Source organism: Rattus norvegicus, chromosome 3 (assembly GCF_036323735.1).
Source record: "Rattus norvegicus strain BN/NHsdMcwi chromosome 3, GRCr8, whole genome shotgun sequence".
NCBI lineage: Eukaryota > Metazoa > Chordata > Mammalia > Rodentia > Muridae > Rattus > Rattus norvegicus.
In genome coordinates, this window is record NC_086021.1 from 28592233 (window position 1) to 28718056 (window position 125824).

A 125824-nucleotide genomic window follows, 5' to 3' on the forward strand; every position below is an offset into this window, starting at 1 on the left:
GCCAGGGCTGCATGGAGAAACCCTGTCTCAAGCCCTCACATGCAGAAAAATGACACCGGTGACCAGTTGGGTGGGCAGCTCGTCCTCTGAAGTGTCTGTCACACCTTGAAGAGCTGCATTCCCTCCTGACATCACAGGGGCAGAGGTAAGAGAGGGAACAACAAGCACAGACTCTGCTCCACGGTGACAATGCCCAGGAGACCTCTCACGCACCAGGAGGTAATTGAAACATGATGACACAGATGGGAATTCAGCAAACACAGCCTCAGAGCCTTGACATTCCAAGGAGGGTGAAAAACATGTGCTTGTGGTTTCTCTAACACTACAGTTTCTTGGAATTTGGTGGCTTGGAGCCAGACTGCCTGGGAGGTCCTAGAGACCTCAAGGGAGAATTTTGTTTTTTATCTCCGGATACAGGGTTCCTCTGTGTAGTCCTGGCTGTCCTGGAACTCACTCTGTAGAGCAGGCTGTCCTCAGAGATCCGCCTGCCTCTGCCTCCCAAGCTGCAGGGCTTAAAGGTGTGCGCCACCACTGTCGAGGGAGTGTTTTAAGTGGTCCTGATAGGCTGAGGGACACTAGCAGAGGCCAGTGCAGACCCTCGTGTCGCCCCAGCCCTAGTGGTAGAGCACAGGAAAGCCTTCTCTGCAGGCTGGCCTGTCTTTTCTGAGGGGAACTCTGTACTTGACCCCTGGGTGTTCCTCGCACACATAGACTCCCGGTTGTGACAACCTGAACTGTCTAGAGACATCTTTCGCTGTTCTCAGGGGAAACTGCTTGTTGAGAGGAACACAGATACAACAAACAGGTTTCAAGCATTTTGTGTGCAGTAAGTTCTAAGGAGGTAAACTTCTTTAGGCTTAAAAAAAAAAAAAAAAAAAAAAAAAAAGCCAACAAAAGGCAAGACTTGCTTACCTAGGAAGCGCAAGGCCCTGGGCTCCCCAGCTCCGGAAAAAAAAGAACCAAAAAAAAAAAAAAAAAAGGCAAGACTTGAGGGGGAGACACTAGGGTACTAGAGTGAGCACAGTAAACAGTAATAACACTTTATATATCTAAAAATAGCAGTCTGTACTCTTTACAAAAGGTATTGTTACCTTTCGATAGAGTAAAAGGATGTCCAACAATATGAACCAAGAGAACTTCTATAAATGAAAAACACTGCAAGTCTCCCCAAGTGAACTAAACATCGGACAAAACCCTTCATCCCAGCCAGAAAAGAACTTCATTTCCAGACGGGTTAGGAAGCTATCCAGGAAATAGCCCTAAGCAAGGACATAGACAGAGTGTGAAGGTGGTACAGAACCCTGGCTGGTGGGTGAGGCTGGACGTCCTGAGACAGACAGGGCAGGGAAAGAGGGACGGAACTGGCATAGAGCTTTCTGGAAGTGCTCAGTGTGTCCAGCCTGCAGCCCTATGAGTGCCGTGTGGCTGTGTGCAGGCAAGGATACTTCTGAATGTCACCCCATGCAAACTTGCTTACTTTGAGGTAAGGTTTTGGTGTTTTGTCCATGCCCATGTCTCCCTGAACGCGCCCGGTCCCATCTGAGGGGATATCTACCCCCCTTGTCCTTGAACATGAGATTCATGTGACATCTTGTAGATGACATTGTGTTCTGATGTCAGAAGGATAGACAGACTTGCCTGCCCACCATCAAGTCTGACCATTAAGAACACCAGGAATTCCAGTAACTGGAGAAGGAGAAACTCCTCAAGCTTGCTTTTACAAGGTCACAAAAAGAATGCAATGATCAAAAACCCACCAGAGTGGCAGAAAACTGAAGAGACTATCTAAAGGAAGCCAGAGAACTAGCCAGAAGGAACAGGGGCCATTAGGAGGGCAGTGTGTGTGTGTGTGTGAACAGAGTATAATCACACATAAAAATGCCATTAAGAAATCCATTATTTGGGGGCTGGAGAGATGGCTCAGTGGTTAAGAGTACCGACTGCCCTTCCCGAGGTCCTGAGTTCAAATCCTAGCAACTACATGGTGGTTCACAACCATCTGTAATGATATCTGATGCCCTCTTCTGGTGTATCTGAAGACAGCGACAGTGTACTCATAGATAATAAATAAATAAAATATTAAAAAAAAATAAACGACACTAAATGGTCCAATATGGCGGCACAGATCTTTAATCCCTGCACTTGGGAGGCAGAGGCAAATAGATCTCTAAGTTTTAGGCCAGTCAGAGCTATATAGCGAGATCCTGTCTCAAAAGCAAAACAAAAACCATTATTTTTAGATAGCAATATAAAATTAACCTTAAAAAAAAAGGCCAAAACAATATAAGTACTCACCTCAATGTCTACCAAGAGATGCTACAGCACAGTCAGACCAAAGCATTTTCAAACAAAATTGGAAGTTTGCCACCAAAAGGCTATCAGTGATGGATCTATGGGTCTATCAGGAGGAAGATAAAATTCAGGGAAGATTCAGGCAGAGGAACCCCAGTGGTTTCAAGAAAAAGGTTTAATTATTTGTTTGTTTATTGAGACAGGTTTCTCTGTTTAACAGTCATAATTGTCCTGGAGCCCACACTGTAGCTCAGTCTGACCAGTAGATCACTTTAGGCTGGCCTTGAACTGCCTCCCTGTCTCCCAGGTGCTGGGATTAAAGTCACGCACCATCACACCCATCGACGTAAGACTTCCTGTGGTGTCTGGGTGGCAGACCTAGTGATTCAGACCTAGCATTGCTTGATAGTTTAGCCAAGATAACTAAAGGGCACTGCATCAGATATGAGTCAGAATTGTCTGGAAGCCAGAGGCAGGGGATTGGACTCCGCTGTAGCTTTCCTTTATCTTTTTCCCAGTCTTTCCTATATCAACCCAGGTTCTTCTGTCTCCTAACAGAACAGTGTCTTCTCTGGCTCAGCCTCTCCCACTGTTGCTCTGCTCAATTCTGTCCTCTCCTCTTTTCTCCTCCCCTCCCCACCCTCTCCTCTTCTCTCCTCCCCTCCCCCCTCCTTTTCCTTTCTCAATCTTCTTTCTTCCTTAGCTGTCTTCTCTTACCCTGCTCTCTGACCCTGGCCCCTCCTCTGTCCCCTGGCCCCTCCTCCTGTCTCCTGGACCCTCCTCCTGTCTCCTGGACTCCTCTGTCTCCTGGACTCCTCTGTCTCCTGGACCCTCCTCTGTCCCCTGGACCCTCCTCCTGTCTCCTGGACCCTCCTCCTGTCTCCTGGACCCTCCTCTGTCTCCTGGACCCTCCTCTGTCCCCTGGACCCTCCTCCTGTCTCCTGGACTCCTCTGTCTCCTGAACCCTCCTCCTGTCTCCTGAACTTTACTCCAATCCTACTCCTATCCTAGTCAATTTCTCTCAGCTTCTGCTGGTTTTTTTTTTTTTTTTTCCTCTCCTGTTCCCAGAAGTCCCCAAAGGTCATAAGGTCAAGCAGTTCTAACAGCTAAGCATTCCCAAAGAGTCAGTTGACAAGCCACTGGGGAACCTTTAAAGGGCCAGGCACAGAAAATAAATCAGGCTACACCCTTGCCAGCCATCTAATACTCTATGGACATGTTTGAAAACCTGCACACAGGTTGAGAAGATGGCTTGGTTGGTAAGGTGCATGTTGCACATTACAAGGACCTGAGTTCAATCCCCAGCAACCACATAAAAAGTTGGGAGTAGGGCTGGAGAGATGGCTCAGTGGTTAAGAGCACTGACTGCTCTTCCAGAGGTCCTGAGTTCAATTCCCATCTACCACATGGTGGCTCATAACCATCTGTAATGAGATCTGATGCCCTCCTTTGGTGTGTCTGAAGACAGCTATAGTGTACTCATATGTAGTAAATTAATAAATCATTTTAAAAAGCTTATTTAAAAAGTTGGGGGCTGGAGAGATGGCTCAGCGGTTAAGAGCACCCGACTGCTCTTCCAGAGGTCATGAGTTCAATTCCCAGCAACCACATGGTGGCTCACAACCATCTGTAAAGAGATCTGATGCCCTCTTCTGGTGTATCTGAAGACAGCTACAGTGTACTTATATATAATAAATAAATAAATCTTTAAAAAAAAAAAAAGTTGGGAGTGGTGGTGCACACTTTATAATCCCAGTGCTGGGGAGATGGAGACAGGAACCGGCGCTATCAGTGTTTAAGTTGTTCATAAGCAGGATGGTGTGGTTAAGGCTACGTCTCCACAGGTGTGAGACAGAGGGTAACAGCTGTCTGAGATGACCGTCTGTAAAACACCAGGAGTAGCAAGGGCTCTGAGGAAAGCCTTGGGAAGCAGGTAGGGGTTTTTAGGGACAGAGTACAGGGCTGAGGAGACTTTATTTGCATGAAGGGGGCTCCAGATGTTTAAACTTGTAATTTGGCCAAGAGGGCACTCAGGCCGAGAACAGGGAGCAAGGGAGCCTTACCCTGCTGGTCTCAGAATGCGATTTTTGGGGTTTGGATGCTTCTCTGCCTCACTCCCGGTCCAGGACAGTTCTCCCGGTCACACTGCTGCACAAATTATGTCTATTAAAAGAATTGGACAGGGCTGGAGAGATGGCTCAGTGGTTAGGAGCACTGACTGTCCTACCAGAGGTCCTGAGTTCAAATCCCAGCAACCACATGGTGGCTCATAACCATCTGTAATGAGATCTGACGCCCTCTTCTGGTGTCTCTGAAGACAGCTACAGTGTACTTACAGATAGTAAATAAATAAGTAAATAAATAAATAGATAAATCTTTAAAAAAAAAAAAAAAGAACTGGACAAACGACAACACAGCGTATGCTTCCCAAAGGACGACGAAGACAGGAAGAAGAGGAAAATCATTTAACCTAAAGAGAATACATTCGGAGTGGGCATAGCGGTGCATGCCACAGTTCCACACAGGCAGGAGCAGGGGGATCACTCAAGTTCATGAGGTCAACTGAAGTAAACTGCTGAGTCCCAGGCCTCTGCGGTGCTGGCAGTGCAGGCCTCCATCATCACGCTGGGCAAACAAATAGGTTCTTAGGCAAGCGATATCGCCAACCACAGCACATGACAGCTACCTAATAAGGATTGGATCTTAGGGACATAACAGTTCTGGGCTTGGGATCTCTCTTGGGGCACGAAGTGGACATAGCTGTCCCTCCGAGGAGGGTGCGCAGACAAGTGCCGGTGCTGGGGAAGACATAAGCCACACAGAAGCTCAGACTGAGACCGTAGCAAAAACAAGCACCCCACCCCCCGTCACATGGCCCACTAGTGAGGAAGCTGAGCGACTGTCATTTACATGTGGCTGTGAATATGGCCAAACTTTTCAGAAAACTGAGGTTCCAGAACCAGCCGCCACCATGTAAAATAGTTTGGTAATTGCTTTAAAGACTAAAATTCGGCTCAGTGGCTATTCGAGCCTGCTGACCTGAATTCTGCTTGCTTCTCACACTGAACTGCTTTAGTTTCAACCCCAGAACCTGTGGAGGGGTGTGAGAGAACCAAGTTTACAAAGCTGTCCTCTGACTTCCACAAATGCACTGTGGCACCTGTGTCCCCCATTATATAGACATACAATAATAATAATAAGTAATCTAAATAAATAAACTCACTAAACTTCATATTCTATATATGATCGTGTTGTCAACTTGATTATATTAGGGTATCCAGTTATTTGGCCAAATACTGTTTTAATATTCATATCAAATTAATATAAATCAGTGGGCTCTAAGTAAAGCACACATCCTCTATCACATGAGTGAGTGTCACCTGTTAGGATGATGATCTTAAAGATAAAACTCCCAGACAGGAACAAGGCCTTTGAACTCAAGGTTGCAACATTGTGTGTCCAACTGCAGACCTGCCCTGCTGAGGTTAGATTTGTAGCCTCCTCTACCATTGTGAACCTCTGACATTTTCCTCCACACAGTAGTCCAGTTTTTCCAGAGAATTTCTTGTTGTCACTGGGGGTTTTGTTTTGTTGGTTTGGTTTGGTTTGTTTCAAGATTGGGTTTCTCTGTACAGCCCTGGCTGTCCTGTAGCTTGCTCTGTAGACCAGGATGGCCTCGAACTCAGAGATCTGCCTCTTCTGACTATGGAATTCTGGGACTAAAGGCATTTGTCATCATGCCCTAGTTTAGTTGCCCACAGCCCATTCTTTTTTTTTTAAAGGTTTATTTATTTTATGTATGTGAGTACACCATCACTCTCTTCAGAGACCAGAAGAGAGAGTCAGATCCCATTACAGATGGTTGTGAGCCACCATGTGGTTGCTGGGATTTGAACTCAGGACCTCTGGAAGAGCAGTCGGTGCTCTTAACCACTGAGCCATCTCTCCAGCTCCATCCCACAGCCCATTCTTAACAAAGGTATTTTCTCAATAGAAGTTTCCGCGTCTCAGGTGACTACAGTTAGTGTCAAGTTGACCTAAATCTAGCCAGCACAGTATTGGTTAATTTTACATGGATTACTCCGTTTATGTAACAGTCATAAAATACCATGATTAGACACAAAGGGAACCGTCAATGGGATCAGGAGTAAAGAACGGGAGATGGCCTGGGTGGAGCAAGAAAGGTTGGTGAGAGAGGCCTTTTAGCCAAGGGGTGGTTGGCTGTCACAGGGAGGCTGTGTTGGCCCAAGGCTGTCCTGGGATGAGGACTGTACACACATGCATCAGGACTGGGGACAAACAAGCTCCCTGGTCTCTTGGTCACTCCTGTCCTCTATGTGATGAGATGCCCGAACCAGTGAGGCTGTGGAGGCATTGTCTCTGGAACCTAGGAATATGGAATCATGTAACAATGAAGGAGGGGACCTGGAGAGAGAGCTCAGCAGTTAAGAGCACCAGCAACTTCCGAAGAACCACGGGTGTCACAACTGTCTGGGACACCAAGCTCAAGGGCTCCAAATGCCCTGTGGCCTCCTCAGGCACCAGGCAAATAACAATCCATTTCAAGTGGATAATTTCTTTTTTTTTTTAAGATTTATTTATTTATTTTATGTATGAATGTACTGTAGCTGTCTTCAGGCACACCAGAAGAGGGCATCGGACGTACACAAGAAACTGAAAGGATATTAAATAATAGTTTAAAATATTATGCCAAGAAAATGCACATGTTTATGTGTTTACACCGTAAAGTCAAGCAGTGGAGACCCAAGTACTAAGCACACTTTTTCCAGAAAGTAACTGTAAGAGGTTAGCCTCAAAAATAAATAGATTAAAAGAAGTTAGCCCAATCTTGATTTTAAAAAAAAACCAAACAGGGTTTTTCTTCTTCAGCCAAGAAAGAAAAACACATGTCCCCATCCTTGAGTCATTCAACTTTGATTAGTCATAAGGAACATGAGGCTGTTTTAATATTTTTCAGTGTGCTGCAGTAAATTACGTTAATGATTGACAAAGAAAGTCCACTGCTGCCTCAAAATGTGCATGAAAATGTAAGGCCAGACCCAGAGCCCGGTACCCACACGATGGCGGATGGAAAGAAGCAACTCCAGGAAGTTGACTCGGAGTCAGGCAAGCACGCACTCATTCACGCACGTAAACGAGTGAATAAATGCAAGAATAGACAGCTATTAGACAACTCAACGATATGATGTGGAGGAAATTCAAGTACGCACGTCAAGATGCAAGAAACCACCTGAACAGGATGTGTGCAGAGTTGTTCCCTCCACCACCGTTGTGCAAAAGGCGAAGCAGGAAGAAGTCATGGGTGCTAGGGCCTCACAAGGTGCCAGCGGTTGGAACCTAGGGAGTCTTTGAGGTGCTGAGACCCCATCCTGTATGACACGGAGTCACGGGAGCCAGGCAGCCAAGCAAGGCAGCTCTGCATGATGGTGCGTTGATGTGCATTCAGTGGTGACCATATGCCTCTGACCGCAGAAGGAAGGACTTCATGTGGAGGGGCAGGGTGGGGGCTGTTTTCTGTCTTTTGGGGAGGGTGTTGTTTTTTCAAGACAAGGTTTCTCTGTATAGCCTTGGCTGTCCTGGAACTCTGTAGACCAGGCTAGCCTCAAATTCAGAGATCCACCTGCCTCTGCCTCCTGAGTGGTGAGACTGAGCGTGTGTACCACCGCTGCCTGGCATTCTGTGTCTTCTTATTATTGCCACTTACTTTTTTAAAAAATGTCAAAGAGAAGAGAAAGAAAGAAGAAAGCTGTAGCTTTTCCGTTTTCTTTTTCCCTTTCACTATGTTGTCTGGGTTCTTCTGTCTCCTAACAGTGTCTTCTATGGCTCAGTTCAGCTTTTCCTGGCTCAGCTGTCACCAATTGTCTTCTCTCCGCTCTCTGACCCTTCTCTCTTCGTCTCCTGGAAGCGCTGTGCTAGCTCTGCATACTCCTCCTAGCTCTCAGGCTCTGCTCACGTCTAATAGCCACCCTGTCCCCAGAATTCTAAGAGGCAACTGATGTTGAAGGGCACAGGGTCCTTTAAATGTCCAGGCACACAAAATAAGTCATGCTCCAACAAACCACTTCCAGGTCAGTTCAATACATGTTCTTAGCTCACTTGTATAAAAGACCCCTGTATCCCCGCCTGGCTCTAAGACCCATACTCGGGTGAGTCTGCCTTTGAGTTCCTGAACCTTCTATCTGCCTTTGAGAGTTGAGATTCCAGGAGACTTCTGCCTGCCCTGGAGTATGCCACTGCAGGAGTGTGCCACCACATCCAACTTGTTTGCTTATCATTTGATCTTGTTTATTTTTTTTCCCTGAGTTGACTTCACTATGTGGTCCTGGCTGTCCTGGAACTGACTTTATAGACAAGGTTGACCTTGAACTCACAGAGATCTGCCTGCTTCTGCTTCCCAAGTGCTGGGATGGAAGGGGTATTCCACTACTACCTGGGTTGTTTGCTCATTTTTAAAGGAAAAATTTTAAATCAAGAATTTGCTGCCTTGGGCTGGAGAGAGGGCTTAGTGGTTAAGAGCACTGACTGCTCTTCCAGAGGTCCTGGGTTCAAATCCCAGCAACCACATGGTGGCTCACAACTATTTGTAATGGGATCCAACACGATGTGTCTGAAGACAGCAACAGTGTACTCCTATACATAAAATAAATAAAGTTTAAAAAAAAGAATTTGCTGCCTTAGTTAGGGTCACTATTGATGTGACGAAACATTGTGTACAAGAACAACTTGGAGAGAAAAAGCTTTATTTGGATAATATATCCCAAATCACAGCCATTTCCCTTTTCCATGGAACTCCCGTGGGTGTGGGTGTTTCCTCAGAGTTCTCATGACGTCCCTCAAGAAGTTCAGTCCATCCTGCTCCAGTTTCAGGATTACCAGGGCCTTCATTCAGTGCATGTCAGTCCCAGAGCAAAGCTCCCATCACTGCTGCTGGCCTCCAAGGCTCTTCATGAAGTCCCGGCAACTCTTCACTGAGGGCTGTCACGTGGAGACTCTGTCCCTTGCAGCTTCTGCTCTGTGCTGTGGGCTAACGGGAATCCCCAGGCCTGCAAAGCAAGTCCAGCTAATTTTATCTGAAGGGCAGTCTAAGTGCATTCTGGTTTCCAGTGCAAGGTAAGAAGAGTCCCCAGTCAGAAGCAGTGTCCACCCTTTAATACAATGGGGTAAGAGGGACACCGCTATTTACAGGGTGTGGGTCCAAGTACACAGGCTCTCCCACAGCTCTCACCTAAAACCCTTCCCCCACTTCCCTGAGTTCTCTCATTAGGACCCGACCACCCACATGGTGGCTCATAACCAGTTCCAGGGATTCCAATGTCATCTTCTAGACTCCAAGGGCACTGCACAGTCAGTGCACATAAAAACATGCAGACAAAATAGTCAAACTCATAAAACAGAAGCATTAAGACTAACAAGGTAGCACTTAGAATCCCGGTTAATAAGTGTAGCCTTAGGGCACTGCTACAGGTGACTCCCGCTGAGGCCAAGGGTCAGTTGAGGCCAGAAATTTGAGAGTATTCTGGGCATCAGTTGAGACCCTCTAACGGTTAATTAGTTGATAGATTAATTAGATTAAAAATCCACTGGGAACAGGCTCTGTGACATTGATGGTTTTTCTATGACACCAAAAGTGGTCTCAGAGACTCTCAAAAATGAAAATGCACTTGGCAGGAAGAGGCAGGCAGATCTCTGTGAGTTCGAGGCCAGCCTGATTTACAGAACAAATTCTAGGGCAGCCAGGCCTACACAGAGAGATGTTGTCTTGAAAAACAAGACAAAACAAACAAGCAAAGAAAAAAAAGTGTTCCACACAGCAACTGGATTCTAGGGAGGTCAAATGGAAAATGGAGGCTGTAAGGAAAGGTCCCTTACAGCCAATGAGACACAATGTGAGGAAGGCAAAACTCCTTACCTTGCAAACCTGTCCTTTGGGAGAAATATACATGGAACTTCAGTGCCATCCCTCAGGCATAGAAGATCCGGGACACAGAAACAAATATCCCAGATGTTCAGGTGACAATGACTGAGCCCTGGAAGCAGGACATGGTAAGAGATACCACAATCAGGGCAAGCATTCTAGGAACATCGCACAAAGCTCAAATTGGGAGGAAGTCACTGCTGCTAATGTGGACTATCCTGCTGTACCAGCAATGCTACCAATGAGGACTGTACCAGCAGTGCCACCATGAGGACACACTGCCAAGACTGGCCACCTAGAGCTACTGTCACCCTGTTAGAAGGTAGGTTTCTGATGGAGAATCTGAAAATGAGTTTTTTGTTTGTTTGGTTTTTTTTTTTTTTTTTTTTTTTTTTTTTTTTGGAGCTGGGGACCGAACCCAGGGCCTTGCACTTGCTAGGTAAGCGCTCTACCACTGAGCCAAATCCCCAACCCCTTATGAGTTTGTTTTCAACCCTTTGAATCACGGTTTTGCTGTGCGGGCCTGACTAGTCTAGAGCTCAGGCTGGCTTGCAACTGCCTCCCCAGTGCTATAACCTCAGGGGTGTGTGTGTGTGTGTGTGTGTGTGTGTGTCTGTGTCTGTGTGTGTCTGTGTCTGTGTCTGTGTCTGTGTGAGTGTGTGTCTGTGTCTGTGTGTGTGTGTCTGTGTGTGTGTATGTGAGTGTGTGTGTATGTGAGTGTGTGTGTCTGTGTGTGTGTGTGTATGTGAGTGTGTGTGTGTGTGTGTGTGTGTGTGTGTGTGTGTCCATGCCTGCTGTAAGCAATATTGCTAAAAAGACTCCTGAGCATTGGAAAGCATTAGTGACTAAGAAATTAGGGATAAAGGAATCGAGTGTGAGACTACCATGGTGCCAAGCCCCTTTCAAGTATGACCGGATGGTCCCAAAGCCATTGTGGGTGGATCAAAAGCAGGTAAGTGGCTCTGTGATGAGACTTCTCTGGAACACACACTGATATTGCTACAACCTGTTTACTTTTCAAAGCTTTGAACTTATAAAGCCAAGTGATGCCTTTAATCTTAGCACAAGGGAAGCACAGGCAGACAGATTTCTGAGTTTGAGGCCAGCCTGGTCTACAGAAAGATTTCTAGAACAAGCCGGAACTACACAGAGAAACCCTATCTCAAACAAACAAACGCCTCATCTAATTGAAGAAAATTATGCTGAGACCAATTCAATATGTTCAGAATGTTAACTACCTAAAATCTTTCACACCTCAACCTTTAGTGTGTGACTGAACATTGTCTTAATTAGGCTTTTACTGCTGTGAACAGATGCCGTGACTAAGGCAAGTCTTTCATTTTCTTTTTTTTTTTTTTAATTTATTTTTTTCTTTTTTTCGGAGCTGGGGACCGAACCCAGGGTCTTGCGGTTGCTAGGCAAGCGCTCTACCTCTGAGCCAAATCCCCAACCCCACTTATTTATTATATATGAGTACACTGAAGCTGTCTTCAGACACACCAGAAGAGGGCATCAGGTCTCATTACAGATGGTTGTGAGCCACCATGTGGTTGCTGGGAATTGAACTCAGGGCCTCTGGAAGAGCAGTGCTCTTAACCACTGAGCATCTCTCCAGCCCCATGGAAAGTATTATAAAGACAACATTTACTTGGGGCTGGCTTACAGGTTCAGAGGTTCAGTCCATCATCATCAAGGCGGGAACATGGCAGCATCCAGGCAGGCATGGTGCAGGAGGAGCTGAGTTCTACATCTTCATCTGAAGGCTGCTAGCAGAACACTGGCCTCCAGGCAGCTAGGATGAGAGCTTTTTTTTTCCTTCTCATTTAATGCGTTTATTTGGTACAAAAGGATAGAGATAATTATGTTTATGTTAAGGACCAAGACTTAAAGTCTGCAAAAGCTCTATACAATGTGGGTGAGATGGCGAGGAGACACGCTAACACCCGGCATTACTCTGAGGGACCTCCAGCTCTTCATTCTAACACTGGAACTGAGTCTGCACAGCCATCTCTTCACATAACAGCTCTGACAGAAAGCAAACGTGAGTCAGTTTATCAGCTCCTACAAGGCAGGCAGAGCAAGAGGCTCTTTCACCCGGTACTGGGAGGTTCCACCATATAGAATAGATGCTGACAGTGGTCAGTTCTGCCGTAGAGGCTGCTTCCTAGTGCTGGCTCCCTATGTCCTGGGCTTCTCCTGATTCTCAATGATGAGCTTGTCAGTTGAGTACGCTTGGCCAATATGGAACTGTCTGCGGATTATTTCAAGGTCTCTTTTGGCTTTATTCACCGGGCTTGAATTTCTACGGGGTCTTTTACATTCTTATTTTCTCGGAAGGCATCTCCTATTCTCCTGACAGCATACATTTTGTAATTGTAGGCACTGAAACCCTTGCTCTCTCAAATCATCACCCGGTACAAATCTAAAACTTAGGAAAAAACAAACAAACAAACAAACAAACAAACAAACGACTAATAACAAAACCAAACAGGTCCTTTTTTTTTTTTTTTCCGGAGCTGGGGACCGAACCCAGGGCCTTGCGCTTGCTAGGCAAGCGCTCTACCACTGAGCTAAATCCCCAACCCCCAAACTGGTCCTTCTTAGTAGAGGTCCCAAGTTTAACAGAACCCAAATGTAAAGCGATGCAAAAACATGCTGGATGGTAGGAGCAGCGGCTCGGCCTGGCGCGCGCACCCAGTGTGTGTGAGAGGTGCGCTCAAGGCACAGCAGCAGGCAGGCAGCTGGCTAAGGGGAGGCGCCAGTGTCCTGAAGACTGCCCCAGCGGCGGCGGGAGTTCAAGCTGTCCAGCTCCAGGCTCACTCCTTGGAGGGCCTAGGATGAGGGTTTTAAAGCCCACACCCACAGTGACACACCTACTCCAACAAGGCCACGCCTCCTGATAGTGCCACTCCGTGGGCCAAGCATACACAAACCATCACAAACATCAAAGTGGTTGAGATTTGGAAGCCATTTCAACAATGCAAGGTGAACACCCTTTAGATGTACCACAGAGTGTGAAATAAAATTATTGTGTTGAAAAAATAAATGAGTCGGGCCAATGAGAGGGCTCATGAGTAGATACTGTCCAAGCCTGATGACTTGACTTCTGGTTCTCTAAGCCGTAGCACAAGGAAAAAGCTGGCTCCAGAAAGCTCTTCTCTGACTTTACACACATACAAATAATAATAATAGCATTTAAAAATTTAAAGTCACCAGATTTCTAAAAACAGAAGAAAATCTTGAGAAATTTAAATGGAAACTACAACATCAAATTAATGTACCAGGGGTGAGTCTAAGGAAAGTGCACAGGGTTTTAAATAATTATTATTTTTTTCTTATGGGTAATGTGTGCGCCTGAGTGCACATATGTAAGTTTCCTGGAATTAGAGTTACAGCCACCGTGTGGGCTGTGGGAACTGAACATGGGTCCCCTGAAAAGCTGTATGTGGATTTGTGGGTGTTTGTTTGTTTCATTTTTGTTTTGTGAGGCAGGCTTTGTCTCTGTAGCCCTGGATGTCCTGGAACTCACTCTGTAGACCAGGCTGGTCTTGAACTCACAGAGATCCACCTGCCTCTGCCTCCTGAGTGCTGGGATTAAAGGTGTGCACCATTCCCCAGCCAGTATCTGTTTTTAACTATTGAGTCATCTCTAAAGCTCCTATAATAGGGCTTTAGAGGTTTTTTTTTTTTTAATTTAGAATTTATTTTTTTACTTTTGATTATGTGTATCTATGTGTCTGTGTGTGGGTTTATGTGTGTGAGAGGACTACCTTCAAAGGCCATGGGGATATCAGACTCCCCAGAGTTGGGGTGACAGCTGGCTGTGGGCCCCTCAACATGCATGATGGGAACTCTGATTGGCTGGAAGAGCAGCACACACTCTTAACCATTGAGCCATCCCTCCAGCTGCTACACCCCCCCCCCCTTTTAAAGTAGAACCTAGTGGGCCTCACTTGTGATTCTAATTACCCAAGAGGGTGAAGTAAAATTGTGAGTTTGAGGTTAGTCCTGGCTACACAATGAGGCCCTGTCTCAAACCAAAGTAACCAATCACGTACAAAATACAAACCGCAAAAGGAAGTAGGGAGAGGGAGCTTCTTCCCTAGAGTCAAGACCTATCCTAAAGCACTGGGGACGGGTTCCGTGGGGTGAGTGCAAGAGTCCTGGAGACCCCGAAGCAGGTGTCACATTTGAGATAGACTCGGGCAGAGGTGAGGGATGGGGACAGAGTACACACAGGCTGGGGTGACAGTGATGCTGGAACACTCAGTTCTTCACACAGGAAAACAGGAGCTAGAGCTGTTCCCTCCCTTCCCCCACACAAGCGTCATCCAGATGGATGGAAGGCTTGCTATCGGCCAACAGGAGGCCTTTAGGGAATAGCCTATGAGCTCACTGTACTTCCTGACATGACCCCAATCGAGCAAGCCTGGAACAGAGTGCAGATACCCTGGAGCTTCCATAGTTTGCCACCCAAGCACCTGGTACCCAGGGCAAGAGCCTGCAAGTCAGAAAGGCCAGGACAGACCATTCCGAAAAGAAGATCGAAGGCTACAGTTGGAGCCTCACAGAAGAGAGGAGAGAAAAAGCCTCAATGACTCTCTAAAATCTAGTGACTGCTCAAGCCAAGTGTGGACTCACAGTCAGAGTGAGCAAAGCAGTCAGCTACACTCAGGCCTCCCAGTGGGCTATAATTGTCTTGGAGCAAAACTATGTATTTAATGAGGTTTGACACAGACCTGTCCTGTGGCCAGCAATTCTGTTCTGAAGATATTGTCCAGACAACATCTCCAAGCCCATTGCCCATACTCCTAGGGCAGGAAGTCTAACACTGAGATGTGAGAGTGGCACCTTCAATGTTGAGGGGGCTTACTCTCAAAACCACACTGAAAGCAGCCCTCTCCAGGACAAGGCTGTGTTGGCTAGAATTATGTCGGTTTGACACAAGCTAGTCATCTGAGAGGAGGAGCCCACAGAGACTACACCTCCTGGCAAGACTAATTGACAGCGGGAGGCCCATCCCACTGTGGTTGGGGATACATGCTGGATTCAAGGTGTGGGCTACCACCGTATTAGTCCTGGGACCTTTAATCCCAGCACTCAGAAGGCAGAGGAAGGTGGATTTCTGTGAATTAGAGGCAAGCCTGATTGATCTACAGAGCAGGGCTACACAGAGAAACCCTATTCTCCCCTCAACACCAGCCCCCAAAAAACTAAAAACAGAAAGAAAGGAAGGAAGAAAGAAAGAAAAGAAGAAAGAAAGGAAATCAGGAAAACTGTACTTTATTTAAAGATATTTGGTATTCAGTAAAGAAGAAAAATGAGGGCCAGGTCAACATCTGGGGTCAGAACACTGTCCAAAGGGTCACCAGGGGTGGGAGTGTCTAACATGCCAGGACTTCCACACAAGTTCCCACTGTTGACCTTGAGCCCCACCTAACAAGTTATAAACTGGCCACATTTCTCAAGGCAGCCTTCTTCCCCTTCCCCCTGAACCTATGTGAAGTCTGCGCTCTTCAAAAGGTAGGATATGGACATATCCCCTTCATAGACACACACCCACATGAGCGCGAGGTCATGCCTTGCTCACTGTGTACGCCTAGAACCCACCTTTGGCCTGCGCTGGGACCTAGTATTTGTTGAATGACTGAATGAATTCATAAAGAGAAAAGTCCTTAGGCTAGGGGGATAGCTCAGTCTGTTCAGTGCTTACCAGGAGGGTGGGGCTGTATGTGATCTCCAGCACCTATAAAACAAAACAGAAGTAGGTGTGGTGGCCTATGTTCGTAATCCTGGCACTGAGGAGGCAGAAACGGTCGCTCCCTGGAGCTTGCTGGCCAAGCAGCTTGGACTAATCAGTGTGCACACGTTTCCTCACGAATAAAGATACACCTCACCCACACATACACCAAGAGTACTGGGGAAGAGGGTCTGGGGAAGATGGCTCAGTGGTTAGGGGCACTTGCAGCGGGCCCAGACTTGCTTCCTGCACCCGAATGGCAACTCACCCTGATCTCTAGCTTCCTTCCGTTCTAGGAGCTCGTCCTACCCATATACATATAACACTTACATACATAAAACAGTTATTTTAAAAATGTGTTTATTAAGCTAAGCATTGGTAGTGCACACCTTTAATCCTACTACCCGGGAAGCAGAGGCAGGCTGATCTGTGAGTTCAAGGACAGCCTGGTCTAAACAGAGGAATTCTGTCTTGAAAAACCAAACCAAAGAGAAACAACAACAATAACAACAACAACAGGACTTACTTTAGGGGGCTGGAGAGAAGGCTCAGGTGTTGAGAGCCCTGGTTGCTCTCCCACAGGACCAGGTTTCATTCTCAGCACCCACACAGCTCAGAACTGTCTGTAATCCAGTACCAGGGGACCTGGTGCTCTCTTCTGACCTTCATGCGCATCAGTCATGCACACAGCACACATACATACGTATGTGCTGGCAGAATATCCATACGCGTAAAATAAAGGCAGTAGGAAAAATTATTTTGTTCTTACAGATTTATTTATTGATTTTATGTATATGAGTATGCTGTCTTCAGACACACCAAAAGAGGGCATCAGATCCCATTACAGATGGTTGCGAGCCACCATGTGGTTGCTGGGATTTGAACTCAGGACCTCTGGAAGAACAGTCGGTGCTCTTAACCACTGAGCCATCTCTCCAGCCCCCAAGAAATTCTTATTCTATTTAATTTTTTAAAGTTTTAATGTGTGTAGTATGTGTGTGTGTTGGCAGTGGCAGGGGTGGGGGTGGGGCTGTGCAGGTGTATGCTGATGCCCAGGAGGTCCAGAGATTAGATGCCCCCACCCCCAAACTGGAGTTACAGGAGATTGTGAGCCATCTATTATAGGTACTGGCTGTTAGCATTCTAAGCTCCATCCCACAGTTACCTGGCAATAGCCAGATTTGCCTGATGCTATAAAAGGGGCTGTTTGCCCCCTCCTCACTCTCCTGCTCTCTCTTGCTCTCTCTTGCTCTTCCTTTCCCCTCTCCTCCCTCCCCATTCCCCTTTCCCCCTTTTCTCCACGTGGTCATGACCAGCCTCTACTCCTCTATTCCCTATCTATCTATCTATCTATCTATCTATCTATCTATCTATCTATCTATCTCCCTTTTCTCTGTCCCTACTACCCTCTTAACTCCCCTCCCCACACCCTGAATAAACTCTATTCTATACTATACCATCATGTAGCTGGTTCCTCAGGGGTAGGGATGCCTCAACATGAGCCCACTGAGGCACCACCTTTCCCCACACCTCCCCACACTGCCATAGAACATATCCCCTCTCTTTATCTTTTTATAGACACACCACTGGGAACTGAATTAGAATCCTCTGCTGAAGCAGTATGTGCCATTAACGTTTGCTTCAAACCTCTAGCTTTCAAAGAGTAAATTTTCAAAGAAGGAAGAGCAGGAGGAAGGAAGACAGAGGGGGAAGGATGGAGGGAGGGAGGGAGGGAGAGAGAGGGGGGGAGGAACAGAGGGAGGCAGAAGGAAGGGAGGGGGTGGGGGCTTGTTGGCGAGCTTCTCCACTGAAGGAACTTCAGCTTCTGAGCACAGTGAGAAAACTAAGATCTTACAGGTCTAGCAGGAAGCCCCAGGCTGGGTGAGGGGAAGGAGGGAAGCTCTGAATCTAGGCCTCCACATTCCTCTGCCTGAGCCAAGCCACACATACAACACATCTGGAGCCCACCCCGCCCAAGGACTGAAGACATTGTCTCTCCTTCAGCCCTGGTCATCTTCAGCCTTTGTCCTGGCTCTCCCAACTCTCAGCCTCCCACACTTCTTGGCAGGCTAATCTGAGGCCTTGGCCATGAGTGTCTCCCCAGGGCAGGGGTCGGAGGTCTTGCCCCACCTCTGTCTCATCTTTTCAGGGCCCCTGTTGCCCATCAGGAAGCCCTGTTGGGCTTGTAAGAGGGGTGCTGACAGGCTGGTAGCTCCCCATGACCACAGCCTTTTCATACAGTGTCCCCTCCTTTCCTGGCCTCTGGTGCCCCAGCCTCTTCTAGCCTATGAGGGGTGGACAAAAGAACTTGGGGGGAAGCATGGGATGGGAGAGCTAGCAGGAAATTGGAGCCTTGCCTCATGTCCAGTGCTGACCACACCCAGAGATTCCCTTCTGGAGCCTCACAAGCTGGGCTTTGAAGAGATTGAGCCACCTCCAGGGTTCCTCCCCTCTGGGGTCCTAAGCTGAAAGAAAGAATCCTTTGCTGGGCCTGAAACACCAGACCCTCAGCCAGGGCAGCAATCCCAGTCCTATTGTCCCTGCCTGTTCAGCAGCCAAGGCATCACTGTGATGCAGCAAAGGCCAGTCCTCAGCAAGGCAGCCCCACTCCCCGGGGGTCTCGCCACATGGCTCCCTGCTGCCCCATGGATGGGATTCTTTGTGTTACTGGAATTCCCATGTTGTAAGGGCATGGAGTGGCATGGCTGCTGGCCAGGAAGCCTAGTCTGTGTGCCTGGTCGGTCTAGCTTACTGGGTCAGGAGGAGGGGGAGGGCTAGGCCAAAGCTAGCACTTTCCCAACCCCCAGCCAGTGTCCAAGAACTTCTTGATGACCAGGACACAAGCTTGCTTTGGAACACTCTTTTCCTGTAGGAAGAAACCTGTGTGTAACTTGTCCTCCTCTTCTGCTATAGTTTAGGTCTTTGTGTCTGTCAAAGGGAGGCAAAAAGAGAGCGGCAGGGGTGGTCAAGACCATGAGATAAAATTCAGAGACAGAGAACTCATCTGCCCTCAATTTCCCGTTTGGGCTTATTTGATGGCAGGGCCATCCTTGCCCTCTCAGTTAGGAGACACTTGGTGCTCATTAGTCTGGGAAGTTGTCACAGCAGCTCGCGCTTGCTCCACAAGCAGATGCCGAACCCCTGTGCCCTTCTGAGTCTCGATCTAAGACCCAGTATTAAAACTTAATTATGTCAGCAAAAGGGTCTGGCTTGCCTTTCCCTGGCCAGAAAAAAATTTGGCTCCGGGGGCGCAAGCAAGGCTGCCTAGGAATCAACCTAGTCAAACCCCAACACCGGGTATCCTCTCAGGACTCCCAGGGCAGAGCTCCCTATGCTGTATGGACAGGAAGGAAGAACGTGACTGATAGCTGTGGGGCAATCCAGCCAAGAACCTGCGCGAGGAAGGGTGGTGCGGCTGAGTCACCCAAACCGCTCCACTCACCTGAGTCTTCTCATGAGGCTGGGCGGACTTTGGGCAGGTCCCCCGGTGGGAGGGCCTTCATGTGGGCGAGGCCTACTCCGGCCCCGCCCCCGCGTCTAACTCTGGGGCCCCGGCCACCCGGGCCTCCCCGCTGCCTGCTGTCCGGGGTCCCGCTGTGTTCTCCCACGCGTTCTCATGGCTGGAAAGTTGGTGTCACTGGTGCCACCCCTGCTGCTGGCTGCCGCGGGCCTCGCCGGCCTTCTGCTACTTTGCGTCCCTACCCAAGACGTCCGGGAGCCGCCCGCCCTCAAGGTGCACGCGCTCACTGCGGCGCTGGGGAGTAGCTGGCCCCGGGGCTAGGGGGTGTCTGTCGGGGACTGTAGGTGCGCGCCAGAACGCCCTGCGCTCTCACACCAGCGCGGGACTGTGCCTCCGGCCGGGTCCTAGGTTCCTCACTTCGTTTTACTGGGTCCGCGGGGTGACGGCGACGCTTCCGGAGCCCCACGGCACTGGAAGCAAAGTTCGTGGGAATTCCCCTGTTGCAGCTTCGCGATGGAGCTGCCCGAGCGGCAGAGGGGCTTTCTTCCCGCTCCCTTCATGCGGTTCCCATCTTCCCTAGCTGTGGCAAGAACCCCCCTCCCCAAGTCCAGCGCCATTTCCGGGCAGCACCTTGAGCGCGCCGTTAGAGAAGGGCATTGGTTCTAGACTAAGCTCCAGATAAGGGACAACACTTACTATGGATCTCCAACCCCCCTCAGACCAAGGTCTGAACCGTGTCACTTGAAAGAGGGCAAAGGAAGCTCGCTGGTTCTAAAGGGGTCTCCATCACCAAATCTCAGCCACCTCAGGCTAGAGGATGAAGCCTTTAACCCTTTGTTGGTCTTTTGCTGAGTTTGTGTGGGGACCTAGACTGGAAGGGGTTGAGCTCTGTAGCCATGAGGGATGGACTGTGGGGTGTGGGAGTTGAATCACTGTATCTGCCTAGTTCTGGAGGAGTTCTTTGCTGTGAGGGAGGACCGGAGCAGCCCTTTCCCAGGCTAGAACTGGCACATGCCCCAGGTTGGTGTCCAGCCAGGCTCCCTCAGCTGGAGTCCAGCCCCTTGAAGCTGCAAAGAAGGCCCATCCAATGCCCTTCTCTGCTCTGCAAAAGCCTCTCCCTGTTCCTGGCTTTTAAGGCCCAGGCAGGGGCATGGATTGGAGACCTTCTACATTCAGCCCCAGTCACATACTTTCCCGGTAACCCTTGTTTCCACATCCCATGGTTAGGCTAAGGTTCCAGCAGATACACGCAGAGCGAGGAAGGAAGGAAGAATAGCCGTTGGCTTTGCTTCTCTTGAACAGAGCAAAGTTCCAAATGGGACCCCCTGCCCCTGGCACAGCCCCTCAGTTGCTGCTGCTAGGAAGTCTACTTTCTGGTGCCTGTCAGTGACAGCCTCAGGCAGTTGGGAGGGGGGCTGTCACGGCAGGGAGTCCTGCTCAGTCTCCTTTGAGCTGGAGCACTGTGAAAGCTCTTGGCTGCCCCTGAGCTTCAGCCTGTAATTGGATTCATAGCTGGTGGGAGTGGAGTGTGAAGGAGCCCCCCACCCATCAGGCTGACCTACCACATCCACCCACAGTACGGCATTGTCCTGGATGCGGGCTCTTCACACACATCCATGTTTGTCTACAAGTGGCCAGCGGACAAGGAGAATGACACAGGCATCGTGGGCCAGCACAGCTCTTGTGATGTTCAAGGTGAGCATGGTTTGTCTTGGGTTCCTGTTAAGTTGCAGGCCCAGACAGTTATTCTCCTCTGCTTGCTGCTGGGTGGGGCTCACTCGAGGCAGGAGTTCAAAAGGAGAGGCTGGGTTCTCTGGACCTGGGAATGACTGTGGGCACTTTATGTTCTGGAACTGAAGCCCCAGGGAGCAGGTGGGAAGCCTTGGGGTTTAATGACCCAAGACAGACAGAGCTCTACACTATAGATGTGGCAGGCGGGCCTCCGAGGGTGGATCCCAGCAGGTTCTATGGAGGCTGGGCTAGGCTGACAATGCCCAGATCTTTCTCCTGGCACCTGTGCCCACAGCTACTAGGCAGGCGGCAGCATCAGAGACTCTGGGTGGCACCTGGACCCTTTGTCTCCAATTTGGGTATCCGTGGGATTAAGCGGGGAAGGCGTGTCCATATGCTGTGCTGGAAACCGTCCACCAAGCCTTGTTCCTTTTAGGTGGTGGCATCTCCAGCTATGCAAATGACCCCTCTAAGGCAGGCCAGAGTCTGGTCCGATGCCTTGAGCAGGCCCTTCGGGATGTACCCAGAGACAGACATGCTAGCACACCACTCTACCTGGGAGCTACAGCAGGCATGCGCCTGCTCAAGTGAGTGCCCATCCCCTGGCTTGGCCCAGGGGCCTGCACAGCCCTTCGGCAGTGTAGAACTTCCCTCCCTGGTCAAGCTCTCAGGAGGGCAAGCCTGGCGGAGGGTGTCCGGAGGTGAGCTCCATCCGAGTCCCCCTCCTCCATTCCACAGCCTGACCAGCCCAGAGGCCACAGCCAGGGTGCTTGAGGCAGTGACACAGACGCTCACACAGTACCCCTTTGACTTCCGTGGTGCTCGCATCCTCTCGGGACAGGATGAAGGGGTGTTTGGCTGGGTGACTGCCAACTACCTGCTGGAGAACTTCATCAAGGTGGGCCCTGCAGCCAGCCCAAAGGACCTGGTGCCCTGCTGGTCTTGCTCACCCACAGTCTAAGTGCAAACTCTATTCTCCACAGTATGGCTGGGTGGGCCGGTGGATACGGCCAAGGAAGGGAACACTGGGGGCCATGGACCTTGGGGGTGCTTCGACACAGATCACCTTTGAGACAACCAGTCCCTCTGAAGATCCAGGCAACGAGGTTCATTTGCGACTCTATGGCCAGCATTACCGCGTTTACACACATAGCTTCCTCTGCTATGGCCGAGACCAGATTCTCCTGAGGCTTCTGGCCAGTGCCCTCCAGGTGTGTGTCCAGACTTAACCAAAATACCACACTGGCGCCTTCAGGAGGAAGGGAGGGAGAAGGGACAGAAGGCATCAGAGCAGAGCCAAAAAGCAATCGGCTGGCCTCCGGAATCTTAAGAGAGGCCTTCTTTCCCACAGCTATACACATAGCTGTGAGACCCACAGTGGGTCGCTGTCTCCATGATGATGTCTGCCCTCAGCCTCAACCAACACCTAGCTTCTTCAGCTAGGCGTGCCTCAGGGTGAAGACAGGTGGGGAGGAACTCAGTGGTGTAAAGGGTCAGGAATGGAGGCCTAGAATAAGGAGAGCCAGGGAGTCATCTCAGAACCTTGAATGCCTAGCTAAAAGGTTTGCTGTTTGTCCAGCAGGTAATGGTGCTATGGTTGTTCACGAACACAAATGCGATGTTGCCCGAGTTGGATTGGGAGCAGTTCGTCATGCTGCTTCTCTGGGGTGGGGCGGAAGGCAGTAACTAACGTGGGGAGCTCTATCTGTTCTCCGGCTAACTCCCTAGATCCATCGCTTCCACCCCTGCTGGCCAAAGGGCTACTCTACCCAAGTGCTGCTCCAGGAAGTCTACCAGTCGCCATGCACGATGGGTCAGCGTCCCCGGGCCTTCAATGGCAGTGCCATCGTCAGCCTGTCAGGAACCAGCAATGCTACCCTGTGTCGTGACCTCGTCTCTCGGCTCTTCAACATCTCCTCCTGCCCCTTTTCCCAATGCTCCTTCAATGGGGTCTTCCAGCCTCCCGTGGCTGGAAACTTCATAGTGAGTCTGGGTGGCTGGATGTGGGGACGGGAGACCCTAAGCATGCAGTGACATGGTGACTGCACGCCCCTTTCTCCCACAGGCCTTTTCTGCTTTCTACTATACTGTGGACTTCCTGACAACAGTGATGGGGCTGCCTGTGGGAACCCTGAAGCAGCTGGAGGAAGCCACAGAGATCACCTGCAACCAGACATGGACTGAAGTGAGGCCTGTTCCCATACTCTCAATGGCTGGGCAGGAAGCTCTCCCCTTCAGTTGATCTCAGTATAGAGACTCAGTCATTTCAGAATGCCGAAGACTCCATAAGCAGCCAGGCTAATGTGGAGGGCTTGGGGCTGGACAAGCTAGAATTTCAGTGGTCTCCTCCAGGCCTGATACTACAATCAAGGTCTAGAGAATATGGTGGAACAGATATTGCAAAGGCTCTGTGGCAGCAGGGACCTCAAAGCAGAAAGGGACAGAAAGGCAGGTGTCTAGGACAAAGTGTAGAAAAGAGTGTCCCACCAGTGGGAAAGGAATATTCAGAAGAGAGTCGCAGGGCTTGGGGTTTGCCTGGAGAAACTGAGGATACCACCAGATTTCTGGCTCTGGTTATGGGCTGAACTGTAGTTCCCCGTAAGGAAGACTAGAGAGGCCCTGATGGCTGGAGTGTGAGGCGGTCACCATGTCACCCAGAGAAATAGGCTCCTCTAATCTTGGGCTCCCAGGAAGGTCTTAGAAAAGTGGAGCCACTTGGTCAGAGAGCAATACCTAAGCCTGGACATCTGGTCCTCTGATTATAACTCAAGCCTGCTTCTACCCTCTATTCCCCAGTGGCCATCTTTGCTGTCCTCTCCATCCAGCTGTTGGAAGGGGAGAACACAAGGTTCCAGCAGTCACGAGGTTTATCCCAGAGGAGTGTCTGCCTGGGAAGGGCGTTTTGGACTAGGTCTTTCTGTGTATTTCCTGTGTATGCCTTTCTTGGCCTGAGCTGAAGTGGGTAGGGTGTGCTGTACCCCAGGGGTCATAGCTCCTCATGGTCTTGAAGCTAATGCTGTCTTGCTCTCTTCTTAGCTTCAGGCCCGAGTGCCAGGACAAAAGACCCGCCTGGCTGACTACTGTGCTGTAGCCATGTTCATACATCAGCTTCTGAGCCGTGGTTACCACTTCGATGAGCGCTCCTTCAGAGAAGTGGTCTTCCAAAAGAAGGTGGGTAAACGGCGGGGTCAGAGGGTTGGGGTGCGGCCTCTTGGAGGCTGATGCCATGCCGTCCCCCCTCTTAGGCTGCAGACACGGCTGTCGGCTGGGCGCTGGGCTACATGCTGAATTTGACTAACCTGATTCCTGCCGACCTCCCCGGACTACGCAAGGGCACCCACTTCAGCTCCTGGGTCGCTCTCCTGCTGCTCTTCACAGTCCTGATCTTGGCGGCGCTGGTCCTGCTCCTGCGCCAGGTGCGTTCTGCCAAGTCTCCAGGCGCCCTCTAGGGGTGAACTGGGAGCCTCTCCCAACTCCCTACTATCCCTCCCTTCCAGAGGGCATCTCTGACCCTGAAGCAGCCTGGAAACCAACGTTCCCTATCTACATTCACAGAAAGCCTACGTGGGCAGCCCTGAGTTCTCAATTAATCCTCCTCTCTCTTCCTAGGATGTCAGGTCTCAGCCTGTGACTCAGGGTGAGGTCCATTCGGAGTGGGACTTTTGTTCTGATCTTCAGGGCCCTGGGAACTTTCTGTCTGGGCCTTTAGAAAGGCAGGCACCAGAGCCTACAGGCTGGGAGTCAGTTCCATGCCTACTTGTAAAAACTTTTGTAATAAAAGATTTTTCCTAGAGCAGCGAAGTGTTCCTAGGGCGGGGCACCCTTGGTCGCCTGTTCTGCCTTCCAGCTGTGTTGTTGGTTATTTGGGTGAAACCTGGTTCCAAGATACTGACTTTTCTTGCTTCCTCCCTTTTTGTACCAGGCCTGAGGCAATGGAGGCACTCCTACCTACTCTGCTCTGGGGTTGTCCCTGAGTCTGAGTTTTCTCTGACAGACAGAACCCTAACAAACCGCAGGTCCCCCTCGAATGACATCCACAGGAATTGAGGCTGCACTCCCAAGCTGTTTTTTCCAACTGATACTTGAGATATTAGTAGGCCTGAAGGTCAGAGGCACCTGCATCCGCAGCCTAAGTCTCTGTGTTCTCTAGGTGGGAAAGTGTGACCCGAGTATGGGACTCTCTTGCCTCTTTCATGGGAAATTAGCTCAGACTCTATTTCTGTGCAGTCAATGCCTTAAGGGCTGGGTTGGGATGGTAGCTCGAGTGCATGCGTGCGCGACACACACACACACACACACACACACACACACACACACAGAGAGAGAGAGAGAGAGAGAGAGAGAGAGAGAAGAATCATTCGATACATTTTTTAAACCTGCACTGACAGCCCCCTCTTTGAGTTTGCTAGCCTGAAGGATGGGAAGACAGGTAAGGCTGGGGAAGTCAGCCTTGTTCTTTTCTCTGTGTGTGTTTTTTGTTTTTTTTCCCCCTCATGAGACAGGGTTTTCCCTCGGCTGTCCTGGAACTTACTTTGTAGATCTGGCTGGCCTCAGACTTACAGAGATCTGCTTGCTTCTGCCTCCCAAGTGCTGGGACCAAAGGTGTGCACCACCATCCCCCAGCCCTGTTTTTCACTTTTAAGACAGGGTCTCACTATATATTCATGGCTCTCCTGGAACTTGATATGTAGATCAGGCTGGCCTCAAACTCACAGAGATTTGCGTACTTCTGCATCTTGAGTGATGGGATTAAAGGCATGAACCATCACGCTGAGCTTCAACATTGCTTTCTTGATTCAGCCAGGGGGGTGTCTCCGTCGGGGGTGGAGTGTCCCCTTGGGACTGTAAGTGAATGGTAATCATGAGGTACCATGGATGGTCTACATGTGACTCAAGCCATTACCTGGGATCATGACCACCTTGGACAGCTCCCAGACGACTGTCAACTTATGTCAAATTACTCTTGCCCCCTGGTGGCATCATTCGGGAACGAGCCTGACTTGATCTTGTGAGCCTGCTGGCTGTGTTTGCTTTTCTTCGTAGCGTAGAAAGTACACCGGTGTGTCTCTATACACCTGTTTATCATTGTTGGATACATTTTGCAAACCTGCAACAGTCAGCCTAGTCTACATAACCAGGATCTGTCCCTGGGTTCCCCTAGTCTAAGCTCCTCCGTTCTAACTGGGTGGGTGGTGAGGGCAGTCGGACCACTAAAAAGGCGTGAATCCTGGGACGCCCACTGCTAGTCAATCCCAAGCCAGATTTCTTGGTAATGAGGCAAACTGCTGTAGAGACTAGAGGACGGGAGACACTCAGCCGCCTTTAGAAAGGGGGCCCCATCAGGATGTAGAGGGAGGGGGGCTCCGACTAGAAGAGATGTCCCGCCCCCGCAGGTAGAGCGCGCAGGCGCACTTCGGACACTTTTCTCTGGCCGCCGCGCCTCCATCCCATCCCGGATCCATTGCCGCAACGTCAGCGCCGCCGCCTCCTCTTTTCCTCTTCCTCCTCCGCCCCTCTCGCTTCCCGGCTTCTCCAGTCGCGGTTCCCGGAGTGGGTACCGAGCCCGGGGCCGTGGGGTGCCATGCTGCCCGGGTGGCGGCGCTGAAGCATGGCGACGCCCGTCCCTCCGCCTTCCCCGCGGCACCTGCGGCTGCTGCGGCTGCTGCTCTCCGGCCTTATTCTGGGAGCGGCCCTGAATGGTGCCACCGCCCGCCGCCCGGGTGAGCGAGCGCTCTAGGCGCAGGCTGCGGGGCGCTCCGGGGCTGGGATTGCCGGGTGGGGAATCCTGCCACCCGGCGCCGCCCTAGTCTTCCCTGCCACCGCCCTGGCCTTACCCAGGCCCACAGGCCAGGCAGGCCCTATCCGCTGGGCATGGGTAGGGTAAACAGGTCAGGCCTGTTGAAGGCCATGCTAGATGAGTCTTCTCTCGGGTTCTTGGAAGCGAATGTAGATTTCACGTGCTTTTGGTCTTTGTCTCTGGGTCCCAGAGTCAGTCTGTTGTGTGTCTCCGGACGTCTTTCTGGGTCTTCAGCCATCTGGTTCCTCGTGGCCCTTCAAGGGGATCCTGTGTCTTTGTTTTTGTGTCTCCCAGGCTTGCAGTTGGCAGTGTTGTTCCTGGTGTCAGCGGGCCTTGCCTGTCAGCCCTGTCTCAAGTGTGTGTGTGTGTGTGTGTGTGTGTGTGTGTGTGTGTGTGTGTGTGTGTGGTGTAGAGGGGTTCCTATGACAAAGTCTAAGGGTTCCAGGCCTAGGGTCTTGTTCCAATTTAGTGGGGTCAAGCTGCCCCCATCCCCTGCCCTGGAGGGCATGCACCACCCAGTCCTCTGGTCTGAGGTCTGTGTATTGACCCTTTAGAAGAGTGTGACCCCCTCTCCCCCAACTGGGAGAACCTTCTTGACAGATGGGTCCTGAAGCCACAGGATTCAAATTGAATCTCCCAGAGGGGAGTGAAGTGGGAGAGGGTGCCTATATGTTCACTGAGTTTGTCTGGTATGTATGGGAGCTGCTTTGAGCCCAGTTTACAGATGAGGAAACTGAGGGCACGGAGAGGTGACTGGTATGTGGCACAACTGGAACTCTTAACAAGATCAGTCTGGAAGTGGGGCCTTAAGAGCTTGGCAGACCTCCTCCTAGGCAAGCAACCCAGGAACTGAACTGAAGGTTGGCATGACTGGAAAGGTTGGCATGACTGGAAGAGACTCTGGAGGGTGGAGGGCCAGACTGGGCCTTGGCAGAGGTGCTAAATAGGCTGTCTCCCAGGTGGGTCCACCTCAGGGATGGGACTCAGTACTGACCTCCCTGGGCAGGTGCAGGCCTCTGCTCATTGGCCTCTAGCTGAATGCAGAGGCCTGGCCTGACCCCATGCTAAGCAGCCTCGTATCAAACCTAGTGCCCAGGAAAGGCCAGTAGCCAGGCATGGGTAGGAAACCAGTTACTCTCCAGCTGCCATTGTTTCTGGGACCCAGGCTGGAGGGAGTCTTTCTACCCAAGATTAAACAGTAGGCTGGCGGACTAGGGAGGCCCTACAGCCCTAAGCCGGCATTGTGCTCCACCTCTAGTATAGGTCTGACTAGGTTGTCAGCACCAGGGGCAGGGACCGTCTGGCTCCCTGGAGCCGAGCTGGTGGGTGGAGCCCATGGAAGCCTCCTGGCACTGTGCTGTTTAACTCTCCCAAGCCCCAGGCTTAGATTGCTGTTCCTGGAGGCTGCTGACACAGTCTGTGGAGGATAGAAGGTGTGCAGCCTGGGACTCGGTGTGCCACCTGCCACCAGAGCCTCTGGAACCTCTTTGCGGGAGATGTAGAGTGTCAGATTACAAAGGAAACTAAGCCAGAGTCTGTACACATCCCAGGGAGCCTGCAGTGTGGAGACTGGAAGGGTCTGGTTGGCCTGAGAGACAGGCAGGGTTGATGGCCCTGCTGGGTTCCTGAGACAGGGACTAAAGTTGCAGTCGCAGGCTGGGATTATTCCTTACCTTTGAAGCAACTGAACTTGTGCATCCCATAGGAGAGACTGAGGCGTAAAGCTCACTGCTCTGTGTAGCTGTGTCAGGATGGGCTGATTGGCAGGTATAAGAGAACATTGTGCTCTGGACCCCGAGCGACAAAAGTGTGAGTCAGAACTATGACTTATGGCAGCCCCAACACTAATCAGCCCAGGCCTTTCAATGCCTGCATTGTATCTAAGCCAGTGCCTTCTTAGGTCTCCCAAACCCTAGTGCCCTGAAGACAAAGGCTAGGCAGAGAGAGCCACTGTCTTCTGGACTGAGCATTTGTTCTGTGGGCTGCCAGACTAACTCTAGGGTTATAGGATTATGTGTTGGGGTATGGAGAGGAGCCCCAGTGTTTAGGAGAAATGTCTACCCAGCATCCTTTGCTTCTCCAGAGCCGATGAGAGAACAGAGCTCTGTCCTCAGTAGCAATTTGGATGGAAGGTTCTGGCTCACTCTGAGCCATGCAAAGGTCAAAGGCCAGCCTTGGAGAACTATACAGTCCTTTCTTGGAGAGCTGACCGGACGCTTAGGGTCGGTTTATCCTTTAAGCATAAGGCCTAGGAGCAAGACTGGGGAGTGGGTGGGGCAGGATGGTTCCCATAAGATGTGGGACTGTCTGCTTCCTGATTCCGAGAATTGGCAGTAGGAAACCAGGGCTTGTCCAGGACAATGGCTGGAGCTATGCCTGCCCAGCTCTGTGGAGGGTGGGGTTTCTATACAGAGCTGCTGCTGTAGGGGTTGGAGGTCAGTCAAGTGGGCTGTGATAGGCCGCGCCTCTGCTTCTTCCTCAGATGCTCCCACCTGCCCTGGAAGCCTGGATTGTGCACTGAAGAGGCGGGCAAAGTGCCCACCAGGGGCACATGCCTGCGGACCATGCCTTCAGTCCTTCCAGGAGGACCAGAGAGGGGTCTGTGTGCCGAGGAAGCACCAATCTTCTGGTATGGCAGAGTATAGATTCAGGGAAATAGATGCATGAGATGTGTTTCCTCCCTCTCTTCCCTGCCCTGTGGGTCCAGACCTAAGAATCCTGAAGCCTCATGATAGTGGCCACCCATTCCTCTGAGCATCGTGGAATGCTCAGGTCCAAGACCAGAGTGACAAGATGGTGCTGACCCAGTGTTGGAACTAGGCTGAGGCCTATGGCAGCTGGGTCCTCCAGGTAGAGGATGACCTCAGGAGGAGGTGGAGAGGTCAGACTGTTAGGTTTGGACCATGACAGGTCCCCCAAGCCGTTCCAGTTGTCTACTTTGCACCCTCTAGGCAACCTGCTGTTCTCTCCTGCTCGCTTATCCTGTGCTCCCCACCCCTATCTCAGCATGTTGGGAGGCAGGGTTTCTCTGTGTAGCCCTGTGTATCCTGGAACTCACTCTGTAGACCAGGCTGGCTTTGAACTCACAGAGATCCACCTACTTCTGCCTCCCAAGTGCTGGGATTAAAGGCCATGCGCCACCACTGTGTACCCAGCTTGGGAGCTTCTCTTTGGACTGTGAAGTATTAAGGGAGAACGGGCCCATGTCCACCCCTATCCCCGCCCTACCCCCCCTCTGTATATGCCTGCCCCCACAGGCAGCTTCTTTTCTGATGGCCTGGGAGTTAACTAGATGTCTGGGTAGACTTTGATTTGCTCCCTCCTTCAGGATTTCCTTTCTCCTCTTAGGCAGAGAAGGGGCCCGAGGGTGGGCAAGGTAGGATATGTATTGACTTCCAGTGCTCTGCCCACCCTCTGTGCCCACCAGCTAGAACAAGAGATTCCATTTCTTTCTCCTATCGTGGGTCTCTGCACATGCCCTGGCCTTCCTCTCCACTCTTCTCCTCTTCCCTGCCTCCTCCCTCCCCCACCTCTGACTCAAAGAAGCTCCCTCAGTTGTCACCATGGAAACCAAGATAGTGAACTTTGGATGGGTCCCTCCATCTCAGGAGGCTGCTTGCTGCAGGCATTGTCGAGGGTCTGGGGCCTCTGTATATGAAGGCCCATCACTCCTCAGGGGAGGGCCTGCCCCAGCCCAGACTGGAAGAGGAGATCGATTCTCTGGCCCGGGAGCTGGCACTGAAGGAGAAGGAGGCTGGGCACCCAAGGCTCACAGCACAGCCCTTGCCTGAGGCTTCCCAGAAGCTCCTGGAACCTGGTGAGAACCCCCATCTCTACCCCACCCCATGCATACTACTCTGATCCTGTTTCTTTGACCAAAGGCTAAGTCCTGCTGACTTTACGTGTGTGCCTGACTTTAGCAGCTACCCTGGGATTCTCACAGTGGGGTCAACAACTGGAGCCTGGCCTCCCCTCTACTCACGGAACCTCTTCGCCCACACCCCACACCTCCTTGAGCGCCCGGGCATCCTCTGGGCCTGTGCAGATGTCCCCGCTGGAGCCTCAAGGCCGTGGAAATGGCCTCGCCCTTGGTAGGTCCAGGGTAGGCCTGTGGTGGGTGGAAGGGGGAGGCACCAAGGAGCTAGGGGAGGTAGACTGAGGCTTTCCTCAGCTTCCTCAGATTGCCCCTCTCTCCCGCAGTACTGATCCTGGCGTTCTGCTTGGCAAGCACAGCTGCACTGGCTGTGGCAGCCCTCTGCTGGTGTAGGTGAGCGTTGGGCTCCAGCTGGTGGGTAGGAGCTCACCCCCAGCTCCATAACAACACTCTCAAACCCCAAACTCCTTCAGGCTTCAGCGAGAGATCCGCCTGACTCAGAAGGCTGACTACACTGCCACAGCCAAGGGGCCCACTTCACCAACAACACCACGAATCTCGGTGTGTAGCTCTACCCCCACCAGGCACAGTTTTGTTCTGTGCACCCCAACATGTGCTTAAGATTTCTGCCCCTTCCACAGCCCGGGGACGAGCGTCTGGCGCATAGCGCAGAGATGTATCATTATCAGCACCAGAGACAGCAGATGCTGTGCCTGGAGCGGTGAGCACCCCAGCCTGAGGTGGCCACTCCCCCACCCCCCACAGCCCCACCCCCACCTCACACCTCCTCCCTACCCACACCTCACCTCACCATCCTTCCCTACCTCTTACTCCCTGCCCCCACACCCCAGCCCCAGGCCCCTGCCCAGGGCAACAGTACATTGAGCACCTACCTCTGGGCCCTTGGAGAGTGCACAGAGGACTCAGCTACTTTGCTCCCACCAGGCATAAGGACCCTCCAAAGGAACTGGAGTCAGCCTCCTCCGATGAGGAGAATGAAGATGGTGACTTCACTGTGTACGAGTGCCCAGGCCTGGCGCCAGTGAGTGCTCAAGGGGCATGGAGGGGTTATCTGCCGGGGCTTCCCCTCATCTTGTCTTAGGCCTTACTGCCCAGAGCTTGACCCAGTGTCTTCACAGACAGGGGAGATGGAGGTGCGCAATCCACTGTTTGACCATTCCACGCTGTCAGCACCAGTGCCTGGTCCCCATTCCTCACCACCACTGCAGTGACTCCTAGGCTGATGCCCACAGCCCACCGGTGGGGACAAGCAAGTCCTGGTGTTCCCCATGGAAAAGAACAGCATTGTGACCCTCTGCATGCTTTTGGCAGGAGAGAGGCGCCAACCCCTGGGCTCCCTTGCCAGGGAGATTCTCTGCCTTATGTGGGAGATCCAGCATCTGCTTGCATATTCTCTGTCTGGTCTGAACCCTCAAACTGGAGATGCAAGTCCAGGAACCCTAGAGCCGAGGCATGGATAGAGAGTTCTGGAGATAAAAGCCAATTAAAGTCTTTTTCAAACCTGTGAATGGCTTCTGGGTTCACTAATGGCATAATCAGCCCACAGTCACTCACCCCCCTGGGAAGCCTTGGTGGATGGACATTCAGTGGGGACCTGGACCTTCTCTTGCAATTCCAGAGAGAGGTGATACTTCGGAAGGGGCTTGAAGCCTGGAGGAGAATCAAACACAGGACAACCCTCACCATCTACAGTGGGAACTCACTCCTACTACCCTCCCACTCCTCTGTGAGTTTAAGAATATCAAAGCTGGCTCAGCGGTTAAGAACACTGACTGCTCTTCCAGAGGTCCTGAGTTCGATTCCCAGCAACCACATGGTGGCTCACAACCATCTGTAATGGGATGTGATGTCCTCTTCTGGTGTGTCTGAAGACAGCAACAGTGTACTCATACAAGTAAAATAAACAAATAAATCTTAAAAAACAAAAAGGAATATCAAGGGTATACCATAGGGCTAGATGACCAGATTCCCCCTTTCTGTGGGATTAAAAAGGTTTAGTAAAAGGAGCAGTTTGCATATACCTGGCTGTGGGTATCCAGCATCTCCTTCCTGTGTGTTATCTACTTAGGACAGAAACCCAAGAGGATAGCATATAGGCCCGCAGGATTCTTACAGGGACAACTCTTAGACCCATGTGTGTAATGTATTGGAGGGGAGGGAGGCCAGCCAGGCAGATGGACCTCGGGAATGCAATGTACATGAGGCAGGAATTCAGGTAAGATGGGTAGAGACTTACCTGCCCAACGCACTGTAGAGCTTGGACTTGACCTGCCACTTCTATCTGTGACAGAAGCCATAGCTTTAATTCTAATGTGTGTGTGTGTGTGTGTGTGTGTGTGTGTGTGTGTGTGTGTGTGTGTGTGAGAGAGAGAGAGAGAGAGAGAGACAGACAGACAGACAGACAGACAGACAGACAGACTGACTTTGGCAATCCCCCAAAAGATGGCTTCACTAGCTTTGTAAAGTTTTTCATCTTGTGTTTTTGAGGCAGGGTCTCTCTGTGTATCCCTGACTGTCCTAGAGCTCACTCTGTAGATCAGGCTGGCCTGGAACTTAGAGATCTGCCTGTCCCGTCCCCTGGATGCCGGGGTTAAAGGTGAGTGCTACTACCCCAGCTTGCTTCTTTCTTTTTAGCTTTGTGATTTTAAGTTCTCTGTAATGTTTGGAGAAAGCTATACAAAAACAGTAATTTTAAGTAAGTCTTGACTTTACTATTCTCAAGCAGTTATCCCCCACCCCAGTGGTTATCTCGCCTAGTCTAGACATACGCCATCTTTACATCCTATCCATAGATACTTCAGTTAGCAAGAACACATAGCCAGAAGTGGGAAACACAGAAGCCAAAAACAAGGTTAGTGCGTTTAGAGACTCCCAGGACTATGAACTTTGATGGATTATGTGTTTGTCTTGTTTTTGCTGGCAGTGCTGTCTGTGTGCTGCATTTTACAGCCTGAATGGTACACCCAAAATGGCGTCAGTTGTGCTAAGGTGATGGTCCTGTTACATTCCCCATTGGTCTGAGTGAATGAGTCAAATTGTGGGCTCATTCTTTTCTTTTCTTTCTTTCTTTCTTTTTTTTTCTTTCTTTTTTTGGAGCTGGGGACCAAACCCAGGGCCTTGCACTTGCTAGGCAAGCGCTCTACCACTGAGCTAAATCCCCAACCCCATGGGCTCATTCTCTAATGAGGTCTAGCTGGTCCTAAGGACCTTCAATTTTACTGACCCAGATAGTTGGCCATATAGTTTCAGGTGAAGGGGCTGCCTAGGCTCAGTCAGTCTGGTAGCAGAGTAGTTAGCCAGGGGATTAAGAGGACAGAGCCTGGTATCAATTACCTGATTTATAACTTTGTCTCTCTTTTTTTTTTTTTTTTTTGAGTCCCTACCCACTTCAGGGCAAGATTTTTAAAAAAAATTATTGTTTATCAATTTGCATAGAAGCAACATTTTTTTCCAAAGTCATATATAGATTTTTTTTTTAATCTCATGAGAAGTTTAAATCTTTTTAATCTTGTATGACCATTTCTGCGAGGGAATCTAAGTGTTGTTCTAAGACCTCTACTATCAGAAGAGGCTCATTTAATCAAACCATTAGCACATGCCCACCAGGTAGTCTCAGGAGCCTGATGATGTTGCTGTTATCCAGATGAATTAACTCATCAGAGAATAGCAGGCATCCGACCGAGGAGAAATACCTGTGTTAAAGGTTTGGATATTTGTAAGTTCTCCGTAAGTTCTTTAACATTAATCTGGGCTTCCCTGAGTCACAGTGAATCTTATCAGTCAATGCGCTGACAGTTCAGTTAGGTCCTATCCCTGTGTAGTACGGGGGCTGCCTGTCTAAGCATAAACAGCAATGTCGGCTGGTTTTTGGCTAGGATTGACTAAATCTATCCACAAGGACCCTTTTTTGTGTGTGTGTGGCAGAGAGTTTATTTATTTATTTTGGACAAGTCAGTGGACTCTTTGTTGCTTCTGGGGCGTGGGGCTCAGGAACTCTTGGTGGGGCGGGTCCGTTTCCTCCTCACCACCACAGGCTTCTGGCTTCAAAGGATGGCACTGGGCCGGGCGGATGGCTGCCGTGCGCAGATCAGGGAGGTACTTGTTCTCTTGGATCACGTGCCTGATGTTGCCGAGGATAGCCCAAGCATTCTTGTTGATGGTGGTCCTCTCGTAGGAAGTGGCAGGTTTTCGCTGTCCCGATCTGCATTTCATAACCACCACGACCTCTGCCATCAGCCGCGGGCTCCATTCTGACGGGTTTGCGGTGGATTAGCCCGATCTTGTGGAAGGAGTTTTGGGCCTTCAGATTATTGGGCTCCTTGCTGTACGTCTGCTTATTCTTCTTGATCAAGAAGCTGGAGCAGTTCCGAACGACCGTCCATTGCAGATGCGCGGAACTGGCGGTGGCTCCTCTCCCTGTGGCAGCCAGAGACAGAAAGAGAAACACCAGAGGCAGGGGTATAGAGTTTAATTACCCAGGTTTCCCCAATGTCAAAGGCCAGAATCATTTTATTTAGATGATTTTTTTTTCCAGGAAGTGTTAGTTTTATAATCCCAACTTTTGCAATGGAAATTCCCCTGTTTCTGGGCAACCAATGGGTTCAGCCACAGGGCATTTGTAGAATTGTAAACTCTGTATTCCTTTCTCAGAGATAAACTCTCGTATCTCCTTTCTCCAATACAACCAGATATTTAAAGTGGCCATTAGTGAGTAAAGGTCGCAATGAGTCTGGGTTGCTGGTCTGTAGTCACACTAATTCCTTCCTGTGTTTGTCTTTGTCTTCTTCAGTTCCCTGGTGCCGACCTGAGGGCCGTGGGGATTGGATCCTAATCCTCATGTTATAGATCAGACTGGCCTTGAACTCAGCAATCCTCCTGCCTATGTCTCCCAGATGCCCAGCTATGGTTTTTGTTTTTTGTTTTTTTTTTTTGGTCTGGGGGGGGGTGTTTCCTGGAAGAGATTTTAAAACACTATTTGAGCAATTTTAAATGGGTGGGAACACTTTCATCCATCCCAGGAAGGTATTTACAAAAACATAGAACTGGAGAGATGGCTCAGTGAGTAAGAGCACTGTCTGCTCTTCAGAGGGTCCTGAGTTCAAGCCCCAGCAACCACATGGTGGCTCACAGCCATCTGTAATGGGATCTGATGCCCTCTTCTGGTGTGCAAGTGTACATGCAAATATAGTACTCATACACTAAATCATACACTAAATAAATAAATAAACCTTAAAAAACAAAACTAGCAAATACTTTAAAAATATTTACTTATTTGTTTAATGTATTATGAGTACACAGTAGCTGTCTTCAGACACACCACAAGAGGATATCGGATCCCATTACAGATGGTTGTGAGACACCATGTGGTTGCTGGGAATTGAACTCAGGACCTCTGGAAGAGCAGTCAGTGCTCTTAAACACTGAGCCATCTCTCCAGTCTGGCAAGTACTTTTATCCTTCCCCAGCAGGTCAGATCTTGGTGAAGTCAGTTGTCCCAGAGTTTGCCAGGGTATTGGTCTCACATTTGCACACTTCCTGGATAAGGGCTCTCTGTTCTGGATTCACTTGAGCACAAACCCAGCATCAGGCAGAGACATCCTGTGCTAGGCTTGGTCTAGCATAGTTGGTATGAGCAACTCTGATAGTTCTGTGGACGTCAGATTGTAGCCTGGTGAAGGCAGTTACCAGAGTTCTGCCAGTTGTTTCCTCTGTCAACCTGTGGGCTTGAGCTGTCCATGTCTTCTCCAGAGAGCACCAACTGGTGCTGTTATCAGGGTATCAGTAGGCTGTACTGCTTTTAGGGGTGTTTGTTGAACAGCCAGGTTAGCAGCCAGACAATGGAGCCCCACAATTTGGAGTGGAAGCTAAATAGCCTCTGGGATAGCCAAGGTTTTTTTTCATGTCCTTTTTCCAGTGTTGAGAAGCCTACTTTCTCTATAGTTCACACTGAGGATGTGCCGGGCTGGAGAGATGGCTCAGTGGTTACAGTCCATGGTAACAGTCTTTCCTTCTCCCCATCTGGGTCAGATTGGTCAGTTCTGTTTTCTGTGCTGTGGTACCTAGCTTGGGCCCGAATAATTTCAGATAAAGTAACTCCTGCGCTCCCATGTATCTGGTTTTTTTTTCTTTTCTTTTCTTTTTGGAGCTGGGGACCGAACCCAGGGCCTTGCACTTGCTAGGCAAGCACTCTACCACTGAGCTAAATCCCCAACCCCCATGTATCTGGTTTTATCTTCCATTTTTTGACAGTCATGGGTGAACATCTGCATCAAAGGCAAGAAGGTAGCTGAACTGATGGCAAAAGGTCTTTAGACCGGACTCAAGGTTTGTCTAGGAGCAGGGCCTGGTACTGGGCCACACAGTCATTAGAGAGCCAGCGTCCTACTGTCCTTAAAGGAGGGTCTCAGCTGTGCCCTGGGGTGCAGTGAATATAAGATATTGACCTGGAGTCAACTTGCTTGCCATCTTTCGTTAAACTAGCAGTAGCCATCTCAGCTCTCTGACAGGTGGGCCATCCTGTGGCTACAGGAGCCGATCGTTTGGACATACATGTCATGGGGTGTTTCCATGACCCCAAAGTTTGGGTGAAACCCCCTTTTGTCTTTTGTTTCATGGACAAAAGGCTTCGAGACAGTTGGAAGTACCAGGGCTGGAGCTGAGGGTCACGCTATTCTTAAAGCCTCAAATGCCTTTTGTTAGTCTCAGTCCAGATTAGGGCTCAGTGTCCCTTCTTGTGTTGGTGTGTTGAGGCCTTGCTATTTCCCCAAACTCTAATATCCAGTGGCAGTGAAACCTAACTGCACCTAGGAACTCTAAAAACAGGATGGCAGCTAGTCTGAGGCTCTGCTTGCTTCCCCTCAGCTGGTAGCCAAGATAGCTAGCTAGCCTCTGATGTACAAAGTTGGACTTCCTTAACTGACATTTTGTAGCCCCAGGTCTGTAACTGGCAGGATCTCTTCAGTGGTCCTTTTATAATGTATTTTCCTGGGAAATCCTCTCACCGAGGAACAGGTCAGTATCTGATGTCTTTACATCCTGTGCTACCCAATCTAAGTATATATCCTACCTCTGGGTCTGTCCATTTAAAAGCAAAGATGGGTTGACTCACCTCTGCCAATGAGAGGCTGAAGAATGCATATTTCAAGTCCAAGACAGTTTCTCTGGAAGAATCTGATTCTTGAGAGTCAGAGGTCCCAGGTTCCTTTATAGGCAGGAGAGGTGTCATCCAGGGTACCTGTCTTTTTAAGTCAGGCAATGTGGATGGCAATTTCTCCTTTTGTTTCCAAAAGGTCACTGGGTGTTGTTTAATCTGGATGGAGGAGCTGAACAATTATAGAAGCCTGTTCCCTGGCCAGTCCTGAGGAGTAGGTTTTTCTGACAAGAGGATGAGACACCAAAATTTTGCTGAGCCTCTGTAAGCCTAACCGTATCTCCCCACCAGAGAAGGTGACTGCTGCGGCTTTCAATTTATGCAAAAGGTCCTGTCCCGGTCAACTCTCTGACTTTCTTTCAGAACACATCCAGCAACTGGGACCTACTTGTATCTTTAATTCCTTTTTAACTTTTAAAATTTTTATTTACTCTCTGGGGCTGACTGGGTGACAAAGGAAATCTTTTTGGCAGTTGTCTTGATTCTTTCCCAACGGTACCTATGGAAATTGTTTGGAGTGTCTTGGTCAGGCTGCACTGCTTGGTGTTGTCCAACCCATGGGCAGTTTTCTTTGAGACAGTGTGTGTGTGTGTGTGTGCGTGTGTGTGCGTGTGTGTGTGTGCCTGTGTGTATGTGTGTGTGCGTGCCTGTGTGTGTGTGTGCCTGTGTATGTGTGTGTGCGTGTCTGTGCCTGTGTGTGTGTGTGTGCGTGTGTAGCCGTGGATGTCTCAAACTCACAGGGATCCGCCTGCCTCTGCCTCTTGAGTGTTGGGATTAAAGGCGTGCACCACCACTGCACAGCTGGGTTTTTCTTTTTCTTTTTTTTTTTTCCCTTTTCTTTTTTTCGGAGCTGGGGACCGAACCCAGGGCCTTGCGCTTGCTAGGCAAGCGCTCTACCACTGAGCTAAATCCCCAACCCCACAGCTGGGTTTTTCTTGTTTTGTTTTGTTTTTTATAATTGTTTTTAAGAGAGTGGTGGGCTTTGAGTTTTCCAATTATGTGGATCATTGGCTTTAAAATGACATAAATAATGAAAAGAGAAATAAAAACTTTCTCTTTTCCTTGGGCTTGCCTCAGAGGAACTTCTCTGCTATAGAGCAGGCACTGAATAGAGAAAATGCTCACCTTGGGAAACTATTGCCCCTCCCTGTGTGCATTTCACTTAGATAGCAAGGGTCCCTAGAGGAGAGGCCTAGCCCCTCCTCACCTCCACCCAGGGGCTAGCCCTGACTGGGTAAGAGTCAAGCAACAGACAAGCTCCCAGAGTGGGACAGGTGCAGAGCTTCTGTGGGAAGGGAGAGTCTCTGGGCAACCTGGCAACGCCAGACAATTCAAAACCTCAACAGGAGGGGGCACAGGTCTGAAGACAGGGAAACAAAGCTGACAGAAACACAGAACTACGGACTTTGACGGTGAGTTTTATAGCCTGGAAGGTACGTCCAGCCGTGGAGTCAGTTGAGCCAAGGTGTGGGGCCCTGTTGCAGCCTTGAGTACTGAGCTTTCTTCATTAGCAAGGAAAGACAGGGAGAGAGGAGATACAGAGACCGCTTTGAATACTCTAAGCCTGTGTTTGCAGGGTTCCTCTGGTTCTAGCAGTGGCTTCACATGGGATTGCGTGCTCTGGAAACCTCCATCTCCATCACTCCATAGGTCCCTCGTCACTTTTTTTAAATTTTATTTTTCTTGGATATTTTAAGTACTTACATTTCAAATGTTATCCCCTTTCCCCTTCTCCCATACCTGCTTCCCCAGCCCTTATCACTCTTTATAGCAGTCACTCCTTAAAAACAGAAATAGCATTCTGTTACCTTTGCTAATTATGTTCTGTACAGTTGGGATGATGGCCTATCCTAACCATACTTTCTGTTTTGAATGGGTGAGTGTATACAGCAACCCGAAGCATAGAGGGGTAATAGGAGGCAGATACACGGATAGATTACAAAATCAAGTGCTCAAAACCTCCAGCACAAACTGGGCGTGGTGGTGCACACCCTTATCCTTTACTCTCAGCACTCAGGAGGCGGAGGCAGGCGGATCTCTGAGTTTGAGGCCAGCCTGGTCTACAGAGCAAGTTCAAGAACAGCCAGAGCTATACTGAGAAATCCTGTCTTGAAAAACAAAAGCCAACAAGCAATCCGGCACATTTGTACTGGGGAAGTCCTGGGCAGAACAGAGCAAGGCATCCAAGTAAGAGAACAAATAACACAGAAGGGTAGCACTGAACCCCGGCTGGGGAGGGTGCGGCAGTCAGCCGGAGTTCCCGGTGGAGCTTTCTCTCCATGACGTAGCTGCTTTGTCTTCTTCAGGGCAAACAACAGTAACCACAGTTAGAAATCTTAGTTTGCTAGCTAAGCATACGGTATTCTCTCCCTCTCCCTCTCCCCTCCCCTCCCCCTCCCTTCCCCCCTCTCTTTCCTGTTCTTGTCTCTTCCTGTCACAGAGTTGGAGGGGCCACATACCATCCTTAGACAAGTGGTCTTAAAGGACACTTTGAGATAAATATGCCTGAGTCTGACATGAGGGAATGGCAACCCCACTTCCAGAACCGGCTTCTCAGGTGAACTCAAACAACACGTGGCAATTTACCAATATAATCTATATTTACACACTTGGGGTAAAGTGTGTGTGTGCTTGCATGTGTGTGTGCTTATGTGCATATGTGTTCATGTGTGTGAATATGTGCATGTGTGAATATGTGCACGCGTGTGTGTGCGCATGTGTGTTTGTGTGTGCTTATGTGCATGTGTGTGTATTAGTGTGTGATACTGTGGTTGAAGGTGCTGAAATCAGGTCATTAGTAGATTGGACTGAGGAACAAAGCTAATTAGTCAAATAGGGAGAGGCAAAGGTTTGTACTCTAAGTATTTCTTGGGGTGGAGAGGGTGCAGGCCCTAGACAGCCCTGCAGAAGGGAAGACAACGCTGTTTAGACACCAGCAGGTCCCTGAAGAGTGGTGAAGAGGACTGGTGAGAAATGGGGTCAATACCGCTTGAAGCTATTGCTTTACCCAAAGCAGCATGTTTTGGGAGCCAGAGTCCCCCACAGCAGAAACCCGTCTCACTTACCTGTGACCCTGGCCTTTATTATAAGTTTGCCTTCCTCTAGGCTAGCATGTGGGATAAAGGCAAGGAGGAAGCTGAGTAGCCGGCATAGCAGTGGCTGTTCATGGCACTGCTCTGTCTCGGGGGTCCACAGAGGACTGGGATGCAGAGAAGACGTAGACCCCGTCTCACTGGTGGGGCTGGAGCCAGAGCTGGGGGCTTCCCTGAGTTCAGACTGTCTAGAGAGGAAGGCCTACAGTGTTTGCAGTGCTCTTTCTGCTGGTGTGTTTTAGATGTCAGCTTCATAGTATTTTGGATATCCTCAGTGTGTTCCTAAGGTCTCTGCTGTCTACTTTGGAGTCCATGGGGGTTTGGTAATTCAACTCTTAGGCAAGGAGCAAAGCTTTGCCTTTCCCAGAGCCATATCGCCTAGTTTCCATGTGCCTGTAGTTCTGTTGTCCTTTCTCTGTCCCAGGGCCCCCTGAGGGGTTGGAGCCTTGATGGGTCTACCAAGAAGCCAGTCTCACTCTGGGCTAACTTGCCAGAGGCCTGAGCCCACCTCAGCTTTCTGTAGGCCTGGCCCTTCCCATCCTAGCTCTCCTACTTGCTTCTTGTGAGAGGAGGCCCAGCAGGATGAACTGTGTTTCAGCTGCTTTGTCTTGTTAGCAGAACTCTGGCTGGCCTGGAACTCACCCTGTAGACCAGGCTATTTTCAGACTCATAGATCCGCCTGCCTCTGCTTCCTGAGGGCTGGAACTAAAGGTGTGCACCGCTACCACCCTCCTTTTAGCAGAGCCTCTAACGCCACTCAGCACAGATGCCAAAGAGTGGCCATCTCTACCCCAGTAAACCTTTCGAATGGATAGCCCCATCCATTTGAAAGATGCCCTTAAACCAGCAAGCTTCTCGGGGTTGGGGGAGACCAAGCGTGGTACAGAATGCATTGTCAATATTCTAGGAAACAAGGTCTCCTAGCTTGAGGGACTAGAGAGACAGCTCATTTTGTAAAGTGTTTGCCATGCAAGCATGAGGACTGGGGTTCACAGCATCCACATCCACATGAAAGGCTGTGAGTGGGACTTAAGGAAGATGGCTTGAGACTGACTATTTGAGTCAACTCCTGACCCCCTCATGGTAGAAGGAGAGAACAGATTCGTGCAAATTGTCCTCTGACCTCCATACATGCACCATGCCAGCACAGACATACATGCACACAAATAAATAATAAGTAATTTAAAAGATTTTGGCTAATAAGATAGGTTAGCAAGTAAATGTGCTTTTTACCAACCCTAACCCTGATGATCTAAATTCAGTCCACAGAACCCACAATGATAGTGACTACAGTAAGTTGTCTTCTGACCTCCATACATGTTCATGGAACAGTACATGTGTACACACACACCACACTCCATGGAATAGTACATATGTACATACATACCAGAAAACAAACAAACAAATAAATGCAATTTTAAAAGTTTTTTTTAAAAAAGATTTATTTATTTATTATATATAAGTACACTATAGCTGTCTTCATGCACACCAGAAGACGGCATCGGCTTTCATTACAGATGGTTGTGAGCCACCATGTGGTTGCTGGGAATTGAACTCAGGACCTTTGGAAGAGTAGTCGGGTGCTCTTAACTACCGAGCCATCTCTCCAGCCCAGGTTTTTATTTTTATTTTTATTTTCTTTTTCTTTTTTTTGGAGCTGGGGACCGAACCTAGGGCCTTGTGCTTGCTAGGCAAGCGCTCTACCACTGAGCCAAATCCCCAACCCCAAGTTTTTATTTTTAAATTAGGATGTATGTGCATGTCTGTGTGGGTATGTGCATGTTTGTCCACAGGGGTGAGAAGAAGGTGTCAGATCCACCAGAGCTGGAGTTACAGAAGGTTGTAAGCTGTTCAAAATAGTTGTTAGCGACTGAACTTGAGTTATTTTTTTTTTATTTTCTTTTTTTCGGAGCTGGGGACTGAACCCAGGGCCTTGAGTTTGCTAGGCAAGTGCTCTACCACTGAGCTAAATCCCCAACCCCTGAACTTGAGTTCTTGCTAGTAACCTCAGCCCTTGTGCCATCCCCAAATGTCAGTAACTTAAAAAAAAAGTTTGTGTTTCTGGATATTTTGCCTGTGTGTCTGTCTGTCCACCACACATGTACAGTGCCTTTAGAGGTTGGAAGGATGTGTTGGACCCCCCTGGGACTGTGTCACAGATGATTGCAGCTACCACAGAGGTGCTGGAAATCAAGCCATATCCTCTAGAAGAGCAGCTCTCTAAACATCTAACTCCCGACCAACCGAGTAATTTAAAAAAAAAGATTATAGGGGCGTTGGTATATGTCTGTAACCCCAAGTCCAGAGGATCCCAACACGCTGTGGCTAGCCAGTCTAGCCAGTTGGTGAGCTCTGTGTTCAGTGGAATATCCTGTATCCACACGGGGGGTGGGAGGGACAACACCCATAAATTAATTAATTAATTAATTAATAAAAGTCCCCCAGCTTCACCCCCTCATCTCCTAGAGGTGATGATGTCCTTCAGCCCCTCCCAGCCTGGGGGACTAGGGTGTGGCCCCTGATTCTGGGTCCTCCAGCTTCAACTTCCCAACAGCTGTGCATCTCAGAGGAGTGTGTCTTGGTGCAAAGCAGAGAAGGACATGGGAAACTTGGGCTGTGGTCCATGAGTCCCTAGAGAACCAGCTCTTGACAGATGTGTGGCTCGTCCAACAACAGCACCTGGACAAGTATAAGAACAGGCTCATTCCCCAGAGGCTTGACGGGAGAGCATGGGGAAGGGTTGCCAGCCTCAGCAGCATGAGCCCTCACCTGAGTGTCCCCTTTATACCTGTAATCCTACAAGGCTCTGTCTCTATGCTTCTCCATTGACAAGCCGAGTCTGAGGGTTCCTAGAGCTCTAAGTCCCTACTGTTAAGCAGGTTGGCTCCTTTCTTAGCAGAATCAAGTGACTCTGGAGAATGGCCACCAGGGGGAACTCTAGGCACACATCTGTCTTGGAGGTGGCAGGCCAGCAGATGCTTTCCTCAAAATCCGGTTGCCCCAGGTTCCTGTGTGTTTGTGTGTGTGTGTGTGTGTGTGTGTGTGTGTGTGTGTGTGTGTGTGTGTGTGTGTTGGAGGAGGACCCACATGGTCTCTTAGGCTGGGTAGAATGTGTGACCCTGATCCTGTGAGCCTCCAAACATAATGTAAAGCTGGGTGTTTGGGTGCCCGTGTGAGCCAGGAGGCCTGGTGAGGTAAGGTGGTATGTTGAGGCCCCTGACTTTCCCTTTGACTCATGATCTCTCACCCTTCTTCCTTTACCCTTTTTTATTCTGACCCATTTCTGGGCTAAACTTCTGAGCGTTCTCCTCACCTAGTGTGTTCTCATGATCAGGTGCCCCTACACCCTAAGAGACCCTGTGGACCCTCTTCCAACAGGAGCTGGCGTGAGGGGTGGTCAGTATAACAGTTCCGAGGCAGATGTGGGGGAGGTTTCTTCAAATCCACCCAGGAAGGGAACAGCCTGTGGGCGTGGGTGAGCTGGGGCAAAGGCCCCAGCCAGCCTGGCGGCACAAACAGGAAGGACAGCAGGCTCTGGCAGCCAGAAGCCTGTGGCCCCAAGCTGGCAGGATGGCCCCCTTCCTGCAGGTCCCCCATAGCCTTCTGGGTTCCTGACACAGAGAAGAGGTGGGGCGGGCGAAGTGAGCTCTGAAGCCAGAGTGGTACTCTCCTGGGGTCTCTCCTTGGGAGGAGACAGAGAAAGATGCCAGGGCAGAGACAAAAAGGCAGCTGTCACTATGGTTGTCTTACTAAGCACCGAGTGACTAGAGAGGCAAGGGCACAGCTGCCCACTCCATGGCCACCTCCTGTTGTATCTCAAACCAGCTAGCTAGTTTCTGATGGCACCCACACCCTCCCTTCCCCTTTACATATTGCGCAAGCTCTCCACCACAATCTGGAGGTTATGCCCTGCATGGGGGTGGAGGGGAGTAGGGCACTTCTAAGGTGCCGATCAGCCTGCATTTGCCTCTGCCCTGGCCATGGGACTGCTGTCCGTTTCTTGGTTCCTGTCTCAACAGCAGCCTCGTTACGTGAGACTATGGCTGGGGATGGGGGGGGCAGGAATCCTGGAGGTCCAGGAGTGAACTAGGGTAGGACAGATCGAAGTATAAGGGACAGTCCCCAAAAGGATGCTGGGGCAGGCTTGGCCAAGAGGTTCTTTCCTTTTAGAACGCCTGGTCTGGAACTCTGGGACGTGGACAAGCCAGGCTCCTAGTCCTGGTCAGCAGAGTAGGGGATCTGGTGGGGCTGGAGGAAGCTTGGCTAAAGCTTTGTACAGGTTCCAGCTCTGGGTGACCCTGGCAGGCTACCTACCCTGGTCTGTGTCATTGCACCCCCAGAGTGGGAGGCTTGGTAAAGTGGAGGAGAACCTTAGCTACAAGCTATAGGTTAGCCCATCAGAGCCAGCTGGAGAGAAACCAGACAAGTCCAAACCTGAGACTGGTACTAGCCTTTCTGTTGCTGGAGTGGAAGCCAACCCCTGCCTACCAGCCTGCCTGTCCACGTCAGGGACACACAGACTCCTTCCCTTTCCAGACTGGAAAGCCCCCTCCTGGGATAGCAGGAAGGAGGCAACCTGCAACTCTTCCTGGCCTGGCCTTTGGGCTGAGCCTATGGTTCAAGGTTTGTATGTTCACAGGTCTAGGCAGGGAACAATGTGCATCTCCAGAGCTCCCCACCCCACAGTCCATGGGGCATGTGCTGAGGCCACATCCGACTGTGATGGGGCCCTTTTCTGAGGATTACGATTCTGTGAACAGGCATTTTCTAGAGGTGGCAGATGTCTGAGGGTCTGGGAGAACAGGTCCAGCTCAGTGGGGGATTGGAGGAAATGGGTATCGTTACAGGCAGGGGCCTCTGTGGCCTCCTGGGGGAAGTGCAGTTGCTCTGTTTGGGTGCCCTGGGGTTGCATGGTGGCCAGAGGATGGAGACACTTATTGAAGAGGGTCACTTCTGCTCAGTGCGTTCACACAGGGCCTTTGCTTTTCCTGAGGGTGAGCAGGCATCCTCTTCCTCCTCATCTTCTTCCTCCTTCCTCTCTTCTTCCTCTTTATCCTCTTCTACCTCCCTCCTCCTCCTCCTTCTCCATATGTCTAGCTGGTCATTTCTAGGGACCAGCAGGGTTGGGAAGGGGGCCTTGTCTTGGTCTTCTTCCTGTCTCAATTCCCTCTTTCAGCAGAGAACGGGGCGGGTGGGGTGGGGTTGGATGGTGGTTGATGCCAAAGATTGAAAGGGTAGGGTGGGGCAGAAGTGGGAAGGTCCCTGGCTTCCTCACCTTGGTCGATGAAACAAAAGCATCAGGCTGAGTTGAGCAGTAGCTGTGATTTCAGGGTGCCTCTGTTGGAGAGGCTGCTGTGATTTGAAAACCTCCTTTCCCTGGGTGACTAATTCCAGAAGGCTCTGGATGAATTGTATTGGTGAGTGCCTGGCCTTGAGAAGTCCCAGCTAGGGACGATGGGGATTTTGGGGTGTCCCCGAGCCTAGGGTGACAGGGCCTCTCCTTTTTCATTCTGCTTCAGGGTGCAACCCCGTCTGGAGGCTGCGGGCCTGGGGGTGTCTGGCTGGAGGTACAACACTCATGGTAATCTGGCTCTTCTGGCTGCTGCGATCAGTTCCTGGGGGTGCCCCAGCGCCCCAGCCCACACTCACCATCCTTATCTGGCACTGGCCTTTCACCAACCGGTCGCCAGAGCTGTCTAGCGACACCTGCACTCGCTATGGCATGGCCAGCTGCCACCTGAGTGCTAACCGGAGTCTGCTAGCCAGTGCTGATGCTGTGGTCTTCCACCATCGTGAGCTGCAGACCCGGCACTCTCGCCTGCCCCTGGACCAGAGGCCGCACGGACAGCCTTGGGTCTGGGCCACCATGGAATCACCCAGTAATACCCATGGTCTCCGTCACTTCCGGGGCATCTTCAACTGGGTGCTGAGCTATCGGCGTGATTCAGATATCTTTGTACCCTATGGTCGCTTAGAGCCCTTCTCTGGGCCTACGCCCCCACTACCAGCCAAAAGCAGGATGGCTGCCTGGGTGGTCAGCAATTTCCAGGAGCGGCAGCAGCGGGCAAAGCTGTACCGGCAGCTGGCCCCTCATCTGAAGGTGGATGTGTTCGGTCGCGCCAGTGGACGGCCCCTGTGCCCTAACTGTCTGCTGCCCACTGTGGCCCGGTACCGCTTCTACCTGTCCTTTGAGAACTCACAGCACCGGGACTACATCACCGAGAAGTTCTGGCGCAATGCACTGGCCGCTGGCGCTGTGCCTGTGGTGCTGGGACCTCCTCGGACTACCTACGAGGCTTTCGTGCCACCAGATGCCTTTATACACGTAGATGACTTCAGCTCTGCCCGTGAACTAGCTGTCTTCCTTGTCAGCATGAATGAGAGTCGCTATCGTGGCTTCTTTGCTTGGCGAGACCGGCTCCGTGTGCGGCTCCTGAATGACTGGAGGGAGCGCTTCTGCACCATCTGCGCCCGCTACCCTTACTTGCCCCGCAGCCAGGTCTATGAAGACCTGGAAAGCTGGTTCCAAGCTTGAACTCCTGCTGCTGGGAGAGGCTGTGTGCGTGGAAGACTGATGATGAAATGGAAGGGCTTTTGGGTCACCATGGGACTAACCCTAGGCTTAGGTCAGTGAATAGGAAGTCAGGATATGAGGAGAAGGCTGGGCTGAGAAGCCATATGGATGAGGACTCTGGTGGGCTTTAGAGTAGGGACCCAGGGAAGGAGACAATTAATGAGGAGCGTGTGGGAAAAGCTAGTCAAACGGGGAAAGTGGCTGAGGGTCCTGGACTTACCTTGAGTATGCTCATGGCTCAAGGCTCAGGTGAAAAGGGGAGGCAGTGTCTCTGGAGCTGGGAGCATCCAAAGCTGGGATTTGTGGGGACAAACATGGTGCCCTGAACCTCCACAATCAAGGTGCTTAGCCTCAGGGATACAGGTGTGTGTTCCAGAACTCCACATGCAAACTGTATGCTGAGCCCAGGGGTTGTGGGAGAAGGATGGTGTGGATGATTCTGGGCCTTTGACACCACAGTTCCCTGAGGGAAAGAGGCACCACTAATAATAAAATTATTCACTTGTAATAGAGACACTACAGAAATCTCCTGGGTCAAGTCTGCCAGGGAGCAGAGCTGTGAGCCAGCTTCTTCTGCTCATTCCCTTGGTCAGCCATTGGGTTGCTCGTTTCTGCCTGAGAGTCTTGCTTAAGTGACACCTTATCAAGAACCCACAGCCCATGACAGGTACAGATCTGAGAACTGAGGTCAAACACAGCTGCAGCTGGAGGTGCCACATGTCACAGGTCTCAGGTGGGAGGGGTGTCCCGTGTGAAAGGTATGATTTCTGAGGGCTGGCAGAGGGAGCCGTTAGATCCTTCGCTGAAGAGCCTGCTGCACGAGCCCACATGTGTTGGGCTGGGAGTGTGGGGAGGAGATGAGGGGCGAGCCTATGGGTGTGTGACAGGTTGAACTCCTGGGGTGGGCTGGGGCTTGGGTTTGTCTGGGGAAGGGGTGGCAGTACAGGCAGGAAGCTCCCCTCCTCCTGTGGTTTGTGGGAAAGGCCTGCTCATGGCTTCCTGCCCTGACCTAGCCTCATGGGCTAACTGGAGAGAAGGAAGTGTCCTGAGGCTGGGGGCTGGGTGGAGTTCTGTGTCCTCTTCCATCAGCCCAGGAGGGACCTCTCCTCAAAGAAGGAGCTAGAAAGTGGTGGGACACTTTAGTGCTTGACGGTTTTCATTTGCTTTAAGAGAAAACTGCACGTCCCAGGCTAAACACCACACAGCCTCCACCCTCCTATTCACAGGTGGAAAACCCGAGCTGATGTGCAGCCTTCCAACTCAGTCCTCAGGCCATCTGAGGCGCTAGTGGCCCTCTGCTGCCTCCTGCCGGCCATATGGAGAAAGCGGTCCTGTAACTATCACTAGGCCCACACGCAAAGGCTTCTAAGGACCCACCAAACGCCAGGCTCCAGGTGCAGAAAGAAGCTAGGCTTACATGAATATGGAGGGTGGTGGGTGGTGTTGGGGTAGCAAGTAAACCATCTATATAAAGGACAGCCTGTTTTTGAAGTCACCTGCTCTTTTGTGTTCCCTCACCTTCAGAGCTACGGCCTGGCTAGATGGGGTGAGGCCTCATCTGACAGCCACAATGGATGACTGTGGTAAATTTTCACACTTGTGATGTCTCAGCCCCATTTCGAATATAAACCTAACTTTCTCAGGCCGGAAGTAGGGCTCTCTCGCCTTTAGCAGTTTCCAGTTCTGCACACTCAGCCCTTCACGTGGTGTGTCTAGCTCTTCATGCCTGGTAAGCATTTCTGCTGCCCAGTCTGCTGAGCATCTGCTTCACTTGCACGGAAATCACAAGTCCGCTGCAGTGACCCATGCAACTGCATCTTACTTAGTCTAAACTCAGTAAAACTCTGTAAGAAACATGTCTGCATGACACCCTGGACCTCAAAACGGCTCGGTTCACAGCTGCATGGAGTGTGTGTGTGTGTGTGTGTGTGTGTGTGTGTGTGTGTGTAATTTGGATGGGGTCTCATGTTGCCCAGACTGGTTTTGAATTCTCTATATAGCCGACGAGAACTTTGAATTCCTGATCCTCCTGCCTCTGCCTTTTTGGTGCGTGGTTGCTCTTTATTATTTCTTTTATTGAGATATGGCCTCTCTATGTAGACCAGGGTGGACTCGAACTCAGAGACCTGCCTATCTCTGCCTCCCCGAGCTGAGCACCGTGCTGCTCTGCTGCAGCTCTCCGTTTTGACAATATAGGCAAATGTCATTTCATCAGCAAGTGGCTATAAGGAACTCTAAGGTCTGTAAGGAACACAGAAAGCTTTTGTGAAGGTCCCTCTCACCAGGCTCCTCTCTTAAATATCTAAGTCATGTCACGCTGTTGGGCTGCCTGCCACACCTCGAGCCTTGATGGGATTCTCCTAATGGATCAATGTCTCTCCTCTAAATGAGTGATCGACCCTACTTCCTGTCTCTACATGCGAGGAGGGTCAACCTAATGGTAACCAAGCCTCTTTCAGTTTTCCAAACAGGACAGTAGAACACTTTGGGGACTCCTCTGCATAAATCTCCCATTAGAGACATATATTTGGAATCCCCTGAGAGACGCATAGGGTGCTCGGGTTCTCCCTAGACCTCGGCAAGGTGCGAGCCAGGATCTTGGTTTCGATGGGGTCTGTGAGGGATCTTGGGAACACAGCAAAATGGGTCCAATGAGCAGCGAGGCCTGGTGCTGTGCGCAGGTGCAGGCAGGCCGGGCCAGGCGGGCCTGGGCGCCCCCTGGCGGCTACCGGAGCGCCGAGACACCTTTAAGCAGGGGCGGCGGGCGCGGGCGCGGTAGCGAGTCGCTGTAGCTGCGGCCGCCGGGGCGGAGCCTGCGAGCAGCAGGTCCAGGACGCTCGAGCGCCCCGCCCCCGCGCGGGCGATGCCGAGCGGCGCAGCCGGCAGCGGGGCCCGGCAGGGCGCGCAGAGAAGAGGGCCGCGGCGCTGAGGCGGCGGAGCGCGGCCCGGCCATGGGCTTCCTGCACCAGCTGCAGCTGCTGCTCTGGAAGAACGTGACGCTGAAGCGCCGGAGCCCGGTGAGCGAGCCGCGCCCGCCCTTAGGGGCTCGCAGGCCGCGCGCCCAATTTGTTGGTGCGCTCCCCGCGTTCACGTGCAGTGCCCAGGCGCGCGCAGACCCCGGGAGGGCGCCACAGGAGACCCTGCACCGGGCCGGACGCTTCCGCGGGCTTTCGGGCCTCCGGCAGAGCGTTCGGCTAGCTGTGCCCTGGTCCGCTGACACTCGCAGCACACGGCTGAGTCACGGGCCCGCGCCCTCCGCCGCGCTTTCTGGCAGGCTGGGGTGGGGGCAGGTGGTCGCTGGACTTCAGCTAGAGCGAGGCCCAGGTTCCTGGGACAGAGCGCTGGCTGGGACACACCATTCAGCGTAGGGACTCCGAGATCTGGGCCCATCTTCTCTGGGGCCCCCAAAGGAACCTGTCTCTTCATTCCCTTTACCGATACTCTGCCCTTGGGCAAGCACCTTAGGCTGAAGCTGGTACAAAACAGCTCTCACCGCCGCTGCTACTGCCCTACTCCTCCTCATCTTCCTCCTCCTTTTTCTCCACCACTACCAGCAGCAGCAGCAGCAGCAGTAACACCAACACGACCACCACCTCCACCACCACCACCATCTTCTCCTCCCTTCATCGTCTCCTTTTCTAGCCCATCCTGGCATGTCCACAACCTTACTCCTGCTCTCTCATCCCTGGGAATGTCCTTGTGTGGACTCAACCTGTCAAATCCCAGCACCCCTTCACCCTTTAGGGCCAGTTTCTCCTGAGGATGTTCCTCTGATTTCTTCTGCCTCGGGCCTCTCTGGGGGCTGGGTTTTGCTGAGTTTCTTGGTACAGTCTAGGGCAGCCAGGATATAGAGTGTTGGGGTAGGAGTCCTGGGTGAGGAGCAGGATGCAGGGCATGGATGGAGTTTGCTGTGTTGGTTTTCATCTCAGTCTCAGGAAGGACAAGGGCATCCAGAGAGTCCTGGGCCAGCACAGTGTCTGAGGGCCCTTGGGATTTTCCAGGGTGGAGACAAGAGTACAGGGACCTAAAGGAAGGACCTTAACCAGCTCATACCCAGGGACCCCTTGGGCAGCAGCACTGTGTTCTTCTTTGAGTACTTTAGATGCATACGAAACTGGTCTGTAGGCAGGGTGGGCAGCAGTCACCACCACAGCCTGGCAGGATTCCTGTGGGCACCTGGCCCTGGCCAATAGCCAGAATTGGGCATATGCTCTGTCCTGGTTGTCTGGGACTGGCTTGTGTGGGGTCTGAAAGGGCAGCCCTGTGACTATAGCTTTTGAGTCCCTGGGGGAAAGGGATACAGAGTGACGATGTAGGCATGCCTTAGTGCTCGCCCCAAGTTGCTTGTCAGGAAGACCCCTCAGGGCTTGGGAGCAGAGGCCAAAACACATTTCCCGCACCAGATAGGAGCCTCACACCAGGCAGGAAGAAGAGGCCGGTGACTTAACAGTCAGTGGAGGTGCCTTTTCCCTAGGACTGACCCCTGCCTGCTAGGCGGGGTTGACCTGTACGACTTTCCCAGATTCTCTGCTTCAACATTCCCAGAGACCAATTAGACCACAGATCCTTAACCATGGCTGAGCTCTCAGCAGTGACTTTCTTCCTCCAGGAAGACGGTCTTTGCTGGTGTCAGGGGTGCCCCCGTGCAAAGCCCTTGATCTGTAGGGGGACCACAGGACTTCTGCCCTTCTCACTTCCTTCTCCCAAGTACTACCCTGCCCTGTTGTCGAGTTGCACGTGGGACGTGGGTCCACCCCGGCACCCTTAGGAGGATCGCCAGTAGCTGTGCTGCAAGCTAACATCACACTTAGGCATCACCTGCTACACTCCCCATCCCCCATCCCAGCAAGCACGAGGCTGCTCAGGCCCAGGGTGAGCATGCAGAGTCAGAGTCCCTAGGTCACTGGCCGTCACCCAGGTAAGACAGGTAGCGCTGGACCTGTGCTGTGAGCCTGTAACCAGATGCCCCTCCGTTGCCCTCTGTCTCCCAGCTAGGACTGTTTCTCCTAGCAGCTCATGCGCAGCCGTTGCTATAGTGATGGGGAGACGGCCTGGCCTGTGCTGCAGCTACTTGGGCGGAGGTGCCCAGGGCAGGGGTGGAGGTGCCCAGGGCAGGGGTGGTGGGGCAAGTGTTGGTAGGGCTGTCTCTTGAGCTGTGGCCCCTGCCACTCTGTATGTGTGAAACACATTTGTCCTGCAGCCCTGGGTGTGCATACCACCCCCTCAGCTGGCCCTGGACTCCATCCTGGCTGGAGAGGAGGTGGAGGCTGGCACAGGCCGGGCGGGTGTACGTATAGACAACACAGCAGGGTGTTCTGGATCACAGAGAGCTATTGTCAGAGCACACTGGGCACAGCCAGAGACAGGCTGGGCACGGCCCCACAGCACTCCTGGGAGGGGCTTTAGAGACTGCTTCAGATGGTGAAGGAGACCTGAGATGGGAGAGCCATGGAGGCTTCTGTGGTGGTGGACCCCTCTTCCCTAGGATCTCAGGGGCAGGAGCTGCCCGGAACATTTCCTGACCTTCCTCCCTGAGCTAAGGTGGGGGCAGGAATGGGTAAAGTCCTTTGTTTTCCACACAGCACAGGGGTGAGTCTGGCCCCCAGGGTTTTGGCACCTCTGGTCTACCTTGGCAGCCTAGTCCTGAGAGGTTAGGGCAGGAAAAGAGGATTTTTGCCACATGTTTTTGCTCCACGTTGGCCAGAGGCTCAGTGCTGTCGTCACTTGCTGGGCCTCGTCACCTGCTGCTCACACTAGGCCTCGTCTCTGAGTCCAGCACAGAGTTACAAGGCTGCTTCATCAGAAGAGATGAGAGATACAGCAGGGCTCATGTGGCCAAGGTGCCCTCCAGGATCATACCCGGTGGGCCTAGCAGTCAGCAGGGAGAAGATGAGTTGGATAAATGAATGAATGGGTTGGAGGTGACCACAAACTGACTGACTTCTGACCTCTTCAAAGGGTATATGGTCCATGGTTTAACAGGCACAACCTAGGGGCCCCATTTGGTGGTACCACACAGCATTTAACATCTTGGTACACTGGGAGGGACTACAACCTTGGCTGGACCTGAGAAACCTGTGCTGACCCTTCGTAGCCCCTGGGTACCCCTGGCTAGGCTGACCCTTAGTAAGGTCAGGAGAGCCTAGGCCAGCACATGTTCGTCATGTCCGGCCCTGGGCAGGCAGTAGACAGACTGCGCATGGCCTCACGTGGCCCACCCTTTCCAGTGGGTCCTGGCGTTTGAGATCTTCATCCCCCTTGTCCTCTTCTTCATCCTGTTGGGACTGCGGCAGAAGAAGCCCACCATCTCTGTGAAGGAAGGTGAGGTTCAGGCACGGCCTGGGTGCGTGGGTGGGCAGGAGGGATTAGAGTCCTCTCTGTGCACGAGTCAGCCTGAGCATGTCCTCAATCCCAAGGCTCTCTGAGGCCATGGCTTGAGAGCCTGCTCCCTGTGTGGTCCCGGCCACACATGTCTTGGCTAGGTGATGGAGGTCATGGCTGGCCATGGTGCCCGTGAATGATGGAGTGCCTGTCTCTGGAGGACCAGGCACTCACTAGTCTCCTCTGTTCTGTTTTGACCTGCCCCCACCCTGCATGGTCTCTTGTCCTCCTCGGCCGGCCTGCATGCAGTCTGTAAGTGAGCAGCCATCTCCTCCTTGCTGGCTCAGGTGGCCTGGCAGGTCCTCCTGGTGCAGCTTAAGCACCCCTACTGCTTGCATTAACATCCTCCTAGCAGCTGGGTCCTATAGAAGTCACCACCTGTGGTCAGGAAAGGCTGGCTTATGACTCAGGGTGGTGGGCTGTGAAGGGCCTGGCCACTTGGGCCATAGTTGGTATCCTGGTCAAGCCACTGGAGTAACTTCTTGACAGGGTATCCGTGAAGTTGCCTGGCTATGCTTTATAAGGGTGGGGTTCCTGGGTTGGGCCTGGGATAGCCTGAATGAGGCTGGGATGGCCTGCAATTTTCCCTTCAAACTCCTCAGGGCTGTTGCACTCACTCTGCTAACCGGTTGGCCCGAGAGGTCAGAGGTCACTGCCAAAGGGGTGCCTCATGTGCTACCTTGGACTCTGTTGGAAGGGGAGATAGTTGGGGCATTTGAGCATCGCACAGGCTAAGGAGTGATATGCTGGGGCTTACAGGGGAGGGGTTGGCAGGTGGCCCTTTGACCTCTGGCCTGCAGAGTCATTTGCCTTAGCACAGCTTGGGGCCAGGTGCTCTGTGCCCCAACCCTAGTCGGCTTGAAGCTTCTCGTCCTTCCTGACTGTCTCTGAATGTCTCTGGCCCTGTCTCCCTCATTCTTGATCCCACCAGCTTTCTACACGGCAGCACCGCTGACATCGGCCGGCATCCTGCCTGTCATGCAGTCGCTTTGCCCTGATGGCCAGCGTGATGAGTTTGGCTTCCTGCAGTATGCCAACTCCACGTGAGTGCCCCTACCCCATGCCTTGGGAGGCAGCTTCCCCCACCCCTACCCCATAGCAATGGCTGATGTCTTACGTTGTTCCAGGGTCACCCAGCTTCTGGAACGCCTCAACCGTGTAGTGGAAGAGAGCAACTTGTTTGACCCAGAGCGACCTAGCCTGGGCTCAGAGCTTGAGGCACTGCACCAACGTCTGGAGGCCCTCAGCTCGGGCCCTGGCACCTGGGAGAGCCACTCAGCTAGACCTGCAGGTGTGCCCTGTATAGGGATGACTTGGGGGGTTGGGAGGGTAAGCACTGATGTCACTGGAAGCCTGCCTCATCACTCTGGGTCATGGTCCGCCTCTGGCCCTGGGACCTTGTGTCTGCACCACATTGCTCCTTACCTGTGTGCTTGAGGCAGGTCCAGGGCAGTGCTGGTAGCTCTGCTTGTAGCCTATCTGGGACATCTTAGCCCCAGCTGGAGCTGGCCTCTCAGTCCCATCCTCCTGCCTGTCTAGTTTCATCCTTCTCTCTGGACTCGGTGGCCAGGGACAAAAGAGAGCTTTGGCGTTTCCTGATGCAGAACCTGTCACTGCCCAACAGCACGGCCCAGGCCCTCCTGGCTGCCCGTGTAGACCCTTCTGAGGTGAGGCGTGTAGACCCTTCTGAGGTGAGGCGGGCAAGTATCCCTGGTAGCCACGCCCCTCTGCTTCCCCCATCACCCCTGGTTACAGTGGGGAGGGCACTCCAAGTGTACCTGAGCTCCTCTCAGGGCTCTGGAGCTGCTGCTGAGCCAGACCCCTCACAATGCAGGTCTATCGCTTGCTTTTTGGTCCTTTACCTGACCTGGATGGAAAGTTGGGGTTCCTCAGGAAGCAGGAGCCCTGGAGTCACCTGGGTAGCAATCCTCTGTTCCAAATGGAGGTGAGGCGCCTGACTCTGGGAGAGGGGTGGAAGGAAAGGCTCTTCCTTAGTTACACATAAATTCTGGGGACCTGTGGTGTGTATGGGAAAGCAGAGGCCAGACAGCGACTCCAGTGCACCCCAGCACAGAGCCAGTGCAGTGGATGGTCACAGCAAGGTCTTGTGCTGCCTTAGGAAGGGCCTTGCTCATTTCTTGGTGTGTAAGCTTTACCAGTCCCCTGTGCCTTGTCCCCAGGAGCTGCTGCTGGCTCCTGCCCTTTTGGAGCAACTCACATGTGCTCCAGGCTCTGGGGAGCTGGGCCGGATTCTTACCATGCCTGAGGGTCATCAGGTAGACCTTCAGGGCTACCGGGATGCTGTCTGCAGCGGGCAGGCTACAGCTCGTGCCCAGCATTTCAGTGATCTAGCCACTGAGCTCCGGAACCAGCTGGACATAGCCAAGATTGCCCAGCAGGTGAGGCCCTGCTTGCCAGTTGGCCAGCAAACCTGTTGACCAGCCTGGCGGAGGTGCTTGGAGCCTGAGGACGGGAGAGGCTCCTGCTCCTAGGCCATGCATGGGACGGCTTGTCATTGAGCAGTCAGTGCCATCTACACAATCTCAGGCTTCAGTTCCTGCCCATCTCTCAGTCCAGACTCTATCTCTAGCCCTAGCCAGGACTTCCCAAACTGCAGCCCTCCCTCATCTTACCCAAGCACTGTCCCCTGCTGATAACCCCCTGTCCCACTCCTGATCTTAGTCACCTCCCTGAGCCACCTCCAACCAAGTTCACCTGTCCCCTAGCCTACATTTTCCACATGCCCGTTTTTCCCCTCAGCTGGGCTTCAATGTCCCCAACGGCTCAGATCCACAGCCGCAGGCACCGTCCCCACAGAGTCTGCAGGCACTCTTAGGGGACCTGCTGGATGTCCAGAAGGTTCTACAGGATGTGGATGTCCTATCAGCCCTTGCCCTGCTGCTGCCTCAAGGTGCCTGTGCTGGCCGGGCCCCCGCACCTCAAGCTGGCAGCCCGAGTGGCCCGGCCAACAGCACCGGGGTAGGGGCAAATACAGGTCCCAACACCACCGTTGAGGAGGGCACCCAGTCACCTGTCACCCCAGCCTCTCCGGACACTCTGCAAGGCCAGTGCTCAGCCTTTGTGCAGCTCTGGGCTGGCTTGCAGCCCATCTTGTGTGGCAACAACCGGTAGGTCAGCAACGAAGGGATCGAGGGAGGGGTAGAGTCATGGGGCATTGGGGACTTGAGACCATCACTTGGCCCTTTGCATAGACTCCATTCTGAAGGCCCCATGTGCTATCTGCCCTGACATTTTTTTTTTAAGATTTATTTATTATATATAAGTATACTGTTGCTCTCTTTACACACACCGGAAGAAGGCATCAGATCTTATTACAGATGGTTGTGAGCCACCATGTGGGTGCTGGGAATTGAACTCAGGACCTCTGGGAGAGCAGTGACTGCTCTTAACCACTGGGCCATCTCTCCAGCCCCCTGCCCTGACATTTAAGTCCACTCTATGCCTGACCTGACACCTTGCCTTAGCCTGATGTTATGTTTGTAAGCCATCCCCAGAGCCCCATCTCACTGCTCCTGACATCCCTGCCCTGTTCCTTGTGCTTTGTCTCTGCCAGTACCATTGAGCCTGAAGCACTCCGGAGGGGCAACATGAGCTCACTGGGCTTTACGAGCAAAGAACAACGGAACCTGGGCCTTCTTGTGCACCTCATGACCAGCAACCCCAAAATCCTGTATGCACCCGCAGGCTCTGAAGCTGACCATGTTATCCTCAAGGTGTGTGGTCTGGCACATCTGGGACATGAGTTGTGCCTGTCTCCCCAGCAGGAGCACAAGCCCAGCAAAAGCTGGAGTGAGGGCTCTGCAGGCTGGACTCTATGTAGGACTGCTAAGAGTTAAGCTTAACCTCATGAATCTAGGTGCTGGTGTGCCTGGTGTCCAAGGGTTGGGGGTGCAGTGGCACTTGGTAGCTTTTCCGTTGGGAACTCCTGAGAGTTTCTGCAGAGATGAATTGCTCTGGCTAGAGTGTTCCTCATCCCTCGCCATGCTGGCTGAGCCAGGGTGGTTGTCTTCAGAGACACCCCTTCCCCTACACAGCAGTGGCAGAAATGAGCAGGTACGAGGACCGCTGGAGCCTGGGGGGGGGGGGATCTGTTGGACTAGTATAAGCCAGGACTGGAAGTGGGCGTGGCGAGGTCTGGACTGTGCAGGTTTCTTTGGGAGAAATGATGGCCAGACATCAGGGGCTCTAGGGGCACGTGGAAGGATATGAGGAAGGGGCTGGGAAACATGTGCATGGCTGCTGAGGTGGGACTCACAATTCACATGGCTACTGTAGAAAATTATGCAGAACCTGGGCAGAAGTTTGGCTGGAGTAGGGATGGTAGCTGGGTTGGTCCCTTGGGCATGTGGGAAAGTGGAGGACTCGCAGACTGGCTTGGATCTCTCCTCCAGCCCTTTCACCCCAAGCTTTCATTTTCTGCAGGCAAATGAGACCTTTGCCTTTGTGGGCAACGTGACGCACTACGCCCAGGTCTGGCTCAACATCTCCGCAGAGATCCGGAGCTTCCTGGAGCAGGGCAGGCTGCAGCAGCATCTGCACTGGCTGCAGCAGGTGCTGTGGGTACAAAGTGGGTGGGCACCTGCGGTGGGCTCTTCTGCCTACAGAGGTCTGAGCCACACCCTGAACTCAACTCTCACCACAGTACGTGGCTGACCTCCGGCTACACCCTGAAGCAATGAACCTGTCACTGGACGAGCTGCCCCCTGCTCTGCGCCTGGACTACTTTTCTCTGCCCAATGGCACAGCCCTTCTGCAGCAGCTAGACACAATAGACAATGCAGCCTGTGGCTGGATCCAGTTCATGTCCAAGGTGGGCCTGGAGAGCCCAGTGGTCCCCTCTCCCTCAGGCATCTTCAGGGCCAGCTCCAATGATAACCCCTTTGCAGGTGAGTGTGGACATCTTCAAGGGGTTTCCTGATGAGGAGAGCATCGTGAACTACACTCTCAATCAGGCCTACCAGGACAATGTTACAGTATTTGCCAGTGAGTGCCTCTCCCTCCTCCCACAAGGTCCTCCGTCTCCTACAGACCTATGCCCTCAGCAGCTTAGTCCCACCCTGTCCCTCCTGTTTCCCCAGCTCCATGTCCTATGTCTCTCCCTTCTCCATAGCCTGCTTCACTTTGCTACCATAACACTCCGAACACTGGCTCTGCCTCATGCCCTGTCCTTCAGTCCTGCTCCACCTTTCTGTCCCATTACCACCCCTGGGGTGCTCACAGCACGGTGTGTCACACCCCTTCTGTGCACACCCTCTGGCCGTACACTTCATCAGCCTCCCGTCCCCAGGCGTGATTTTCCAGACACGGAAGGATGGTTCCCTCCCCCCACATGTCCATTACAAGATTCGCCAGAACTCAAGCTTCACCGAGAAAACCAACGAGATCCGTCGTGCTTACTGGCGTCCAGGGCCCAACACTGGTGGCCGCTTCTACTTCCTCTACGGCTTCGTCTGGATCCAGGGTAAGGTGCTGAGCCCAGATGGGATGCGAGGGGGCCTGGTCTTGCCCTGACACCACCTCCAACCCACAGACATGATAGAACGTGCCATCATCAACACGTTTGTGGGGCACGACGTGGTCGAACCCGGCAACTACGTGCAGATGTTCCCGTACCCCTGCTACACCCGTGACGAGTGAGTGCCAGCCTGCAGGGGTTTGGGGGTCTCCGGCAGGCCCGAGCCCCACCTCACACCGGTTTCCCCTCAGCTTCCTGTTTGTCATTGAGCACATGATGCCACTGTGCATGGTGATCTCCTGGGTTTACTCTGTGGCCATGACCATACAGCACATCGTGGCGGAGAAAGAGCATCGGCTAAAGGAGGTGGGTCGGGGCGGCTGCGGACACCCACAGTGGGCTGTTCGAGGAGCAGCGCAGCCCTTTCCTCCGGTCTCTGCCCTGAGGAACCTTTGCCACCCCACAGGTGATGAAGACGATGGGCCTGAACAACGCCGTGCACTGGGTGGCCTGGTTCATCACGGGCTTTGTGCAGCTGTCCATCTCCGTGACAGCCCTGACCGCCATCCTCAAGTATGGCCAGGTCCTCATGCACAGCCACGTGCTCATCATATGGCTCTTCCTTGCTGTCTATGCTGTGGCCACTATCATGTTCTGGTGAGTGTGGCGGGGAGCGGGGAAACCGCTAAAAATAGGCAGACCCTCTCCTAGAGCTCCCTTGGGCCCCACAGGGGAGCCCAAGTGTGCTGCAGGCCAAGAGCCAAGGGTCTCGGGGCTGACAGCTCTGTGGCCTTCCACTGCAGCTTCCTGGTGTCTGTGCTGTACTCTAAGGCCAAGTTGGCCTCGGCCTGCGGCGGCATCATCTACTTCCTGAGCTACGTTCCCTACATGTATGTAGCAATCCGTGAGGAAGTAGCCCACGATAAGATCACTGCCTTCGAGAAGTGCATTGCGGTGAGGTTTGTGGCCGGGCAGGGCCAGGATAGGGTGTCTACCTCCAGCCCACCTACTGACACCCGTCTTTCTTCAGTCCCTGATGTCCACAACAGCCTTCGGCCTGGGTTCCAAGTACTTTGCTCTGTATGAAGTGGCAGGTGTGGGCATCCAGTGGCACACGTTCAGCCAGTCCCCAGTGGAAGGGGATGACTTCAACCTGCTCCTTGCTGTCACCATGCTGATGGTGGACACAGTGGTCTATGGCGTACTCACTTGGTACATTGAGGCTGTGCACCCAGGTACAGGCCGTCTGTAGAGGGAGCAGGGTGGGAAACGGTCGCTGGGCTTCTGCCTTCCTGTCTGTGGCATTTGGCCCTGTGGGGGATAGTCACCTCCAGGCCCTTGGTCAGCTCTCCCCTCCTGGACCCCCAGGTATGTATGGGCTGCCCCGGCCCTGGTACTTCCCACTACAGAAGTCCTATTGGCTGGGCAGTGGGCGGACAGAGACCTGGGAGTGGAGCTGGCCATGGGCACACGCACCACGCCTCAGCGTTATGGAGGAGGACCAGGCCTGTGCCATGGAGAGCCGGCACTTCGGTGAGGCTAGGGTCAGAATGTTGACTGGGTTGGGTGCTGAGTTTGGGGGTCTGAGGTGGGCCTTGGTGCTGCCCCTGTCCTGCTGACTCAGCCCTGATACAGAGGAGACTCGCGGTATGGAGGAGGAGCCCACCCACCTGCCTTTGGTCGTCTGCGTGGACAAGCTCACCAAGGTCTATAAAAATGACAAGAAGCTGGCCTTAAACAAACTGAGCCTCAATCTCTACGAGAACCAGGTGGTCTCTTTCCTAGGCCATAACGGGGCTGGCAAGACCACTACCATGTGAGTGTTTAGGGACAGGAGGACAGGGTCCCTTAGGATATGGTAGATTGTGACTCCACTTTCCCCACTCCAGGTCTATCCTGACTGGACTGTTCCCACCCACGTCGGGCTCAGCCACTATCTATGGCCACGACATCCGCACAGAGATGGATGAGATCCGTAAGAACCTGGGCATGTGCCCACAGCACAACGTGCTCTTTGACCAGCTCACTGTGGAGGAACACCTCTGGTTCTACTCACGCCTCAAAAGCATGGCACAAGAGGAGATCCGCAAAGAGATGGACAAGTGAGTGTAGTGAGGGACAAACAGGACCTCATCTGCCCCGCCCCACTGCTGGGCACCACCTCTTGGGGATGCAGAACACAGGAAGTTTGACTTTGCTTATCCCACTCGTCAGGGAGACGTGGGAAAGCCTGAGACATTTCAGGGGTCCTGAGGCCTGCTATGAAGCTGGGGACGTGGGGTTCTCAGATTCTTGGCCAGCTGCTGGGAGTCGCAGAAGAGCCAAGAATGGAGTCAGGGGTGGGGCAGGGGGAGTCCGGCTTGTCCCAGCGGTGATCGTCCTTAGCTTGCTGTGGTCAGGCTGGAAGCACAGAGGGGCCTTCCATGGGAGAGGTGTGCTGTGCGTCTGTAGACGAAGGCCTTCCCCAGCTTCCTCATGGTGGGTCTTGATGAAAGTGACAGTCCACATTTAACCTTATCATTTATTAGCCATCCATGACAGAAAATGGATGCGTAACCCCATTTACAGGGTCCGACCTAAGATTAAATACCTTTTGCAGGGAGGAGTGTCTGGGAAGGGAGACTTACTGGCTAAGCCTTCAGGGCCTCTGGATACCTCCTTAGCAGGAAAACTGTTTTTGGGCCAATTTGACCATGGGACATATTTCTTTTATGTGAGAAACATGGCACATGTTCTAAGTCATGAGTCCAGCAGGGAGTGAGGAGTTGCCTAAGCCTCAGGTGTTTGCCCACTGAGTCTCCCGGGTCTCAACCTGCTCTACCCACCAAACTTCCTGGTGTGGTTTTACGTCCCACAAGGGCATGGTGTCAGAGGGGTGTTGGCCATGAGCAGAGGCAGATGCTGTGAATGCTCGGGTGGAGAAGGGGTGAGAACGGGATGAGAGCTCTCCACTTTCCACTCTACCCTCACCTGGTCTTTCACCTTCTCATCCACTGCCCTCCTGTCGGGTCCACAGGATGATCGAGGACCTGGAGCTCTCCAACAAGCGCCACTCGCTGGTACAGACGCTGTCTGGAGGCATGAAGCGCAAGCTTTCAGTAGCCATTGCCTTCGTGGGTGGCTCTAGAGCCATTATCTTAGATGAGCCCACAGCTGGCGTGGACCCCTATGCTCGACGTGCCATCTGGGACCTCATTCTGAAGTACAAGCCGGGTGAGCAGGACAGCAGGCTGGCATGGTGGGCGTGGGTATGTCCGCCCGCCCCGGTATGTGCCCTCATCTTGGTGTTTCCCGCCCCAGGTCGCACTATCCTCCTGTCCACCCATCACATGGATGAGGCCGACCTGCTGGGGGACCGCATTGCCATCATCTCCCATGGGAAGCTCAAATGCTGCGGCTCTCCCCTCTTCCTCAAGGGTGCCTACGGCGATGGCTACCGCCTCACACTGGTCAAGCGGCCTGCGGAGCCTGGCACCTCCCAAGGTCCGTGCTGAGACTGTCCTCCCTGCCCCCTGGCCCCCTACCTAGGACGGGTGCAACCTTACCCTCACTTCATCATTACCATGATGGAGTCACTGGTGGACTTGGGACACTTCTGAGCCTCATCTTGACGCTTACCCACCGAGGGCCCTCCTTCCTCAGCCTCTCATCCCCTTCTGCTCCTCCTTCCTTCCCAGAGCCAGGGATGGCTTCCAGCCCCTCAGGTCGTCCTCAGCTGAGCAACTGCTCAGAGATGCAAGTGTCCCAGTTCATCCGCAAGCATGTGGCTTCCTCCCTGCTGGTGTCAGACACGAGCACCGAGCTCTCCTACATCCTGCCCAGCGAGGCTGTCAAGAAAGGGGCCTTCGAGCGCCTCTTTCAGGTGTGAGGGCTGGGTGTGATGCCTGGGGACATGATGGGCCTGTGGGAAAGATGGACAAGTCACTGCCCGCTTTCCATGGCACTGGCCTCACCCAGTTTCTTTGCAGCAATTGGAGCACAGCCTGGACGCACTGCATCTGAGCAGTTTTGGGCTGATGGACACAACCCTGGAGGAGGTGTTCCTCAAGGTGTCTGAAGAAGACCAGTCACTGGAGAATAGTGAGGCCGGTAAGAGCACCCAAGGCTGGTGATCAGTCCGATCTACCCACAGAAGGCTCCGGGGACATTGCTTCTCCTTGGCCTCTGGAAGCGGGGTCAGGATAGGCTTGTGGTGGATGGTGTGGTAGCACGGCCTCCCGGGGAATAGGTGTGTGAACTAGAGGCTTGGATCAGGGCGGGGACTGGCGTCATGGGTGCGCACTGGGGACCGACCGAGGTACTGAGATGTTCCGGAGAGGCGTGGCCCCAAGCCCTCCCTCCCCGCCTCCCTCACTGATCCTGTTTGCAGATGTGAAGGAGTCCCGGAAGGATGCACTGCCTGGGGCAGAGGGCCTGACGGCTGTGGAGAGTCAAGCAGGCAACCTGGCTCGGTGCTCAGAGCTGGCACAGTCCCAGGCTTCACTGCAGTCTGCATCTTCTGTGGGCTCCGCCCGTGGGGATGAGGGTGCTGGCTACACCGACGGCTACGGTGACTACCGTCCCCTCTTTGACAACTTGCAGGACCCAGACAGTGTCAGCTTACAAGGTGGAAGCTAATGGGGAGGCTGGGGAGGGTCCAGAAGGGTGGCATGGTCCTGGCTACTCACCCCCGCCTCTCTGCAGAGGCTGAAATGGAGGCCCTGGCTCGGGTAGGCCAGGGCAGCCGCAAGCTAGAGGGCTGGTGGCTGAAGATGCGGCAGTTCCATGGGCTCCTGGTGAAGCGCTTCCACTGTGCTCGCCGGAACTCCAAAGCGCTCTGCTCCCAGATTCTGCTGCCTGCCTTCTTCGTCTGTGTGGCCATGACTGTGGCATTGTCTGTCCCTGAGATCGGTAAGGCTGCCTGGCCCCGTGTGGCATGGGGCGGAGCTGGTCTCTGGCCTGCTAGTCTTGGCTTCATTTTCCTCCCAGCCCCCTGGAGAACAGCCCTCACTCCTCTCCTCACACTCTGAACCTTATTCAGGGGCTCTCGAGAAGGTTCTGTCTCCTGGGGAGTCCAACCCCACAAGCTTGGCCCTCTCTGTGTGGGGAAGAGAGAACAAGGGCCGGGGGCCGGGGGCTGGCATCGGGGAGTGGATCTGCTCAGGCTTCAGTGTCCCCCTCCCCTGCCCCCAGGTGACCTGCCTCCACTGGTCCTGTCGCCTTCTCAGTACCACAACTATACCCAGCCCCGTGGCAACTTTATCCCCTATGCCAATGAGGAACGCCGCGAGTACCGGTGAGGCCGTGGACTGCAGCTGGAGCACAGGGCAGGGCAAGAGTGGAGGTGTACGGCCCCTAACTCACTATTGTGTCCTCAGATTACGGCTGTCACCTGATGCCAGCCCCCAGCAGTTGGTGAGCACATTCCGGCTGCCCTCTGGTGTGGGTGCCACTTGTGTGCTCAAGTCTCCAGCCAACGGCTCCCTGGGGCCCATGCTGAACTTGAGCAGTGGAGAGTCCCGCCTGCTGGCCGCACGGTTCTTCGACAGTATGTGCCTGGAGTCCTTCACACAGGGGCTGCCACTGTCCAACTTCGTGCCACCCCCACCCTCGCCCGCCCCTTCCGACTCACCCCTGTCCCCGGATGAGGATTCACTGCTAGCCTGGAATACGTCCCTGCCCCCTACTGCTGGACCAGGTACTACCTCACGGAGGGCTCCTGGGGACACTGGCATGAGTGACCCATCTCACTGTGCTGCACTCTGCCCACAGAGACGTGGACGTGGGCGCCTTCTCTGCCACGCCTGGTTCACGAGCCGGTCCGCTGTACCTGCTCTGCACAGGGCACGGGCTTCTCGTGCCCCAGCAGTGTGGGTGGGCACCCACCCCAGATGAGAGTGGTCACGGGGGACATCCTGACTGACATCACCGGCCACAATGTTTCCGAGTACCTGCTCTTCACCTCTGACCGTTTCCGACTGCACCGGTGAGTTGGCCTGGAGGGGCTGTGAACGGGGGTGCCGTGCCGACGGCTGCAAGGCCTCAGCACCCCTCCTGCCTGTCCCCTCCTGTCTGCCTCACACAGCTATGGAGCCATCACCTTTGGTAATATCCAGAAGTCCATCCCAGCACCCATTGGTACCCGGACCCCTCTCATGGTCCGGAAGATTGCAGTGCGGAGGGTGGCCCAGGTAGGTTGCTGCCTTGGGGTTTGGGGCACCTGGTCCTAAGCTTAGTGACTCGAAGCCTGTGATCCTCGCTGAGGCCCTCGCCCCTCCCCAGGTGCTCTACAACAACAAGGGCTACCACAGCATGCCCACCTACCTCAACAGCCTCAACAATGCCATTCTGCGTGCAAACCTACCCAAAAGCAAGGGCAATCCAGCAGCCTACGGTAAGGAGAGCCAGGGTCGAGGGATGGGGGACGCAGCTGAGCTGGAGCGACACGAGGGCCTAACGCTGCCCTTCCCCGTGCAGGTATCACCGTCACCAACCACCCCATGAACAAGACCAGTGCTAGCCTCTCCCTGGATTACCTGTGAGTGAGGCAGACCGAGTGGAGGGGGGCAGGACTGCCGGGTCCTGACAGCTCCTGGAGCTGAGTGCTGTCCTCCTAGACTGCAGGGCACAGACGTGGTCATCGCCATCTTCATCATTGTGGCCATGTCCTTCGTGCCGGCCAGCTTCGTGGTCTTCCTTGTGGCCGAGAAATCCACCAAGGCCAAACACCTGCAGTTCGTCAGCGGGTGCAACCCTGTCATCTACTGGCTAGCCAACTACGTGTGGGACATGGTGTGCCCCCGCATGGTCCCCTCCTGTCCCTGACTCCCATCCGCACGCCTGGGTCTCACCCTCCGCCTTCGCCTTTGCAGCTCAATTACCTGGTCCCGGCCACCTGCTGCATCATCATCCTCTTCGTGTTTGACTTGCCGGCCTACACGTCACCCACCAACTTCCCCGCGGTGCTCTCCTTGTTCCTGCTCTATGGGTAGGGTAAAGTGGGGAGGGGCATGGAACGTGTGTGCTATGGCCAGGGTACCCTGTGACCACCGTGGCTTGTCCACAGATGGTCCATCACACCCATCATGTACCCGGCCTCCTTCTGGTTTGAGGTCCCTAGCTCAGCCTACGTGTTCCTCATCGTCATCAACCTCTTCATTGGCATCACGGCCACAGTGGCCACCTTCCTTCTGCAGCTCTTTGAGCATGACAAGGTAAGTGTGAGGGTGAGTGGGCAGCAGGGTGTGGCCCGGGGCGGCAGTGCTGAGCCGAGGCTGGCCCCCAGGATCTGAAGGTTGTCAACAGTTACCTGAAAAGCTGCTTCCTCATCTTCCCCAACTACAACCTGGGCCACGGACTCATGGAGATGGCCTACAACGAATACATCAACGAATACTATGCCAAGATCGGTGAGTCTGGCTCTGGGGGGACAGTGCAGGCCTTCAGGGGGCCACAGAGGGGTTGCCTAGTCCTTGACTCTTAAGTTCCAAGAGTGACTGGGACCTCTTGAGGCTCTCGGGCCCTGAACCAGCCGTTCCACAGGCCAGTTTGACAAGATGAAGTCCCCGTTTGAGTGGGACATTGTCACACGTGGACTGGTGGCCATGACAGTCGAGGGCTTCGTGGGATTCTTTCTCACCATCATGTGTCAATATAACTTCCTACGGCAGCCACAGTGAGTGGAGCGTGTTGGGTGGTGCTGGGGATCCTGGGTGGGGGTGGGTGGCTTGGCCAGGCCCTGCCAACTTTACTGCCTTAGGCGTCTGCCTGTGTCTACTAAACCTGTGGAAGACGATGTAGACGTGGCCAGTGAGCGGCAAAGAGTGCTCCGTGGCGATGCTGACAATGACATGGTCAAGATCGAGAACCTGACTAAGGTGGGCCCTGAGCTGTGGGAAAGGAGGGAGGGAATGGGGCGGGTCGTGGGGCCCAGCAGTGGGGGGAAGCCAGGCCAGGCAGGAGTCCCCACCCTTTGCTGAGTGGGAAGGCTCTTTGACCAGGTGTACAAGTCTCGGAAGATCGGCCGCATCCTGGCAGTGGACCGCCTTTGCCTGGGTGTGCGCCCCGGAGAGTGCTTTGGGCTCCTCGGGGTCAATGGTGCCGGGAAGACCAGCACCTTCAAGATGTTGACTGGAGATGAGAGCACAACAGGGGGCGAGGCCTTTGTCAATGGACACAGGTGGGGTTCCTGTGCCGCGGATGCACACAAGGAAGCGTGTGTGTGTGTGTGTGTGTGTGTGTGTGTGTGTGTGTGTTTGTACGAGCGCCTATGTGTAACTGCTTCCAGACTGCCGGGGTTAGGGGGTGAGGGAGGGGGAGAGCCCGCCCCTCAGGTGCAAAGGTGTGTGTGTGGATTTAGGAGTGTGATGACCGTGGCTCCAGGGTACAGGAGGGCAGGTGTGGGGTGAGCGTATTGTCCGGTATTGATCACCCTCTGTCCCCAGTGTGCTCAAGGACCTGCTCCAGGTTCAGCAGAGCCTTGGCTACTGCCCACAGTTCGACGCCCTGTTCGATGAGCTCACGGCTCGCGAACACCTGCAGCTGTATACTCGGCTTCGAGGCATCCCCTGGAAGGATGAGGCGCAGGTGAGGAGGATGGGCAAGCCGCTGCCCGGCGCCCCTAAGTTCACGTGCAGGGGTGAGGGCTGAGGGCTGGCGCTGGTGGGAATCCTGCAAGCCGTACCTTGCTTGGCCCTGCAGGTGGTGAGGTGGGCCCTGGAGAAGCTGGAGCTGACGAAGTGTGCAGACAAGCCAGCCGGTAGCTACAGTGGGGGCAACAAACGGAAACTTTCCACAGCCATCGCTCTCATTGGGTACCCTGCCTTCATCTTTCTAGTGAGTCCTGGGGTGGGACTCCTGGTAAGCCAAGGGACAGATGGCAAGCCAGGTTGGGCGGGCTACGTCTCTGGCTGAGCTGACCCCTGCCCTAGGACGAGCCCACCACTGGCATGGACCCTAAGGCCCGGCGCTTCCTGTGGAACCTCATTCTGGACCTCATCAAGACAGGACGTTCAGTGGTGCTGACCTCACACAGGTGTGCCCCTCCCCCACCCCTCCGTGGGCCAGCCTCTGGCAGTCCCTCTGGTGCCAGCCTGTGCTGTCTGCCCACAGCATGGAGGAATGCGAGGCTGTGTGCACACGGCTGGCCATCATGGTGAATGGACGGCTGCGCTGCCTGGGGAGTATCCAGCACCTCAAGAACAGGTGAGTCAAGCAGGGGTGCAGAAGGCGGGCGAGCTATCAGACCACACAGGGCTCCTGGCCACACCCGTGTCCCCCCAGGTTTGGGGACGGCTACATGATCACTGTAAGGACCAAAAGCAGCCAGAACGTGAAGGATGTGGTGCGGTTCTTCAACCGGAACTTCCCAGAGGCCATGCTCAAGGTAGGTGTAGTGGGATGGGGTGAGGGTGAGCGCGTCTCCTGCTCTGACGGCCCCTGACCTCCTCCAGGAACGCCACCATACGAAGGTGCAGTATCAGCTCAAGTCGGAGCACATCTCGCTGGCTCAGGTGTTCAGCAAGATGGAGCACGTGGTCGGTGTACTGGGCATCGAGGACTACTCAGTCAGCCAGACCACTCTGGATAACGTGAGTGTGCTGCGTGCAGTGAGGGGTGCCCTCTTGGATCTGCCTGCACCACTCACTCACCAGTGGCCCACCCACCCGTCCACAGGTGTTTGTGAACTTCGCCAAGAAGCAAAGTGACAATGTGGAGCAGCAAGAGGCTGAGCCATCCACCTTGCCGTCCCCCCTTGGACTACTTAGCCTGCTGCGGCCCCGCCCTGCACCCACAGAGCTCCGGGCACTGGTGGCCGATGAGCCTGAGGACCTGGACACGGAGGACGAGGGCCTCATCAGCTTCGAGGAAGAGCGGGTGAGCGGTCGCCACCCTCCCAGCAGCACCGCTGCTTGGCCTGAGGCTCTCTGCCGGTCTGGGGCGGGCAGGGCCTCCTGCGTGTTGAGGCCTTGAGTGGAGACAGAAGTTGGGATGGGCAAAAACTGAATGCAGAGCCCAGAACACACTGGAAACTTTGACGATCCCAGATCGGTGGGGGGGATTGCAAGAAACCAGAGACTAGGGAGAGTGACTACCACACTGGGCAAGAGGACCACACACCATAGAGTACTTTGTGGGGAGAGGATGCTCAGGGGAGCGAGGGCCAGGACCCAGCTAAGGTCAGGTACAGTGTAAGAGTCCCCAGTTCCTCCTGTGGTGCTGAAGATGCCTTCCCAAGCTCCGTTTTTTCCGTTCCTCACCAGGCCCAGCTCTCCTTCAACACCGATACGCTCTGCTGACGTTCAAGAGTCACATCAGGGATGCAGCTGTTTGGGGCAGAAGTCAGGCGGTGGCCGTAGCCCCAGTCACACATGCCAGGCCCTGGAAAGGCAGGTTCAGGACCAAAGGGCTCCCGCCCTCCTCCCAACTACCATCCTCCCCGATCGTGCCAAAGGCTGGGCTGGCCCTGGGCTGCACACACCCTCACCCTGCTTTGCCTTAAAGCCTTGGGTCCTGGCCCAGCCCCTTACCCTGCCCAGCACCATCCACCTTCCCAGGGTGACATGGGCTGCCCCAAGTATCCTGTGACCCTTCTCTGCAGCGGCCACCAGTCTACCCAGGCCAGCATCTTGCACAGATGTCTTTCATGAAAAGACTGCAGTTGGGGAGGTGGCAGCTTGCCTACTTATTTTGCTTTAAGAGCCTCCCTCACTCTGCTGTTGTGAAGAAGTTAGGCTACCATGGGAAGCCATGAATGTGGCTGCCTCAGCCCTGGTGGAATGGCAGGAACGGAGAAGCTGGGCTTGCTGGCTAGGTGAGGGGCCACTGCTCCCTCCCTGCCCCCTCAAGCTGCCTTTGCTCTCCCGCTCAGCTTGGCCCTTCCTGCCACCCATGTGGGAGTAGGACCTTGTATATAGCACACAGATGTTTGTTTTCAATAAATAAGCAAAAAGGACCTGTGGGAGCCTGTGCATGTGGCAGAGGGAGTGGTGGTGAAGGCAGGCGCGCTGGGCCAGGGTTCAGCCACCGGTCTGTGTACCAGTGTGAAGGAGGGGCTGCTCCAATGAGGAGATTTATCGTTCTCCCCCTTCCCTGCCCTCACAGCCCAGACCCCTGCTCTGTGGACGGGTCCTAAGTGGCTGTGGAAGGGGTGGGGTAGTGCCAGTCACACTGCTGTTACCTCTCAGGCGGCTGCACATCCCGGCTCAGCCTCCCCCACTACGCCTAGAACCCACAGTGAGCCTGTTTGTGCTGCGCCATCTCTCCTTCCTGAAAACTGAAGAGGGGCTCTGGAGGAGACCTCCAGGTTGGCACTGGCATCTGGGTGCATAAGAAGACTTTCCTGAAAGTGGTGGGCATCCAGTGAGATGAAGTCCATGCCTTGCATCGGCCCTGCTGGGTGGTAAATTAAGCCAGTATACAAAAAGGCCCTGAAGTGTGGAGCTTAGGAAAACAAGATCCAGTGGGAAGTAGGGCCCAGGAAGCATAGGGCTCAGGAGAAATGGGGCTCTGAGCTTAACTAGACATGGGCTCCATGTCTGCCAGGCAGTAGTTAGGGAAACAGGATACCCTCACACTCTCACGTCTGTCTTGTTCTGGAACATCTCAGACTTTTGAAGTGTTTAGGGGTTAGGGACACAAAAGACCCTTAGAATAGAGGGCTGGCTGGCACCGTGTGCCGGAGTGAGGGAAGAGGAAAGGGTGGGGGTAACCGGGGCAAAGGTGCTGCCTCCCTCTGGGTTGTGGAGACAGGGTGGCCTGTTATAGTTCCAGAGGTTGGGCCCAGAACTGCTGTCCTGGCCCGTGAGCAGAGGTTTTCCTGGCCTGAGAGGCAAAGCAGGAGAGAGAGGGTGAGCACGTTAAGAATTGGGGATGCAGGCTCCATGGTAAGAGCCCTTGGTATTCTTGCAGAGGATCAGAATTCAGTTTCCAGTAGCCGTGTTGGGTAGTTCATAACTGCCTGTAATTACAGCTCCCGGGGATCTGACACCTTCTGGCTTCCACAGATACCCACTCCTACACACATATATGTGGTATATATTCACAGATATTTGGACATACGCATAAATAAAAATTAATTTAGGAGTTTGAAGAGATGACTCAGCGGTTGGCACTTCCTGGTCTTCCAGCCTGAATTTTAGCTCTCACGTTACACAACCACCTGTAACTCCAGTTCTGAAGGATCCTATGTCCTCTCCTGGCCTCCTCAGGCGCGCGCGCGCGCACACACACACACACACACACACACACACACACACACACACACACACACACACGTGCACACACACACACACACAGTAAAAATAAATCATAGCTAAAAAAAAAAAAAATCTTAAGAAGCAAACCTAAGATACTGGGCTCTCGGCGCAGGCCTGAAATCCCAGCTATTGGGGTGCTGAGGCAGAATTGTGGGTTCAAACACACCAGGTTTACAAAATGAGTCAATGCTGTCCTGGACCACTCAATAAATATCCTACCTCTAAAAGTAAACTTGCACGGTGGCACACCCTTAATCCCAGCACTCCGGAGGCAGTGGCAGAGGCAGGTTAGTCTCTGAGTTCAAGGCCAGCCTGGTCTACATAACAAGTTTAGGCCAGCCAGGGCTATATAATGAGACCCTATTGCAAAAAATAGCAAACAAAGGTAGAAAGGGGCTTGGAAGTACAGCTCAGTGGTGGGACACTTGCCTAGCATGTTTGAGGTTCTAGGTTCAGGCTAGAATAATCATAAAAACAAGAAGTGTGTTGGAAACCAGACGAATGGCTCCTGGAATTGTTCTCTCGCCTCCACACATACAACAGGATCCCGAATCCCAGAATAGATTTCTGAGCCTGGACCCCCGAGACCCAGTGAAGTGCACTTAATTCCTGCACAGGACATGGATTTCTGAATTTGTGACAATCCTACAGTGTAACCCCACCATCTTAATTTTGAAACTTCCAGAACAGTTGCAGGAAGAGTGTGTACCCCACTCCCTCCTCACAACCTCGTGGTTTGGAACACTCTGTTTTTGTTTTTTCAAAACAGCGTTTCTCTGTGTAGCCCTGGCTGCCCTGGAAATTGATCTGTAGCTCAGGCTGGCCTTGAACGTAGCGCTCTCCCTGCCTCTGCCTCCCCAGTGCTAGTGAAGGTGGGTGCGCAGTCCTATGGTTGTTGGCAGAACCCTTCTCATTGCTAACCCATCATAAATAAGCAGCAGCTCAGAACTAGCAGCCTCGCCACCCCCAAGCTGCTTCTGCTCTGCTTTGCCCTCACAGTTCCCCACCACTACATGCAAGGACCTCTGGAAACAACACAGACACCATGCTGTCACCCCAGACCCTGAGGCATTTCCTATGTAGCTTTTTAAAACGCTGTAGGGCATAGGAGCTGTGAGAGCATTGCCATCCCCAGCTAAAGCTGAGTAGGCTGAGGAGCTGAGCAGGGCTAGAAGGAACAGAGACATCCAGGTGGCTGTGGCCCAGAAGCTTCTGCTATAAGGGCAGCCATGGGCTACAGGCTGGAGGCCAGTTAAGGTAATCATGTGTGCAGCCTGAGGGCTCCAGAGCCCGCACTACTGCCCCTCCCTTTACTTTGTCACAAGATACCCATCAGCAAAGCAGCTAAGCAGTACCCACTGCTCATCAAGTCCGTGGTCATTGGAGAGATGGCCTGGTGTGCCGCTGGGACCAAGAAGGGCTCACTTTCTGAAGTTTTCAATCTGGCGATGGTGAAGAACTATTGTGACTAAACAAGGTTCATACCATGCAGTGTTAAAGGGGGAAGAAAAGCTAGGAGTCCTGGTTCGCTTTCTATTGCTGGGATAAACACCACAGCCAATCGCTCAGGGAGGAAAAGGTGTATTTCGTCTTACGGTTCATCACTGAAGGAACTCAAGGCAGAAACCTGAAGGCAGGAACTGAAGCAGAGGCCATGGAGAAGCACTGCTTCCTGGCCTCCTCTCAGCCTGTTTATACAATCTTAGGAGCACTTGCCCAGGGGTGCCACCACAACAGCGGGCTGGGCAGGCTCTCCTCTATCAATCATTAGTTAAGAAAATGTCCCACAAACTTGCCTACAGGCCAATCTAATGCAGATATTTCTGAATGACAGTCCCTCTACCCAGATGACTCTAGCTTTTGTCAAGGTAACAAAGCACTAACCAGCACACTAGGTTTGATGGGAATACTCCAGGACTCGGGACCAACAGAAGGAAGACCAGGAGTCAAAGGCCAACATGGGCTACACAAGACCCTGTCCAAAAACAGAAAGGCAAGGAAAAAAAAGAAAGAAAGCTCTCCCTCTAGGGCCAGTTAGAGGAGCTGCCTCTCTTATGCACCCATGAGTCTGGCAGAGTTTTTTCCTGCCCCTCAACCAGGACAGGTTTGACAAGTACAGAGATTTGAGTGGGTCTGATTCTTTCCTGAGTCAGATACAGTTGGACATCTTTTGGGAAGAATACCATGAGCTATGACATGCTGATGCCAGGAGTCCTGGTGAGGGTTGCTGGGTCCTGGAGTTTGGGAGGACCTTTCTTTTAGGACCTGGACAATGAGGCAGCAGAACATGGCCCAGGACTGGTGACTACTTCATTTTCCACACATGTCAGTTGGCATTCTCACAGAATTCTCCACTTAAAAAAGTAATGTCGTTGTGGACCTGTGCACTTAAGTTTCTTCCTTATTCTTTGTGTGCGTGGGTGTGTGTGGGCATGAGAATGTGTGTGCTTAGGCCAGCACATTCCATCATTTTAGAGCTGTTTGTACTTCAGCCATCAGCTCCAGGGATCAGAGGCAGGTTTTAGGCTTGTATTTGAACAGCTAGTGCTTTTGACCACTAAGCCACCTCTTGCTGGCTGTTGGTTTTGTTGTTGTTGTTGTTTGTTTTTGAGACGGGATCGTTGTGTTCAGCCCAGGCTGCCTGTTTCCTAAATGCTGGGATTATAGGCATAGACCCCCATTCCTGGCTTGATTTGGCCTGTGTTCTTTTGCCCTGTCTTGACAGTTTCTGAGCTGCCCCTGCTTTCTGGCCACCACACAAACCAAACCTTCCTCCCTTCCCTCTGGGGCTTCTTTAATAACTCAGAGGTCTGGAGACCCATGAACTAGTGGTAAGTTGATTCTTCATAGCTGTGGAGGCTAGGTGTCTAAGACCAGCGCTCTCTTTGTGGAATCCTGGTGGGTCTCCTTTGTAAGACTACAGACTCTACTTATGAAGTCCCCATCTGTAGACTCGGCTCAACTCTGATAAGCCCCACCTCCTACTCCTTTAACATCATGATGAGGGTTTCAACCCATGAATCGGGGAGACGTGACAGTCCACGGTAGATCCCTTTGGGGGGACTAAGGATCTGCTATGGGAATGTCACCACACCTAGGGACTTTCTACTGGCAGAGCTCAGAAATACCTGAGCAAGTCCTTACCAATACTCCAGTGTACCCTAGTCCCCCACACCCTATTCCCTCACAGTTTGTGTCTCTCTTCATAAGAACTGTTAGAGGAGAGGCAATGGCATGCACCTGTAACTGCAGCACTTGAGAAGGAGAGAGAAGGATCAGGAGTTCAAGGCCAGCCTGGGCTACATGAGACTATATCTTGAAAAAAAAATGTTGCAACTTTGTACAGGAATGGGATTTCTATAAGAGGCCCTCTTGTTTGTGTCAGAAGTAAAATGTACAAGGAGGGAGACATGAGCCAGTCTTGGGTCTGTCAGCTCCCAGAGGATGTTCTGTATATATTAGAGATTTCAGGGTGAGGTCCTATGGCCCAGTAAGTCATGGGTTCAGCCAAAGTGGGTGGCATGAAGTTCTCTGGAGGGTGGGGTACTGGCAGAGTTGGGGTTGAAGTGAGGGAATTGTTTGACCTCTGAGCTCGCTCTATCCAACCCACTTACTTAGAAACAGAGCCTCACTGAGTCCCCAGGCAGGCCTTGAAGTTGTGATCCTCCTGTCTCAGCCTTCTGAGCATCACCAGGCCTGGCTCTCTCTTTATTCTTTTAGAATATTTACCACCACTGGAAGTGGTGGACACATCTTTGGTCCCAGCACTATCTCTGTGAGTTCAAGGGCAGCTTGGTCTATAGAGCAAGTTTCAGGACAGCCAGGGCTACACAGAGAAATCCTGTCTCAAAAAGAAAACAAGAGAATTCACAGGCTGGAAAACGCACATGGTGTGTGGACAGAACAAAAGCTGGTGTCTGTTCCTCCTGTCAGAGTTGCCTGCTGAGGCCTCTCGCTCACAATGAGCCAGTGGAAGCTCCTGATCTCCAAAGCTGATAACGATGCTTTTTCTTTTGGTTCTCTGTCTTCCAGTTGGTACTGGTTTGCTGTGGTCACCATACAAAGAGAAGAGAGGTTGGGGTTAGGGCAGGCTGGCTCCCCTGAAAGGCTGAGTGTGTTCCAGGCCCTTCCCCTAGTCAATGACTTTGCTGTACACTCTGACAATCTGTGGGGCATAGGTGTGTCATCCTGCCTGCTCCTCCATCACGTTCACAGGGTGTTCTGTGCACAAGACTCAGGTTCAAATCTCCTCTACCCCCTTTATGGTGCTGAGGATCAAACACAGGGCACACTGGGTAAGCTCTCTACCACTGAGAAATTCCCACCCACAGAACTCCCCTTTTGAAAGGACAGAGTCATATTCAATTAGAGCATATTGGATGGTCACATTTTTAATTTGATTGCCTCTTTCAGGACACTGTCTTCTAACACAACAAACCTATAATGCCAAACTCTGTTGGCATGCACACGGGGGCCACCTCTTGTCCCTTTCTCTCTGCTGGTACCCTGGGGGACAGTTCAGTGGTGCGGTGGTGAAGCTGGGTTTTGGGAGGCAAACTGTAGCTGCCTCCATGCTCCAAGCATGGGAGCAGAGCACTGATAGCTCCTACTACTCACAGACTGACACATGATGTGTCCACGGCTCCCCCTGAAGCAGTGCCAGCCAGCCAGGGTCATTCTGCCTTGTTTCTTGAGATGTGTTTTCTTTCCCTCCAGGCCACTGCTCATATTGTCTGTCCACTTCACCCCTTCCTTGTGGATCTGTAAGGGCAGCTTTGCAAAAATATATAACCGTGGCGTGTCCGAAGCCCACTGGCAGTTGGCAAAGGCTTCGGGGGCTGCCCCACAGTGGTGATTTGTCTGCAAAGGACAGAAAAGCTGGCTCTAGGATAGAGGAGGGAGAGCCTCTGGCATGAATCCAAGCTCCGAGGATGTCAGAACTGTGCTCCACTTCAGCTCCGGCTGAGGGCAGGGAAACGAGCAGGCCCGGCTAAGGCGGAGGGAAGCCTGGCACAGCTAGGCACTGACTAGGGGTCGAGTGTGTAAGCAGGCAGTGGGCAGGTAGGGAGCCACCTTGACTGTACTATGTAGCCTGGATGGCACCAGCCTACCAGAGACAGGAGAGCAATCCAAAGTCCTGTCTTAGCCAGTGGGCAGTGCTGGTCCTCTGTGAGCACAAGTAAAGGACAGCTCTCCTGGATGGCCGCTGCTATAAAACGCAGGCAGACACAGAAGTAATGCCAAAGGAACTCCACTGTGGAGCCCAATGGGCTTGGGAAGACTGAATGGCAGATGCGTGCCTGGAAGGGTCACACTATTGTGGTCTTTTCCTTTCTGCTGGGGACCGCATCCCCATTTCAGCCAGTAGGTAGTAGCTTCTAACCCTTCCTGGTGGCATCTGAAGGTCAAGGTTAGGAGAAAGAAACTGGGGCTGGAGAGATGGCTCAGTGGTTAAGAGCACTGACTGCTCTTCCAGAGGTCCTGAGTTCAAGTCCCAGCAACCACATGGTGGCTCACAACCATCTGTAATGGGATCTGATGCTGTCTTCAAATAAATTAATCTTTTTTTTAAAGAAAGATATAAAGAAAGAAAGAAAGAAAGAAAGAAAGGAAGGAAGGAAGGAAGGAAGGAAGGAGGGAGGGAAGGAAGGAAGGAACCTACTCTGAGCCTGTGTGTCTGTGTGGACAGAATGGGGTCATGGAAACCACTGCTCTGCTGGGTTAAACACCAAAACCAGGCTTATCAGCCTGCGGGCGATGAACACGTCTGGAATGTGGGCCCGCCCTGAGGGCAGAGGGCCCTACCTGGACTGGGAGGGGGCATCTCTTCCGGGAGGATTTCTCCCACAGACGGGCAGACTGAGGCATTTCCCACTCATTCCCACTCCCTGGCTTTCTAGGGTAAGGACTTGACAATGGAGAATGAGCCGCAGAGGGCTGTGAGACAGCGCCTGCCTGGGCTGAGATCAACCCTGTCTACATTAACACACTAACCCCCTCACAATCACACGGAGGCTTCAGTCTTTTGCTCTGAGCCAGCCTTCCATCCTCACAGCTGGCCCCAGACTCAGGCCCCCTTTGGCCACTGCTATCCATGGACACCCTGGTCTTGCACTGACGGCTGGCTCTGCTCTGGCAACCTATCTGTTGCCTAGGTGGCTCCATGGGGCGGGCCCACTGACTGGGGAGGGTGGAGCACCCTGAGAGACTTAAAGAGCTCCCAAGGCACACCCTGTGCCCTGCGCTGCCGCCAGATGCCTCAGCTCCCACCATGGCTGAAACCACCAAGCTCCAGCTCTTTGTGAAGGTTCTGGGCATGCTGGGTTAGAGGGGTGCTGGGTTGGTTTTTGCTGTTGTTCAGGTGGGGGGGTGGGTCTTCCTAATGGTGCCTACGTCTTATCCCTGTGGTGGGTTTGAGCTGCCCCACACAGGGCTGAGCAGAGCCAGGCATCCTGGGGGAGGGCTGCCATAAGGAGGATCAGATAGCCCAGGCATCCTGGGGGAGGGGCTGCCATAAGGAGGATCAGATAGCCCAGGTCCTGCTCTTCCTTCACCTTGGCTCACGGACCTGGCTCAGCTCTGGGAGAAAGCTCCTCAGTGAGGAGGTGTCAATCAGTAGCTGGCACCAGCCATTTAGCTAGAGATTCAGGATCAGGCTGGGCACTTGCCAGAGATAGCCTTATTAGCTATCAGGCCTGTGCTCAGATCTGAGTGGGAGCAGGACCTGGCCTCCTCCTCGGTCCCTTCCCTCTCCGTCCCTGAGCTGTTAACCTCAATGCCCAGTTGTGTGGGTTAATCACTGGAAGATGGTTCTCTGGCCTGCCCCACCCTGCAGCCAGTCTCTGTGACTAGAACCCTTTGGCTCTGGAAGAAAAACTTTTGTGCTCCCCATTCCAGGGATCAGTTCAAGGGCCCTCACTAGACACTTGTAGACGCCATGCCCAGCCAAGCCAGAGCCCTAGCCTGCCTCCAGAGCCAATGGCAGTGGGAGGCAGAGTCCCACCCAGCCAGGTGGCAGGATTCCTGGGTCTGCTCAGAGCGGGACACCTCTCTTCCACCCACCCAGGCCAGTGAGGATGGCGAGAGCGTGGGACACTGCCCTTCCTGTCAGCGGCTCTTCATGGTCCTGCTCCTCAAGGGCGTGCCCTTCACACTCACCACAGTGGACACACGAAGGTGAGACACCACCCTGGACCCTCCCCTGGTCTCTGCCCACCTTGGGCCAGCCACCTCCCCTCTGCCTGGTGTCCACAGGGCATTGGATGTGCTGAAGGACTTCGCACCGGGATCACAATTGCCCATCCTACTCTATGATGGGGACGTCAAGACAGACACACTGCAGATTGAGGAGTTTCTGGAAGAGACATTGGGGCCACCCGAGTGAGCACCTGATGGGGCAGGAGGGCAAAGATGGGACCTCCTCGGGGGACACCTGGGAGAGTGCCTAGGTAGGGTGCTTTGAGGCACAGTGTACTTAAGGGTCTGATTGGAGTTCTCAAACCACTCACGCCTACAGCTTTCCTGGCCTGGCACCTAGGTACAGGGAGTCCAACACAGCAGGCAATGACATCTTCCACAAGTTCTCTGCCTTCATCAAGAACCCAGTGCCTACACAGGACGATGGTGAGACACAAGCCAGCAGGTACAGGCAGGAGGGCTAACGCCAGGCCAAGGCTGAGTCCTCACTGTCACCGTTGCCCCTAAGCCCTGTATCAGCAGCTGCTCCGGGCCCTGACCAGGCTGGACAGGTACCTGGGTACACCACTGGACCATGAACTGGCACAGGAGCCACACCTTTCTGAATCCCGCCGCCGCTTTCTCGATGGTGACCAGCTCACGTTGGCTGACTGCAGCCTGCTACCCAAGCTGCACATTGTGGATGTGAGTGAGGGAGCAGTGGGTAGGTGTGGGTAGGTTGGGGGCATTGAGTGAGCCCTTCATCACACTCTGCTGCACCCACAGACCGTGTGTGCGCACTTCCGCCAGAGGCCCATCCCTGCGGAACTGTCCTGCGTTCGCCGCTACTTGGACAGTGCATTGCAGGAGAAAGAGTTCAAGTACACGTGTCCACACAGCGCAGAGATCCTGGCAGCCTACCAGCCTGCTGTGCACCCCCGCTAGCACCCCTACCTCCATACACTCATCTGCATTCCCATAAAGCATCTCTGCCACAAGTAACCGTGTCCTGAACATCCATGGCCAGAGACCCACCATGATGCCACCTCACCTATAGTGAGAAACATAGTTAAAGGTGGTTGCCCAGAGAGATGAAGGCAAGAAAGTCCACTGGGCAGAGCACAGTGCATCCTCCTCCATGGTGTGGGACAGAGGCCTGGGGCCCCTTACAGCTGCCTTGGCACAGAGGCATCAGGGATCTAGGGGACTGGATTAGTCTCCCAAACCAGTCAGGCCAGCACTGGGTGGGGTGCCCTGGATGGCCAAGAAGGGTGGAGAACAGAACCCCATGGAGCTCAGCCTTTCGGATCCAGGCCAAGTGGGTGGGGGCAGGCCTACATTCCTCAGTCCAGCCACAGGCTGTGGGCCAACCCTATCTCCTATGAGGGGCTTCCATTGCCTGATGCCCTGTGGGGGCCTCCAAGACAAGTCCCCTGTGCACCTTTGTATGGGACAGGTATGATCTGCCTGGCCTGGGTGGGGCTTGGAAGTGTGGGACACCATTCTAAGCCTTAGAGAGTCCTGGCTCTACTAGAGCAGGACTCCCTCAGCTTCTGCGCTGACCACGTGGAAATAACACAATAGGTCTGAGAAAGCTCGCTGCCTGCCCTCAGACCCAGGCAGGAGAGCTTCCTGGATGCTGAGAGCCTGATGCCTCTGTTTGCATCCAGGGGCTCCACAGTACACCAAAAGGGTCTTCTCTGGCCCCGTCCCCAAGGCCAACCTTCACCAGTCAAGTCTGGCCTAGCATCTCTCCCCAAGGGAGCAGTTTATTTGATGGGGAAGGGATGAGAGGTACTTTTGCCCATCAGCAGGACCACAGGGGAAGTGAAGCAAAGGGTGTCTCTGGTTAGGGGTCCTAGATGTCCCCTTTCCTTGCAGACAGACTCCTGGCAAGGTCACACAGGCTTTGCTAGCTTCAGGTCTCATCGAAGTCTACACCACCAGCTGGTTTCTTACTAGAAGGCAAGAGAGTATGTAAGGCAAAGAGGAAAAGGAAGGGACCAGGGTAGGGAAGACAGGTGGCAAGTACCTTTTGAAACCAGGGTTGACGAGAGACTCCCCTGGACACCGTCTCCTGACCCCAGACCCAGAGCTGCCTCTCTGGTGATCAAGTTCTGCCAGAAAATAGGATCAGGGAAATCTTGAATTCCAAAGAACCCTGGCCAGAACTCTATCCACATTGAAAGATTCTCCCTAGAGCGTGGGGCATCTGGAGAGGCAGTTCCGGGGAAAGAGCAGCCCCAGCCCACATGCCAGGCCTGCCCCTTACCTGGTAAGAACTGAGTGCCTGCTGGCTGGGTGCTCTTCCTGGGGCTAATGGCGGTCTCTTCTGTGGCTGGGAGAAAGCCATGGCATATCACTCAATGCCAGGAGGGTCTGTGAAAGCATGTCCCCGAAGGAAGGTACAGGTGCCCACACATACAGTACCTGCCAGCCGCCTCTCCAGGTTGCATACATGCTCTGCCAGGCTGAGAGTCAAAGCCTGCAGCCTGGGGGCTGCCTCTGGGCTGGGCACCTTGGAGAGGTCAAAGGCCAGGGCAGAGGTATCCCCTGAAAGGGTCATCAATGCTCTGTCCTCTTGCAGTCTTACAGTCACTGCCTGCTGTTGGCAGGCTGCCCTAAGGAGGGAGATGTGTGTTATGGCCACCATGTGCTATCACTACCCCAAGCTCCTCATTCACGTGGCCTCCCTAACTGGAACTTACCTGAACCGGGAATGGATATCCTCAGTCCCACTTAGGCCAAATCGGGCTTTCTGTTGGAAACACGTAATTGTCACTAAGTGCCCAGGACCCTGGACCCACTGGACATTCCAAACTGCCCAACCTTGGAAATGCTATTAGAACCACTGCCACGGGGAGGGGTGGGAGGTGGCAAGCTTCCAGATGTCTTCTATCCCCAGTGCAGTTACGCACGAGCGTCGCCAGGCTGTCAGGCGAGAAGCAGGTGCTCCAGAGCTCCGCGGCGTCCGTCACACTGGGTGGGAGGGGCTGTCAGACACTGCGCCCGCTGCGCTCCCGCACCCCACATCCCTACACTCCACTCACTAGAGGTTGAAATCGTCGCGGTCCCAGTCTCCACCATTCTCCGGCTCGCAGTAGCACACCAAGCGGGGAGAGCCGGAGCCCGGCGGCAGAATGCAAAGCGGCAGCGACAAGGGCGGAGGAGCCATGACAGCAGGGCGGTCTCGCCGCAAGAGCCAAGCCAGAGACAGGCTCAGGGCGCCTGCGCAGAAGTATGAACTCGGTGACTCGCAAGCTAAGACGTCCGTTCAGAGGCGGAACTTCTGGTGTCTAGAGGGACGGAAGGACAAGACTGCAGGGACCGGCGGTACTCAAGGTTGACGTTGTTTCCGGAATCCAGACTGGGGTACCTAGAGGGCGCGGCTCAGCGCGTGGGGCGTGGCTGGAGGCACTCGGAAGGCGGGGCTTAGCGCCTTAGCGCCGTCAGATGTAGGCTCCTCAGTGCTATTCTGGGCTTTGCCATGTGGCCCTTGCACCCTAGCAGAGATCTACTATGGCCTCACTCCCTGTGCTCCTCCGCTTTTCTAGGTCCCTCTTAGCAACCGCACACATCTGCTGCTCTTCAATGCCGGTCCTCTTTTCCTATCTATCTCCCATGGGCTTGTCCTGGAGGGCCTCCAAACTGTTGGTCACTTGTCCCTTCATGTCACTTTAGATATAAACACATCTCTTTCCAAAGCTGAGTTGTAACAAAATACAAGAGTAAGTACAGTACATTTGACAAACGTTTGGAGACCTCCCCACATAATTTTCTCCCTGGCAATACCCTCCCATTGCTCGAGTCACCACCATCCTCTGTGTGCTACCTGTCGGCCCTGAGGACACCTTCACCATCACAAGGTCTCTGGAACCTGAGATCTAATGGGAGGGATGAATAATCCAATAGGACAGCACTCAGCTTGCAGCAAAGTGTTGATCAGAATCCACACAGGGCCTGCAGAATAGGGGCTGGTGCCACCTGCAGAGAGTGGAGCCCAGAGAAGGGTATGCTCAGGAGGAGGCCTGCTAGGAACAGAAGTCTTCCCAAGGCTGTGCAAGACTATCAGGAACCTATAAGACCCACGGTGAGAGTGGTTAGTAACTTCGAATTGTGCTAACATTGAAGGGTGCCATCAGCCAAACACACTCAGTTCCCACTTTCCTCTAGTTTTGCTCCCGACCAGAGCCTATGTGTGGGTTGTCTGTCCCCAGCCAGGGTACTACCCATAGCTCCTTTGAAAGCGTCCTATTGAGGCTCCATGTAGAACATTTCGCCTCTGCCCAAGTCTCCATTCCTCCCTCCCATGTCTTACTTTCCCTGCCTGTCATTGTGTACCATACATCCTGGTCTTACAGCTCTGGCACAGCGTTGATGTCTGCCTGCATTTCTGTCGTTGTCTGACCCTCCCAGGAGCTGCATCTAAGGTCTTGCTACTGGAATATGGAAGGAGTGATGGCTGACCTTTCTCCCACAACACAAGGCAACCCAGAGAAAACTTTGATATCAAAATACGGAGGCCTGCCAGTGCCGGTGCCAGTGCCAGAGCTAGAGCCAGAGCTGAGAAGCAGAGCCCTGTCCAGACCACGGGCCTGGGAGATGGATGTGGCATCATCTTCCACTAGAGGGCCTGCCCCAGCCCCTAAGGCTGCTTCTTGTGCTAAGCCTCTAAATTCTGCAGGGATTTGTTTCTTGGCCTCCTATGAGGCTGCTGGTTTTGTTTGCTTGCTCTGTTTTGTTTGTTTTGCCAATGTGAGTGAAAAATTTTAAACTGACTACAAAGCAGAAATAATACCATATAATGAGCCTCAGATGAAAGAATTATCAACATTTTGACAAATTTACAATCAGTATTTTTTATGAAATTCCATAACTTTTACAGAATGTTTTACATTACAGATAGCATTGAACTTTGCCCTCAAACAGTTCAGGACAATTTTGTCTTTTCTTGTAAATCCCGATGGAAAGGCTGAAGCCCAAGGATCCCAGGTACCTACCTAGCAGGATTAGATGACAGGGTCCTAGCACACATGCAAAAGTTAAACGAGTTATGCGGTATCCAGTATAAACAGAAATAGTACACTTACCTTTCCCCGTGTGTTGTACATATGTGTGTGTGTGTGTACACATGTATGTGCAAGTAGAGACCGGAGGCCAATGTGAGTGCCACCCCCCAGTCATTCTCATTTTTATTTATTTATTTATTTTTTGGTTCTTTTTTTCGGAGCTGGGGACCGAACCCAGGGCCTTGCGCTTCCTAGGTAAGCGCTCTACCACTGAGCTAAATCCCCAGCCCCCTCATTTTTATTTAATATTTTATTCATTTTATTGTGTATGGGTATATGTATGCCATGGTGCAAAGGCCAGAGGTCAAAGGGCAGCTGGTTTTCTTCTTCAATCCTGGGTCCCAGGAATCAAAATCAGGTCATAAGACTTAGCAGCAAATACCTTTATCCTGAGAGACAGCTCAACAGCCTTCTTCTCCCCCCCCCCCCCCGGAGCTGGGAACCGAACCCAGGGCCTTGCGCTTGCTAGGCAAGCACTCTACCACTGAGCCAAATCCCCAATCCTCAACAGCCTTCTTCTATTTAAGGTACGTGAATGCTGAATCTGTCTACAGTGGCTCCCATGGCACACATGAAGCAGGGTGGAATATGGCTTGCCCCATATAACTATGGTCCCAGAGCAGGAGCTTCTGGGCAGCTAAACCAGCAGTATTGTACTCTCAGGCCAGATGCTGGGGACTACAGGGTCCAAGAAGGGCCCTTAGGCACCTTGGGTCTTCCTTCTGAAGAACTAGGGTCTGGTCCTTTCCGAGCACCAGGGTGCAAACCTACACCCTACCCTACCCTAAGGGACCCAGCCTATGTGGTTTTGAGCCTTAGACAGGCCTTGCCACCCACCATCCACGCTCTGACTCCCTATGAAACACTGCTGCTGTCAGCTTCACCAAAATTTTTATTGTGCTTGGGGAGCTGCAGAGAGAACAGGGAGGTGTTTGGAGGAAGATTCAGCACAGAAGCATCATGACCAGATTGACTCTGCAGGTGGCTGGGTCCATCAAACAAGGAGCAGGTGTAGTGGGTCCCCAAGCATTACCAAAAGTGGGGGGAAGGGTCTTGAGGGGTAGGTGAGCTACTTGAAGCTATTGTGGCCTCCCTGCCTTCTCCATAACTGGAGACCACACCCAGGTTGGTGTTGGGGTGGGCACTAGGAAGGACCTCTGGGGACACTCATCTGTGCCAGCACAACACACTGATGTGTTGAGAAAGCGGGTCTCATGGACGCCTTCGCCCTTCCCTAATTCCTCCACCCTCAGCTGATGATAGTCTCTTGTGTATACTGACCTGACATTCTGCTCCCTCGCCTGGCCTAGACACTGAGCCCCCTGCTGCAGACTTTTAAGCATAGAAGTCCCAAGAAGACACTCTGAGAAACAAAGTTTCTTTCTCCATGAGAGAGCACATGGCCAGACCTAGGCTGGGAACACTGCTCCAGGAGAGGGGGCCTTGGCTGGCACTGGGGGTTACCAGTACCAGCTCCCCTGCCAACGTACTAGAGTGTTGCTTCTGTGTCTTGAAGTACACCACAGCAAAATCTCTGGTTTGTCCCTGAAGGGCACAGGAATGTCACTCTAGGTCATGACTCAGAGTGAGAGGTAGTTTGCTGACCAAGATTCAAAGATGCCTGCCTACCTCAGAAGCTCCCCAACATGGAAGCCGCCCCTGGGACACTCCCCAAGATGGCTACCCATTTGCCATCCTGCAGCCTATACAATGAGGTACCCTACCCCACTTCTTTCCCTGCTGCCAAGTGACAGTCTTTCGCCCATCCAAGCTCCTCACCTGGGTTGTGGAACTGCCTGGCCATGGCGGTCTTGGTGAAGGTTGCTTCCCTCTCCTGGGAACTGCCATCTGGCCTAGGCAGAAAGAACTCCACACCTGAGCCACCAGTGACCCTTGGTGGTGCGCAACCCCAAGATCTGCCTGGCTTTTTCAGGCAACCCCCGGGAGCTGAGGACATTGCCCATGCAGAGCTGTCACAGGGTCTCCTGTTGGCCCTCACAAGGGGACCAAGTGCTTCAGCTTACAGAGTGTTGTGATGGGGCATACTCCAAGGCATACATTGGCGGAGTGTAGGTCCCCAGCCTCCTCTGCAGACACACACATACAGACAGACATACACACCCTGTTTCCTCATGCAGGTCACAGGCAGACTTTCAGTGTAGGCCAAGGTCCTTTGGGGAGCTTCTGTGGCTCTTCCTTGGGTCCCCACTGCCCAGGCTGTCAGGAGTCTATGGGCTGCACTTTGGTATGTCAGAGACAGATCTAGTCCCCACTCCCCGACCATCACTGAGCTTCACGCTTGCCCTCATCTAAGGGCAAATTGAAGTGCAGTCATAGGATCGCTCATGTGGGATTACCTAAACCTAACAGCCAGGTCACCACTGGGCAAGGCTCTCACTAGAACCATGCATACCTTTTATAGTCCTGGAAGCCCTGCTTCCTTATATAGCCGCACGTATGTGCTGGGTCCTCTGGACTGCAGGGTAGGGCGGGAAAGATGGGTAGAATCCTCTGTGTCCTAGAAGAGCCCACTTCATCTTGCCAGGATGCTCTTGCTTTCCTGCCAAGGCTCAGTGTCCAGTACCATGGCCTCTGTACCTACAACTGTAGGTTGGGAGAACGAGGCAACCTATTCTAACTGCTGGTCCGGGACACTGTGCTCACAATGTGATCTGCTATAGCAAATGGATGGAGGCCTTTCTTGAAGTCTAAGACACTGATAGGCTGGACCCAAAGAAAGTGTGCACAAAAGCTTGGGGTGAAGAAAGGAGATGGGTTTGGGCTTCCCTGGTTGACATCGAGGTTGTCCTGACTGGGTACTAGAGCCAGGGACACTCCAAGCAGGGCAAAGAATGAACAAATCAGTAGAGCCACAGAATTTGGAGGGTCCTACAGGCCAAAGAACTCTCATGGCTTCCTCTCAGTGGCCTTCGTATCCCCAGATGCCCTGAGATAGCTGGCTTGCCCTGGGACACACCCAGTGTGATAGACCACTGATTGACTTGCACTCCCACATCACACCCTGTCAGCTCATGGTTCCAGTGGGAGGGGTGAGGAACTCAGCAGTCAGGGGCAGGTAGCCCAAGTGACCTCCAGGCCTGAGGGCTGCCTAACACTTCTCGGGTGTCAGAACAGGCATAGTGTATCCCCTTTCTTCAGGAAGACTTCCCAGAGGCAACCCTCTCCGCTGACCCGAATCTTGGTGTAGTCTGCTTGGGCCTGAGACCTGCTCACTATGAACCAGGAGGGAAAGAGATGAGGACTTGGGAATAGCTGCTCAGGTGGAAATTTGGAAGAAAAGGGGGACTAATTGGGTGGCCATCTGTGGTTTTGGTGCCTTTGATGCTAGGGCTCTGGTCAGAGGGCTGGGGTAGGAGCAGAGGTACAGGCAGCCTCTCCAGCCCACTCTATCTGTTAAACGACTCCTTTTTGCCCTTCCAACTTTATTGCCTAATCCAGAGATTCTTATCCATACCTTGAAGAACCTACAGGGTCCGAGGCTCCCTGGATGGACGGGTAGACTTGTCTAAGGGATTAGCGGTTAAGTGACTGACGCCCCGCAGCCCAGCCCAGGCCTGGCTGTGGCTGGCAGCTTGCAGGACCTGTGACTCTCTTGGTTGGGGTATGTCACCACATAGAGGTTGCAGCCCCTCTACGCAGAGTAGGCGCTGAACCTGATGCATTGGTCAGGCTGTTCCTACTCAGGACTTGAGCAGGGACAAACACCCATCTGGTCATCATACTGAGAAATTTATAAGAGGGCTATAGTGATGGCCCGGAGGACAGACAGACAAAAGCCGAGGTCTGACTTGCTTTGGATTTTATTTCTCCACCAAGGCAAAGCTGGAGGGCGGAGAAGGTCTTTGGGGAGCCAGGGCTTGGGTCTCAAGAGTGACAGAGCACGGGAGTCCTGAGGCCACATCACCTGCACAGAAGAACAAGAGCCATCAGTGATGAGGGCAGCACCCTGAGCCCAGTGGGGCCCAAACAACACTTCCGGCCAGGGCCTCCTAGGGTATCCCTCCAGGGCCTATGGTCTCAGAGTCTCAGTCAACAGCACAGGTGAGGAGCCAGCCCTCTGACTCGCCATGTCCATCCCTGGCCACCAGTCCCTTCCCGATCTTGTCCATTCTGGTTCCTTGGAGACTCATTTTGCAGGATGGGCTTCATGGGGCGGTCCCTTCCCATTGCTGTTATCCTTCTCCCATGAACCCTTGGCCATCAGCTCTATTCCTGCCACTGGAATTGGAACTGTCCTTTCTCTCTGGCTGTCTCACTTGGACAGTCCTTGGGCAGCTGCATCCCCCCCACCCCAGCCCGCACTCCGTGGTCACATGAGCACTCAGTGGTCTTATGTTGAGTGAGTAAATGGCACTTACCATGTGTTACCTGTGACTGACTTCTCTCACCTGTGTTTACTCTTGAATGCACTTATCTGTTGAGAAAGAAGCCCAGGGAAGTAGTCAGTATCAGGCTTAGACCCACAGTCACCAGGACTTTGTCTTCTCCCTGGACTTTACGAAGCCTCCCCAAGGCTGAGCCCCACACTTCAGACTCCATCCCACTCCTGCTCCAATCTGTTCTTTAAAACATAAAAGGTGTCTTTCTCCATCTGTTAGTGCCCCTAAATCCCTAGCTAGGGGGCTGGCAGACAGGGCAGCGAGGTGTCCACCAGGAAGAGGGTTCCCAATAAAGGGGGCTGCAGGTCGAGGTACTGTCGGGACAGACTGACACCTCCATTTCTTTCCTTGGAGCCCCTGGACTAGTAGGCGGCCACACTCTCCCCAGTCCACAGGCTGCACTAATCTGCACTAATTCCCTCCTCAGCAGCTTAGCCTCCCTCACCCGGTTGGGGCAGGAAAACAATGTCCTCCTCTGTGAGGCCCTGGTCCTTGCTAAAGGTGATGAATTTCTCCTTCAGTTCCTCCTTCAGAAGCTGGGCTCTGCCTGGTAGATAAAGAAGGGGCCGGTGTCAGGAGGTGAAAAGCCCTCGCCCTGCCCCCACACACCTTCGTTACTGTCCTCTGGGTTAGGCCTTGGTCTGTTTCCAACCTCAGGCATCTGCCCTGTGCGTGGGCCTGTGGGCTGGGATACCTACTGTAGAGGGTGGCCATGCGGAAGTCCTGGCCTGGGCCCTTGGTGCCCTTGCTGAACAGGAACGCGTACTCATCGTAGTCGGTTTCTACCACTGAGAGGGAGTGGAAGCTGCCCCAGTCTGGGAACCCAAGAAATGACACTGATTAAGACATGTGGCTCCCACATCACTATCTCCCTCTGCTTGGAGGGGGTGGCCTTTGTGGGCTTCTCTGTGGGGAGGGTCTCAGGCCTTCCTCCTCCACCCCTGCTTTGGCTTCTTTCCCTGTGCTCCCCTGGGTGGCCACCACCCAATCTCTAGCTTCCTTCCTGAACACTAACTCCAAACCATGAATCTTGGGGAGAGGGCAGAAAACACTTAGACTCAAGAAATCATCAGGCTGAGTTACAATATAGCAGGAAGGCCAAGGAAATAGGGTTCTGGTGGGAATCCATAGATCAGGTGAGGCATGGAAAGAGGTACTTGGATAGGAGCTATGAAATGTGGGTAGGATTTGGGGAATGCCTGTATGTGACCCACTTGGGCAGCAGAGTACTGGGAAATTTCATTTGGACAGGAAAGGGGCCTGGAAGAATGTGGCTGGGTTTCAGAGAGGCCAAAGTCCCTGGAGAGAGGTAGCCCTGTGTGCCTGAGGCAGATTCACAATCAGGTCTGGTCTTGGATGACTGACCCTTGTGGTGTGACCATTATCCCCACCTTTTGGGACAGGGGGCTGCACAGTCTGCCAGCATTTACCTCAGAATTTACCCAGATAAGGAAGTGGCTCACTCACGGGGGCTGTTGTAGGTGTACTGTCCGGGAACCCCTGCCGGCTGCAGTACCATCACCTTGGTCTCACACTGGTTTTTCCTGTGGGTAGATTACCCCTGATGTAAGGGAACAAGCCCCAGGATGTCCCCCAGACAGGGTTGTGGGGCCTTCTGTCCCGAAACTTGCCACACCCCCTTGTCTCACCTTAGGAAGGTAGAGGTGAGGTTGAGGCCGCCTTCTGTGGAGGGAGCTACCACTGTCTGGCACATAAACAGTAGCTCTTTCTTCTCCCGGAACCAGCTTGAATTGGAGGCGAGGCCCGCGCTGTACCAGCGCCCCAGGAACTGTGACCAGTGGATGCCCGGGTCTGCACCATGCGCCCCTCATGGGCAGACCCTAGTGGGCTGGCCTTCCCTACTCTGACTCCTCCCACACACAGGTTCTGGTAGCATCCACGCCCCTCTCTCTCTCTAGTAGGCTGGCTCATTGCCTCATTGACCCCTTCCTTCCCCAGGATGTTGAGCTCCCGTCTTTGTCCCAGTGCTCGCCCCAGTCTACTCTTCCGGTAAAGTGGGTATCAGAGCCACATTCCTGGCGGAGTCAGGTGGACCAACCAGGCTGTGTGCCAGCGCGGTTCCAGACAGCTCCCATGGCTGACAGCGCCCAACGCACCCTCTCTTGTGAGAGAAAGCCTGGCTCTGACCTGAGGTTTCTGTTTCCTCGGGTGTGGGGTAGGGGACCCTCTCACCTTGTCTTGTTGAAAGTTGGGCTGCACTGTGTCATGGCCCTGGGCTGGGGTCTGTGGAAATCCCAAGAGACCCAAGAGGACCAGCCCGGTCCACAGCATTGGAAGAGCAGCCATTTGCTTGGAGTAGAGCAGGTGTCTGAGCCTGAGGCCAGCAACGTGGGCAAAGCAAGGAAGACTGTGGGCAGATGGAGCAGAGGCCACCGTGGAGACCCTATTTATGAACCAGGCTTGGCCTCCACCCAAGGCCCAAGGACTGCCCACTGGAGGCTCGTGATGCTGGTGTGAGGGAGGGCGGGCGGCTGCCCCAGCTGCAGCCTCATCTGTTCATTATGTAAGAGGCTCCAGCAGAGCCCCATACCTCAGTGAAGAACGGGCAGGGGCAGGTCAGCAGGGCAGGGCAGGCAGAGGCCTCTGCCTGTCCCCCCTCCCCAACTCCAGAGGCAGAAGTGGCTCAGACCTTGTCCACCCTGCCAGCAAAGCCCACATACCTCACATGGTGCCGGATGTGTACTCTGGAGCTTCCCAGCTGCTGGAAAATCTAGTCACTGCCCACCTATGGCTAAGACCTGCTTCTCACAAGCCCTACCTACCATCCCTTTCCAAGTCCCATGACCCCAGCAGGGAACACAAAGAACCATCTGTGCCTTGAACATTTGGTCCTGAAAGGCTAGCAGTCATAGGGCCATGAGGAAACCTCACCAAGATAAAGAAATTCATGCACTCTACCCTGAAGTGAACCCAAGAACCAGTCGTGCTGAGTACAGTCCCTCCCTGTGGTCATCCACTGGGGTTCATATGGTGGCCCTTTGGGGTCCCATAGAGGTGGTGGGTGGAGCGGTGGGCTTCAAGCTACTGTAGGTGAGGACAGAGTCTGTGGCTTCTTCTTGGCTTTCAAGGCCTGTCCCTGGATGGGAGACCGATGATCTCAGAGGAGCTGGTAAATACCACCCTTCACCCCTCCCTGTGTCCCAGGAATCTTAGATTCTGGGACACAGGATCATTTAGCATGAACATCTGAGTGGTCTTTGTGAGGAAGGTCTCTTGCTTTCTCACTCATATTGGGTAGATTGGAGAACTACCCAGAAGAACGCAAGATCTCACCCTGTCACTCAGCCCCCATCAGCGCCTGCCTGCCAGAAGGCTCAGCTCCACCCACACACTGGACCTAAGGAGAGAGGGGAAGCTGACCCCAGCCAGGCCCAGTGGCTGATTTGGGAGTTTTCTCCAGAGAGGCAGAGCATTCCCATGTCTGGGTACATCAACCTGTGTGTGGGGTCTTGTAGATGACTGAAACCCCCGAGCAGAGTCATCTGAAATAAATACCTGCAAGTGTGGAAGCCTCTTATGGTTTGGATCTGAAATGTCCCCAGCACTCTCCTGCTTTATACAGCCTCTGCTGGAGGCAGGTACTACCTGGGGATCTGTGGAACCTTTAGCAGGTGTGGTCTCGCTGGTAAAGTAGGTCGTTGGAGAAGGGCCTTTGAAGGTGATTTCTGGTCCCTGCTCCTGCTGCTTTCTTTTCTCCTTTGTTACTAGTTCCACGCCTCAAAATAAATCTTTCTTCTCTAAAGTTATTTCTGCCCAGATACTGTGGTTTTATTTTTCCCCATTATTTATTTATTTATTTATTTATTTATTTATTTATTTACAGTCTGATTGCTGCCCCCTCTTCCTTGCTCCCCCCTCCCCCAGCCCCTCCCTCATCCCTGATCCCCTTCTCCTCTGAGGATGGAAGCTCCCCCCTCCCATATCCCCATCCATGGTACATCAAGTCTCTGCAGGGCTAGGCAGATCCTCTCCCACTGAGGCCAGACGAGGCAGACTACTTAGGGGAACAGGATCCATAGGCAGGTCTCCCCCTCCATCTACCCTCTCCCAGCTCCAGTTGCTGCAAGGGATACTGTGGCTTTAATGACAATGAAGAAGTAATCCAGACCTCCTGGAGGGACCATGGCACTCAGACTGACTCTTGATGGTTCTACGTCCAAGGTCAACCCTGGTGCATTAGGGGCTGCCCTGTTTCCATGCTAACGACGTTTCTCTGACCATGCACTCCTGTGTGCCCCTTCTGGGCCAGTGCCAGGACCCCACCTTACTCCACACCCATCCACAATGCTGCTCAGGCTGGCCTGTCCCACTGGGGACCTGATGGTGCTGATTCTGGTGGAACCATGAGTAAAGGTGACTAAGAAGGGACAGCACATTGGTCCTGGGACACCTCTGGAGGGGACAAGCTTCTGAGGTCCATAGCCTTGCCAACCCCCACCACAGCAGAAGGCTTCTCCCCACCTAGATTTGTGCCCCTGAAGTGCCTTGTCCCAATCTGCTCAATGGCCCAAACCAGAGTTGCAAAGGAGTGGGGAGCCTATAGTCCTTTCAAGTCCTCCTGTGGCCCTGTCTCCTGTCTGAGAGAGTTGCTTTTTTTTTTTTAAAGATTTATTCATTTATTATATATAAGTACACTGTAGCTGTCTTCAGATACACCAGAAGAGGGCATCGGATCTCTTTACAGATGGTTGTGAGCCACCATGTGGTTGCTGGGAATTGAACTCAGGACCTCTGGAATAGTAGTCGGGTGCTCTTAACCACTGAGCATCTCTCCAGCCCAAGAGTTGCTGGTTTTATCTCCCAAGTGTGTCTGCATCAGTGCCTGCCCCCTCTACCCCTCTCCTAGGAGAAGCCTGAACACCTGCAGGAAGCCTGTCAGGAAGCGTAGTGGAGTTCGGACTGGGGCCCCTCCTCCCCTGGTCTCACAGTCCCATTTCACCAGTTTTCACCAGTGATTTCCTGTGGGGACCTAGGAATGCAAAGCATGCCAGAACTCAGCCGGTGTGAAGTGAGTCTGTGAGTCCCTCAGCTTTAGCCTCTGCACGATCCTGGGTGCCAACGTTGCCTCTGAGGTCTTCTCTCTTGGGCACTGACGAAGTTGAGGGCATTTGCTTCCCATGAGCACAGGGCAGCTGTGTGTTACAGCCCAGCTTCTCCCAGATTCCCCTCCTGCAGCCTCTAGTGACTGAAAACCAGGGGTAGATGATAATATGAGCAAGACAGAGATGTCATCCTGCGTCTAGCAGAGACGAGGTCACCCAGGCCAATGTCCAGCCTTATGTGCCTCAGTTTCCCCATCTGTGCAAAAGGAGTGGAGATGTTCCTAGTTTGCAGGAGCTCTTGGAAGTTTGTTAAATGTGGGCCTTCCAAGTCACGAGGAATTGTTCACAGTAAATAGGGGCATCTGTTGGGCCAAGATAAGACCTTGGACCGTCTTCCTCCCCTCAGCCTGGCTCTGGTCAGGCCTCCCCTCTCAACCTTACTGGTCATAGACATTGGGCTGCATGAGGAGTCTGAGAAATTGAGGATGAACTGAGCTGGAGACCCTTACCCCACCTAGTCTCAGACCTGCCTCTCCCCATTGCAGCACTCAGGCTGTCCTGACGGGAAAGAGCCTGAGTCAGCATATGGGCCGTACACAGGACTGTGTCTGGGGTAAGACCTGGCTGCTCTGAGCACCCGCGAACTCTTGGACTTGGAAGGTTCTCAAGGTCTGAGCTTCTAGAAACAGTCCCAGCCTTGTCCTATAGGGAAGCAGATCCCTCTCCAGGTCATCTCCATGCTTCTCCTCACGGCCTGGTGGGACCTGAGCCAGGTGAGAGAGTGCTGTCTGAGTCCCCCAGTCCACCAGCTGCCAGAGTATAGCCCCGCAGTGTTAAAAGGTGCACATGTGTGAGTGTGTGTGCGCGAGTGCGTGTGGCTCCTCTGTGTTAAAAGGGCATGCATTTGCGTGCTGGTGCCCGTATGTGATCTTCGGGGGACCTAGGCTCCCATCCTCTCAGGCCTGATGTTTTCTCACAGCCCTTCCCAGAAATGTTCCTCAAAGGTCTGTACGTAGAAGAATGTTGTTGCCCTAGGCTGTGGAGAAGCAGCTGAGCGGAGAATTTTGGACTCTGAAAACTGACCTTAGTGGTACCCTGGTCTGTAGCATGAGAAAACCGGACTGGTCTGGAGATTACAGTGTAGCAGGCCCCGCTCACTGACCAAGCTGTGCGGGCCGCGCTCTGGGCTGCCTCTGAGTTTCTGTTCAAGTCCACACCCTGTTCTTCTCAGGGCTGCTTTCTGTAGCTGTCGGTTTCACCTGTTGATTTTGGACATGGCTGTCTCTCCCTGCCTCCCTTCTAGATTGCCTTTTCTCAGCTCTGTAGGGTCCAGGACCAGGATCAAGAATGAAGCAGGAGCCTGGAGTAAATTTTTGCCTTTAAGCCTCATGCATTTTGTCAGCCAGACCCAGAAGGGTCCCAGGACGGCCAGGCTAACTGCTGTCCAGGAAAGTGGGTCTAGGCAGGCAGCTGTCGGAAGTCAGGAAATCTGGTGGGACTGCCGAACACGTTCTCTTCCTACAATGGGGGGATCCAGAAAGCTAGTGGGCTGCCAGAGGGCCCGGCCTGGCTCAGCAGTGAGCAAGCCCGCGTTCTTTAGCAATGAGGCTACAGCATCCTTAACAGTGTCCCTGGAGGACCAGGCTGACTGGGGAATGGCTTGTTCTTCTCAGGCCAGGCTGGATGTCCTGGGCAAGATAGGCTGGGAGGGCCTTCAGCATCTCCTGGCTCCCACATGTGGGTTCACAACAGCTACCGGGTCTGGATTTCTTTTTCCTTTCGTTTTGAGACAGGGCTTCATTGTGTATCCCTAGCTGGCTTGAAACTCTCTATATAGATCAGTCTGACCTTGAACTCACAAATGACTGCCTCCTGAATGCTAGAACTAAAGTTGTATCTGGATCTTAATTTAAGTCCAGCCATGAGACAGAGCTCTGACTTTCACTGTGAGATCTAAGAGGACCCAGGGAAACCGATACACAGTTCTGAGAGACCTTACAGGTACCTAGCACGGTGTGGTACCACATTCTGAGGCACTGTGCTTGGGCGCTTCCCTTTCAGCCCCTCCTGGGATCTAGGCTTCAGAAGATCCTGGGGTCACATCTCCCTGCTCCCCAGCCTGAGACCAGGTGCTGTTTAAATACAAGTGTCTCTCTGTGTTTCTGAGCCTAAGGAGGAAGTTAGGTCAACAAAGCAAACAAAGGAAGGCAAGTGTCCCAGAGGATACTGCAGCCCCCAAATCAGAAACCCTAGCACATATACTTGTTGGGAGCGATGCCCTTGAAACCCTCCATTATTAATGTTATTATAATGGTTAGTTAAGTATGACTAGGTTCAGGGGTTAGGGATTTAGCTCAGCGGTAGAGCACTTGCCTAGCAAGCGCAGGGCCCTGGGTTCGGTCCCCAGCTCCGAAAAAAAAGAAAAAAGAAGAAGAAAAAAAAAAGTATGACCGGGTTCATCCCCAGCCAGCTGCAGAAGACTAATACAAAACTGGTGGTCAAGATAAATAATAGGGGTTGGGGATTTAGCTCAGTGGTAGAGCGCTTGCCTAGCAAGCACAAGGCCCTGGGTTTGGTCCTCAGCTCCGAAAAAAAAAAAAAGATAAATAATAATATGATAAAGTTCTCTTGCTGAGAAATACACCTGACATCAAGATACCCAATGTGATGACCTGTAACATTTCTGAAAAGCCAACATCCTGCTGACTAATAGATATGACAAACCTTTCTGACATCCTGTCAACATCAGCCGATTCCCTGACCACATGAATATTGTGTCCTTGGCCTGCGTAAATGTTTCTTACTTCTCCCCTCCCTCTGTTACCCCTGTTATGGTATAAATTCAGCCTTGGGGAAAAATAAAATTGTCACCTTGATCAGACTCTTGTCTTGGTGTCCTTCTTTGCTTCTCTTGTCCCCCATTCTCTTCCAGGTACCCTCAGCCCCGTCGTTGACAAATGACGCCCAACGTAGGGTTATTTGGAGGTCTCCTGGAGGAGAATGTTGTCCCCTGTGAATAGGCAGGCCTGTCTTCCTTGTTTGTCGGAGCCTTTGCTCCCCCGCTTCTGGCAACCATGGACTGCCAGACCTTGGTTCAGAGGCTTGGTGTGTGTTTCTCCCTGGACGACGCAGATCTCAGTGGTGAGTGATGGGACAAGCATTCTACAGTCAGCTTTTGTGACAGGACTCAGGGAGTCGCTCAGGACGCGAAGAATAGGATTAAGAAAAAAGATTTAAAGAAATTCTTATACTTAGTAGGAAATCCTTGTCCATAGCTCCCCCAGGAGGGAACAATTGACACAAAAGATAGTGCAGAGTTAGTGATTGTTTAATGGATCGGCTAACCTTGTTGCTGAAGTCTGCCCTCTGTAATGAATAAAAATTGTGTGCTTTTTGGGTTCAAGGTTGCCTTTCCCTGAATGGATGAGCAACCCCACATACATGGATTAAAAACCTTATATCCTCATGCTATTGCAGCGGTCACTTTGTCAATCTGTGCTCTGTGGGTGGCGCTCCTGAGGTAAGGCCACTATGGGGTCTTACAATATTTTGGTGGATCGGCCGGGAACTGTGCTTCCCCCAGACCACAATTGGCAGGGAGATCAGAGGCAAGCTCGAGCAAATCTGTGTTTTGTGTTCTGTGTTACTTTCTGTTTGTCTCTGTGTCATGTCTCGTCTTTGTTTCATGTTGTCTTGTGTTGTCTGCGTCTGCTGTCTGAAAGGTTCGAGTTCCTTCAGAGGGGGGTTCAAATCCCCCCCTGGAGAGGAGTTAGAGTCCCCTTGGTGGTCGCTGTGGGTCCCTTGAGGGGCTTACGGCTTTGACAGGCAGACATGCTAGTTGTCACAGGCCACGGGCCCTAGAGGATGCTTTAGGAGGAGAAAGGAATCTAGAGGACACTCTGGAATCCCATTGGGAGGTGGGATCAGATGGTCCACCTCATCCGAGAAGCAGCTAAGGTTAAGCTGCAGTTTGGGCCAGATACTGAAGGTACCAGGCATCTGTTAGGACGCCTTGTCTTGGTCTTGTTTGTCTAGTTTGTTTTCTGTGGTATTGTTGAGTGTCTTTTTGGCTTTTGTTTCATTTTTGGACTTGGACTGACAACTGCGTTTGAGATCATGGACTGACGACTGTGTTTGAGATCATGGAACTGTTTGTTTTGTTTGTCAAAGGGTTTTATTTGGTCCTCTTGGTGTTTAACTTGGAAATAATTTGCTTGAGAGAAATCGTTTTCTGCCAGAGAATTTTGTCGTTCTCCCTTGAGCCTCCTCCCCAAGGAGAGATGCCCCTCCCTTTGATCCCCTTGACCAGTCTAGCTGCTGTTAACAGTTAATCACACATATGTATGAAGGACTCCGGGTTAGCGAGAGACCCTGTCTGAAGCAGGCATTAAGAACCTGAAAGCTTTGCCTTGGATCCTGAAGAAGGGATCTCCCTGTTGCTTAGACATTCACAGCTTCTAAGGAAGGGAAGCACAGAGTGAGGAAGTGTGGGGCTGAGGGTGGCAGCTAGCAAGCAAGCTGCAGGCTGCACACAGGCAGCTGCGCAGCTCAGGCCAAGTTGGCGTAAGAGGAGTTTCAAGGTGATGAGCCCGGCTGGGGCTGAAGCTTTAACAATAAAAAGATAGTGGAGAGTTAGTAAAAATTCCAGTCGCTGCCTTCAGTGGCCAGACCTTCAACACTTGCTCACAGGAGAGCGTTCATTAAGAGAAGTTCTTTAAGGGAGCCTGCCTTATCTGCTGGCCCTATTCCAAGAGAGGAGTCGGTCTCCAGCATTAAGTAACATTCCCTATTAGTCATTATTGACATGGAGAGTGCCTCTGATCCTATCCCCGCAGCAGTCAGTTCCTGCCCCTATGGTCAAAATGCCCCAGGTTGGAGGCAGGGGAGCCCCTAAAGTAGTTTCAGAAAGAGTCTGCAGCAGACTGCGGGGAACTTTGTTTTGCCAGACAGAATTCGGAACAGGCTTTGACTACGTTTACCCTACAATGATATCAGGAGAAAGTCTTGGCACGGGCTCTTCAGCCTACTCCAACTGGAGTCTGTGACCAAGGTCAGGATCAACGTTTTCTTCTCCATGGCCCTCTGACCCAGTGAGACGGCTTGGTGAAGGGCTGCTACTGGGGTCCTGGGAGGGCTGTAGTTCTATTAAAGATCAGTACTCTGGTGTTAGCAATCTCTTTATTGAATGTAGGAGGCAAGAAGCCCAACTCAATTGTGACCCCTGCCTCAGGAATGGCAGCAGAAAGAGTCCTTATAACCAGTTATTTCTGATTATAGCTTACTTTCTGATACCTGAGGCTTCAATCAGATCACACCCCCCTGGGCAAGCCTCATTTCAACACACTAGAGGCTCAGATGCTTTTCTCCCCTGGTCTTTTGCCTCAAGGTCTCCAGGTGTGTCTGACAGCCTGGAAGAAACTTCCCCCCAAAAGTGGACGAACTATACAATTCTTTTGTCAGCCACTTGGCATCTAGCACCCAGGTCCTAACCATCTCTCCATCCTTTTGTTATTAGTTCTTACTGGAAGCCTAGTGTCCTTCAGAGGCTGGGTCTCTTGAGAGGCAGAGCCACTGAGCTGACACTGAAGTGACGTATTCCTTAAGGGAAAATCTAAGTCCAGAGAGACAGCCCGTAACAGACTCTGGCTGCCCCTCTGCTTGCCTTTCTGTTTCACAGGCACAAAGCTTGCGCTCGTTTTTGCAATGGTCTTTTCATCCCAAGAAAGCTTCCTCGTTTAGCTGTGTGACTGAATGCTGTTTGTCACCTGATCTAGTTGTTCCACCAGCTCTCAACGGGCCACCCTCTAGCTTTCTTGCCTGGCCCCTTTCTCCTGCCCTTAGAATTTTATCACCTAATTCATTGTGTTGTTTGACTTATAATACCTTCCGTCCTACTAATATACATGTCCCAGATTCCCATTGTGAATTCTAATTCTAAAACAAGGGGATGGTACATCCCCCTAAATATTAAATTTACCTCTGCAGGTTGAAACCAGGATTGGACACATGGATATACTTGGGGTCTTAGAATGTATCCATCAGGTGCTGATACAGGGATTATGTTTACCATAAAATTGTTAAAAGAGCCTGGACATTCCTCCTCCTCGGCTTCTGGGCACTGATCCAAAGAAGGAGCCCAGGGAGGCACTGACCACGGTGCAGGGCACACGCGACTTCATCTACAGCCTGCACTCCATCCAGAGGAGCTGCTTGCTCAAAGAACTGCACCGATTCGAGTCCATTGCCGTCGCACAAGAAGAACTGGAAGCTCTGCCACGCACTCCAGGACAGCTGAGATATGTGTTCTCCCACAATGCGATACCTTTTGTAGGATTTGACTTTTTGGATAACACAATTATGATTGTTGCAGAAACCAAGTTGAATTGTCTATTGGAATTATTTTGTGAATGTCAACAATGTCAATCAACATGTTATTTTTCCTTCCATGTATCAACATATTATTTAACTTTCAGTCATTGATACTGTACTGTACTGAGTTGGGGTTTGCTTATTTCTGACATAACATGCATGGGATACCTATGTATGTCTTTGCTTTTTTCCTGATGGTTATAACTCAGTGCTGAGGTTTCTCCAAATTATTTAAGATGTTTAATATCAGTTAAAATTGTAATTCTCTGCCTGGTGGCATCCCTTCTGTGATATTTCATGGTAAACATTTACAATCATATAAATTCATTCAATTTTTAAACTTCCACATCTATCAAATATGAAGCAGTGTTTTAAGTATATCTGAATATTTTAATTTTGAATCACACTGTCTTTAAGAGTCAGAGATTAATCAAAAAGAAGTTTCTCAGCAAGAGAATTTTATCATATTATTATTTATCTTGACCACCAGATTTGTATTAGTCTTTTATGTAAGCTGTATATGCTAACAAGCATACTTATTTGTGATTTGTGTTTTTACCTTTAATTTCCCAACTTTGAGCAATCACATTGAATTCTGGTTTGTGAGAGAAAGGCAGTGCTTGGATATTTTCTGTGTCTTAGAATATGGTTAAAGAGAGCATGAATAAAGTCAGAGAAGGCTTGGAAAAGAGAAAATGAGAAAGAAAAAGCTGCGAGCTGATATCAAAATTGGTTCTCCACCTCCCCTTGGTTGTCCACCCTGCTTCCTTCTCTTTTGGGCCCCCTAGTAGGCCTTCTTTTGCTTATATCTTTTGGCCCTTGGGCACTTAATCATGTAACCAGCTTTATTAAACAACAGGTAGATAATATAGCAGCAAAACCTATTCAGGTATATTATCATAGGCTAGCTGTGGAGGATGCTTTGATGATGGCCAAGCTCACCTACACCTAAAATTGTCTCCTCCCAGCCCAGGCAAGGACATTTTTGTCCTTCAGCCAAATGAGGCCGACATTCTTCTCTGCCTGCTGTCCTGATATCTTTGCTGAAAAATCAAGGAATTGTCACCCCTGCGTGCTGAGCTGGACAGTCAGTGATGGGTAAGAGTGATTTATTCACGAATAAAGGGCCTAAGACAGGAGGGACGCCATTAGCTGCTGCCTTATCTTATCTTGTGACCCTGGCCACAAGATTCTCTTGGCCATGTGACAAATATCACTCTAACCTAAGACAGACGCAGTTCCTGAGGGGCTCATTGCATGTCAGGACAGCACGGCCATTTAGCCACCCTTTTATTTGACTATAAGGAAGGGGGAGATGTTGGGAGCAATGCCCTTGAAACCCTCCATTATTGATGTTATTATTATGGTTAGAGTTAAGTATGACTGGGTTCATGGAAAATCCCCAGCCAGCTGCAGAAGACTAATACAAATCTGGTGGTCTAGATGAATAATAATATGATAAAGTTCTCTTGCTGAGAAATACACCTGACGTCAAGATGCCCAATGTGATGACCTGTAACCTTTGTGAAAAACCAACATCCTGCTGACTAATAGATACGACAAACCTGTGACCTTTCTGACGTCCTGTCAATATCAGCCGATTCCCTGACCACACGAATACTGTGTCCTTGGCCTGCATAAATGTTTCACACTTCCCCCTCCCTCTGTTACCCCTGTTATGGTATAAATTCAGCCTTGGAGAAAAATAAAATTGTCGGGGCTGGGGATTTAGCTCAGTGGTAGAGCGCTTACCTAGGAAGCGCAAGGCCCTGGGTTCGGTCCCCAGCTCCGAAAAAAAAGAACCAAAAAATAAAATAAAATAAAATAAAATTGTCGCCTTGATCAGACTCTTGTCTTGGCGTCCTTCTTCGCGTCTCTTGTCCCCCATTCTCTTCCAGGTACCCTCAGCCCCATCGTTGACAGATACTCTGTCTAGGTCTGGCACACCAGGGTGGAAGGGGTGGGAGCCCCCGCCCACCCAGCTCCCACTCCCCATGACAGCCAGGACAGCCAGCCCATCCCTCTATCTTAGGCATTTATTGTGCTGGGGGCAGATGAGGCTGTGGAGTAAGGAGGGACACGAGGAGGGACATTGTGGATCTAATTGGGACGTGATGAGAGCCCTGAGTGAGGACGGGCATTGTGGGTCTAGTCGGGATGTGGGGAGGACCAAGTCTTCCATGGTCAGCCAACCCTGATGGTGGTCTTCTAGCCTAGGAAAGAGGCAAGGAGGAGAAGAGAAATGAGAGAGAACCTGGAGCCAGAAGGACCTGGGCAGGGACACACCCCAGCAGGAGGGGCCTAAGAGGAGCTAGCCTGGTGCAAGGAGAACACGAGGAACTAGAGACACAGGAAGGTCACTAGAGCAAAGGAAAGGGTCTCAGTCAACACCTCCCTCTCCCCCATGACCCTTCCTTGTTCACCAGACAGACTCACAGTTAACTCAGAACTCTGGATCAAACTCCTCTATGGGGACAATGTTAGTTAGGGAGCCCAGGGTACTAAAGACACACTTGCATGATCTCTGATCTCCAAAGCCCCTTCCCTACTCAACCCACGCCTGGCTTAGTACCTTCCGATGGACAACCCAGACCAGGGCACCCAGAGACTTGACAGGAGGAACATTTCAGGCAACTGTGTTCTGGCATGGGCTCCCCCCCACCTCCCATTTTCATGCATATCCAGGCTTTGGCCCCAACCTTACCATAATGTCCTTCTGCAAGCCTGGACCTAACTTCATGTCTCATTGTCAATTTTTTTCACAATGTATAGCCCAAGTTGTCAGTGTCAGGCATGGAGGTGGATCTGTACAGTAGATCCCGCTCTCACTTTGCCCAAGACTGTCAGGATGCCTCCTGCTAGGGTTGGTACCTGCTGAGGCCTGAATTATCCAGCCCTGAGTGTACCCTGCCTTCGAACTGAGAGAGAAGCATTTTATCTCATGCACTGTGGGGCCTTCCTCCTGTGCTGAGCTTCTGCTTAGCTCTGGGCTTTTTCCTCCCAGGCTGTGCCTCAGACATTCCTCCTGAGTCTCAGTATCTACCCTGTGTGTAACTGGAGGACTTTCTCCCAGCCTTCTGCCTTCTAGTCTTCAAGGATCAGGGCTGAGCTCATGACTCTCTTAGCTTGTCAGAGTTCCCAGCTCTGATGCACAGTAGTTCTCAGGGCTTGAGGCCACCTCACAGCCATCTGTGCAACCTCATGCCCCTTCCCACCACTCCTGGGCCCCTGTACCAAGTTTTGGACAGGGTGATCCGGTCCTGAAGGATACCCAGTGTCCCAGGAAGCTTAATAAGCCACCTCTCAGATAAGAATCCAGTTCCCTCCTTCCTGTGTCAAGATGAGAGATGAGTCCTAGGGAGGAACCTCTGATTCCATTCACTCCCTAGGGGGCCTTGGGAAGGACCCAGGATCATCCTCACCCAGGATGACCCCCTCTATCCCTGCTAACCCATCTTCCACCCAGGGTCTTATCCAGCAGCCCGTAATCATCCATGACCCTTAGTCCTTACATGGAGGACCAGGGGACATTCTCGTAGTCCCCTGCCAAGTCCACCTTGTAACTTTCTGACCCTGATTCTTTGGGGAGCAGGAGTGGGAAGGGGACTGCTGACTTCGGCCATCGAGTGCTGCACCAGAATGCTCTTTGACTCAGGGCTGCTTCAGGCTTTCCTTGGGGTTTCAGACAGGGGGAACCACCTTCCCAGGTTCTGAGGAGGTCCTGGCTTGGCTGACCCTCAGAGATGGGGTCCTGGGGAGAACAGAAACCAGAGAGGAAGCCTTTGGTTGAATTGGTCTTTGAGAGGAATATGGGATGGAGTAGTAGGAAGAGACTTTGGGGTCTCCTAGAAAGGTCCTGCTTCTCATACTTTCCCAGACAGGTCCTGACTCATGGTAGCCTGCATTTCCCAGAGCTCCCACTGGGACCTCAGCGGAAGTCACTGTGTTACCTACTGAGTCCTGACTTTTGTGCCTATCTTAGACTTCATCATCTTCCTGGATTCAACCTTTCACTGCTCTGACCCTGCATGCTACCCTGCTGATTTCTCCTCCAAATCACAGGTTCCAGGACAAGCAGGTTCATGTGTTTGGAAGTTATCCATGAGCTCATTCAAAACAGATTGTCCCTACTGCTATGGGGGTGTGCGGTGGTCTCTCACTTGCCTGTAAATGCTGGATTTTCCACTACCAGCTACCCACTGCCCCCTCACGTGGCAGGGGCCATGAGAGCTTGGTCTCACCTAAGTGGAGCAGATACAGTAGCAAACAGGCTGTCACCCACATCTGGAACAGGACTTTCTCCTAAAGGTGTGGTCCATCAAGCCAAGGATGAACCACTCTCCTTGGACTAGTGACAGACAGGCCCAGCCCTCTCCCACCCCAGATGTGGCCCGAAGCTGCATCTCCGGCATCTGGCAGAGACCTAATGACTTTCAAAGCCTCAGTCTTGCCACGTGGACAGAGAATGTTGTTCCCACCTGGATGCTCTCGAGGGTCACCGGGAAATGTGAAGTCGGTGCAGGGTTGCCATTGGGCTGGGCTCCCCATTTCTTTTTCCTACCCATGGGAACTGGGCCTGTCTGGACAGGTTCATAGTCACTCTCTCCTTCCCAAGGCTGGGCACAAGACAGATCCTGTGAAAAGGTATGTTGGGGAGCGGGGCTCAAGGAAACCCTTCATGCCTTCTTGGACCTTGGGCCTGGGTCTGCTTCATCACCAGCAAGGTGAGCCCTATCCACAGGAGCTCCATTGAGTGGAGGAGGCTGATCCTGGGCATCATGGCCTGGCTGGTGGAGGAGAGAGTGAGATGTTGGGCTCAGGCTGTCACTGAATTTACACTAGCCCTGCCCAAAGCAGGCAGCTCTGGTCTCTATATCCAATAGGGGAAAGTCTGTGCCCGTTGGCTTCCTCACACTCCAGCAGGCTCCACAAACGCCGATCCAGTCCTTCCTGCTCCACTGCCCACCCCCTGCACACTCTGTGCCTCACACTTCTCATGCAAACAGGAACAGAGCTTTCGTCTCCAGCCTGGGCGGGATGACAGCAGGTGCCTGTTAGGGACCACTGTGTGCCCAGCATAAGAAGCAACCCCAGAACCCACCCACACCTGTCTTAGTCTGTTGAGCCTGGGCTCTGCATTCACTCTCACCCCCTGCCTGGGAGCAGATTGAGTTGTTCTTTGGGCTAGGCAAAGAGGGACAGAGTGTGCCAGAGCTGGCCCAGGGCCACCTGCTCAGGCCACATAGCTAATCTGGGCCACGGCCATTCACTCATGGGGCTACTGCCTCCTCTGTAGCTCTCTGCTCCCTCTTGACCTTGGATTAGCCCTCAGCTGGCCCTGAAACCTCTGCCTGTGGTGGCTACCTGAGAACCATAGAAACCTCCTCTTGTCTTCCTCCCCTCTGGCCTCTTTTCCATATGCTGGGGGGATGGTTGCTAGGATTCTATCATCCTGGTTCTGAACTGTGCCCCTGGGGAAACCCTGATGGCCAATTTAGATGGTTCCTAGATACCTTGGTGGTCTAATTCTTAGCACTGCCATGTATAATCCAGGAAGCTACTTTGGACGCCCAGGCCAGAATGGGCTCTGGAAGCTTCAGGGAAGCTGCAGTTCATCCTGTGAAGAGCAGTAAGTGCCAAGAGGAGGAAGCCTGACAGCTCAACCTCTGGCACAGGAAAAGGCAACACAAAAGGCCCAACGCAGATCAACAACTTGAATTTTAACAGTGGCCTTAGATTCTCAAAGGAGAGGAAGATACACACATGTGAAGGGAGAAAGTGCGGGAGCTGGAAGGCTTGGTGGAGAGAAAAGGACACCAAGTAACTCACCTGCTGCCTAGAGACTGTCTTTAAAAGTGAGTGTTCAAGCTGGGAGTCCTGGCACCAGCTTGTAATCCCAACACTCAGAAGGCTGATGCAGGAAGGCTGGCAGGGCCAGCCAAGGCAATACAGCGTCTTTAAAAAATACATACAACTTAAAAATAAATATATAAAGACTGGGGAGAGAGCGGAGACAATAAAAGGTCTTGGCTGGGACTTATGCTCTCTCCATGTTTCTAATCCCAGTGCTGGGGAGGGGGAGACAGCAGCTCCCTGCACTGGGGGCTGGCGCAGCCTAGTCAGAGCCAGCAACTTCTGTGAGACCCTGTCTCAGAAACAAAAAGCTTCAAAAATAACAACAGGCGGATGGCACCCAAGATTGTCCTTGAGCTTTATACACATGTTTGCACACAGAACACCAACACGTGACACAAATACATACATATGTTTTGGTTTTCAAACAGGTTTAGATTTGCCTGGAAAATGGGCCATTGCTCCTGTTAGAGTGCCTGGTGCCAGTGGGCACAGTTAACAAGGCCACACGGAACAACATTGAGTATTGAGATGCTAAACCACGGAAGGCCCATATTTTCATCAGCATTCTCGCTCTCTTGGTGGAGTGTTTGGCTGGCATGCAGCCCTGGAGTCGATACAAAACAAAATCAAATAGGAAAATGTCCTAGCCCAGTTAAAGGGCTTGTTCAGTTCTGTGTCTGGTCAGTCCCTTCAGGAGGTTTTGCTCCATGGTCCTTGGGCTCCCCTGGGCTGGGGAAGGTCTTTCAACTATTCCGTCTCAGCCATGATGGTTTCGACAGCGCTGATCAGGTGTTCTGCAGAAGTCCCTGCATAGCTTCCAGATCTCTCAACCTGGCAGGTCTCTGGGAGGGAAAAACGCCCGTGCAGCTGGCGAGGTGCCGGCTCTCTGGCTTGGCTGCTTTTGGTTCACACTCCAGTCCGTAAGCTTCGCTCTGTGAGTAAGCCTAACAAACCATTGGTTCCCCAGGAGGAACCAAGAAGTGGTTTGTCACTGGGGCCTTTGGATGCCGATGCTGCTTGCGCTCATTTCCCACTGTCCTTTGGAAGGACCAAGATGTGCACAGCCTGCCCTTCAGATGAGACTCCGCCTTCCAGGTGCTGGCCTCTTCTCTATCTGTGTTTTCTGTGTTTTCTTATTCACTCCCTAGCTTATCCATCCCCCTTTGGACTCAAGGATCTCTGTTTATTCTCTGGGGTGTAACTTTGTACTTTTTTAGTCACGGTGTTACTTAAATTGTTTCAATATCAGCCAAAGGGAGTGCCTTGGGACTGCCCTTGGGAAAGAGGGCAGAAAGAACTACTCAGGAGGCTTAAAGCTGCCATGGTGGAGAATTCAGACTGCCTCTGTTCTGGCTTAATGGCAGTCTCTGTGACATAACTTTATCTTTGTGGCTTTGGGTTTTACAGGATTTTTCTTCTTTAATTTTTGAGAAGTTATAATACATGTGTGTGTCCTGGAAACCATCACCACAAGGATGAGATAGTGCATGTGGTGGTTTGAATCAAAATGGCTCCCATAGTCCCAGGAAATGGCATTATTGGGGGTAGGGCCCTGTTGGAGTAGGTGTGACCTTGTTGGAGGAAGTGTGTCACAGGGGATGATGGGCTTTGAGGTTTCAGAAGCTCAAGCCAGGCTTAGTGTCACTCTCTCTTCCTGCCGCCTCTCCAGCACTATGACAGTCTGCATGCCACTATTCTTCCCGTCTTTATTTCTTATTAGGACATTTACTTGGGGCTGGCTTACAGGTTCGGAGGTTCAGTGCATCATCATCAAGGCAGGAACATGGCAGCATCCAGGCAGGCATGTGCAGGAGGAGCTGAGAGTCCTACATCCTCATCTGAAGGCTGCTAGTGGAAGATTCAATTTCAGACAGCTAGGAGTAAGGTCTTAAAGTTCCCACGGTGACACATCTACTCCAACAAGGCCACACCTCCAAATAGTGCCACTCCCTGGGAAGAGCATATACAAACCATCACATTCCACTCCCTGGCCCCATAGGCTTGTCCAAACATATGAGTCTATGGGGGCCACATCTAAACATAGCATAATGCAAGATACATTTTTGTCAAACTTCCAAAATCCCCATAGTCTAGAGTAGTCTCAACAATGCTAGAAGTCCAAAGTTCAAAGTCTCTTCTGAGATTCATCCAATCACTTAACTGTAATTCCAAAGCCAGACAGGAAGCCAGCTGGGCAAACTCCAAACTCTGCATCTCCATGTCTGATGTCAAAGCAACCTTCAGATCTCCACCTCCTTTTGCATCTCTGTTGACTGCAACAAACTTCTTTTCCTGGGCTCATTCCACTCCCTGTTAGCAGCTTTCCTCAGCAGATAGCTCACGGCTCTGGCATCTCAAACATCTTGGGGTCTCCAAGGCAGCTTCAGTGTTAGAGCTTCTTGTTTCAATGTCTGGGATTCACACATGATCTTCTGGGCTCCTCCAAAGGGCTGGCATCACTTCTCCAGCTCAGCCCTCTGTCGGACTCTAAGCTCAGGCTGATCCACTCCACTGCTGCTGCTGTTCTTGGTGATCATCCCATGGCACTGGCATCTCCATACACGGAGGTCTTCTGCTGCACCTAGGCTTCACCAGTACCCTCTCCTAGGCTCTCAATGGTGCCAAGCCTCACTCCTTTGCATGACACCTTCAGTCCTGGGCCATCAACTGCAACTGAGGCTGTACCAATGACCTTCCGTGGCCTCTCACAATGCCAAGCCTCAGCTGCTCTTCATGACCCCTTCATGTCTTCAAAGCCAGTACCACCTGGGTGACTCTTACACATTACCGAGTACAGCCACAGCACGAGGTACAATCTTGGTTATCTCTGGAACACAGGATCTGTGTGCTCTCAGAAAACACTTCCCAAAATATTTCACCTCAGTGATGCTGGTCTCTTCTTAATCACACTAATTTCTTAGCTCCAGCTGACCAGCATCAATTGTCCCAAGAATTTAGAGTGAAATGTCAGGCATGGGGCAGGCAGAGATGAGAGTTCTACATCTTCATCTGAAGACTGCTAGTGGGAGAGTCTGCTCCCTGTCTTGATGATAATGGACTGAAGCTCTGAACTGTAAACAAGTCCCAATTAAATGTTGTCCTTTTTAAGAGTTGCTGTGGTCATGGTGTCTCTTCACAGCAATAAAACCCTGAGACAGTGAGAGTGTCTACCAATCCACACAGATTCCTTCATCGGGAGGCAGAGGCAGCTGGGTCTTTGTGAGCTGAAGGCAAGGCTGGTCTAGGCAATGAGTTCTAGGCTTGCCAAGGCTGTGGAGGTGACTCGGTGGTTAAGAGGATTTGCTGCTCTTCCCAAGGACTCGACTTTATTCCCAGCACTATGTCAGGAGGCTCATGACCACCTGTAACTACAGACCCAGAAGATCCAACAGGGCCTTTGCAGACACCGCTCGATCCCACATGCGTAGATAAAAGATAGAAACAAAGAGCTTTTCAAGATTCCTTAGTGCCACAGGGTAGGGGCACATGCCTTTAGTCCCAGCATTTGGCAGAGAAGCAGGTAGATCTTTGTGAGTTCAAGGCCAGCTTGGTTTACAGAGTGAATTCCAGGACAGCCAGAGCTACACAGAGACACAAAGAAACCATGGGCTGGAGAGATGGATCAACAGATAAGAGAGCACTGGATGCTCTTCCAGAGGAATCCTCTTTGATTCCCAGCATCCACATGGCAGCTCGCAGTCCACTGCATCTCCAGTCCCAGGGAATCCAATACGCTCTTCTGGCTTCTGAAGACACCAGGCATTTAAGCAGTGCACAGACATACAAGCAAGCAGAACACCTATGTACACATAACATCAGTCTTTAAAAGATTCCCTAAGCTCCCTTGTGTCTTCCTCTCCGCCGCTCCCACTGCCCCCAAGCCATAGCGGTTGTCAGTCCCTACAGAGCAGTTTGCTCTGTCTGTAAGGGGAGCCATACTCTACATGTCCTGATAGCCTTTGAGGTCAGTGAATTGCAGTGGCAGCCATTTGCAGCATCTGCAGCTGCCAGGTGCTGCCTTCCACAGTTGGTGATTGATGGGCATGGGTGTTCCTTTCAGTTTGGGGTTCTCTCATGTAGAGCTGCCGTGAACATACAAGCACAGGTCTTTGAAGGGCCACATGCCTTCTTTACTCGCTGGGAAACACACCAGAAAAGCAAAGGGGGATGTTTGGGTCTCTGGTCCATCCAGAACCACAGGAAGGACACGATAGCCCGTGATATACTCAGATCAGGTATAAAGTTCCCTCTACTGTAAAAATGTAGGCAAATTTGCAACAGCCTGTGAATCTCCCATCCAATTCTGACCCCGGCCCATGCTGAGGGTCCACACTGTAACTGAGTTACTCCTGAGAAGGGTGAGCCTCATGCCTATCTCACCAGCCAGGCGGCCGCACCCAGGGGCTATCATCAAGCCAGAGCAGAGACAGCCTGATTTCCTCCCCAAGGCCTGACTTTGTGGACACCCAAGTACCTCTCTCTGCTCTCGCTCCCACAGATAGTCACTCCCACAGATAGCATCCTCGCTATCTCCCTGAACAAGCTAGTGCTCCCTTCCTTCCCAGTGCTCCCTTCCCCAGCTCAGAACAGGGCTACTTGAAGCTGATGTCCTTCAGAGTCCCACGGTTTGGCATGAACGCTGGTCGTATAGAAGACCCGTGAAAAGACCAAGGGGTAGTGAGTATGACTTGCTCTGCATTCTGCAATCCTTAACTACACCAGGAGGCCAGGGAGATTTCAGCTGGCTCCCTTGGCAGTTCCCGGCCCTGGATTCTGGGGACTCCCTGTACTGCCCAGCTTTTGCCAAAGGTATCCCATGGCCACAGGGTGCCATGCCATGATGGCCATGATGCCCACTGCCCTAAAGGTGGGGAGGAGAAGAAAACTCTTTAACCCTAGACCCACCTCCAAGGTAGTGTTAGCACAGCAGCCTGCTTCTCCCTGGTCCCAGGTCTAAGAAGCCTCTTCTGGGTCTGTCACAGGAGGTGGGAGGGTCCAGACCTTTATGGCAGTCTCAGACTTCTCTGGAGGCTGAGACCTAGTGTGAGATCCAATTGGAATCTCAGACCAAGTGGCAGCCTGCACATCTCTGGCGCCCCCACCTGGCCATTATCTTACTCGCCTACAGGAGCCTACAGGTTCCAACAGACTCTGGAAGCAACCTACTCCTAGGCCCTGCTGCTGCTGCTACTCTGTGTGAGCCAAGAGGCTAGCCTCCTTCTCACACTACTGCCCAGCCTCTTAGCCCAATTGTCTGTCCCAACTGGGAACAACTGTCAGGCAGCAGACAGTGCCCAGTTGTTTGAGTAGTAGTTATGGTGGTGACAAACCATGGGTAGACAGACAGCCCTGGGGTTGTACAGCTGGGAGAATCTGAAGGTCTATGACCTCCACAAGGCCATCCTCCCTGCTCACCAGGCTTGGCTCCAGCTGAGCCTCTGGGTTCCCGGGGCCAGGCTCAGTCTTAACCTCAAGCCTCCAGACCACAGCAGTGAGCAGGGTTGGGGTAGAAATGCAGCATGGGGAGTCTCCCCTGACCAGCACTCTGACCACGGGCAAGCCCTTAGTGAGCCGATCAAACACGTTGGCTGATTATCACTGTCCTTAATGACTGGGTCTGCCAGAGGACCTGGACCTGGCACTCGGCACCTACCAACCTGGATGATGACAGCTGAGGGTAGACTCAAGGGCCAATGAGAAACCCTCAGCTAGGGACTTGATTTTCTTCCAGGGAGGTGTGAGGGCTGCTGCTCATGTTGCTGGTCCCATTTCCCATCCAGAGGGGTGGCTCATCGCTCAGGTAGTTCATCTCCCTCCCTTCCAACCCTCCTTCCCGACCTGCCTACCCCCATGTTCTTCCAAGCCTCAGCCTGAGCTCCCTCCTCTGCTTCTCTGCCCTAGCCTCTCTCCAAACTTTCAGTTTCCCACGCTGGTCACCTCTCTGATTAGCACTGAGGAATGAAGGGTTCTTACCAAGCCCGGCTGAGAGGAGGACTCTCCCTGTCATTGGTTGACGTTAGGGACCTCACTACTTCCTCCTCTGGCTCCCCCTCCAGAAGTGAACAGCCAAAGAGCTAAGATGAGACCCCCACATCACCCACTTTAAGCATGGCGGAGGTGTCTCAGAGACACAGAAGCCTGAGAAGGGAGGTGGTTACATCTTTTTATTCTTCCCCGTGGACCATGAAGAGCAGAGGGACTCCCGAATCATTCCAGCAGCACAAATCTTGATCCTGTCGGTGTCTTCGGGGAGTCTCATGCTGTGGGGCTGAGTCTAAGAGAAAAGGAGGAGGGCAAGACCAGGGTAACATTAGGGAGAGCAGTTTCCCTTGGGAGATAAAAGAGTAAGATAGCAGTAAGACCTGGAGGGTCTGGGTGACTGGGAGTGGGGGCAGCACTTGGGATATAAATAAATAAAACAAATATTAATAATAATAAAGGAACTGATAGCCTGGAGGTCTTAGGACCCAGATGGGAGGGTGTTAAGGAAGGGCTGCTCTGTGGTGCTGGGTCAGGTCTTTCACATGCCTGATCTCCTTCCAGTGCTAACGTCCACCTCCAGGTGGACGCCGCAGGTTCGGCTCTGGAGCCCAGCAGGCCCAGGTGGTACTGGGAAGCCCCCCCCCCCCCGAGGGCCTGGTCCTAGTCCAGCTGACCCCGTTTCACTTCCAGCAAACTGCAGGCTCAGCTCTAGGGCCCAGCAGGCTGGTCCAGGCCCAGCAAGCCCAGGTGGTGATGGAAGGGCCAAAGTAAAGAGACTTATCTGACCATCTGGCAAGCCAAGGGCTGGGTTTGTTGTCCCGGGCAGAGCTAAGCAGCTATATGTGATACAGGATTTAGATACAAGGTTTCTTTTTCTGCCAAGAACCCAGAAGGGAACCAACCTCATTTGGGGAGCAATGCCCAAGCCCCATTCCATCTAGCTGAGGATCCCAGTTGAGACTATGAAATTTCCAACCCCACTCCTCAGGAAGCCATGTGTATTAACCTCCAGCCTCCAAGCTGACCTCTGTACTCTGACCCCAGACTGTCCTCTGGTACAGCACAGTTCCTACCCACGGAGTCCTGCAGGATGTTTGCTGCACCCTGGTCCCTGCACTCACCTCTGGAAGCCTGAGAGTTGCTGAAGGGGATAGTGGTCTCACAAACATGCCCCGCCCCCACACTGGGCCTCCGTGACTAGGAAGGGTGTGAAGGGCCCTGTGAGCTGAGGCAACAAGCCAACAGGTGTGTTCAAAGGGGCCTCTGTGAAACTGTCCCTGCCCCTCTGCACAGCACTGCTCCTGCCTCCCAAGACTGCACAAACAAGTTCTTGCCATGATAGTCACATCTTACCGGAGGCTGCCCTGGAGGATGTGTTGGGCAGCCCCCCAGCAGTAGAGCCAGAGAGCCTGGCTGCTCTGTTTTAGAGCAAGAGTCAAACGCCGTCTCCCCATTGCTGGATTCCAAGAGTTGGAGAGCCATTGGGTGTGGGAAGGCCCTCCGACTTAATCGCCAACTCGCAAGAGTTGGTTTCCTGTCTGGTCAGATAGCTTTCGGCTCTCAGTACACAATGAATCCGTCTGACTGGGGGTCTTCACACTACTGAGCTGACCAGCAGAAAGGAATCATTGTCTTAGCTAGAGGGACTCATCTCTCCTTGCCAAGAGGAAGTTGCGTTTCTGCTTCAGAATAGAAGATACTCACTGTGTACCTGGGGTTGTCTGGGGTGCCTTTTGAACCTAATAGTGAAGGTCACAGGACGACAAACACCCAAATTTAAGGTCAGTGAAGGTAAGGTCTTCTGGAAGCTATAACCTTATGAAGGCAAAGAGGAAGCTTAGAATGGAGCACACGCCTAGCACATGCCTAGCACATGTGGGACCCTAAGTTCCTGGGATCCCGTCTCGGCATCACTAAAAGAAAGACAAGCAAAGTGCAGCTGAGGCCCCATCCGGGCAGAGAACCGGGGGAGCTCACTTAGAGACTGGCCTGCTGCTCCTCACTGCTCCACAGTGTTGAATGGAACTGAGATTGAGAGAGAAGGGGATACAATGAATGCCACAAACACTGGAGGCTGTGTAGTTCCTATGACGTCTGTGTACCATCTGCTGTGTCCAGCCATATACACTGTCTTCTGCACGATAACGTGGCCTCAGATGAGGGTATGGGTCAAGGCAGGAGCTGTGTAGGAGCCTCCGACTGTGTGAGGGATCGGTGCCTCTCTCTGGAGCTAAAGGTCTGTAGCTTTTCAAATGTGTGTTTCAGGCTGAGAGACACGGGTGACACACACACACACACACACACACACACACACACACCTCAGACTCTAGGGTGATGTTTTCAAATATGTGTTTCAGGCTGAGAGGCACGTGTGACATGCACACACCCACTACACACACACCTTGGGCTCTGGCGGGAGGAGGGCTCAGTGACAGCCTGGTGTTGTGGCCACCCTTCTCTCCTCTGTCTCCTCCATCTATCACACCAGAATATTTTCTCAGGAATTGGTTGTGCTTCTCCAGGTTGCTGTCGTCATTATGCCTGTGTGCTGCCATTTCTTCCTCTGGCTTCACAGGTGAGTCTTCTGCTGGGCTTTGCTCTGTTTATGGCCAAGAGCTAGTCCATCTGCTTATGGGAGACCCTCCTTCTTTAGAGACACAGAAGGACTTTTGTTTTCAAAGCAAACATTCCAAAGATGACTGGAATGGGAGGCTGCTGCTGGGAGATGAACTTCCTAGGGGGTCCTGCCTTGTGGATTTTAAAGTTGTTGTTGTTGAATATTTCTGAGGTGGTGGCTCAGTCTTGTAAGTGGCCCTTTCCCCCTATCAAATCATAGTGGACTCTACCTCTTTTTTTTTTTTTTTTTTTGGTTCTTTTTTTTTTCGGAGCTGGGGACCGAACCCAGGGCCTTGCGCTTCCTAGGTAAGCGCTCTACCACTGAGCTAAATCCCCAGCACTCTACCTCTTTTTATAGGAATCCTGGCACCTTCCCGCCATAATTCCTATAAAAGGACTTGTGAGAACCGCAATCCAAGTGGTATTATACTGGTGTCCGGTCTTCGAGGATCGGACCTTTTGTTAGCGTTGGAGAATGCCCTGGGGCTTTAGTTCCTGCTGTGGAAGAACACGCTCACCTGCACTGCACAGAAGAGCTCTCTGCGTCCGGAGACACAGCCACCGAGGTCGGAAGCCATGTGCTCCGTGGATACAGCTCTGGGATGAGAACAGAAGCCGTGCTGGTCTTAGGTTTGACCCAGCTAGGCCAGGCTCTGATGATCACAGAAGGCATGGTCACATAGGTGGCTCTTCTGACATCTGTCCCTGATGTCACATGGTGGTCAAACTCCTTCTCTACAAGGAAGGCTTGGTTCATAGAATTGGAGGCTACGTCCCCTGGCGAAGGGCAGAGAGACACTTTGTTGGTGACGCTGTTCTTATATCAGTCAGGGGCAGAGCAGTCTTCTGCTCAACCTAGCTTGACACCTGGCTTGGTGGCCAAAGCCATCTTATGCCTACGACTCATAATAATCTAATCAAATCAAGTCAATTCCAGGCAGTGCAGCATCGGAGGAGAAAGACAGATGGAGACCTTTGGTCTGCCTTGCCACACAGGCCTGGTGGGGAACGACGCCGACAGATCTGCCCTCTACTCCACAGCAGGACAGACACATTGAACCCTACCATCACGCAGGGCAGCAGGGAAGGAGGAAGACAGATCTGCAGACTGCCATGCCACCCACATTCCTGCCATCATGATATAGGGACACATGGTGTCACTCAGGGCCCCGCCAGTCACATGCCCAGCCTGCAGCAGGAGCCACCACAATGTGCATTATGTGGTCAGATGGGAGGGAAAGAGAAGTGGAGCAGCGTGAGTATCATGAAGAGAGACGGAACTGGAGACTCGAGGGTAAAGAGAAACAGCCTGCTGTGAGTGTCTAGCCCTGTCACCTGGAGCCATGGCGAGGTCCCAGCCCGAGCTGCCACTGAGGGCCTGTAGCTCTGCACTGTCAGGAGTCAGTGGCTCATTAGAGAACATGGGATGTCCCTGTTCTGGGCAGCTACCAGGAAATATGTAAATACCCAAGGGCTGAGCAGAACTACCTCACCGCTCATTGGCTGGAGCACTCTGGAGAGCTGGCCCCACCTCTTACTGGTGGCAACACTTGGGAGAGTGTGCGTCATCCAGGCAGCACAAAGGGGCTGGTAGGGGTGGGGGTATCTGCCAGTGAGGTGGTGTAGGTACTGTAGGTATGGGGTGGGGTGTGTGTGTGACATCCTCTGCCACTTCACCCCACCTCCACCCCGCCCTGCCACCTGAGGCAGTCTGGAGAGCTGGCCCTGTCCCCTCACTGGCTGTAGCACCTGGGAGAGCAGGCCCTGCTCTTCACCTGAGCTAACCAGTGAACCTGGCCCTGATGCCAAAGGCTGAGATGAGCCAGCCCTGAGGATGTGAGAGCGGGAGAGCTGGCCCAGCCCCCACAAAGGCTGCAGCACTTGGGTAAGTGGGCTCCACACCTTGCCTGGGCAGCACAGTGGAGCTGGCTCTGGAGGCATGGGTGTGGGTGAGCTGTCCCAAGGGCAGGAGAGCGGGAGAGCTGACCCTGCCTCCTGCCGATGGCGGTATTGGGTGGTCTAGTCTGAATGGTGCTGGAGAATTTGCCCTGATGATTTGGATAAGGAAGAGCTGACCAGCTCATCTACTACCCAGCGCAGATCCAGCACTCTGAATTGGCCCACCCCAAAATCTACATCATCTGTGAACATTTGGGATGTGTGAAAGGGCTAGTCCTGCTGACCCAGAGCTGCAGGATCTCCAAGACACAGGGCAGCAAAGGGATAACTGGGAGGAAGCCTAGGGAGGATTCAATATCGATGGTGTCTCAGAAGCCAGAGTCTGAAACCAGACCAATGACTCACTGCAATGAACATTCGCCACAAGTGAAGATGTATGGACACAGGGAAAGACTGTGAGACACACTGTGACACACTACAGCTTCCATGATGAGATGGTTTCTATGCCTTTTGTTTATTCATGTGCTTCTTATTTTGAGGGGGAGGTTGCAAGGGTGAAGGGTGAACATGGGGGCACAGGGAGATGGGTAGGACTGGGGTGCATGATGCTAAACTAACAAAGATTCATTAAAGAGTTAAAAATAACAAAGGCTAAGCCTGTATCATTCCTTTCCTCATTGCTGTGGAAAGTATCTGACAAGAAGCAGCTTAAGAGAGAGGAAAGGTTTACCTCAGCTCAGTTCTACGTAGGTCCATCACCATGAGGAAGAACAGAAGCAGGAACGTGAGGCAGGATCTAACCACATCCACGGTGGGGAGTGAGGGGGATGATTGATGGGGCTCAGCTCACTTTCTCCTTTCTATGTTGTCTGAGGCCTCCCAGTCCATCCATTCATCCATCTGTTCATCTATATACCTGTCCATCCAGCCACCAGCCACCCATTCATGCATCATGCAGCCAGCCACCAGCCACCCATGCATCACCCACCCAGCCACCCACCCACCCATGCATCACCCACCCAGCCACCAGCCACCCATTCATGCATCATGCAGCCAGCCACCAGCCACCCATGCATCACCCACCCAGCCACCAGCCACCCATGCATCACCCACCCAGCCACCTACCCACCCATGCATCATGCAGCCAGCCAATCATCAGTCCAGTCTTGCAGTGAGTCAGGTGCCATCTTGGACACATCTGGGACACAATTAAGGGTGAAAGAGACAAGGCCTCCCTTGTAGACTTTGATTTGGAGGTCAGATATCAACAGACTGCTGAACTGCGTCCCAAGGCTCTACTTATGGCATCCCTTGAGACTACAATAGGGTTGGCCTTATTGGTGTCATCATTAACGTCCTCAGGTCTGTACCGACCATGCCCCAGCCAGGGTCAGAATGTGCTTGGTTTCTCTACAACTTGCTCAATAGGAAGTGGACATGAGGCCATGCACCACTGCCCAGGGCATGGGGAAGGTCCACCATCAGAGGGATCGTAAACTCTTCCACTCCCGCAATCCCTGGGCCACCCTCCCAAGCAGCAGAGTGTTTCTAGGAGGGTAAAGTTAAGTCTGGAGGCTGGCCTGTCTCTGCTGGTTGACTTCTATGAAGGCTGACAGCTGTGGAGTCAGCCCATCGGAGGGCTTTGGCCCATGACCTACTCTGCCTGTTTCTTGTGGCTGAGATGGGCTTAGGCATGGGTAAGACAAGTGGTGGCCCACTGCTGTGGACCAGGTGACGTGAACTTTGTGCTGACCTCTTGCACACTTGGAGCTGGGATGCTTAGGTTCCGAACCCACTGCTTTGTGCTTCGCTATTTTTGAATGGCCCCCCTAGAACGAGGGTCAGGCCTCCACATCACACAGAAGGAAGCCATGCCCTGTCAAGGCTTCTCCTGCCTGCTCTGGGGCTCTGAGTGTTCCTGTCTGCCACACGGGACCCAGGGCTGCACAGTCCACCATGTCCAGTCAGAGCTCTGCTAGATACAGGGGTGACTCGTGATCTCGCACAGGGGAGGAGTGGAGTCTTGTACAGATTGAAAAGCCAGTTTGGGGCTGCTCAGGGGATGACCGTCATGGTCCTGCCGGGCTGGAGGCTCTTGCCTCTTACACACCCCATGATCACAGTAGTCACGTTCCAGAGTCACACTGGGTGTTTATTTATGTTGAGAGCAATGGCAGGCTGAGGCTTTACTGGCAGGAACTGTTTCCTTCTTCAGCAGACTTTTGGATCCAGTAACCAGTCTAGTGGGGAGGGGACAGACAGTATTGGGATGGTGGAGAAAAGAGGATCAGGGGACTGACTTAGGAGGGACAACAGGCAGGCAGACGGGAAGCTGGGCAGGGAGATGAGACCAGAAATGACTCCAGGGAGGGGTTAGGAGACGTGCCCCACTCTGTGACCAGTCCAGGCTCCTCCAAAAGTCCTTGCTTACCACTGCCTTTCCCCACAGAATTTAGACTTGTGGTAGATCACGGTGGCATGGTACCATGAGTACTAAGGTTAGTGAAAATATGCACGTGACCCAGATGTGGTGGCACAGGCCGGAAATACCCTCACCCAGGAGGTAAAACAGAATCATGGATTCCAGACCAGCCTGGACTATGCAACAAGACCCTATCTGTGAGGTGATGGTACATGTGTGAGCAAGCGTGTGCAAGCATGTGCCTGTCTGCATGCTTGTGGGTACACGCTTGGGTGTTCCAATGTGGCTGAGCAGATATGTGCCAGAGGTGGCATGATGGGAAATGGGCTGGCCTGGGTGGCGACTGGGAAGAGGCCCTGACTCCAGCCATGAGAGGCCGAAGACGAGGCTCAGCCTGAGGCCTCTGGGCCTTCAGTCCTCCCAGACTTCCCTACTCAGAATATGCTGTCCCTGTTCAAGGACTTCCATGGATGGACTCCAGTGTCCTGCAAACAGGAAACCAGAGTAGAGAGGACAGAACAGGAGAATCTGTGTGGGGAGGAGGCAGCCTGTGACAAAGACATGGGGTTGGGACAAAATGGTCTAGGACTCAGATAGGACCATGAGCCATGGGCACCTCCCTTCTGGCTCAGGCTAAACTGTGAACAAGCACTTGGTTCAGACGGTCTGGGACTGTAAGGCCTACACATGTCCCCTGAGGACCCACAGGACCTGGAGAGTGTCTAAGGACTTGTGATGGCCAGGGGAGGTGCCACCATTGTCTAGGGTCTCCAGACCCCATCACCCTCTGCATACAAACCCATTACCAGTTAAATCAGGGAAGAGAAGGTTGTTCTTTGTGAGGTTTTGGGTCTTGGTCAGGCAGATGAACCTGTCTATTGTCTTATGAGTTATCTTCCAGTCTCTACCTGTGGCCAGAGGACAGCACAGCTCTCAGTACTTGGTGGTGGTGAGGTATTTGTCCCCAAGCTGTCCCACACCCAGGAAGCACGTGCCCTTGAGGACAGTCATGCACAGGGCCCAGGGAAGCAGGGGCTCACCCAGAAGGCTGACCCTGGTGATGTTCTGGTTGCTTGCCTGTCTGAGGGACAGCACCAGGGCGAACTTGACGTAGTCTGTCTCTATGACCTGTATGTTTTCTTTGTCTGCCCCAGGCCCTGACCCTGGGGGACACACATGTCAGGTTCCCAAGGCAGTCGTATCCCTCCCACCCCTGTCTCTCTTACCTCTGTTGTCCCTGGTGAATTGCCCAGGCTTGTTTGTTGGGATCAGGGTATAGGACCAAGTGCTGCAATGCTTGCCCCTGTGGGAAGGATAGGCAGGAATAGAAACAGAGGTGGGGCAGAGGTCTAGGAAGCCAGCCAGGCCCATCCTGGTAGACTACCAAAAGAAAAAAAGAAAAAAGAAAAATCAGCCGTTCATTTGGAGGGATCTGCATCCCAGAAGAATGGAAAAGACTGGAGCCCCTCCCCAACCCTGCTGTTGCCCCGGCCTCAGTTCTAGGATCTTTCAGCTACTGTGTGCTCTTCCTAGAAGTCTGTCCCAGTGCCACAAGAGTGACTCCTGCTCAACCCATACACAGGTCCTCAAGTGTATAGGGACTTGCCATGTTAAAAAGAAAGTGTTTCTGGGTATCAGCCGCTAGCCCCCTCTGGCACCCGAGCCAACAAACTCCAGAAGAGCCAAGGACAGACTTCAAAGTGGAGATGTCTGCCACAGGAACAAGAACCTGCCCAGGAGATCGAGGTAGGACAGGCAGAGCCAAGACAGAGACTGAGAAGGGTCCCTGGCTCCGCAAGGGTCTCCACAAGAGTCACGCTGGCCACAGGAAGTCACCAGATGCCTTGCAATGGCCATGAAGCAGGCTGTGCTAGACATGGCCTCCAGATGTGGTTCCTCAACCCACAGTGTGGCCAGGCCATGCAAGGCTCCCAGAACACAGCCCCAAGTCCCTGACTGCTTGCACGACAGACACCCCACTCACCGAGTCATGGAGTTGGTCACCTGAAACTCACTGTTGTCTCTCAGCTTGAACAGCGTGATAAAGGAATGCAGCAAAGGCCGGTGCTCTCTCTTGTAGGTGTTGTCTGCCAGACCGAGGACAAACCACTCCCCCTGAAACTGCATGGCTGGTGATGGGCACAGGCAGCCCCTGCCCACCCTGGCCTGGGCAGCCCATGGCCAGTCAGGACCCCTCTTCAGCAGGCAACTGCAGGCCAGGGCTGCATCAGTGCCACTGGCAGACCCTCAATCTGCCTTTGATGTGGCAGGCAGAGAGTGGCCTTGCTCAGGAGCCGGGTGGGATTCCCCAGTCTCTGCTTGTCTCCTTACACAGAGGAAGCGATCCGTGCAAATACAGAAAGTTACGGGGGTCCCAGGCCCTGTTCTGCTGAAGGTCATGGGCTCACTCTTAGTTCAGGTTCCGCCCTGGCCTCCCTGAGCAGTGCACACAGGCCTGCACGCTCCCTCCCTCCCTCCACAAGCTGGGACCCTAGTCAGTGCAACCTGTTCCTCTCCTTTGAAAGCCCTATACCTTGTTGCTTTGGAAGCTCGTCATCTGGGAAAAGCCTTGAGGCATGGTTGGGCTCTGACCCCCCAAAATTTGGGGCAGGGTGAGTATCAGCCACAGAGCCCACCAAGGTCCCATCCCAACAGCCACCAGACTCCAGAGGGACATAGCCTGACCGAGGTGTGGCTGCTGCGGAAGCTTGTTCCGAAACCTGTTTCTTTACAGCCTAAGTGGCAAGCGCCCTGAGGAGTATGGCAGACAGGTGGGTGTGGAAACAGGGCAGGGCTGACCCTCTTAGACCCCAAACACTTGCCAGGGTCTCTTGAGTCCCAGCCAAGGAAGAGAACGCCTACTAGGTCCAGCTGGGGCCATCTTGTGACTCCAAACACCTGTCCTAAGTGTGCTTCTAGGTGGGACAGAAACCCGCCCACGTCCACCTTATCTAGCTGTTGTGCCAAAGAACAACCTGTTCTAGGTGAGGATCATAACCCCAGTGTTCACAGCTTCTTATCCATGGATCTGGCCGCTAGCCCCCAGGCCACCCCCCCAGGCCATTCCATGCCCCCCTCCCCCACCATGTGCTAAAACCGGTGTGGGCTTAAGTACTGTCTGTCCACTCTCCGGAACACAGCGCTGGTCAGAGGGAAGGGAGGGGCCTCAGGAACACCAGGGCCCCCGTAAGTACTAGGGGGATTTCAAAGAGACCTCCCACGCAGATGGGAGGGGGTCTGGGGGAAGGACAATGTAGGAGTCTTTTTTTTTTCTTTTTTTTCTTTTTTTTTTCCGGAGCTGGGGACCGAACCCAGGGCCTTGCGGTTGCTAGGCAAGCGCTCTATCACTGAGCCAAATCCCCAACCCCCAATATAGGAGTCTTAAGAGAGCAGGAACAGTGGAGGCGGGACCTCATAAATCTCATTCTTTTTTTTTTTTTTTTTTGGTTCTTTTTTTTCGGAGCTGGGGACCGAACCCAGGGCCTTGCGCTTCCTAGGCAAGCGCTCTACCACTGAGCTAAATCTCCAACCCCATAAGTCTCATTCTTTAAGAGCAGGACCCTAGAGCTGGAGAGATGGTTCAGTGGTTAGGAGCACCGATTGCTCTTCCAGAGGCCCTGGTAACCACACATAATGGAATCTAATGCTCTCTTCTGGTGTATCTGAAGCTAGCAACAGTGTATTCACATAAAATAAATTAAAAAAAAAAAAAAAAAAAAAAAGCAGGCCCCTATAGGAGTAGGCTCCATGGGATGGTCCAATGGGGATGCTCTGTGGACGTGGCCTTCAGCGAATGGGGTCCTATAGTTTCCCAGGTGCTAATTGGAGCAGATTGTGGTAGAAACCCAACACCCGAGGCTGTGAGTGATTGGTGCTAAGCTCTTTCTGGTTACAGGGTGTAGATTCAAGAGAAAAGCTATGCAAACTTAATGTAGGTGATTCCTGCATAAACTTCCTAAAGGAGGTTCAGCGCCATCCCAGCCTGTTCCCTATGCTGTTTGTGCGCAGGGCAGAGAGGGCACTTAGAAGACTTGGAGACCCTGGGTTCGGTCCCCAGCTCCGAAAAAAAGAAAAAAGAAAAAAAAAAAAAAAGACTTGGAGAGCTGGACAGACCCAAGCGGGTCTGGCCCAAGCGGGCCCTGATGGACCAGGCTTTCCCAGGCCTGTTGAAACTTTGCAAAGGGGACTTGGCCTCAGGAGCTAAGCCCATGGTGACCCAGTGGCCTAAGCAGTGTCCTGGCTGTACTCTTTCCTAGGTCTTGGAAGCTGACTACTTATTGTACTCCATTTTCCTTCGAGCCTGTCCGGAACTGGAGGCGGGGCAGCTCCTCCCACTTTTAATGTGATTGGTGGTCTCCGTCCAGGGTTCTACCCTAGATTTACAGCAAGTAAACAATCCAACCATCTTAGGACAGAAAGAGATCTGGGGCCCCGTGTAGTGTCCTGAAGCTGACCGGACTTCATACAAGGCCAGGATTGTGAGGAGGGGTCATGCACGTGATGACAGAGATCACCACACAGAGTTCAGACAACCCACTCCACAACAGCCACCCTGGAAGCGGGGCCCTCCTTTCCTCCTTCCCTCTCCTATACTGTCTAGGACCCCTTCGTGGTGCTCCTCTTTTCTTCCTCCTACCTGCTCACTGCTGCCTCTGTCCTCAGCCACCTTCCTCTTTCGTTCCAATAGGGACAGGCAGAACAAAACACTTCTTCATTGTGCTCCATCTCCTCTCTCGGGAAGACTCACTCCCCTGTCCCAGAATTCTTCCCCAGGACACCGTCCTGAGTGGCAGGAGGCCCCTGAGAAGGCCTTCAGCCATCCTCATAGCCAGGGTGCTACCTGTACATGGAGCACCTGGGTGTACAAGAAGGACAGATGCCCTACTGCTTGGCCTCTTGAGAAGAGGCATAGCCCCTGAAGTCCAGGTAGGCAGAACAGGTCACCTACTCTGCAGCCCCTAAAGGTCAAGTCCTCTAATCCTGTGGTCTCAGGCAAGATATTGACCTCTACAGATTTTTTTTTCTTTTTTTTTTGGAGCTGGAGACCGAACCCAGGGCCTTGTGCTTGCTAGGCAAGCGCTCTACCACTGAGCTAAATCCCCAACCCCTGACCTCTACAGATTTTTAAAGTTATTTTCTTCTTAGATATTATAAATTGCCTATTAGAATTCAAAGGCGGTATACAAATTAGGAGAAACATGTGTATGAACATGTGTATGCACTGTACATATATATGCACGTGTGTATGTGGCTGTGCAAGCATGTAGAGCAATAGGACACTGGGTGCCCTATCTGCCCATTCCATTGAGGTGACACTCTCACTGGAACCATGCTGGAATGCAGCCAGCTTCGTGGTCCTGCCTCTGCCCTGCCTCTGATTCAGCATGGGGTTGTGGGTGGGGCTGGCCATGCTGAGATTTTTAGGTTAATTCTGGAGCTCCAGACTATGCCCCCATGGTTGAGCGGCAAGCATTCTTAACCACTAAGCCATTTCTCCAGTCCCTGTAAGAAATAGTTAAGTGGTTAAATGGGACTGGAGAGATGGCTCAGTGGTTAAGAGCACTGTCTGATTTTTCAGAGGTCCTGAGTTAAACTCCTAGGTACCATGTGGTGGCTCACAATCATCTGTAATAGGATCCGATGCCCTCTTCTGGTGTGTCTGAAGACAGCTACAGTGTACTCACATACATAAAATAAATAATTAATTCTTTTTTTTTTAAAGAGAGAGATAAGTAAAAAAAATATATATGCATGGGGCAGTGAGATAGTTCAACAGGTAAGGAAGCTTGCCTCTAGGCCTGATATTCTGGGTGTGACCTCCAGAATCTATTAAACATGGCCTGCAAGTTGCCCTCTGTCCCCCACAAGTATCCTTCGATACACACACGCATGCATGCGTCTATAGATATCACAGAAATACCTAATATTTTCAAATGTAACTCAAGTTTTTAAGACACTTTTTTTTTTTTGGTTCTTTTTTTTTTCGGAGCTGGGGACCGAACCCAGGGCCTTGCGCTTCCTAGGCAAGCGCTCTACCACTGAGCTAAATCCCCAACCCCTTTAAGACACTTTTTTAAAGAGACTAAAATGGGTATCAATTCTAGAGCTCTGTGTCAAAAGCTAATGGCTTGGTCCATGCTTGGCTCATTCAGACCCATCGGGCAACAAGGCAGAAGGCAAAGCCTTGGCCACATCAGCCCAGCCCCTACCAGAGTGAGACCATCACTTTCTGTTAGGGAACACAAGAGAAAAAGGGAAAGGTATCCTTGGAGCTAGGGCAGTGAGCCCAAGGCCAGGCCCCACAAGACTATGGGCCTCCAGTGAGCTCTATTTCTGTGGATAGGACAGTCACCTAAAATTCCTCCTTCTCAGGCCCCTTGTGGTTCACTTTCTCTCCAGTCTATTTTCCTGCCCTCCCAAAGTCCAGCTGCCCAGAGACCCTGTGTGATCAGAGCCTCCTCCAGGACAGATGTGGCCCCAAGAGCAGCCGCCCACCTGTATCTCTGTAGCTTTCATTCCTAAAACTATGCCAGCAGACAGGGCTTCTCCTGACTGCTCCAGGAATCACAGAGCAGTCTGCCAGTGCTACAGCTCACTTGGTGCATTGCTCACGGGGAGGACATGGCAGAATGGGAAGCAGAGGGGTTACTCCACCTCCCTAGGAGAGCAAGGACTTGCCTATTTTGTGTCCTCAAGGGTTGGGGCATTTGAGAAATGCTTATCAAATGCACATTGGAAGTTGCCAGGCCAGCAGCAACGCAGACAGGAGCCCAGCTGCGTCTGGGATGATGCCCAGTTCCCTGAACTCCAGCCCTACAGGGCCAAGCAAACCAGCCCAGGTCTAGAAAGAACATTGCTTCTGTCTGGGGAAAAGGCCCAACTCCTCCTTTATGGGGATATACACAACCTGCTTCCTGCTCCCTGTAGCTGGTAACCTTGACTAGAGTCAGGTTAGGGGGTCCTGGGGGCAGCTATATCAGGAGTTCTACCCATATGCCAGATCCCCATGCTCTCTCCTGACTGGAAGTCTGCTTGCTCCTGGGCTGCAGCTTTCTACTCTATGCGCTCCAGCTGCTCCCTCAAACCTACCCTGGTATCTACCTAGCAAGTGCCTCTTGGCCTATAGTTCTTTAGCCTCCAGGGTCAAGGATTAGGAGGGGCTTAGAGGGCTTATTGGCAGGAAAGGTACTCTAGCAGGACCCTGAATCCCAC

General features: G+C 52.5%; 8 protein-coding genes, 1 non-coding gene and 1 pseudogene across 34 annotated transcripts; 6 read left to right on the forward strand and 4 right to left on the reverse strand.

Annotated features, from left to right (window-relative positions):
- The first annotated feature begins 19489 nt into the window (after window positions 1–19489).
- Window positions 19490–25005, forward strand: Entpd2 (ectonucleoside triphosphate diphosphohydrolase 2). 7 transcript variants are annotated; one of them, XM_017592023.3, is made up of 11 exons: window positions 19491–19701; window positions 21006–21123; window positions 21596–21746; window positions 21898–22057; window positions 22143–22370; window positions 22888–23142; window positions 23225–23344; window positions 23956–24024; window positions 24196–24330; window positions 24405–24575; window positions 24769–25005. In XM_017592023.3, the coding sequence occupies exons 1-11, from the start codon at window positions 19585–19587 to the stop codon at window positions 24949–24951; spliced, it is 1707 nt and encodes a 568-aa protein (XP_017447512.1). In that variant the 5' UTR covers window positions 19491–19584; the 3' UTR covers window positions 24952–25005.
- A 1363-nt stretch (window positions 25006–26368) lies between these two features.
- Npdc1 (neural proliferation, differentiation and control, 1) lies at window positions 26369–32359 on the forward strand. Of its 6 annotated transcripts, none has more exons than XM_039104710.2 (9): window positions 26369–26879; window positions 29439–29585; window positions 30582–30773; window positions 30880–31047; window positions 31157–31223; window positions 31304–31391; window positions 31472–31551; window positions 31776–31872; window positions 31970–32355. In XM_039104710.2, exons 1-9 carry the CDS (start codon window positions 26768–26770, stop codon window positions 32060–32062), a joined length of 1044 nt encoding a protein of 347 aa, XP_038960638.1. In that variant the 5' UTR covers window positions 26369–26767; the 3' UTR covers window positions 32063–32355. The 6 variants fall into 6 exon arrangements, with proteins under 6 accessions (XP_038960638.1, XP_038960641.1, XP_038960639.1 ...); XM_039104711.2 differs by having other exon boundaries at window positions 26385–26879; window positions 30633–30773; XM_017591629.3 differs by having other exon boundaries at window positions 26411–26879; window positions 30877–31047.
- A 1701-nt stretch (window positions 32360–34060) lies between these two features.
- On the reverse strand, window positions 34061–35304 carry Rpl28-ps4 (ribosomal protein L28, pseudogene 4; annotated as a pseudogene).
- Window positions 35305–43680: 8376 nt separating this feature from the next.
- Fut7 (fucosyltransferase 7) lies at window positions 43681–48175 on the forward strand. Of its 6 annotated transcripts, NM_199491.2 has the most exons (3): window positions 45303–45716; window positions 46424–46510; window positions 46613–48175. In NM_199491.2, exons 1-3 carry the CDS (start codon window positions 45707–45709, stop codon window positions 47626–47628), a joined length of 1113 nt encoding a protein of 370 aa, NP_955785.1. In that variant the 5' UTR covers window positions 45303–45706; the 3' UTR covers window positions 47629–48175. The 6 variants fall into 6 exon arrangements, with proteins under 6 accessions (XP_006233649.1, XP_006233647.1, XP_006233648.1 ...); XM_006233587.5 differs by lacking the exons at window positions 45303–45716; window positions 46424–46510 and adding an exon at window positions 43681–44287; XM_006233585.5 differs by lacking the exons at window positions 45303–45716; window positions 46424–46510 and adding an exon at window positions 44345–45124.
- Window positions 48176–50427: 2252 nt separating this feature from the next.
- On the forward strand, window positions 50428–70457 carry Abca2 (ATP binding cassette subfamily A member 2). Of its 5 annotated transcripts, none has more exons than XM_063284605.1 (48): window positions 50430–50684; window positions 53895–53988; window positions 54980–55091; window positions 55176–55339; window positions 55588–55739; window positions 55883–55993; window positions 56229–56447; window positions 56809–57176; window positions 57623–57782; window positions 58492–58620; window positions 58712–58879; window positions 58956–59052; window positions 59357–59530; window positions 59600–59702; window positions 59776–59890; window positions 59991–60181; window positions 60328–60478; window positions 60555–60759; window positions 60893–61057; window positions 61160–61340; window positions 61414–61626; window positions 62541–62737; window positions 62825–63007; window positions 63202–63386; window positions 63493–63613; window positions 63894–64073; window positions 64208–64414; window positions 64697–64799; window positions 64882–65201; window positions 65276–65489; window positions 65589–65694; window positions 65786–65897; window positions 65981–66041; window positions 66121–66295; window positions 66376–66491; window positions 66570–66717; window positions 66789–66912; window positions 67046–67178; window positions 67263–67380; window positions 67504–67682; window positions 67948–68089; window positions 68204–68338; window positions 68434–68537; window positions 68615–68707; window positions 68786–68888; window positions 68956–69093; window positions 69179–69379; window positions 69766–70457. In XM_063284605.1, the coding sequence occupies exons 1-48, from the start codon at window positions 50619–50621 to the stop codon at window positions 69799–69801; spliced, it is 7272 nt and encodes a 2423-aa protein (XP_063140675.1). In that variant the 5' UTR covers window positions 50430–50618; the 3' UTR covers window positions 69802–70457.
- A 7486-nt stretch (window positions 70458–77943) lies between these two features.
- On the forward strand, window positions 77944–79934 carry Clic3 (chloride intracellular channel 3). 2 transcript variants are annotated; one of them, XM_006233590.5, is made up of 6 exons: window positions 77944–78083; window positions 78827–78936; window positions 79015–79140; window positions 79277–79383; window positions 79466–79641; window positions 79723–79934. In XM_006233590.5, the coding sequence occupies exons 2-6, from the start codon at window positions 78881–78883 to the stop codon at window positions 79879–79881; spliced, it is 624 nt and encodes a 207-aa protein (XP_006233652.1). In that variant the 5' UTR covers window positions 77944–78083; window positions 78827–78880; the 3' UTR covers window positions 79882–79934. The 2 variants fall into 2 exon arrangements, with proteins under 2 accessions (XP_006233652.1, NP_001013098.2); NM_001013080.2 differs by having other exon boundaries at window positions 78023–78067.
- Window positions 79935–80673: 739 nt separating this feature from the next.
- Window positions 80674–84020, reverse strand: Paxx (PAXX, non-homologous end joining factor). Of its 4 annotated transcripts, none has more exons than NM_001399308.1 (7): window positions 81987–82234; window positions 81855–81915; window positions 81645–81694; window positions 81367–81557; window positions 81209–81268; window positions 80969–81053; window positions 80676–80894 (listed from the first exon to the last, which is right to left on the reverse strand). In NM_001399308.1, the coding sequence occupies exons 1-7, from the start codon at window positions 82109–82111 to the stop codon at window positions 80855–80857; spliced, it is 612 nt and encodes a 203-aa protein (NP_001386237.1). In that variant the 5' UTR covers window positions 82112–82234; the 3' UTR covers window positions 80676–80854. The 4 variants fall into 4 exon arrangements, with proteins under 4 accessions (NP_001386238.1, NP_001386237.1, NP_001386236.1 ...); NM_001399307.1 differs by having other exon boundaries at window positions 81209–81274; NM_001399309.1 differs by lacking the exon at window positions 81855–81915 and having other exon boundaries at window positions 80674–80894; window positions 81209–81274.
- Window positions 84021–87811: 3791 nt separating this feature from the next.
- Ptgds (prostaglandin D2 synthase) lies at window positions 87812–90746 on the reverse strand. The gene is made up of 7 exons (NM_013015.2): window positions 90599–90746; window positions 90055–90194; window positions 89873–89949; window positions 89104–89220; window positions 88851–88952; window positions 88385–88440; window positions 87812–87930 (listed from the first exon to the last, which is right to left on the reverse strand). Exons 1-6 carry the CDS (start codon window positions 90710–90712, stop codon window positions 88421–88423), a joined length of 570 nt encoding a protein of 189 aa, NP_037147.1. The 5' UTR covers window positions 90713–90746; the 3' UTR covers window positions 87812–87930; window positions 88385–88420.
- Window positions 90747–115063: 24317 nt separating this feature from the next.
- On the forward strand, window positions 115064–115200 carry LOC120102031 (small nucleolar RNA SNORA48). The gene has a single exon (XR_005503073.1). It is a non-coding gene; the product is annotated as a small nucleolar RNA SNORA48 (small nucleolar RNA).
- Window positions 115201–118324: 3124 nt separating this feature from the next.
- Window positions 118325–121305, reverse strand: Lcn12 (lipocalin 12). Of its 2 annotated transcripts, NM_001395074.1 has the most exons (6): window positions 121146–121305; window positions 120597–120733; window positions 119839–119915; window positions 119653–119775; window positions 119419–119520; window positions 118325–118430 (listed from the first exon to the last, which is right to left on the reverse strand). In NM_001395074.1, exons 1-6 carry the CDS (start codon window positions 121257–121259, stop codon window positions 118402–118404), a joined length of 582 nt encoding a protein of 193 aa, NP_001382003.1. In that variant the 5' UTR covers window positions 121260–121305; the 3' UTR covers window positions 118325–118401. The 2 variants fall into 2 exon arrangements, with proteins under 2 accessions (NP_001382003.1, NP_001121610.1); NM_001128138.1 differs by lacking the exon at window positions 121146–121305 and having other exon boundaries at window positions 118339–118430; window positions 119397–119520; window positions 120597–120927.
- Between the last annotated feature and the right edge of the window lie 4519 nt (window positions 121306–125824).

Bases quoted from the DNA above. Each gene is read 5' to 3' on its own strand.
- Entpd2 (XM_017592023.3), top strand. From the start codon at position 19,585: ATGGCTGGAAAGTTGGTGTCACTGGTGCCACCCCTGCTGCTGGCTGCC. The intron at 22,371-22,887 runs GTGTGTGTCCAG...CTAACTCCCTAG, and splicing joins TTCTGGCCAGTGCCCTCCAG to ATCCATCGCTTCCACCCCTG. The intron at 23,345-23,955 runs GTGAGGCCTGTT...TCTATTCCCCAG, and splicing joins GCAACCAGACATGGACTGAA to TGGCCATCTTTGCTGTCCTC.
- Npdc1 (XM_017591629.3), top strand. From the start codon at position 26,768: ATGGCGACGCCCGTCCCTCCGCCTTCCCCGCGGCACCTGCGGCTGCTG. The intron at 30,774-30,876 runs GTGAGAACCCCC...GCCTGACTTTAG, and splicing joins CCAGAAGCTCCTGGAACCTG to CAGCTACCCTGGGATTCTCA. The intron at 31,873-31,969 runs GTGAGTGCTCAA...GTGTCTTCACAG, and splicing joins AGTGCCCAGGCCTGGCGCCA to ACAGGGGAGATGGAGGTGCG.
- Fut7 (XM_006233585.5), top strand. From the start codon at position 44,998: ATGCCCTGCATGGGGGTGGAGGGGAGTAGGGCACTTCTAAGGTGCCGA. The intron at 45,125-46,612 runs GTGAGACTATGG...ATTCTGCTTCAG, and splicing joins CTCAACAGCAGCCTCGTTAC to GGTGCAACCCCGTCTGGAGG.
- Abca2 (XM_063284604.1), top strand. From the start codon at position 50,619: ATGGGCTTCCTGCACCAGCTGCAGCTGCTGCTCTGGAAGAACGTGACG. The intron at 60,182-60,327 runs GTGAGTGTGGCG...CTTCCACTGCAG, and splicing joins GTGGCCACTATCATGTTCTG to CTTCCTGGTGTCTGTGCTGT. The intron at 65,202-65,275 runs GTACTACCTCAC...CTCTGCCCACAG, and splicing joins GCCCCCTACTGCTGGACCAG to AGACGTGGACGTGGGCGCCT.
- Clic3 (NM_001013080.2), top strand. From the start codon at position 78,032: ATGGCTGAAACCACCAAGCTCCAGCTCTTTGTGAAG. The intron at 79,141-79,276 runs GTGAGCACCTGA...TCACGCCTACAG, and splicing joins GAGACATTGGGGCCACCCGA to CTTTCCTGGCCTGGCACCTA. The intron at 79,642-79,722 runs GTGAGTGAGGGA...CTGCACCCACAG, and splicing joins CCAAGCTGCACATTGTGGAT to ACCGTGTGTGCGCACTTCCG.
- Paxx (NM_001399307.1), bottom strand. From the start codon at position 82,111: ATGGCTCCTCCGCCCTTGTCGCTGCCGCTTTGCATTCTGCCGCCGGGC. The intron at 81,916-81,986 runs GTGAGTGGAGTG...CCTCCCACCCAG, and splicing joins CGCGACGATTTCAACCTCTA to TGTGACGGACGCCGCGGAGC. The intron at 81,275-81,366 runs GTACTGTATGTG...GCTTTCTCCCAG, and splicing joins CCTGGAGAGGCGGCTGGCAG to CCACAGAAGAGACCGCCATT.
- Ptgds (NM_013015.2), bottom strand. From the start codon at position 90,712: ATGGCTGCTCTTCCAATGCTGTGGACCGGGCTGGTCCTCTTGGGTCTC. The intron at 90,195-90,598 runs GTGAGAGGGTCC...CACTGGTCACAG, and splicing joins CCAACTTTCAACAAGACAAG to TTCCTGGGGCGCTGGTACAG. The intron at 88,953-89,103 runs GTAGGTATCCCA...TTTATCTACCAG, and splicing joins CCGCATGGCCACCCTCTACA to GCAGAGCCCAGCTTCTGAAG.
- Lcn12 (NM_001395074.1), bottom strand. From the start codon at position 121,259: ATGGGACCTTGGTGGGCTCTGTGGCTGATACTCACCCTGCCCCAAATT. The intron at 119,776-119,838 runs GTAAGAGAGACA...TGTGTCCCCCAG, and splicing joins ATTCACCAGGGACAACAGAG to GGTCAGGGCCTGGGGCAGAC. The intron at 118,431-119,418 runs GTAATGGGTTTG...CCTCCCCACTAG, and splicing joins TCTCTTCCCTGATTTAACTG to ACTGGTTACTGGATCCAAAA.